The sequence below is a fragment of the Myotis nattereri genome, assembly GCF_964212035.1.
Source record: "Myotis nattereri genome assembly, chromosome: 11".
Classification (NCBI taxonomy): Eukaryota; Metazoa; Chordata; class Mammalia; order Chiroptera; family Vespertilionidae; genus Myotis; species Myotis nattereri.
Genome location: NC_138086.1, coordinates 57305623 through 57449801, shown reverse-complemented (window position 1 = coordinate 57449801; position 144179 = coordinate 57305623). Strand labels below are relative to the sequence as shown.

The 144179-nt window shown below is 39.2% G+C and overlaps 2 protein-coding genes across 3 annotated transcripts; both read left to right on the top strand.

The window, feature by feature from the left end:
- Nucleotides 1-61491: 61491 nt before the first annotated feature.
- Nucleotides 61492-107403, top strand: TMEM196 (transmembrane protein 196). The gene is made up of 4 exons (XM_081101903.1): nucleotides 61492-62519; nucleotides 98801-98857; nucleotides 102270-102524; nucleotides 106821-107403. The coding sequence occupies exons 1-4, from the start codon at nucleotides 62373-62375 to the stop codon at nucleotides 106878-106880; spliced, it is 519 nt and encodes a 172-aa protein (XP_080958029.1). The 5' UTR covers nucleotides 61492-62372; the 3' UTR covers nucleotides 106881-107403.
- Nucleotides 107404-123383: 15980 nt separating this feature from the next.
- POLR1F (RNA polymerase I subunit F) lies at nucleotides 123384-137678 on the top strand. Of its 2 annotated transcripts, XR_013996562.1 has the most exons (5): nucleotides 123384-123665; nucleotides 129350-129491; nucleotides 133177-133385; nucleotides 134631-135473; nucleotides 137061-137678. XR_013996562.1 is itself a non-coding variant. In XM_081101775.1 (4 exons), exons 1-4 carry the CDS (start codon nucleotides 123412-123414, stop codon nucleotides 135334-135336), a joined length of 1311 nt encoding a protein of 436 aa, XP_080957901.1. In that variant the 5' UTR covers nucleotides 123384-123411; the 3' UTR covers nucleotides 135337-135601. The 2 variants fall into 2 exon arrangements, 1 of the variants encoding a protein (XP_080957901.1); XM_081101775.1 differs by lacking the exon at nucleotides 137061-137678 and having other exon boundaries at nucleotides 134631-135601.
- Nucleotides 137679-144179: the final 6501 nt, after the last annotated feature.

Sequence of the window (144179 nt, the reverse complement as noted above, 5' to 3'; positions counted from 1 at the left end):
ACAACCACTCCACAACTTAGCACTTAAAAACAGCAATCTCTTTATAATTTCTCAAAATTTGTGGCTCAGGAATCAGACAGGGCACTGTAGGGGAAAGTCTCTGGTCCAGACCCAAGATAGCTTTTTGACTCACATGGCTGGTGCCTCCACTAGATGGCTCAAATCCTTGGGGCTGACCAGCTCAGTACAACTGAGGTCATATGTCTGGGCCCGAAGATCTTGGTCGCAGCTGAGCTAACTTCCATGAAGTCTAATCAGTTAGCTGGATTGCTTATATGATGACTTAACACCCACAAACCCCCAAAGCAGAAGCTGCCAGTTCTCGGCAATGCTTGGGCCTGAAGCTGGCAATGTATCCCTTCTATTACATTCTTTCAGGTTTAGCGAGCCACAGGCCCAGGCCAGATATAAGGGATGAGGGTTACTCAAGTGTGTGGATCTTAGATGTGTTGCATTAGGAGCCAACATAAAGTTGTCAGGTAAAATACAATAGAAATTGAAATACTGAAACATTGTTCCTTGTTAATCTGAAATACAAATTATACTGGGTATTCTACATTTTTATTGGCTAACTCTCACAATCCTAGAATCCACCAATGTAACAGACTGCTGATGGATATAGACGGATATTCGCCTTAGAATCTCTAGAGTCACATCAGAAATGTGTAGTTAAATGAGGACCACTCATGAGCCCCACCCGTATATCCTAGGTCAGTGATGGCGAACCTATGACACGCATGTCAGAGGTGACATGCGAACTCATTTTTTTTGGTTGATTTTTCTTTGTTAAATGGCATTTAAATATATAAAATAAATATCAAAAATATGTCTTTGTTTTACTATGGTTGCAAATATCAAAAAATTTCTATATGTGACACAGCACCAGGGTTAAGTTAAGGTTTTTCAAAATGCTGACACGCCGAGTTCAAAAGGTTCGCCATCACTGTCCTAGGTCGTGCCCTGTGTATTTATATTTTTAGCTACATCTCTGAGTTCAATAAAAGTGATCAGAGTAGTCAGAAGAATTAATCAATAATATGGGGTTGAGCTACTGGGAAGAAAAATATAAAGAAACTGGAAAGATAATTTAATATAGTTTCTATACCTGAATTCTTCTGAAAAGCCTGTTTATGTCCACAAGTTTTTTTCTGGCAGCTTTTGTGTAGGCATTAAGTATTATAGCAAGACAATGGCCCTTTTTGTTGTTGTCACCTTTCATTTAAAGTGAATGATATTGCATAGACAGTAACAGTATCTTAACTGCATGGAGCTTGTTAGAATCCCTTTACTACCTTTGTATAAAGAACTCAGTGCCTTTGTTGCTATTATTCAGAAGAGCTTTGAAATCTGAGTTTATTTTTAATTTTACTATTAGTAACTCCTGACTTAGAAATCCTGCTTTCAAAGGTTTCCAGAAGAGCATAACTCATCTGCCGGTAACTTGATCTACCCAACACTGTTTAAATGAGCAGTGGTCATTAGAAATCCACCCCTTTCTGCCAGGAACTTCTTCTGCATGTGAGGTCACAGGCCAGATGCCTTAAAAATTATGGAAAAGTCCAGCTGTAGAGGCTCAGCAGCTGAGCTTTGACCTGTGAACCAGGAGGTGACAGTTTGATTCCCAATCAGGGCACATGTCTGGGTTGCTGGCTGGATCCTCAGTGTGGGGCATGCAGGAGGCAGCCGATCAATGATTCTGTCTTATCAATGATGTTTCTATCTCTCTCACCCTCTCCCTTCCTCACTGACATCAATAAAAGTATATGTAAATGTTATGCAAAAATATTGCATATAATTTTCTGGCATTTACATTTAAAATACACTTCATCAGTCATCTGGTATTTTTTATTTAAAAAAACAATTGCTACCCATATGATTAGCACTTACTTATCTAATAGTTCTCAATCACCCACCAAACACGACTCATAGTTTACTAGCTGTACCAGTTAATAATGCGGATTTTTTTCAGTAGATAGAGTTATACATACGTTGATATATATGCGATTTGATATGTATGCTATTTTGTTGTATTGACAACAAGCTTCAAAACTTCTTATGTCAAATTTTCTGAAGGTGTTAACATCATAGATATTTTTACACTTAAATATGTCGAATTTCATGCCAAAAAAAGAGCATTTGCAGGAAGTTTTAAGTCATTATTTTGAAGAAAAGTGCTACTGAATTCAGGAAGCTTATGGTGAACATGCTCCATCTCAGGATACTTGTGAGCGCTGGTTTAAACGCTTTAAAAGTGATGGTTTCGATGTGAAAGACAAAGAATGCCCAGGTCAAACGAAAAATTTGAAGCCCAACAATTCCAAGCATTACTGGATGAAGATGCGTGTCAAACTCAGAAACAACTTGCAGAAAGATTAAACGTTGCTCAGCAAACGTTTACAAGCAATTTCTGATCGTTTACAAGCAATGGAAAAGATTTTAAAGGAAGAAAAATGGGTGCCACATCAACTGAACGAAAGACAAATGGAAAACTGAAAAGTCATCAGTAAAATGTTGCTTCAATGGCACAAAAGAAAGTCTTTTTTTGCATCGAATTATGACTGGCGATGAAAAGTGAGTTTATTTTGAGAATCCCAAATGCACAAAATCATGGGTTGATCCAGGTCAACCATCAACATCCACAGCAAGGCCAAATTGCTTTGGAAAGAAGACAATGCTCTGCGTTTGGTGGGATCAGGAAGGTGTGGTGTACTAATGAGCTTCTAAAACCAGGTGAAACTGTTAATTCTGATCGCTACTGACAACAAATAATCAATTTGAACCATGCTTTGATCATGAAACAACCAGAATGTGCCAGAAGACACGGCAAAGTAATTTGCTTCATGAGGACGCACCATCAGACACTTCAGAACCAGTTAAAGACATTAAAAGATCTTGTCTGGGAAGTATTAACCCACCCCTTGTTTTCACCAGACCTTGCTCCTTCAGATTACCACTTGTTCCAATCGATGCCACTCGCACTTTCTGAGCAGCACTTCAAAACGTCCAAAAAGTGGAAAATTGTGTCTCTGAATGATTTGCCTCAAAACAAGAAAAGTTCTCTTGGGACGGTATCCACAAATTACTTGAAAGATGAGGGAAATGTGTAGCTAGCAACGGACATTACTTTGAATAAAGCACTTTTGATGTTTCTCTTGAAATTATCGTGTCTTCTTTGATTACAAAATCCGCATTATTAACCGATACACCTAGTATAACCACATTTTCAAAAGAAAGACACAGTATTTGTAAAGGGAATAAAGAGAGCCCTAGAGCCAAGCTAAAGTCATTTTCTAGGCCCAAACTATCCTCTCTCCATCCCCTGTTCTTCCCACATCTTTGTCCTTCCTGTTATAAGTGGGTAAGTCTAGGCTTGATAGTCAAGAATACTTAAGATTGGCAACAGGGCCTATGCACAGGAATGACCCACTAGCCAGAGTGCAGTAGGATCTTGTAATAAATATGGAGCCTCCCCATCACTCAGAGGACTTGGGACTAAGCACGTGTTGCTGCTGTATAGTATTTGGTTCCAAAGAAATGTTTTCACACCTTTCTCAGCTTGTTAAAAGCATGATCGCCCAAAGAGAGGAGGGAGGAAAATTTAAGTGGCAATTATACAAGAGGTTACAGAATTTTGTATAGCAATGGGTTCTTAGAGATTATTTGATCTGGCCTTTTAATTTTACCAATGCGGAGAATGTTGCTCAAAGAAATCCAAGGACTTGTCCAAAATCATGGCAACACTGAGACCAGAATGCAGGGCTTCTTCAACCAGCTGTTATTCTAACTACAGCATGTCTCATGAGCACTAATACAGTACCTAACCACTCAAATCAATGGCTTCTAAAAATCCTTTTGGTTTATTGTCTGCATGCTTTGTGCCTTCAAGGAAAGTGTCTGAGAAACTTCTGAAATCCTTGTGTCAAAATTTTTCCATTCCTTTAAATTATTTTGTCACAGGCTCAGGTTTAAAGCTGGTGGCTTTAGTTAAATTTTTAACCAAGGTTGAACTTAACAATATGAGTGTACAATGATCTGTTACCATAATAGTATTTCATTGTAAACATGTGCTAAGTTTATTAACTTAAGTCCTATTAATGATCATTTAGGTTTTATACATATATATTTCTTAATATATGTGTAAATATATCAACAGATAAATTTAGACAAAGGGATTTATTTTGATTTAATAATTACTTTAACCTACTGAACTTGATTTTTTGAAATATATAAGCAATTAATAATTATAAGTTGTGATGACATTATTATTAATTGCTAACTTATCTATATGAAAAGTGAAATGTTCGGTTGTTTTCATTTTTTCTTTCTGAACAGAAAACTAACATTTAAACTCATTTCCCATTTGAATGTCCAGCTCCATTTGTTTCTAATCCTTCAACTGGTAAACCAAGTTTATAAGGAGGTAGAACTATGAGTTCCTAACTCATGAAATATGGAAAAATGCCCATCAGTGAGTGTACAAAGACATATTAGTTTCAGAATTGATTTTTGGATGGAAACTCTTTCAATTCTCAGCTCAGATTAAGTGACTTTGTTGTGACATAGGAGTTAAAATCAGTTTAAGAGCTTCCTGAAATACCATGTAGAGCAAATATACAGACATCTTTTTAAAACCTGGAACACTGACAAACCCCAGCAGACTGGGTCTCACAGGCATTGAAACTGTGGGAACGTACACAGTCACAGTAGATCTGCTTCTCATTTGCTAGATTTCAGTGACTTAACCATGAATAAGATGCAGCTATATGCTTAGTTCTTAATTCATCCATTCACTTTAAATGTATTTATTTTTGAAAGAAACAGCCTGGTTTCTTCGTGTGCTTTTTAATTGTATGCCTTTTGTTCAACTAAAGGAAAGGAAATATCATTGGGCATAATTTTGAACTGCATTTCATGCTCTAAAGTTCTGTTTTACTAAGGGTATTTTACTGAGACTAGAGGCCCGGGCACAGATTCATGCACTGGTGGGGGGCATGGCCTGTGGGGATCACCCCACTGTGGGAGCGCTGCTCATCCTGGTCAGCCGAGTGGCTGTGGACTTGCCCTCTGAGCAGCTGCTGAATGAGGAAATTAGTCTGAGCTGATATTTTGGGGTAATGTCTTGGGTAAAGGCGTGTTCTGTGTCCTGAGGAACCTGGTGGAGAGCTTTGCACCCCAAAGCCACTCAGTGAATGTCCTTGATGTGTGATGCCAATTCGGTGACACCATCAAGGATATTCAGGGCAGCCGTGCTCCAAGATCCTCAGCCATCAGGACAGCCTCCCCGGGGCGTCCACAGTCATGTCCCCTCTTGCCATCCGCCTATGTCAGCTCCCTGCACTCTTCTAGAACACACTTTAGAGGGCCTGCATCAGCTGGTGGGGGCAGGCCAGAGTCTGGATTGTCTCAGGTATTTGATTGGTGCAGAGACTTGACCTCACCCTGCAGCCGCTCATCCAGGTCAGCTGAGCTGCGCTCCCACAGTGTGAGCGCACTGACCACTAGGGGGCAGCTCCTGCGTTGAGCATCTGCCCCCTGGTGGCCAGTGCACGTCATAACAACTGGTTGACCAGTTGTCCTGGTCACCATTTGGTCCCTAGGCTTTTATATATAGAGATAAGCCTAAAGAGATGCTTATGTACCAAAGAAAAGTTTCTGTGGTTAATGTGTTTGGAGAACTGCACATCATATCTTGGAAATTCTCAGTATCCATTAGCTTTGAATTTCTAACAATTTTCTAGGGGATGCCTATGCTGCTAGGACAGAGACCATACTTTGAAGACCATTATTTATAGGCCACCCTGCCAGAAAGGTACTAGACCCCTCGTAGCTCCATGGAAACAGGTACCAATTATGTGGATAAAAGGAGCAATCCTGATACATTGCAGAGGTAGTGAATCAGATCCAGAGGCTGCTGGTCCCTATGCCATACAGTTGCTATCTATAGAATCAGACCTCATTACTTCTAATATGCTGGAGGAAGGGCTGTTCTCCATTCATAAATCCCGAGTGGCAAAATAGGACGGGAAGCAAGGTTTCCTTTATGTTATGTGGTCGTAGCCTCAAGACTGAGTCCAAGTGTCTCATAAGCTGGAATTGGGGCACACTGTTTTCCAACCCTAAATTCTGTGGTAGAACAATAGGGTCAGAGGCCAAAGTTTTTTGTTGTTTGTTTTTTGATCCGTGTTTTCGGCTCCTGATCATGCCTTGTAGCCCTGGGCTAAAGTTTCTCTCTCTCAGTCTGATTTCCAGTCCTGCTAACTGATGCATCTCATGGTATTTCATTCCTGTTTTATGGAAATGCTTGGACATGGGAGTGTCCACCCAGCAACCATCAAAGGGATGAGCGTAATCAGATTGTACATAAACTAAAGAATATTAAGGGGCATATCATCAAGAGCTGAGGATAAATTCCAACCTACAATTTTATCCCTGCATTAGTAAATTAAACAGCAAAGATATTAGTCAGATGGGGTGGCCCCCAGGGCAATCACCAACCAACTGACCCTGCAATCTGGGAGTCATTTGATAGTTTAGATCATAAATTGAAGATATTGCTTTCCCAAAGGCAGGTGTCTCCCACACAGTTTAAGCATTAAGTGCATGATTTCATTTATTTTTGGCATCTAAGATGTTATCCAAATAGAAAATAGAATTTTGTATGCTATTTTGTTGGTCATTCAAACAGATGTTTTCCACATGATTAATATATTCTACAGAATACAGATTAACCCACGTTAATCATCTCCTGCATGCAGGACAGGTAATATAGATTTCTGGGGCTTCAGGGGTCACTATTGCCTTCCCTTTGGTGTTTATTGTGCTGACCATGATATTAGCAGCTATAATCTCAGCTCCTATGTGTTGAAATGGTACAGGTTGCTCAAGGAGTAGGGTATAGTGTCCAACCCTTGGGTCAGATGGGTGATATGAGGAGAAAGAGTCCATTTGACTAAATCATGGCAAGTAGGACTGTCAGAAAGAGTTGACTTCTGCGTTAAAATTCATAGAACTGCATACAAATAAATGAGCATTTTATTATGTTAATTTAATAAATAGGTAGAATTTTACTTTTTTCTTTCTGATTTTATTTGCTGTGTTTATTTTTATTGCCTTATTGCAAGGGCTATAACTCCTAGTACAATATTGAATAGAATTTATGGAAGTGGACATTATTGCAATTATTGCACTTTACTTGATCTTAGCAGAAAATAATTCAATCTTTCACCACCAAGTTTAATGTTAGTTTTGGGTTTTTTGTTAAGGACAATTTTTCAGATTTGTTAATAAGTTTAATAAGGGACTTACTCTAATATACTATATATATATATATATATATATATATATATATATATATCCCCAAAACATGTATACACATGCTAACATCTGATACCTTACTTAATTTTCACTCCTTTTCAGTTTTAATTGATTTGAAATAATGCGTGAAGCCACACTGAGCTTTGCACAAAGAAAATGTACCCACTCGTTTTTTTATGGGGACACACAAAAGGTGAAGTTGACAGTACAAAACCAGCAACAGTGGATGAATTAATAGCACACAAATATCAAACAAAATGAGTCTTGATGTTTGCTGTTCTTTGCTTAGAGTTATTAGCAGTGCCTGGACCAGAATGATCATCAGTTTGAAAACAGGTGTTGACAAAAAAAAAGTATTCATTTCTGTAGATTCTTTTAAATTTTGAAAATAAACTGTATGTTTATAAACATTGACTTTAATCATTCAAAGTGTGTATACATTTTTGGGACACCTTACACACATATACACACACATATATATATGTGTGTACATTATGTACATGACATAATCTTGGGAAACTAGTTGCAAAATAGAGAGTGATTATTAACACAAGAAAAGAGTATAATAGGCAGAAACCTCACTGCATTTCTTAAGAATAATTTGATCATTCAAAAGAACAAAATACCCTCATATTTACGCAGAAAAATAACAGAAATAGCCATTCCAAACAATAAGAAGAAAGTTTGAAATTGTACCATCTATTTGTTATAAGAAAAAAAAATTCATTCCATGGGAATCCTTATACAAAATAAGAACGTCCGAAGGTTGTATCTGGCTGCTTTGAGATTTTTCACTTTGTATTTGACTTTCAGCTGTTTGGTCAAGCTGTGTCTGCATGTAGTTCACTTCTGTGTATGTGGCTTGTGATTTGCCGAATTACCTGTATCTTTCATTTACTGTCATAATTTTTTTAAAATATATTTTTATTGATTTCAGAAAGGAAGGGAGGGGGGAGATAGAAACACCAATGATGAGAGAAAATCATTGATCGGCTGCCTCCTGCACATCCAGGGATCAAGCCTGCAACCAGTGCCTTGACCTGAAATGGAACTGTGATTGTGGTTCATAGGTCAGTGCTCAACCACTGCGCAACACCAGCTGGGCTACTGTCATAAATTTTGAATGTTCATAGTCATTTATCTTTTTCTTTTCTCTGCAACTTCAAATGTGCAAGTGGCATTTTCTCACAGGCACCATTTATGTATTTATGTTCAATATTTTCCCTTTATTGTTTACATTTACGTACCCTTGAATTTATCATCATCAGTTGGCTCTTCTTAAGCCCATCATTGAATTTTTTATTTAAGATATTTCAGTTGTTTTTTAAAATAGTTTACAATTTTTGCTGAGACTTTCAACATAATAACCCATTATGGCCATCATTATGGTTTGTATATCCTTAAACATATTTATAGCAATTGCTTTAAAATGTTTGCCAATTTAAACAACTGGATCAACTCAGTGTCCATTTTTACACATTGCTTTTCTTTTAACTACAGGTTAAACTGTTCCTATGTCTTTGGAAGTCTAGTAATATTTTTATTGGATGTTAGACTATTGTCTTGGTGTTAGAAAGCAAAAAATATTACTGGCTAATTACTTTGAACATGTAGCACTTTTAGTCTTACATTTTTAAAACGTGGGTCTTTTCATGTTTTGTCCTTCATCTAAAGATAACTTTTTAGTCCTGTTTTAGTATGAAGTTGTGGCTTTCTGTAATTCCTATGGAAATCCTAAAGTGAATAAAACAAAAGTCAGATGCTATATTTTATCTCATTTGCATTTGACAGGAGCTGAGATAGCCGCTCAGCTTTTTCAAATATCCAGCTGTTGTTTTCCACTAAGCTTCTTGCAGTTTTCCTTGTGCTTTCAAAGGTCAGCCAAGGACTTTAGTAGAATTTATATGCTGATTTGGGGCCTCTTCTCCTTGTGGTTCCTTCCTTCTCAGGATTTCCCCCTTCCATTTACAGCTCCTCTCTGAGCCCCAAACTTGCCTCTGACACCTCAATTTAATAAAACAGCACATTTCTGCTTGAATTATAACTGCCTCGTGCCATATGAATTGGGAAAGGCCTTCACAAAAAAGTCAAACAAATGTAGCTCTGACTCGATGCAATTTAATTCTTTTGAGGGTTGAATCTATCATAATTTCTGCCTGCTTTTGGTCATTTTAATGTGCCTTCAAATTGTTTTATAGATTATTTTGTTATAATAATCATTTGCGGGAGAGTTATCCTTGATATATAATATATAAGGTACTCTATCTTTACCACAATCTAAACTTAATTTCCTTCATGACATTTACAGGCGTCTCTTCATGGCCTTCCAGCCCTGAATGTCCTTTGAATTTGAGCCCAGGTTATTTTTAACCCACTCATAGTTGAGCTTTTTGCCTTGACCTCAGAAGGATTTTCTTTTATACTCAATGAAATTCATGAGGCTATCTCTCGGCCCATATTACCACATATCAGTTTATTCATCTGCAAACATTTGTCACCTACTATGTACCAGCTATTAAAAAGATTGTTGGGGATACAACAATGAACAAAACAACATAATTATATTGTAACAGGAGACCCATTTTATAGTAAGAAGAGAGAAAAATGCAAATGATATTAGGAATACCATTTCTAATGATATTAGAAATACCATTACTAATATTTTCATATTCCTATTTTTCATATTTCTATTTTCTTTACTGCCATCACTTGATAAATATAACATAATGAATAGTAAATAATAATAGTATGCCAGTTTCTTCTTTATGTTTCTCTAAAAGTGTTCTACTTTATCAATAGCATTAAATACATCACTCAGTTGCCTCTGTGGTGTTGGTTTGTTTATTGAAGTTTGGGTATTTTTTTGAGTAATATAGTTGTCTTCTACAGAAATTTTATTTATATGATTTCTAGGGAAATTATATCATATTTTATATTCTTCAATCCATACATGAATATTTATTGAAATTTCTTAAATAGAATTCCCATGCTTTACTCTATATTATTTATTATTTTTTAAAATATATTTTTATTGATTTCAGAGAGAAAGGGAAAGGAAGAGAGAGATAGAAACATCAATGATGAGAGAGAATTATTGATTAGCTACCTCTGCATACCCACTACTGGGGACTGAGCCTGCAATCCAGGCATGTGCCCTTGACCAGAATTGAACCTGGGACCCTTCAGTCTGCAGGCCAGCGTTCTATCCACTAAGCCATACTGGCGAGGGCCACTCTATATTTTTAAAAGATATTTTTTTATTGATTTCAGAAATGAAGGGAGAGAGAGAGAGAAAGAGAGAGAGAGAGAGAAACATCAGTGATGAGAGAGAATCATTGACCTGCTGCCTTCTGCATGCTCCATACTGGGGATCCAGCCCACAATCCACGCATGTGCCCTCATCAGGAATCAAATCATGACCAAGTCTCAACCACTGAACCATGCCAGCCAGGCATATATTTTTTACTGTACAAAAAAAAAAAAAAAAAAGACACACACACACACACACACACACACACACACACACACACACACACCCTACAAAAACTCTGCCTTTTTAGGAAAACAAATGAGATGGGTTTGTTCCATGTGTACAACGAAGCAAAGTGGAATTTACGACCAAGTAGAAACCACTTCATCCAAAGTTACCAGCACTGGTGCATGAAATGGTCACAAAGCAGTTCCAAAAGAACGTCATAGAAAATGCTCTATGGCTTTGGAACAGGCTGTGCGTTTGAATGTGTGTGTGATGTATTATTTAGCACATTTTCCAACAGCTCAGCTTTCTTTGTGCTTCCTGTTGAAAGTTATTATTGATATACACATAAAACCTAACAAGATCACGGGGGGGGGGGGGTGGTGGGGGAAGACACATATGTAATACCCTTTGTAATACTTTAAGCAATAAAACAATAAAAAAAAAACCTAACAAGATCAAAATTAATGTTACATAGTAATGGGAATACGGAGTCTTCTGAACTTTAAAATCACATGTTCATAAAATATTAAACCATGAGTAGAAACCAGTGTTTATAATATTGATTTTCAAACTGTGATCAGTGGGTCTCTAGCATTCTCTTAGAGTTGTCGCAAAGGCTAGTAGATTTGTGTGCAAGGTCAAGGGTGGGTGGGGGTAGGAGGTAGGCAGCGTGACTCAAAGGATGTTTAATGGACTATGTTTTCTGTCCATCAAATTGGGCACAAACCCCATTCCCATACACACATAGACATGTCGACACATTTCAGGCACCAGTTCTGATTTTATCAGTTTTATATAGTGGCGTTCTATAAGAGATTACTTTTGAGAAAAACTTGCTTCTGTTAAGAAAATATTTTAACGCCAATGATTTAGTTCAAATCTGTCATTTAGCAGACAGAGGTATTCAGAATCACAGAGGATGTGACATTCCCAGGACCATGCTGCTATTTAATGGTCACACTACACCTTCTAACACTGAAGAAAAGCTCACTCACTCAGACTTCAACCAAATCACAAGAACATTCTGGAGTACAGCACATAGATCTTTGTATAAACAGGAAAGCTAAAGAGAAGCAGAAGGTGTTTGTTTAAGAGCCATGTGATGCCGGCAGTGTCAGAAATTGCTATTGTTACCTGTTCAACTTCCACTAAATACTCACTTCATTGGGTTTAAATACTAATTCATCTATTCATTATAAAATGATTAAATATATATATATATATATATATATATATATATATATAGTGCAGATGCTGGGGACATGTGAGAGAATAAGATTGGCATAGTCTCTATCTTTACAGCTCTTACATTTTATTTATAAACTAGATGCCAGATGCACGAAATTCGGCCCCCGCCCACTGCCACCATGGCCAGGGGCCTCTGCCACCTCTGCCATGGCCTCCGCCCACTGCAGCTTTGTCCAGAAGGAAGGACGTTCGGAAGGACGTCCAGTCTAATTAGCATATTATGCTTTTATTATTATAGATTGATAAATAAAAATAAATGTATATATACTTTAGGACATAAAAAATTTTGTATTGTAATTTGAACAATAATACAAAAATAGCTACTGTTTATTGAAAGCTAACGGCTTTGTCAATATACGTATATATCTTACCATTCTAAAAGGTAGTCATTATTATTTCCATTTTGCAGGTGAAGACGTTGGTGCACATAGAAGTTAAAAAATATATCCAAGTTCATTACATCCAGGAGCAAAATTCAAGTTTTCCCAGTTCTAAACTCTCAGGTGGGTGTAAGACATTCTCTGTCCTTAAGAATCCCTAATAAAAATTCTATATAAGGGGCCCTAGCTGGTTTGGCTCAGTGGATAGAGTGTCGGCCTGCGGACTAAAGGGTCCTGGGTTCGATTCCAGTCAAGGGCACGTACCTAGGTTGCAGGCTCCCACCTGCCTGGGCCCTGGTCGGGGTTCGTGCAGGAGGTAACCAGTCGATGTGTTGCTCTCTCATCTATGTCTCTCTCTGTCTTTTCCTCTCTCTTCCACTCTCCCTAAAAGATCAATGGAAAAATATCCTCAGATGAGAGTTAACAACAACAAGAGAGAGAGAGAGAGAGAGAGAGAGAGAGAGAGAGAGAGAGAGAGAAATTCTATATAAGAGATACATTTTGGCCTGTAATTAACACATTGGGGAAGGTAAGGGAAGGCATAAATGGCTGCAGTGTTATATCTATTTTTAAAAACACCATACAGATGTTAGATATATATATATCTATATATATATTTTACCTAATTTATATTTCTACCAACAAATTATGCCTTAAAAAGAAAAGTTCTGATTAATGATTAAATGTCTCTCCAATATGTCAAATATATAATATATGTAAATCTATAGTGAACCAGGCCCTTAATTTCAACTTTTTGAAATGAAATATTAATACAAAAGCTTTGCTCTACAAGTGCATTTATCCTCTGGAGGTGTACACATTTGCAAGCTGTGGCTAAATCATGGCGGTTTGAACACACTAACACTGTTATTTCCCTTTGGCATCCATCCTTGGTGTTCAATATTCTCAACAGAAAACAATTATGGATGGATTAGTTAAACATACATCTATCCCCAGGCATGTAAAATCACTTCTATTTATATAGAGGCAAAGACTCTAGTAAGCAACTAGGAAGAAAAAAAATATTTTAAGGTCTAATAAGATTTTTTAGATACCGTTTTATTAACTGTGATCTGAGAACAGCTTAATCTAATGTTAAGGTTAAGATGCCACTAATCTAGCCTCTAATTTTTTTAAAATTTTGTTTTCATAAAGAAAATATTATGGAATTGTGATTATTTCCATAATTAATATTTGTTTTTTATTGTTTTATTGCTTAAAGTATTACAAAGGGTATTACATATGTGTCCTTTTTTTTCCCCCCGCCCTTGACAATCCCCTGGCCTCCCCTACCCCCCAGTGGCTTATGTCCATTGGTTATGCTTATATGCATGCATACAAGTCCTTCGGTTGATCTCTTACGCCCCTCCCTCCTGCCCCCCAACCCTCCCTGGCCTTCCCGCTGCAGTTTGACAGTCAGTTTGAGGCAGCTCTGCCTCTGTATCTATTATTGTTCATAAGTTTATAATGGTCTTTATTATCCATGAATGAGTGAGATCATGTGGTATTTTTCCTTCATTGACTGGCTAATTTCACTTAGCATAATGCTCTCCAGTTCCATCCATGCCGTTGCAAATGGTAAGAGTTCCTTCTTTTTTACAGCAGCATAGTATTCCATTGTGTAGATGTACCACAGTTTTCTAATCATTCATCTACTGATGGGCACTTAGGCTGTTTCCAGATCTTAGCTATGGTGAATTGTGCTGCTATGAACATATGGGTGCCTATATCCTTTCTGATTGGTGTTTCTGGTTTCTTGGGCATAATTAATATTTGGTTCATTGATACAAATTGATATCCTCTTGTTCTCTATGTGTGACTTGCTGAGTATTAATCACGTTCTGTTTCAGTGACAAGTGATTGAGTATACTCCTTTTCTTGACCTTAAAAATGTCGATTAAATTCAACATATGTGGTGCTGACAGTGCCAATAATTATTTTTAAATGGTGTCTATATGAATGGCTTTGACCAAGTTCATGTATGTGCAGATAATGACAGCATTGTAAGATGCCATAAACTATATTTTGCAGATGGAGTTCAGACATGCTAAAAAGAGGAGGTGAGAAATAAATTATTATTCGCCACTACACATTTTTATGTTTTATACAGGATTTAAAGTGGTGTTTGCTGTGTCATTTTAGTGAAGTGTCTCCCTATAGTTAAATATTTTATCTACTTGAACATATGAGCATTGATAAGAGGCACCACTTTATTTCCTGTCATTTTGCAACTAAAAAAGACAGGAAAAATCATTAAGTGTGTGCTTGTGGCATTGGTTAATAGAATTATGTATCTAATAAAGTTCTAGACTGTGGGCCTTAAGGCTTACTTCTCAAACCAAATATGTGTGTTTGAATAACTGACAAATTTTGATAATTCAAATTCTGACTCAGTAAGCCTGAGATAAGGCTCAAGATTCTGCCTTGCTGGTAAGTCCTCAGGTTTCACCCGCTCTGCTGGTCTGCACGCCTCACCATGCGTAAGGAGCAAAGCTGTACCTAGAACATTTACTTTCCCTCGCTGGATCTGAAAGCTCTCCTCTCCTCTACACATCTGACTCTTCTAGTCAAATTTTTCCTTTTGTTGTTGGTTAAATTGTATCGCCCCCCAAAAGACATGCTGCTGCCCTAACTCCTGGTACCTGCGAATGGGGTTGTATATGGAAATAGGGTCCTTGCAGATGTGACTAAGGCAAAATGAGGGTATTAGGTTGCACCCTGAACCATATGATTGGTGCCCTTACAAGATGAGGGAAATATGGACACAGAAACTCATGTGGGAGCACATGGAGAATGCTCAGGGGAATACCATGTGAAGACGGATGCAGAGATGAGTGGTGCATCTACACACCAAGCAATGCCGAGGACTGTTGGTGGTCCCCAGAAGCTGGGAGAGAGGCATGGGACAGCGTCTATTCCAGAGCTTTTAGAGGAAACCAACCCTCCTGACAGCTTGATTTTGGATTTGTAGCTTTCAGAACTGTGAGAAAATACATCTCTGTGGTTTTAAACCATCTAATTCTGAAATACTTAGTTACCACGGCCCTAGGAAACTAATAGAGTCAGCCCTCTGGATCTGCAGGGGATTGGTTCCAGGATCCCTGCTGATACCCAAATCCTAAGGATGCTCAAGTCCCTTCTATAAAGGCTGAGCAAAATGTATACAGTCGGCCCTCCACATCAGTGGGTTCCCAAGTGTGTATCAAAAGTACTGTTTTCAGTCTGCCGTGCGTTTAATCTAACGCAGAACCCACAGATAATGAAGGGCCTGTGGTACACAGTTACATGCTTTAATGTCTAGTTGCTATGGTTTTTAGCATAATACTTATCCATCAGAGAATAAAAGTAAGTGAAAAAATGTCTTCCCTTTCCTTTGCAAACAGCAAAGGGATTAAAAATAATTCGTATCTTCTCAGCACCCCCTCCAAAAGTCTTATCATCAGTGAATCATGGATTCCCTAAGATGTCAAGAATGTTTAACCTCCTTGTGAACATCAAGCATGAGAAGTCTTTGATTGTTTTTATTTCTTCTGACATACAGTTTGCTTAGTGCATTTTCTACCTGATTACCCGCTTTGTGTGGAAGATATGAAAGCGACCTAAAACTGCCTGGGGGCTCCAGAACTGCCGATGCAGTTGTGCTTCTGAGAAACAGGGCCTTCAGACTAATTTTTCTCAGATTCCCAAGTGATGAAACTCCTAAGGAGAATTTTTCCCTTTTTTGGTAATGAGTCACAATGGATGTCAATTCCCTGACCCTCTTTATTCCTATTCGATGCTGCTCTTTCCTGGAGCTCTTCATCAGATACAGCTAGGCAAAGCAGGGTGAGATCATTTCCCTCTGTCAATTGTATGAGAGAAAATTATTGTCCACTTTTTTTTATTCTTAGAGAAAGGAGTCATTTGGTGGAATTAAATAAGGAATCCGAGGTAATACATAGCGTTTAAAATATCTTCCCTTTGTTATTCAAAGAACAGTGCTGGATGGGGAGGTGATAACACGTTTTCATAACTTAAATACAGATGAGTAATTGTAGCATTGCAACTGATATTTGGTGTTCTTGTTGTTTTGGTAAAGTGTCTATCTATCCCTTCTAATTACTTTATCTGATTAAACATGTCAGCACTGGTGAGAAGCATCATTTTGTTTCAGGTGTCACTGCAGCAAGGAAAAAAGAACCAGAGGGAAAGTCATAAATGGTGTGCCCATGGGAATAGATGATGCCAAGAAAGAACAAGAAACTAAGTTAATTTCTGGAGAATGAGTCCCATTGCTCTTTAATGAATATATTTAACTGGAAGAATGTCCTCCTGGACTTTCCTGCCGTGAATAGTGGCATGGAAGTTTGTTGTGGATTCCGTGCTGTATCCTTTCAGGATGGAGACACTCATTCCCCAGGTGATGGGAACCATGGCTCACTGAGGGATCTCAGCTGAGTCCCTTTGATGAAATCCATGGCCCCACAGCATCTGGGGAGGGTTGGAGAGGCAGCCTGTATCCAATGGCTGTTCGATGCGAGGTATCAAGGCTCAAGCTCTGTGCCTCCCGGTAAGACAACTCTCAAAGCCACCCCAGCTCTCAGGGGAGACCTTTGCTATGATTGCATCACAGTTCAATATCTCATATCCTGTATTCTTCTTTCATTAACTGCTGTTGATCTTAGGGATGCTTCCCCCAAATCTCAGAATCTCTATTGGTTTCTCAGCTAACCAGACTTACCATCTCTATATATAAAAGCCTGAGTGACCAAATGACTGAACAACCAGTTGCTATGACGTGCACTGACCACCAGGGGGCAGATGCCCAATGCAGGAGCTGCCCCCTGCTGGTCAGTGCGCTCCCACAGCTAATCTCCTGCAGCTGGCCAACCTCCTGTGATCCCTCCCCCCAGCCGGCCAGCCCCAATGACCCCAATTGGGGGCCACCAGCCAACCTCCTGTGGCCCCTCCCCCCCACTCGGCCAACCTCCTGTGTGCCCCTCTGCTCCTCCTTCCCCCACCCCCCCCCCCACCGCCAGCCAACCTCCTGTGGCCCCAATTGGCCCCAATCACTGGCGAGGCCAAGAGATCCACCCGTGCACAAATTCACACACTGGGCATCTAGTAGTTTGTAAATTCAAGAAACCTAAGACATAGTGAAGGATACTGAATGGTGAGAGTGAATACTGTTACTGAAAGTGAATACTGATAGTGAAGGATACTGACACTAGCTCTAGTATATATGTTAGGTAAAATAATGATCTCCCAAAGATATTCAAGTTCTGGTCCCTGACACCTGTGAAAATGTTACCTTACATGTCAGAAATGACTTTGGAGATGTGATTAAATTTAGGATCTCGAGATGGGGAAATTACACTGGATTATCCAGATGGGCCCAATGTAATCCCAAGGGACTTTAAAATTGGAGAAAGGAGTCTGGCTGGTGTGGCTCAGTTGGTTGAGCATCATCCCATCACCAAGAGGTCACTGGTTGGATGGATTCCTGGTCAGGGCACATGCCTAGGTTACAGGCTTCATCCCCAGTAGGGGGCGTGCAGCTGGCAGCTGATTGATGTGACTCTCTCATCGATGTTTCTAGCTCTCTCTCTCTCTCTCTCCCTTCCTCTCTCCCTAAGAAATCAATAAAAACATTTTTTTTTAAAGTGGAGAAAGGAGACAAGAGAAAGTAGAGAAAGGCATGTGACAATGTAAAACAAGGTCAGAATGATATGATATGAGAAGGACTCAACCACTGCTGTGGCTTTGAAGATAAAGAAAGGGCCACCACCCTGACCAGTTTGGCTCAGTGGATAGAGCATCAGCCTGCAGACTCAAGGACCTAGGTTCGATTCCAGTCAAGGGCATGTACCTTGGTTGTGGGGACATCCCCAGTAAGGGGTGTGCAGGAGACAATTGATCGATGTTTCTCTCTCATCGATGTTTTTAACTCTCTATCCTTCTTCCTTCCTCTCTGTAAAAAAACAATCAAATATTTAAAAACATAAACTGTACTGTATCTTTAAAAAAGAAAGAAGGAAAGGGCCACCACCAAGGAATGCTGATAGCCTCTGGAAACTGAAGGGTCAGAGAAAGGAATTCTCCCTAAGAGACTCCAGAAAGAAATGAAGCTCTGTTGACACTTTCATTATAGGACTTGTAACCTAAAGAACTGTAAGGTGGTAAATAGGTGTTGTTTTAAGCCACCACGTTTGTGGTATTTTGTTACAGCAGCAATAGAAAAGTAAATACAGTAAATTTCCTGTGCATGTTCAATGGTGTGAGCTATATAGTGAAATCAGTGTCATCATTTTATGACAATTAACACTGGATACTGTGGTCTGACTGAGGTACTGAACTTGGTCTGCTCAGTTCTTCACTGCCTGCCCAGTTCTGGTGATCACATTGCAACCTCACCCCTTCATGCTTATCGCTGATCAACAGCAAGCTGGACCATAACTGGATATGTCTTGACGCATAGCCACAGGGTTAGAACACCATAGTTTCAGGATGACAATGTCAGGTGGCTTCATAGGATAATCCTTGTGGATCTAGGTCCAAATCCCAGCATCATAATTTACTAGCTGTGTGGCCAAGTCAATCACCCAACTTCTCTGAGCCTTCTTTCCTCATCTATCAAATTGGGGTAATACATAACTTACAGTTGTTATGAATATTAAATTATATCATGTTCTTACACAGTGTCTGGCACAGAACAGGACCTTAATAAACATATGCTGTTTTTATTATTGCAACATATGGTAGTTCAATCTTTCATTCTTAACATATATTTTATGATACCCTACTGTATGCTAAGAATTGCTTTCCCAAGGTATTTAATCATCACACAAAGATAGAACTGAAATAGATTTTTCAGGATTAGAGAATTGTAGACCATAGGTACAATACCTATTACTGTATCCAGAAGTAAATATATATGTGATGGTTAATAAATTAATTAATTCATTAAAAAATGGCTTTGATCATTATAGTTCAGTGTGGACTGATTTCATGTTATCTATTCGCAGCCATATGAAAGTAGCTTACACCAGCCCAAAACACATAAACTACACACAAAGAATCTGAAAAATACAACATTTTCCCTAGAGTCCTTGAAAAAATGTGGTTTAGTAGACTTCACCTAAAATGGAGGGGGAAAACTTCAGAGCATTTGAGGTTACGACCGAATATGTATTTTTTACCCTTAGGTTATTTGACTAGAACAGCATATGCACATTCAGTATTTCATTAAAAAGCACATTCCTGTCCAGAGACATAACAGATACATTTGCAGTGAAAGAATTTTATTTATTTTCCTATTGCCTGCTCTGCCAGAACCACATGGAAAAAGACCAAAGGGTTTATTACATTTATAAATCCATTCACCTAGCTTTGAAAGACTTTTCTCTAAATACCCATTAAAGTGATTTTATTACCTTCAGTTCTTGTTGAAATGTTTAGACTTAAAGTCATCAAAGAAATAATTATCAAAATGTAAGACAAATAAGAGTGTAACTATATAGACTCAATAAATCAAATGCAAACAAATACCTTCTATGAATCAAAATATAAAACTATTTTGTGAAACCTAAAGGGTAATTATAGGGATGTATAAGTATAGTGTTTGAGTATAAATGAACCTTTACACATTTATTTATTTCCTTTACAAAGAGAAGGTCTAGTGAAATCAAACACACAAGAGGAGAGAAAAAATAATAGGAAATGCTTGCTGTAATGGGCTTGTATTATGATGGTTAAAGTCTCTATTCTCAGTGGAGAATGATGCCATCAATGGATCTAGACATGACTAAAATAATTCTTTCAGTATTTTAGTGGATTCCAAAACCAATTCCACAATCTTATACCATTAAGGCTAATGTGAAATTATTTATGAAATTACTAAGAGAGCTAAAGGAGCCTTCAAAATAGGTTAGTAGAAACTTCTCATTTTATAGAAAAGGAAATTAAGGTCTGAAGAGATGTACTACAATCCAATTTATGAGTCACCCCAAATCAGATTTAGTTTTGAATTTTGTTTTTGACCCCTAGTGTGTTATTCAGTTTTATCACCACCTCACTTAACAGGTTTAGTTTGAAATGATTTTTGATTATTTTCCAAGATCCAGTCTACATTCAAATGAGATTTGCTTCTAAAGTTTTTCCAAAAATGTGCCCCAAGGCTTTGAAAATAATTCTAAGTAAGAGCAACAGAATGTCTCCAAGGCAAATTAGTATTGTCTAGAGCAGCACTGTCCAATAAAAATATTTCCTAATAGATACATTGAAAAAGAGTAAAAGGAACAGATGACTAAATTTTAGTAAGATTTAACTCTACATATCAAATATATAATTATTTCAACATGTAATAACTGTTAGCGTTAGTAATCACATATTTTATATCTTTAATGCTTAGTCTTCAAAATCAGTGTGGATTTTACATTTACAGCACATCTCAGTTTGAACTTGACATAGTATTTCAAGTGCTCAATAGCCAATTGTGGGATGTGGCTGACACTGGACAATATGAATCTAGAGTGACAATCATTCAAATTCTGCGTTGAAATTAAACTTCTTGAGTTTAATTATAAGCATGAATAATTGTTGAATAAATATTCAATTGGCAATTGGGGATACCCTGAATATTAGAAGCTACTCTGTTCTCATATTCTGGAATTCATGTCACATGGATCCTTCATGTCTTTTCTCTTCTACACCCCCCCCTTTTTATTTACCTCTTTCCCCATTTATGCTGTGTCCTGGGAGAGTTCCTATAACTACCCTTCTAATTCGTTGGCTTGATTTTCCATCGGGTCTTATCAGTTTTTCAAGGTTCCCATTGCACATTAAATTTGATAGTTTTGTTTTTCATTGGAGGCACTATTTATTAATCTCAGACTATTGTCCTTGATAGATTTATTTTACCTTTAAGTCTCCCTGATACCACAGGTTCTATATTATTAATTTTTTCCCTTCCATGGATGTATGTCATTTGATTACTCAGAATAAGTTTCCCTTTTTTTGGACTATGTAAATTTGTACAAGTAGCATATTGGTAATTTATTTCCAAGTGCAGTGGCAAAAAGTGTTGGTTAATTAACTTTTAGTTCACACCTGTATGCACAACATATAGTATTCTTTCAAGGCATTGCTCTTTTGAAAGGCATGCATTTAATAATATGTAAAATGATTGAGTGCACAATGACTAAAAGACTCAACTCAGAAAGCAAACTGATTTCATCTTCTCATGTCTATCATTTCATTTGTAAAAGGCTTGAAGTGTGTACTCCTGATGCATGAAGACCAGCTTGACACCTAATCTTTTATTTACTAAACACAGAGTTTCCTATTTTGGATCTTTGGATTTTAATAGGATCAAATTGTTTTCCTGTGTCATGATCTTGTACTGAGGATGCTGCATAATTGGAGGAGTAATTGATTGAAAAGAACTGCAAGTCTCTGAAAGTATGCAAAAAATATCCTGGAACCATCAACCCTAAATGACTCCAAAAATAATATTTTATGTTCTATAAAAACAAAACAACAACAACAAAAAACCATGATGCTATTTTTTTTTTTTGCTCAAAATATTTTAAAGTGTCATTTTTAAGGCCCAATGACAGATGAAATGTTTGAAAGCTATTTGGGAGGATTGTAACAACAGAAGCAAAAGTTTGTAGTTCAGGTAGAATGAACATGGGTGTCAAAAAGGCATCTGTCAGGAGGAAAATTCTGAAGCCTGATAGTTCTCACTTCCAATTACAGCAGTAGATACAATATTAAAACATGCTGCAATGACAGCCATGTGCTGTGCTCAGCGCAGTGTTCCTTGTGTTTCTTTCTCTTTTAGAAAATGTGTGCTTCCAGGAGCTATGTGTTGTGCAAAAGTCGTGCATTTTTGCATATGGATTTCCCCTCATCTGTTATTATATGTAATAAGCTAATTTCTCATTGAGTCTTTTTCGTACAAGACAGGACTCTGAACATTCAAAATCAAGCATCTAGCTGTTACATTTTTAATAATTTCAGAGCAAGCTTGAAATATGGAAACTATTGCCAAAACTACCTGAAGGGTGATGAATCTCAATAGAGTTAAAAATAATGTGGAAATAGGTCAATAAATCTCATTAGTATTTCTAACCTAGCAAACCAAAGGAATATTCATTAAGATAACATTCAGCAGAAGATGAACAGACATTTTCCCTTCAGTCTAAGTATGTATTTACTTCAGAACTGTAGACATATACAGCATATAAACTTATTTTGTTTGCAGATATATATGCCAGTGTACTCAAACCCAGTGACCAGTGAACTTCCCTGAAATGTTTTTAGCTTTATAATTTTAGGTCAAAGGGACAGTATAAATAAAAAAACAAATTCGCATAAAAATCCTATATACTAAAGAGCTAATATGCTAATGGTCTTGACGCCCTCACGCTGTAACGACTGATCAGCAGGAGGCTGCGTGCATGGCAGGTGCAGGTGGGTGGGGCTGTGTGTGTGTCAAGGCACATGCAGGTGGGCAGGGACATGACGCTGTGTCCCTGCCCGGCGCCAGCTGGGGACATGACACTGCATCCCCCGCCAGCGGGGCTTGATGCGGGTGGGGCCAGCCGAGTCTGGGTCTCTTCCCTTTTAATGTGCATGAATTCCGTGCACCAGGCCACTACTTATTTAATAAAAGAATTACATGCTTTTAGAGGTGGAATGAAAGTTTAACTATGTCTTTCTTGCATTTTCTTCATCCACACATAGGAAGTGTTAAACCATGGGAGTGACTGTAAAACTATAGCATAGTGACACTGTGAAATCCTTAATTAGTTAAGAAATGTTATGTTTAACATTCCTCTTTTCTTACGATAATAAGAAAGCAATATCTGATAATCTTAATCACAAGGTTTGAAAACAAAGGGTAGCATATAATTAATCAGCAAAGTTAAACTAAGCACTCCACTTGATTGAGGGTTAAAATAGTGCTGAACTTTGAGACTTATTATCACAAGGCTTTTAAAAATATATATATATATTTTTATTGGTTTCAGATAGTAAGTGAGAGGGAGAGAGAGATAGAAATATCAATGATGAGAGGGTATCATTGATTGGATGCCTCCTGCATACTCCGCATTGGGAATTGAGCCCACAACCCAGGCATGTGCACTGACCAGGAATTGAACCATGACTTCCTGGGTCATAGGGCAACACTCAACCACTGAGCCACACCAGTTGGGCAAGGCTTATTATTTTTTTAATTGCAAAAGGTAACTATGTATTTGAAAAATGTGAAAATTTTATAAACTAAAATCATGTGAAAGATAAACACATGGGCTCATAGCTGATGGATAACAATAAAATACTTTTATGTTGACCTTTTCCATTTTATCTAGATCATCTATTTGAGAAAAAGCTTTTGAAAAGCTATAAAATAAAGAACAAAGGATCCCTTTCCAAAAGGCACATTACTAAAGATTTAGAAATGTGGTCCTGAGGATTAGAAATAATTTACTTAAGGAGGAGGTTATATAGTGATTAAACCACACTACCACTGCAAATTATATCCAGGATTTTACAGAGGGATCCTATTTAATTCCTTAAATACTGCATTGTTAAAGCTTGGAGTATGATGCTACCAAAGAGATTATACTATTAAAAAGATTGGATGAAATCTTTTTACCAGTAGGAAGGGATTGCATTGATGTTTTAAAGGATAGTCGGGTTGTTAAATATTACTAACTAGAGGCCTGGTGCACGAAATTCATGCATGGGTAGGGTCCCTAGGCCTGGCTGGCGATCAGGGCCAATTGGGGCCTTCCCCCAGCTGCCAGCTGCCAGCCGGGGCCTTCCTTCCCTGGCTGCTGGCTGGGGCCTTTCTTCGTTCGGCACCACCCCCTGGTGGTCAGCGCACATCATAGCAAGCGGTTGAACTGGTTGGTCGAACTCCAGAGGGGAGAATTTGTATATTAGCCTTTTATTATATAGGATGTCAACAGTAAATGAAGTAAAGGAATGTATTTGTCTGTATAATTGGAAAAGTGTTTTGTTTTAAATTTTCAAGTTATGGAATTTAGACATATACACAAAACACATACTCGAATACATATATCCTTTTATTAACTTGTTCACAGGGCCCAGTTAAATGATGTCTGAAAATTAGCACTGCTCTTGTGTCAATAACTCAGCAGTTTCGAATTTTAATCCTAACACAGAGAGGATCACTTCCGGAGAAATAGAATAATTTTGTTCAAACTCCTTGCATTTCAAATGTTTGTTAAGCCACTAAGAGAGAATTTGGACCCTTTAGTAATTCAGCTTGAAGATAAATCCAAACCTTTTTTTTAAAAAAACTAAATGATTTTATCCCAGGAACCATTCTAAACAAGTTGTGGCCTTTATAACTGAGACTCCTTACACCAGTGAAAATAAGCAAAGAACAAGAAATATACTTGAAAATTAGGACCTTATAAAGAGAACAAAGCTGTATTTACTCTATTGCAGTAGCTTATCAAACAAATCAACATGTGATACATGAAAGCATTTTTGTTGCAAAATTTTCAAATAATACAAAGCTTAATATTCCATAAGGAAAACATTTAACCAAATCTGTATCTTCTCGTGCCTTAGAATTCTCAATTGGAAAATAATCTCTGTAATTGTGGGCTTGATCTTAACATAAATATACAATATATATTCATCTTTCTCTAAAATGCAATTTTGAAAAAAGAGTGCTTTGACTCTTTGAAATAGTAGGATATAAAAAAAATCACAGGAATTCCCACACGTGCCAGAGATGTAACTCTGCTTTGTCATCACATGCCATAGAGTTGGAAAACTTTCTGACAAGAATGTGGGTGTCAAGGTAATAGGCTACTTATTTTCATTTCCACGATGATTGATAAAAGGGCATGAGCTGTCATGTTTATCAAGTAACACAGATCATTTTTTACTTTCCTTTTCTCCAGTCTAGCAACTAGAGCTTGATAATAGGTGCTTTAAAAGTAAATTAAATTTTTTTAAAAATAGGTATATAGAGTATCTACTTCTCATGCATCTAGAGCAGTGGTTCTCAACCTTCCTAATGCTGCGACCCTTTAATACAGTTCCTCATGTTGTGGTGACCCCCAATTTCATTGTTACAAATTGAACATAATTAAAGCATAGTGATTAATCACAAAAACAATATGTAATTATATATGTGTTTTCCGATGGTGTTAGGCGATCCCTGTGAAAAGGTCGTTTGACCCCCAAAGGGGTCGCGACCCACAGGTTGAGAACCACTGATCTAGAGGACTAAGTCTACATAATATAAAAGAGCCAGAGGCATCCTCTTTTACCCAAGATCATGGTAATGATACTTTCCTAAGAGAAGAAGCTATTACTTACCTTACCCTGGTTTGTATTTCAGACTATTCTGTATGTTCCTTATGACACTTCAAATCCAATAAAACCACCCTTGTGAGGAGGTGTAGGAATGTACTCGAGTGTGGTTATTATAGCTGACCCCATTATCAGAAGGCATGCCTGTCTTTAGCTGTAATACTATTCATGGGAAAATGAATGCTTTGCTTACCTTTAGTATCTTCCTATCATCAGATGACTCTCAAGTCACTCTAGCGAACTCTTTCTTTTACACCAAGCGTTGGATTGTCCAGAGGACATTTGTATACCAGACCAATATTGATTGTATATTCCATACAGCCAACAGTGTTCTATATTCAGTATATTCTAAAGTAAACACTCCTCCCCCTTTGCTATCTCACACCTAATATTCTTTCAGTATACTTTTTTTTTGTTTTATTGTTGACATTATTACAGATGTTCCCCCTTTACCCACCTCCACCCAGCCCTTCACCTGCCCCGACTTCACCATGTCTATGCATATATGTTCTTTGACTAATCTCTTCACCTTCCTTTATCCAGTCTCCCCTTCCCCCACCTCTGACATTTGTCACTCTGCTCCATGCATCCATGCCTCTGGTTCTATTTTGTTGGTCAGTTTACTTTGTTCATTAGATTCCACATATTAGTGAGATCATATGGTATTTGTCTTTCCCTGACTGGCTCATTTCACTTAGCATAATCATCACAGTATACTTGTTTTTAGCAGTTACAAGATACCTATAAAGAAAGTAATTGTCCATTTAATATCTCTTTCTCCTTCTTGTGTAGCAACTCAACTCTAAATGCATTCAGTGGAAAAGTGCTCAGATAAAAGACAACCCTTCCCAGCCATCATTGCCTCTAGGTGTGACCAAGTTACTAAGCTCTGGCAAAGAGCCCTACATGGCTGCTGTTAGCTGGGAATTTCCAAGGGGAGAGAAAAGGCTGGGCTGCGCTCATTTTGTTCCTTTTGCTCCATGTCTGATATGAAAATGATACTTGAGCTCCAGTAACCAGCTTGAATAATGCAAAGTCTAATGAAGAAGAAAAACAGATGGTGCAGCAGCAGATGGAAGAAGCCTGGGTCTCTGTTAACACTGTGTTGCTATCATCTCTAGGCCTAGAAAGCCGACCTTCACAGTTGGCTCGTCAATGAGAGAAACAAACTGCTACTTATTTTAACCACCGATATTTCTGGTATCGGTTACCAGCAGTAGAAGGCAATTTCTTACACAGTACAATACACTGAGTCCGTAAGAGTCCCTCTAGCAGTTCTCTCTTCTTTGTAATCCACCCCAGGAGCTAATTAATCACCAAGTCCTGTCAGTTTAACTTCTTAAATTGGTTTCAAATTTTTTGCTTTTTCTCCATCCTCACTTTCATTGCTTTAGTTCAAACATTCCTCATCTGTCACCACGCTGTTGCAGCAGACTCTAATTTGTGTGCTATCGGTCTCACTCCCCTAAGGTACATCATCACACTGCCACCAGAATGTTCTTTCTGAAATTATTATCTGATCCTAATCCTCTCTTCTCCCCCTCAAGTTCACATACCTTCAGTGACTAATTTTCAACCATATATATCTCCTATTTTTAGTGTGCCAAAAGATAGGAATTTTGAGTATTGGCCTTATCTTTGGTTTTATGCTCTAAAAATATCAAAACACTGAAAACTCCTTCCATGCCTTGTCAGTGCACTTATTCCCTGGAATGCCTACTCTCAGACTGGTGGCTGTAGAGCTCTTCATCATCAATCAAAAATGTGTTTACGTTTCTCTTTGAAAATTTCAAAACTCTCCGGCTTATGAAACCCAATTTGTTGTACACAATTCTGATGTTTTACATCACACGTATTATTATTTATTTCCACACCTAGTTCCTTTGCAAGACTCTGGAAGCCTAAGGGCAGAAAGAATGCATTACTCCGGTTTCTGTTTCAGAATCCAAGGAGTAGTTATCCAGGTCGCTAAGGACGTGTTCGAGGCATTTCAAGTAGTGTGGCTCCTCTGGGGATAATGTTGGTTAACAAAACAAAACAAAAACAAAACAAAACAAAACAAACCACCTCAAGAGATGATAGCATCATGAGTCATCTTAACTGAAGCCAAAATCTTTCAGGATTATTATCTATATTAAGTGACCATTGGAATGATCTTGTACTGAGGTGCTGCTGTGGTTGAGCTGGCCAGAGAGTACAAGGGCCTTAAAATGCTAGAAGAAAAACAGCTGGTGCCATATGATGAAAAGACCATTTTGGTGCTTTGAATGATAGCTAGCAACAGTGACTCACCTTGGCAAGAAAACAGAACAATTTAATTGTGGGTTAATGTTTTACTGAAATTCTCTTTCTATTAAGTAGCATTTGGGAGAATTTATTATTCAATCCTATATTCATAGACTTATTTCTTCTCCATAGTGTTTGGCTGTGGTTATCTTATCATTCAGGCCTAGGCAATAGATAATATTTATTTGTATTTTTTAAAATTTAGCAACTTTTGTTACTCTTAGTATTTAATATGTTTACATGTCTTAGATCTTAAAAGGTACTTAAAAGAAACTTTAATGCTACTTCATAATAGTTAAAGTTCCCTTTCAGACATAATTTTTTATTATTTCAAGGGGAATAAGGTATTTGAGTACATTTGATAAAATCTATGGCATTCAATCTTCAGAATTTAGTGGTCAGTAGATAATCATTTTCTCCTAACTTTACTTCACAGAATTGGGTATTTGACCTCCCCCATTCTAATCTGTGATAATCTTTTTCAGATTAGCTCAATTTTGAGAACAACCCTTTATTTCCACAGTACTGTGGGTGTCCTCTATGTATGCTGAATCAGAAAACCAAAAATTTCAATTTGGAAGCTTACTCAACAAATAGCCTTGCTGACTGATCTCCTCGTTACACTGATCTTGCAGGAACACTGCTGTGGCTGAACTCTGATGTAGGTAAAGGCAACCAAAATATTATTTCCTTCATTTTCAAAGACTCTAGGCTGTCCATGTACATTTTATTGTAAATAAAATAGGTTTTTAAAAATCTTTAGAGATATATCTTTAAAATCTATGATAGAATTTTTTTCCTGTCTGCCTCAATACTGGCTTTAATGGATCTAAAAAAAATACTGGTAAAGAAATAAAAGCAGCCAGGCCAGTTTGGCTCAGTGGTTTAGCATCAACCTATGAACCAGGAGGTCACAGTTTAATTCCCAGTAGGGGCACATGCCTGGGTTGTGGGCTCAATCCCCAGTGGGGAGTGTGCAGGAGGCAGCTGATTGATGATTCTCTCTCATCACCAATGTTTCTATCTCTCCCTCTTCCTCCCTCTCTGAAATCAATACAAATATATATTTTAAATAAATAAAAGCACAGTCTCATTTCCCAAAGAAAATGAAATGTCAGTGTGTGGATGGGAGGATGAAGGGGTATGTGAACCTGCTTTTTAACCATAGGTTATGGCAGTTCCCTAGCTGAGTGTTAGGTCACTTTCCCCGGGTCATGGAGCACATAGAGCACATAGTATGTATTAGAGATTGGATTCATTTCTAGGTGAACCTGAATCTTCACATTAATCATTTCTTGCTCTAGTGTCTCCAGAGGACATTACACGGATGCTTAAAGACTGTTCAGTTCAACTCAAAAATGATTCAAGCAAACTTTTTGAGTGCTTCCTCTATCATTTAGGCCCAAGATGCCCTGACTCTGTAGAGCTCATGTCTGAATAGGGGAAACAGTGGACAATTAACATTATAAATAAAAAAGTAATCCAGTATTTTAGAAGATTTTGTAAGTACTAAGGGCAAAAAAATAAACAGGAGTAAGGCTGAATTGTTTTATATTCATTAACCTCTATTCATTCCCATGGGAACAACTTTAGTAGCTAGAGAACAGTGCTTATATACCTTTATATTGAAAATATACAATGAAGTCTCACAGTCTTCACTAATTACCTAGGTCAGCATGATGTCTCCTACCCCTTCAGGGGGGTTATGGCTTATATTATAACTAGAGGCCCGGTGCACAAAAATTTGTACACTCGGTGGGGAGGGGGGGTCCCTCAGCCCGGCCTGTGCCCTCTCGCAGTCTGGGACCCCTTGGGAGATAATGACCTGCTGGCTTAGGCCTGCTCCCAGGTGGCAGAGGGCAGGCCCAATCCCTAGGTGCAGCCGCTGGTGGGGCTCAGAGCAGGGCCGATTGGGGAGTTGGGGCGCCTTCCCCTGTTATGCACAGAGCAGGGCAGATTGGGAGGTTGTGATGCCACCCCCAGTCACGCTCAGGGTAGGGCTGATTGGGGGGTTGGGGCACCGCCCCCTGTCACACTCAAGGCAGGGTCGATGGGGAGGTTGCAGCGCCACCCCCTGTCACGCACAGAGCAGGGCTGATCAGGGGGTTGTGGCCCCACCCCCTGTCACACACAGAGCCGCAGGGCGATCAGGGGGTTTGGGCGCTGCCCCCTGTCACGCTGATCCCGGTGCTGGGAGGCATATTACCCTTTTACTATATAGGGTAGAGGCCTGGTGCATGGGTGGGGGCTGGCTGGTTTGCCCTGAAGGGTGTCCTGGATTAGGGTGGGGGTCCCCACTGGGGTGCCTGGCCAGCCTGGGTGAGGGGCTGATGGCTGTTTGCAGCTGGTCACACATCCTTCAGGGTGGGGGTCCCCACTGGGGTGCCTGACCAGTCTGGGTGAGGGGCTGAGGGCTGTTTTCAGGCTGGTGGGTGACTGAAGCTCCCACCCGCTCCTTTTTTTCTTTTTTTTTCTTTTTATTCTGGGCCAGCTTTAGCTCTGAGGCCTCGGCTGCTGAAAACAGGTTTCTGGCCTTTGTTTACTGTCTGTATTTGATACAATGTTGCGGTCCGGCTGGCTGAAGCCCCGCTGAGTAAAGCAGGTTTCTGGGTTTTTTTTAGCTTCTATATTTGCAATATAGTTGCTTAGAGTTGCAGCTGAGAGGCCCGCAAGTCAGGCGGGGAAGGTTGGAGTCCTCAGTCACTGAAGCAAGCAAGCCTCCCTGTTCGCATCAGCTGCCTGGCTGCCGGCCGCCATCTTGGCTGCCAGTTAATTTGCATATCTCGGCCCTACTCTGTGAGTGACAGGGGGATTAGCCAATGGGAAGGGTAGAGGTCGTATGCCAATTACCATGTTTCTCTTTTATTAGTGTAGATTAGACTTTTAAAAATCCCAGTCTGTATTCCATCTTGGGATCCCCTTATCTCCTAAATGATTTTTATTTAAAACAATTTTTTCACCAAGGCACACTTTTTGTGCCATACATTTCTGTAAGTTTTGACAAATGCATAATGTCATGTAGCCATCACTACAATATCAGACAAAGTACATGTTCCCAGCAGCCTATGGGCAGGCTTCCAGCTAGAATCTAGAATGCAGTCAACAGGAGCCCTGTCCCTTTAATGCCCGAGCTTTGCTTGGGTCTTGAGTCTGCCAGCTTTCAGACAAACTTACTCCAGGAGTTATCCTAGTTCTCAGGCCTTTAGATTCAGGCTTGACCTAATCTTTGGCTTCCCTGAGTCTTCAGCTTGCTGACTTCAGATCTTGGGACCTCTTCGCCTCCATAATTGCAGGAACCTATATATTTATAAAGATGTGATTTAGTATAAGAAAATATGATTCTGTCTTCTGTTATATATTCTTCTGAGTTTATATGTATTTATTTGACATCTGTATTCTTTGGTGAAGTGTTGGTCAATATCTTTGAGTTATTTGCTTTCTTATGGTTGAGTTTTAAGTTCTCTGCATATTTTGGATACAAGTTCCTTAATATTTGCAAATACTTTATATATCATATTATATATACAGTTTTTGTTTTTATTTTCATAACATATTACAAAAAAAAACACACATACACATACAACCTCCCAGTTTCCAGGTATGCAGTAGTTTAGAGCAGCCAAACAGCAACAACACTGTGATCTCAATGAACCTCTTGACAAGAAGTTTGTGATGGTAATTTTTTCCAAACTTGATAGTTTTGGTCCAAGGCCCAGATGCAGCTGCTCAGCCCTTTGGTGGTTACTCAACATTTCTACAATGTTGTTTTCCCACCAGGTGCCTATGAGAGAGTAATTCAAGGTCAAGCAAAGTCAGATACTGTAGTAGGGGAAGGCAGTCACAGTCCATTGATCTGGGAGGAGAGAAGGGCCTTTTTTACCGATTCAGGATCCTGGTCTATTCAGGTGTTGCTGATCATCCATAGAGAAGTCATTAGGATAATGGTGAAAATCATGATAATGGGTCAGGAATACATCATCTTAAAAACTTCATATAGCCTTAGAGTCTCCCTTTTAAGAACTAAATAAATTTTCATCTTTTCCTATTCTCAAGAAATAAATGAGATAAGAATAACTTAGGAAGCCTCAAAACTAGTATAAAGAGGCCCTAGCTGGGTGGCTCAGTCAATTTAAGCATCGTCCTGTACACCAAAAAGGTTGTGGGTTTGACTCCCAATCAGAGCAAGTACCTAGGGTTTGGGTTCCATCCCTGGTCAGGGCGAAAATGAGAGACAACCAGTCAATGTCTCTCTCTCTCTCCCTTCCTTTCTTTCTAAAAATCAATACACATATTCTCAGGTGAGGATTAAAAATAAAAAGAGGGGGGAAAAAACCTGGTATAAAGAAATACACCTCAGCAAGACAGAGAGCCTTCCTTACCATCTCCATCCCTGACTACAGAAAGAATAAGAGCCTTAACTGACCCTCAAACACACACACACACAAACAAATCCGTTAGACACATAATAGTCCTAGGATGTAGGTTCGGGCAGTAACACGGGGGATGGAGCCTAGACCCTTTAGTGACCTAAACTAAGTCAGTCATTCTTCCCTCAATCCCCTTAAGGCTATACATTGAGATTACCAGAAACCAGACAGAATGCAAAGGGTCTTTGCTCAGTAATTATCCTTGCTTCCCATTCTCTAGAACCCATGAGGTGATGATTTCCATACCTCACTGCCCCATCTGAGAAACCAGGATCACCTTTACTAAGGTGTTAGGGAATCTGAAATTCAGCCAGAAACGGTAGCTCTTATTCCCTATTCCCTGCCTTCCCTATGAAATGCTAACCATCTCCATGATACTAGCCACTGCCCTTATTTAGAAACAGGCTTTCTGACGTTGAGCTGCAGCCTCCCAGACAGCAGTGGTACCTTTTGTGTCATTTGTGGCTTACATTTTTTTTTCCTTTGAGGGGCATTAAGTAGAGGAGAGGCTTTCTATTTTGTAACAACTTTAAAAAAAAAAAAAAAGCATTTCATGCATTACTTAGATGCTTTCTATCATAATTCATAATTTAATTATCCAGCTCACTAAAACAAAACAAAAATAACTTATGAGAAATTATTGCCTTAACTAAAAACTGCTGCAGAGAAACTCAGTGTTGTGAAGTATGTCTAGAGAAAATTGAAAATCAGTCAACACAGTCAGAATGCCAAAGACTGAATTGACAACCAACCTACACTCCTCAGTAATATGTCCCCCCCGCCCCCCTCAATGCAGCCAAGTTAGCCAGCTCTTGATGACATGCATGTGATGTCATAGTCAGCCCCCTCCTGGTGTGAGACTTTTCTGGAAGGGTCCAAGCCCAAGCTTCCAAGTCCAAGTGGGGGAAGGTGGAGTCTTCAGCAAACCTTCTTTCTGAGATCTGGCTGCTGCCCTATTGAGATTTCCATTTACCTTGCCAAGTCTGTGACTACCATTCACCATTTCTTAAATTAGATGTTAGCAAAGTTTCCTTAGCACAGCAGAACTATTGTGCTGAACAAAAAGAAGAAAATGCAAATATGTAGAATTCAGAAACTAATTTTCAGACTTGCCAAGCAGGTCTGCAACTCCCTGGAGAGAAGCAACTCTCTCCACACCTGGACGCCATTAAATTCCATATCGTTATTTAGGCCAAGATGGAACCTGTTGAACTTAGACACAAGAATTAGAAGTCAGCCCTAACCGGTTTGGCTCAGTGAATAGAGCATCAGCCTGCGGGCTCAAGGGTCACAGGTTCGATTCTGGTCAAGGGCATGTACCTTGGTTGCAGGCACATCCCCAGTAGGGGGTGTGCAGGAGGCAGCTGATCAATGTTTCTCTCTCATTGATGTTTCTAACTCTCTATCTCTCTCCCTTCCTCTCTGTAAAAAAAAAAAAAAATCAATAAAATATATTTTAAAAAAAAGAATTAGCAGTCAGCTGGGATGGCAGTGCTGAAGAGGTAAATTTTGGAAATTTTATTTTCTGAGTTTATGCCACTGTCATTTCACATAAGAAAAACAAAACAGAAAATACTGCCTATGGCCACTACTTAACTGACAACATCTTTAGTTTAGTAGGAGGAGGCAGGTTCTGCCATTGTCTTTAATAAATGAAGTCTTTCTTAAAGTGAAAAGAAAATTATATAAGCTAAATAGCACTTCCAAAGGGCTGAGTGGAAACTTTGTCCTTGATGGGTGTTTTAAGATTATTAGCAACCCGTGGGGGGAGGATGGGGGCGGGGAGGGGGGGGATGTATAAATGTTTACCTTCCAGTTTCCTTGTCCATTCTCATTATGATGGTGTTCTCAATTGAGAAAAAATATCTCTTGCTCATTTGAATTAAAACAGGTAATAATGCTCAATAAAACATTCCCCTATCCCCTTCACATGGGGATACATCAAAGTCACCTGGAGAAATATGATATTTTTATATTATAAACATATTTTATAGTATAAATATACTTTATATTGTAAATATATTTTACATTACATTATAAAATATGCAGACAAGGGTTTAAAAGGTTTTAAATAATTTATTGCAAGGTGTGACTATTTTTAAATAGCACTTTTTAAAAAAATTGCAAAATCACACTGTACGTATTTTCAGGGACCTTCAAAGTTTTCAAAGAACTAAGACCCAAATGTTACCATTATAATTTTACTGAGAACACTTGGAAATTTTTGTATGGAAAGATTTAGTATAAATGACAAATAAGACAATAAAATTCATCTCTTCCCTTGATAGTCATATGTGTATACTTATGACTATTTATTTGTATAACTGTTCATGGCCACCAGGTTAGGCCCACAACATTCTAAATGTTTACCAAATCATCTTTTAATAAAGTGGTTTATTGAGAACCTGAAACATCTACAAAAATGCAAACCCCGGGGCCCGACCCTGAGAAATTTCTACTCTTTTAGGTATTTTAGATGATTCTACGGGAGTTTATAGAGAATCATACACTATTGTAAGCATTCCATTCCTGGATGGACATCTGCTAGATGACCATGCCAAAAGCTCTGAAGACTTATCCCCCAAAATTCCAGAACAGTTTTGGACAATGACACCAGCATTCCAATAAGTGCATCATCTCCCTGGTTAACAACCTTCGGAGGCAAAATGTGCTTGAGTCTATGTATGAATTGCTACAATTTTATTTTTCTAAGAAATCCAGTGTTGTCATGTTTGTTCTAGTCTAGGGTATGCTATTTTTGGCTAGCCTGCTGGTTTCCTCTTTCTTCTCTCTGCCAGAAATCTTCGGGACCTCTATGGACCTGGCTTGTCCTCCCTACATGGACTGTCTTCTGTGATTTTTACTACCTGCCCTCTGTCCATCCTTCCTCCTCAGTTCCCCACTCCACCAGTCCTGATTTGGCATTTCCAAGCTAGTATTAGAGTATACTATGAGCAATGACCACCATCCATTGAATAACAAGCAGGGGAGTAACTAAAACAAAACAAAATCTCTATGTACATTCTATCTTCCTGAGTATAGCACTTGGCCTAGAGGTAGAAAAAGAAGTAGCAGTGATTGTGTCAGCTAAGTATTTGCATTAGATCTAGAAAAATGTTTGATACTGGGGGTTATAAAACACTTAATGTGTACTAGATTTTTCTGGAAGTCTCTAGGGTAATTAACACAAAATTCTGCAGGAAGTCAGATAGATAAATTAGAGTGTCTGAAAGTTTTATTTTTTTCTTGATATTTCTCTTTACCAGCTGGGAGTGATTCTCTCCACCTGGATTTCTCTTGTTTATCTATGAAAGGTTAGTCATCTTTGTGTTTCTTAGATGAGACTTATGGATCAGGAAAAGGGAGGAGGTGAATTATCATGGTTTCTCAACTCCAAAATTTTAGCAGAAGTTCCCATTGATCTTCAGGATTAAAAACATTGTAGTGCATATTCTAAAATATAAACAATGCTGAATTAACATTGGGGAATAAAGTTTATACTTCTTAATATACATTTTTTGAGACATTTAGCATTTATTGTCAATGAATTCAACAAAATTAAAATCTGAAATTGATTTTTAATTCTTCACTTTAAAATATTAAGTCAGTGAACTCTTAAAAATATTTGTGCATTTTGTTTGCATAGAAACAAAGATGTTAGTTTATTTCTAGATGTTTTACACTTAACGCATAAATAACAAATATAATTGTCTTAAGATGAGATTACTAAAATAAAAATCTGTAAAGTATGTGTTAGTATGAGTACTTTTTTATACTCTTTATAAATGTTCAGACTGACAATCAAATGTGAAAGTGTAATTTAATTGAATTAGAGGGTGATGAACCACTCATTCACTTGAAATACATAGGGATTGGCCTTTATTTTTTTAAATATATTTTTATGGATTTCAGAGAGGAAGGAAGGGGGGTGGGAGAGAGAGAGAAAGAGAGAGATATCAGTGATGAGAGAGAATTGTTGATTGGCTGCCTCCTGCACGCCATCCGCTAGCAGAGGTCCTCAAACTTTTTCAACAGGGGGCCGGTTCACTGTCCCTCAGACATTCCACACATGCGCACTGCGGGCCTGGGACGAGTCTGCTGCTAAGCAGGATAGGCAGCGGCGGCAAAAACACCCGGCGGGCCGGATAAATGTTTTCGGCGGGCCGCATGTGGCCCGCGGGCCGTAGTTTGAGGACGCCTGCTAGGGATTAAACCCTCAATCTGGGCATGTGCCCTGACCTGGAATCGAACCTTGATCTCCTGGTTCATATATTGATGCTCAACCACTGATCCACACTGGTTGGGCAGGATTGGTCTTTAAATACATCTATAATATATCCAAACATCTGATTTTTATCAAAAATACTGAAAATATGTGAGGAGGAGAAAATAGCACAGGCAATTTTAACAGTTGTAAAAAAATTCTTCAAAAAACTTAAAATTTTCAAAATTGTTTGTGAGGTCTTTCAATACTGAAAAAGGTCTCACACCTAATATTACAAAAGAGGATCCCAAATTTCAGAGAAGGCAACAGCCAAAGTAATCAAAGACTTGAAAATCCCTCAATGTCTGTGTAACTCAGGTAATGGTTGCCAAGTAAAATGCTTCTTTAAGATTCTATGGCATAGAAATCACAAAATCTCTTTAAAAAGACAGTGGCCACATTATTGTGTACCCTGAGGGAAACAGGCAACACCAAAGTCTTAGAAAGTAAAGTAAAAATGGTAATGAATACAGTATATCCAAGGAAACCTAGATAAATTATTTTTCTATTTTTTTTTTTTTTATCTATTTATGGTATTGCATCCAGGCACTGTGTTAGGCATTTTGGAGTACAGAAGTGTATCAGCTACGATTCTTCTTCTCTAGGTGCTGATAATGTCTTACAGAGAAGCTGAAAATGCTTAAGTCAAATCTAATGAAGAAAGTGACAGATGTCAGGTAGACACAGACAGAGATTGTGAGAAAGTCATATTAAGGAAAAGCAACAACTTGAGCAAGAAAATGAGTAAAAGTGGGGAAGGTGGGATGTAGATAGAGAAGAGCCAACATTTCCATTTATTGAGATCAGAGAATGACTAAAATGCAATAGTAGACAATGTTTGGAAATACCTATTTGATTCAGACTTTAGAGGACCTTGAATAGCATGGTAAGTGCAGTTCTTTAATTCAGGAAGAGTGGCTAAAATTTTGAATTATATGATGAATTTTATTGAGAACGTCCCTTGAGAGTATGTGAGAATACAATAGTGTGGATCAGGATAATGGCCACTTTTCTGTTAAAGATGTGGCAATCCTCTTCAGAGGGGCTCCAAAGATGAATGCTCTTCAAGCCAGCATTGTAAAGGACCTGGCAGAGTTGCACAATCCATTTATTTTAATTTCCTATCTCTCTTACTTTACTAACACAAGAATGTATCACCTTCAATTATTTGACATTTCTTCCCCTATAAGAGGAATTTGTTTATATGCCCATGCCAAAATTTCTCTTTCAAAAAACTAATTTCAACTATTAATATTATAATAAACGTGTGATTCATTGAGTGTCTGTAACATCCCAGACACTGTGATGAACCTATTAAAATATTTCATATAATTTTCATATCAAGGCTACAAGTATACTATTCTTGTCCTAATTTCATACATAATAGAACTGAAGATCTGAGACAAGAATCATTGTTTCATTGTCTAATAATTGGCATTGTTAAGATTTGAACACAGGATACTTTGACTCCAAAATAAACAAAGTCTGTTCACTATGACAACAATTGAAAAGGCAGTAAATTATACCTCTGGTCTTGCTGGCATGAAAAGCCTGTAAATATTTTTTAGTCTGGATTGTACCTTCCAGTCAGTTCTGTCATTTGAATGTTCCTAATAGAGATCTTAGACAAAATGTCTCTGTTTCTCTTTCTTCTCTACATATAACATGGCTCTTTTCTACATTCATCAAGGTTAATTGCTCCGGACTTAGTACCTTACATGACTTCCGTGGTTCCTAGAGGAGATATTCAAAATACTTAATAACCTATATGACATGGCAGCAGCCAATTAGAACAGACCACCAAGAAATCAGACTCCGCCATAAGCAAATAGAATAGTAGCTCTGACACTGACCATATCTCTTGGCAATATCCCACTGAAGTTGACAAATAGAATTGTCATTGAAACAAATCCCTGATTGACTGTAACTCTCACCTTTTATGAACTGAATTATCAGAACAAATTCTAACTCTTGAAGGGTTTATTTAAGGAATACTAGTAGAGGGAAGACTCCGAAGAGGTCTATGCTTCATGCTCCCTGCTTAGACCTAAGCATCCTCAAGCAGTTCCTTACCTCTCAGATCCCATTTCCTCCTGTGGGAACTGGGATCACAATACCTACTCTTCAGACATTTCTAGGACTAAATTAAGGTCTAAGTAGCTGCTGACCCAGAGCAGGCACAATCCTGCATGTTATTTATTTATTTATTTATTTATTTATTTATTTACTGCTCATGGCCCCTGCATTGCTTCTCTTTTTTCTTTTCCTCCAGGCTCTATTCTCTAATGCAACAGTATAAAGAAATGGTCCAGAGAAGGGGAAAAAATATCAGTTTTAAATAAACAGACTAGCAATAATTTAATTTATAATTATTTTTATTTACCTTATATTCTAAATCACGTTTTCTGCTCTTCTTTTCTAAACTTTGCATCTGTGACTGATTTTCATTATGCTTATAAACCCGAAACCTCAAGAAAGAGTCAGCCCCTAATGTCTTTGACAATGGTTGCAGACCCTTTGTCTTACTAAATTAAAGCTGCAGTGAAATTTCATTGAAAGGCCTTGTCTTCTTGTAATAACCATCCCTTCTATTCTGCTGCATTTTTAAGCATCCGCGAATAAAGTCAATCAAAGATGTAATGACTCATATTTCATGAGGAAGAGTCAAGGACTGTGAGCTGAAATATGCCTAATATCAAGACCTGGTTTTGGAGAGAGTGCACTATACCCTCTCAATAGCCACACGCTTTCCTAATTGGGTTATGTTTTTATGGACCTGCCCCCTATGATGTGTCTTGGATTTAATCTTAAAAGGCACCATAGTCATAAAGTAGCTGAAAGCTAGACCAGACCCCTGTAGACCCCACAGTAATAGCCTCCTAGACATATGGTTTTGAAGACAATGGGAAAGAAGCTACTTTGTTAATAGTCACAACAGGGTAGAGTTATTATTTGCCCAAGCATAAGGCTCAGGCCTGAATCCAGGGAAGAATATTTAATGAGATAAAAGAATCACTGCTCCATTCTTTGAACCTGGCAAAACATATTATTACTAGAGGCCCAGTGCACGGATTATGTGCAAGGGTAGGATCCCTAGGCCTGACCGCGATCAGGGCCAATCTGTGGGATGACTGACAGGGCGATCTAGGGGCCCCTGCTGGCACCTGCCTTGGCTGGCCTGGGGCCTGTGGGCTGGGGGCAGCTCCTGAGTTGAGCGTCTTCTTCCTGGTGGTCAGTGTGCATCATAACAACCGGTCGTCCCACCCCGTTGTTACACCGTTCCGTTGATTTGCATATTAGGCTTTTATTATATAGGTTTAGATAAAGAATGGAAATAATGCCAGAGGAAAAAATAATGTGTGTATTCCATTTCAGATTACTTCTGATTTGTAAACTGTTCTGTAACCTGGACTCTTACAAAAATAGCATGTTCAGAGTGTTCTCCCTCATAAGGATACTGGAGGAGCTCAATGAGAGTGAAGGGAATAGAATGAGTGATGGAATGTTTACCATGAAAATTTCATCTGAACAAATAATGTGATATTCCTTCTCTTGACTAATTCACATTTTATGAGAGCTATTTTTAAATGTGTGCCTCCTTCTCTATTGACTTTTCCTACGCTCAAGGGAGTCTGCCACACACAGAACATTTGTATTGACATTTCCAAAATGAACTCACTCATTCATTAGTTAGACTATTTCTGATTCATCCATATCTGCTCTCTTAATCTTTAGTAACACTGCTTTGATTAGATATTAGTTGACTACTCTATTTTTTCTACCACAGTTATAAAATTTTTACTTATGATTGCCTATGAAGGAGAAAATAGTGCTTAATCTATGCTTCCTCCTAAGGAAGAACAGGAAAGATTTGTTTTAAAAAGTATGCATAGTGAAATAAGTCAGACAGAGAACAATGAATACATACTATATGTGATCTCATTTACTTTGGAATCTAAAAAAAAAGCAAATTCATAGATGCAAAGCCTGGGGGTTGAGAAGAGGATGGGTGAAGGTTGGTCTAAAGATACAAAATTCCAGTTGTAAGATAAATAAGTACAAAGGATATAATGTGCATCATGGTAACTCCAGTTAACAATACTGTATTGTATATTTGAAAGGTGCTAAGACAGTAGATCCTAAAAGTTCACATCATAAGAAAAACAATTTGCAATGATGCATGGTGATGGATGTTAACTACCCTTACGGTGGCAATCATTTTGCAACATGCACATATATCATTGTGTTGTACTCCTTAAGCTAATACAATGTTATATGTCAATCATATCTCAACTAAAAAACTCTTAGACCTCATCTCTTCTGCTGGAGTAATAATGATGCATCATAAATGTAAATGTGGATATTTACTCTCAAACCCAAGTCTAAACCATAATCTTAAAAATTCAATAGCCCAAATTTTATATAGTCTTTTAATGTTAAATAAATTAGGGCCTTATTATATAACTTGACTCTCTTTCCTTCATCTGGGCTCTAGGTTTTTCAAATTAGCTAATACTCATTTCTCAAGCTTTCATATTTACTGGGAAATTGCTGAAGGCAAATTGTCAGTAAACACAGGGTTATGAATCAGTAATTAATCATGAGCAGATAGAAATCTAAGACCATATTTTACAATGATAATTAAACCAATTAAGAATAGAAATCTGCCAAACCTCAGTTGTTTATTGTCATACAGATTAACCATCATAGTAACTGTTTTCCCTCTTTCAAACTACTTCTTTATATGTGCACAACCCCAATCTCTTTCCTAAAAAGAAAAGAGAAAAAACAAATAAACATGCATTTAGATTGTGACTAGATGTAAAACTTCCCCACAGTGGTAGACTCTTGCCTGGCCAGCATCAATAATCTACCCTGTTTCTGGTAACTCTAATTTTCTATTAGAGGACAAGTCTTCTAAACTCAGTCTGTGTGGTTGTAATGAGTCTGACATCATCCCCTAGCTTCATTAGCCAATCAGAGTAACTGTGAATGGCCATAATGGGCACAGGGAACAATGAGTCCCACCCTAAAATTTCACTGTTTGCAAAAGGTATTTCTTTCTCTGGATGTTGCAAAACGACTTGAAAATAAATGAATTTTCCACGGCCATTGTTTGGAGAGAGCCAGTCTGAGAAAAGAGCCAATGCAGAGAACACAGCACGCAAATATGGGAAAAGGAGAGATTTTCTTGAAGTTATTGCTGAGTTCCTAGATCTATCTGTAACCAGAGCTGCAGCTAACTCTACAACTCTGATTTTTAAAATCTCAAGAGATAAAGAAATATTCCATGAGCTTAGACTGACAATTTCAATTGATTTGAAAATCCACCTGGCTTAAAATATTATGTTTATACAAAACCTACACATAAATGTTTATAACAGTGTTGTTTATGATTGCCAAGCGATAGATACAACCTCTAACGAGTGAATGAATAAGCAAGCTGGTACATTAATACAGTGGAAATTCAGTGATAAAAGAAATGTGCTGTGAAGTCATGAAAATACCCAAGCCATGGGTGAATTTTAAATGCAAATTGCTAAATGAAAGAGAAAAGGTCACTTTGAAAGGCTATATGATTATATAATTACAATTATATGTCATTCTAGAAAAGGCAAAACTGTAGCGTCAGTGAATAGATCAGTGGTACCTAAGGGTTTGGGGGGAGAATTGAATAGGTGAAACCTGGGCGTTTGTTAGGAATAGTAGAGCTATTCAGTATGTTACTCTGATGGTAAATACATAACATTTTGGATTTGTCAAAATAAATAGAGCATAACAGCAAAGAGCTAACATTGTTTGTGAGCATTATAAAAATCATTTCGGAGGCTAGGGATCCCAGGAACAAATGCCAATTGTGACAAGACATCTAACTGTATCACAAATGGAGGAACCAACTTCACTGAGTGGGGGGAAAGGTGCTCACCTAGGTAACCTTAAATGCAAGTGAATTCTGTAAGAATAATGGCAAAAGGAAATGCAAGTAAGCACTTTAGTTAATAAAGTTTATTCCCCCAGCAATACTCGTTAGCAATTCTGATACTGTTGTACATACTATATATACTAGAATTGAACAATGAAGTAAAAGAATGGTGGGAATAATGTTTTTCAGTTGTATTTTTCACTGTTATAGGAATTTATGGATAAGGAATTTATGGAAAAATGATCCACATGGAAATGGATTAGAGTTAAATATCAATATAAAGTTATGTTTATGTTAACTTGGATATTGAAAGTTACATAAAGAAATATTATAGATGTGTATATATACAGTTTGGAATAAACCTGGTTTGTTTATTTGCTCTGTCAGCTGAGAGGACTTACAAGCAATGACACCTCAGTAGCAACTAACACACCAGGCATCCAGAACTTGGTTTCTAATACCATACTCCAAACCAAAGAACCAGGGGCCGTGGGTAATTGCTGATTCTAGGAATTGGACTGGAACCATTGAAAGAGCTCTTAAGAGCCAAAATGAGAACAATTTGAGAAAAAAATTAGTATTGTATTATAACCTGAAGTATAAAATAAATATCCATACATTTATACCGATATAAATGAAAGATTGAGCCTGTCCAGTGTGACTCAGTGGTTCAATTCCTAGTCAGGGCATATGCTCAGGTTTCAGGCTCAATCCCCAGTAGAGGGAGTATGGGAGGCAGCTGATCGATCAATGATTCTCTCTCACCATTGATGTTTCTATCTCTCTCTCCCTCTCCCTTCCTCTCTCTCTCAAATCAATAAAAACATTTTTTAAATAAAGAATGATTGGATGATGAATGGAGGAATGGATAAACAGGGAAAAGAGACAAGTCTCTAATGCAGAATAATTTCAAAGAATTTATATAGATACTCCACCCTCAAAAAAAGTATATACTACAACCTTTAGGAAGTATAACTCTGTTATAGTTGCTATACATAATATATGTATATATGTACACATATGATATAGTGCTTATATTATAGATGACATATATAATATAGTTCTTACATTATATATGTACTTGAGGCCCAGTGCATGAAATTCATGCACAGGTAGGGTCCCTAGCAGCTGCCAGCTGCCAGCTGGGGCCTTCTTTCCCCAACTGCCTGCTGGCAGCCAGGCCTTCCTTCGTTCTGCACCGCCCCCTGGTGGTCAGCGCACATCATAGTGAGCGATCAAACTCGCATTAGGTCAAATTCCAGAGGGGACACTTTGCATATTAGGCTTATATATATATAGATATTTATAACAATATGTATCTATAATATAGTGCTTTTGTATAATATTTATATTGATAAAATATATTCACATATAACCTATTATATAGTGTGTATATTATTCATTAACTTTATATTACATATAAATACTAGTATATAATTACATATAATATAATACATATTTATAATTTTTATATATATAGTGCTTAGTACAGTGTCTGGCTCATAATTATTACTCAAAAATGATAGTGGTGATGTCTCCCAAAGAATATTTGCGCAGCCTCTGCCTCAGCAATCCTATTTCCAGGAGGTGGGTGTGTGTGTATGTGTATTTCTGAAATGTGTATATATTTCACCATATGGAATGTACTAGAATGCTCATAATAGTTCTGTTTGTAATATCCGCATACTAGAAATATCCAAATTCCTATCAATAGTACAGTGGACAGATAAATTGTGGTATATTTACAATTAATGAAATGGTATGCAGCAATTAGAATAAGGATAGAGAATTACAATATGGATGAATTTTACAAACAAGATGTTAAGGAAGCCAAATACAAAGGAGTATAAATACAATTCCACTGATAGCAAATACAAAAGCAGGCCCAAATGTGTGGGCAGCTCTGAGGATCTTGGTCTGGGTGCCGGTTACATGAGTGTATTCGGTTTGCAAAACCCCATATGTCTGTACACTTGTGTGCACTTTTCTGGTTGTGTATTTCTATTTAACATAAAGGTAGTTGAAAACAAGAGGGACACTAGGATGTCATGTGAAGATCACTGCATTTATAAAAGCTGTCAATAACAGCTGTCAGAGCCCAAGCAAATTAACTTCTGAAACTGAGTTCACCCATTTAAATTATATAACAGAATAATTGGGAGGATTCACTAAAATAAATTATGTGCAAGCATTGCATGCGCGCATGCGCACACACACACACACACACACACAAAAATTCCTCAACCAGTATTAACCACACTTGCCTATGCAATGGATTTCAGACTGCTGAATTACCAGTACCACCCATGGGAAGCAATGAGTGGTACATTATTCATTTTTCATTACTTTCTTTATTCTTTATCCAGAGAATGATTATATAAAGCTCAATCATCCAGGGGTTCCTGTGTTAATGAGCCTGTGCCACATGGCATGATTGTCAAGTGGATATAAAATGAAATAAGACAAAATAAAAGTTGCTTCCTCCCGGTGTCAGAGGGTGCCAACGCTATTTTAGGCAGTGGCATAGTGAGAGGAATATTAGCACTGTCAACATGACTGTGTTCAGATTGCACCTGGAAAACTTTTTTTTTTTAAATTTATGGCAGCTAAGGAGCCTCCAGCAGCTGGAAAAGTGGCGGGAAGCCTAGGGAGTGGTTGGTATAAAGAATCTGTGAAGTTCCATGCCGGTAAGGGGAAAAAACGGTGAGCTAAAAATGCATCTGGTATTGCTTTGTCAGCGAGAATGAACATAATAGCTCAGAAATATGGGAAAGGAATCAATTCTAAAAGAAGAGAAGGATAAATGGCTGTCGTCAAGTGAAGAAGGTAGATCTATGTAGGATATCATTTTTAAAAGAGCAATGTAGGTTAAACTCCAGAAAGAAACATCTTCCGAGAGTAAGAGCTACTCGACTATGGAATATTCGTTTAGAAGAGGCACAGTAAGCTCTATTTCTGAAGACAGTGCAAGCACAAGCAGGCCAAGCAGCCAGACGATGAGTTATGGGGAGCAATACTTGGCTGACAAGAATTTGGTTTGATTTGGCATCTAAAATACTGGAATTAGACTCGCTTAAATATATACCAAGAGATATCTAATTTCAGAGATGTATATATTTTGCCTTTTAGCGTGTCTTGTTATTGATTGTCTCTGAGTGGGTGGATAAGGAGGAGAAAAGACCTATTTTATGGAAGATGTGAACGTGTCTCTGTAGTGTCATTAAAACTAATGATATTTTAAAAGTTTTGACCCATAAAAAAGCAGGTTTTCCTCTTCTACTCTCAGCTCATAAAACAGTGCCTAGCAGGCAAGCAGTAAATATTTTTCGGATAAATGATGAAAAGATTGAACTTAGAGGAAACTACACAGACCTAAATTATGCTTAGTATTTAAATATAAAGTGGACAAAGTATCATGCCATGCCAAATTCAATTTTCAGTACCATATTGAATACCAGATTCTGTTAGTGTATTTAAGTGCTATGGAATAAGTTCAGTGTTCAATCCTTATATACAGGATGAGGCAAAAGTAGGTTTACAGTTTCTATGGAATACAATAATTAATAAACAATACCAGAATAAACTGTGTTTTGTGTAGTCACTACTGTAAGCCTACTTTTGCCCCACCATGTATTTGGAAATCTGTTATTTTATCTTTTCTTGTTCCTTAAAGCTCTTTGAAGGTCAAAGCATAATACAGTATTAGATTTCCTATGTACAAATTAAGTTACAATAAGAATTTCTGACTATACCAAGTTCAACTTACAAATCTTTATTTTATTTTTTTCTTTATTGATTAAGGCAGTGGTCGGCAAACTGCGGCCCCTTGAGTGTGGCTCTTCCACAAAATACCACGTGCGGGCGTGCACGTACAGTGCGATTGAAACTTCGTGGCCACGCTCAAGGAGCCAAAGAGCCGCGTGTGGCTTGCGAGCCGCAGTTTGCTGACCACTGGATTAAGGTATTACATATGTGTCCTTATCCCCCGATTTCCCCTCCCCCAACTCCTGCCCTCACCCCCCCTGGTGTCTGTGTCCATTGGTTAGGCTTATATGCATGCATACAAGTCCTTTGGTTGATCTCTCCCCCTTACCTCCACCCTCCCCTACCTTCCCTCTGAGGTTTGACGGTCTGATCGATGCTTCTCTGTGTCTGGATCTGTTTTTGTTCATCAGTTTATGTTGTTCATTATATTCCATAAATGAGTGAGATCATGTGATATTTTAAATATCATTGACCAGAGAGAACAATAAAGATAACTGTACTAGATGAAGTGAAAAAGTTACTATTTTGCTGGAATACCACTTTTCCCCACAGAGTAAACCTATTTTGCCAGGTGGTTCTGTCTCCTTCTGTATGTGAATGTTATCCATATAATACAAAGTATAATGGTAAGAATCTAATATCAATTTATGTCTTATGGGATAATTGATTCCTATGAAAGCAACATTTGTTCACCCCTTTGCTCTCTTCTGCCTTATAAATTGTGTATTACATAAAAATGGCATAAACAATTTCCTTAAAAGCTATATATGAGAAACATCACTCTATTTTTTTAATTTAAATACTTTGACTTAAATCACCATTTTCAGAGTTTCTACTAAAAGTAATTATGATGGAGGACTGGGAAGGCATGTTTTCCACCCAAGAATTGTTATATAAATGTTCAAAAGATTTTACACAATCCAAAAGGTTGGAAAATTATTTTGTCCTTGATCCATCATGGTCCACCCTGAGAAGGTTATTGTTCAAATAAGCACTTCTCAATCAAGGATTCCGTAAGAATTAAGCCCTAAAACTTGAGGCGTTCATTGTCTATAATAAATTAATTTTTTCTTATGCTTCTACCTGTACTACATATCAACCATTCCTGGGAGAACTGAAAAAATGTTCATTTCCTAGTAACTTTAATTCTTTTTAGAACCTGGTTGGGAAGAGGTGGTCTAAACCCATGTGGTCCATTTTAATTCCATTCCTGACTACTTACAGCACCCATTACTCTCTAGGCCACTGGGACTTTCTAACATCTCCAAGGACCCTGTACCAGCAATCAAACACGGTAGCTCTATAAAATGTTCTTCTAGCTCCCAGAGGCCAGATTTCATCACTCACAGAGAAATTACCGCCTCCACTGTCCCCTAATCCTAGGAAATCCAGTCTTCCCCAACCTCTCTTTCAACCCTTCCAAGAGCCCTCCAGTTCTCCCTCTACCAAAACAAAACCTCCTGCTCTCTACTAGAGCAAAGGAAGTCTCATGACCAATTTGCCCTCTTGAAAAACGAAAGAGAAATTGCCTCCTATTCTTTCATGAAGAGCCTAAAAAGCAACAGGGCAAGATCATTTCTCAGTCTATTTAAACATGAACATCTGTACTGGCTTTATACTCTTAACTGTTTCTTCCTGAGGTGCAGTATTGCAGTATTTCCTGAGCTTCCTGCCCTTCTTCAATTCGTTGCACATAGAGAAAATAATGGGTAATGTATGGCCCATTGGGGAAAATTAGGGACATCTATGAGGTTTTATTTTTTAAAAATCATTACAGTTTCATTATACAGCATAATTATTTTTTAAAATATATAAAGTACTAGAAAAATAATACCTTTTGAATTTGTATAATATTTCCAAATATAATCTAACAAAATTTTTTATGGAAAATAAGATTATATTGTTTATTTTTCCATAAAATGGATACATAATCCCCAATTAAAACTTTGCTAAAATGATATTTCAAATTCTTGACAAGAAACTATATTTGGATCAGCAGTTTATAATAATTTTATATCATTACTATAAATCATCATGAGTGATTACATTTGAAATGTAAAAATTCCAACAGCTATTTCTTTTCTGTAATTTGCAATTTTGTACTTTTAAAATTTATAGTAATAAAAATAAGATAAAGTTTCTTATAGTAATGTGAATGCTTTTCACATTCAAGTGAATTTTTTTTGAATATAGTCTTTTCTAATAATCATCAGGAATCTCAAAACTGCTTGCAACTGGCTTACAGGGCTCTTAAAAAGGCACAAGACCCACAAAAACATGAAGACACTATTACTAAAGCTGCACCCTCCAGAAGTTTCCACCTGGCCACTTATTTCCCTTTCCCTGACTCTGTCTCCTTGTACTGCTCCCGTGACCCTTAGGCATCTGGGATAAGGTTTCCTTCACATTTTCCATGAAGCATGTTTGCACCTGCGACTGAAGTAGATGCCCAAATGATAGAGTACCACATTGGCAAGTACTGGAGGATACTGAACACATCGCTGCCTTTGCAATTGCAGATTGCAGATTCATCTAACAGCGAGAAGTATCCAGCAGTGGTAGGGGAGGTGATGAGGGTAAGGAGGAAGGGCTGCATCCACCCAACACCCCACCCCACCAGCCACTCTAAAGACTCAGAAGGCAAATATCTCCTGGCACCTGTGGGAACACATTTACCATGCTGCAAAGTGGTGGGACACCAGGACCAACCTCTGCCTTAGGCGATTTTACAGGAGTGACTCCTCCTCTGCAGTTCCCTGGCCTGGTTTCAGTTTCTCAATCCAGCACTGCAAAATAAGCCTGCAGCTCAATGCTCTACTTTTTTTTTTTTTTTAATACAGGTTTCTCTCTTGCATGCTATTGTCAAATTGTTCTTCTCACCGCCTCCAACATCACCCCTCTCGTCCACGCCTTCATTTATAATTAATTGTAATAGACTCCTATTGCTTCTATCTTCACCCAATCCTTCAGTGGTTTATATTTGGAGTCAGCAGATTGGAAAACTTATTAAAATGTAAAGGATATCATGCCACTTCCATTCTCAAAACATTTAACCTATTCAATTAGAATGAAATTAAAAATATTCCCATGGTCAGGAAGCCTTACCTAATCTAGTCCCTGGCTATCTCTGCACCCTCATTTCCAACCTCTTTCCCCCTAACTCACTACGCTCTAGCCATTCTAGGACCATGCAGTGCTCATCTCTGCCCTTCGCCAGCTATGCTTTCTCTTCAGTTCTTCCTCAGGTTCACACACTCACCTCATTCAGGCTGCCTGCCGGACACTGTGTAAAATACCCATTTATCACGTCCTTCCCATACCTTGATTTAATTTACTCCACTATCTAACATTTTATCATATAATTATTTGTTGATTTTATTATTGATGAATCCCTCACAGATGTAAACTGTTTTAAAGAAAATATTCTTTATTTATGGTGTGTCTCCAGTGGCTAGAATAGTGTCTTGTACATAGTAAACACTCCATAAACATTAGCTGTTATTAATTCTTAATGTTATCTTATAAATCAGTATTACCCTGTCCCTCTGCTCAGAAAGTGTTCCAGGGTCTGAGACGATACATAGAACCCCAAGTCAAGGTCTGGTGTGTGGGCGAAGGAAAACTAATTAGGAGAAGAAAAGTTAATTTAATCAAACTTTTTTGACATTATGTTATATCTCTTCCTAATCCAAGCCCCTCAAAATAAAGTTTGACCAACTTCTTTTCAGAAAATGCAATAGTCCAATCAATAAACCCAAAAGTTTTTGTTGCTATTGGCTACATAGAGTTCTGAACTAAGAACCATTCCTAAGTTATCAAAAACTTTGATTTGAGAGCAAAACATTGATTGGCTGCCTCCTGCACACTCCCTACTGGGGACTGAGCCTGCAACCCGGACATGTGCCCTGACCTGGAATCGAACCAGCAACCTTTCAGAGCAGAAAACAATGCCCAACCAAGTGAGAGCCACGCCTGCTACGGCAAGAACTTCTGATGTTTTTATATTTATTCCCATCAGTTGTCATCCATGCTGAGAGAATATAGTGTTGGCTGAGCAGAAAGGGTTTCCAAGAAATCACAGAAACTTTATGCTTATTCAACCCCTGTGGCATTTTATTTGCTATAGTTATAACCTATCACTGGAGGGATAAATCCTTCTATATTATTGGATTTTCAATGTTTCCTCCATTCCTAAAGGGCAGAAGAATTCATTTTTTTAAAGCTTAAAGATTTCTTATTTTAAAAGTCATTTTAAAACTTGTGGTTTATTCCCCTGGCTTCTTCAACTGGCAATAGTCAACATAATACAACTTTATTTTCCAAACATTATTATTAAATTAAATTTTAATATAATGGTAGTCTCTGGAGGTATTGAGATTCACAGGCATTTTCCTATGAATACTAATGATCATTTTTAAACAAATATTTGTCAGTCCCATGTGAGAATTAATGACCAATTTCACATTTTGCTATTGAGTCTGAACACCTTTTAACATGTTAGCTAGCCATTTCTAATACTTTGTTTGGGTACGAAAATTGCCTATTCATAGAGGGTGACCTTTTCAATCAAGTTGTTTTCTTTTTGGTTTGAAATAGCTATTTATATATGAATAAGGAAACTTTGTCATTTTGTCATAAGTGCTTTATATTTTTCCTCTTTCATTTTATTTTTAAATGGATCAGTGAGAGTAGTAAGGAGAGGAATCACTATGCTGATTTGATTTTGGTAATAAAATATAAGCAGTTGAATAAATTGAAGTAGATAAAACCTTGGAAACATAACACCATATCTTGGTTTTTCATCAATTCTTTTACCTTTTTATGTATTTGTTTGACAGATATTTATTAAGTATTTGTTCAGTGAGTTTATAAGTTAGTGTAGACTCAAAACAGGGAAAACAGCTTTGACACTGAGATAGTCACCGAATCCCTAGATCATGGAAGACAAGCTCCTGGCCAGATAGTTTAGTTTTAAGGTTAGCTGAATTGGATAGACAATCTCTTGAAACCAAAATTCTGACTATAACTATAAATTCGCCATCTGAGGGAAAATTATAAGACAAAAACCATTGAGTCATGTGCCTGCCCAGGAACGACTTCAGTACTTTGAGGGAAATATGAAAAACTGAAAGGTGGGACAGGGACATGATGAAAAACCCTGGAGTGGCAGGAATCTGAAATAGAGACAGAAATGCAAGAGGCATAAATGAGCAGAGGCTTGTTAAAAATGCCAAAGATGGTAGAAGTGACAAGGTTTAGAAATGTTCAGAACAAAAAGAATGAGGCCAGAATAGACCCACTGCTTGAGGGCATATGACGTCATTTTGGAAAGAATAGCTAATGCATCAGATGACAGAAAAGGGGTTCAAAATGATCTCTACAGGAAAGAATGAAGGGTCAAACCCAGCAAGATGAAATTAGTGATCAATAAATCAACCTGCCCTTAGGTTAAACAAAAATTAGCTGTTTCCTGCAACTTTACTGTATTTGTTCATTGTTTCTAATCAGTTTTTGTAGGAGTCTTTAGGGTTTTCTATATAGAGAATCATCTCATCTGCAAAAAAGTGACACTTTTGCTTCTCCTTCCAAATTGGTATCTACCCGAAAAACTCAAAAACATTTATTGGCAGCGATATACGTACCCGTATGTTCATAGCAGCATTATTCATGGTGACCAAGACGTGGAGACAACTAGAGTCCTTTGATAGATATGGCACATATATACTATGGAATACTACGTAGCCATAAGAAAAGATGAAATGCTGCCATTTGTGAAAGCTTAGATGGACCTTGAGAATATTATTCTAAGCGAAATAAGTCAGTCAGGAAAAGCTATGAACCATTTGGCTTCACTCATATGTAAGAAACTCATAGATACAGACAAAGGTATGGTGGTTACCAGAGGGAAGGGGGTGGAGTGGTAGTACTGAGTAAAGGGGGCCAAATATATGGTGACAGAAGATGGTTTGACTTTGGGTGGTGGGCACACAGTACAATATACAGATCATGCACATTGAAATGTGCACTTGTAACCTATATGGTACTATTAACCAGTGTCATCCTAATAAATTTAATACAGGGGGAAAATCATCTGTACAAGTACAAGATTGGGGAGCCAGGAAAAATACTCTGGGTTTTCACTGAAAATTCAGCATGAATCGGTGGTTCAGAGTGTGGCCAAAAATGGTCACTACAAGGCACCTTTATAAAAACATGTACTTACAGAGGAATTATCCTCCAATACTTGGTTCTGCTCAGAACACAGCAGTTGTACTTGACAGTTGTGTTTTTACTTTAGAGCAGTGGTTCTCAACCTTCCTCATGCTGCGACCCTTTAATTCAGTTCCTCATGTTGTGGTGACCCCCAACCATAAAATTATTTTCATTGCTTCTTCATAACTGTAATTTTGCTAATGTTATGAATCATAATGTAAATATCTGATATGCAGGATATATTTTCATTGTTACAAATTGAACATAATTAAAGCATAGTGTTTAATCACAAAAACAATATGTAATTATATACGTGTTTTCCGATGATCTTAGGCGACCCCTGTGAAAGGGTCATTCGACCCCCAAAGGGGTCGCGACCCACAGGTTGAGAACCGCTGCTTTAGAGAAACAGGGACAAATTAAGACTCACTAGTATCAATGACCTGGACCTGTTGATATGCTCTCTAAGGGGCTGGGAAATTTCTCCTGTCACGTCAGACTCTACAGAAGGCATGGAAATTATAAAATATTTGAATGACTATGATGACAAAAATAGATTTTACTTGTTTTCTGTTGTTTCAGAAAATAGAACTGAGTGTAGTGGATGGAATTTATAAAAATGTAGGTGTTTGTTTAATGTAGTGTGTTTCTGGTTACTGGAAGAGTTGAGAAAGAGGTCAGGAATGTTGAACTTTAAATATAAATATAGGATGAAATCTAACAAGAGGCATTCTGATGACCCTATCATTTTTACTATTCTATGCTAATCTACTTTTCATATTTGTTAATATAACCTAATAGCTTTCTGTCATTGATTTCTTTGTCTCTGAAATAATTTTGTAAAAGTTTGCTCAGTTAGTTAATACATAACAAAATAATTATTAAATAACTTAGCACTCATTTTTAAAAGTATTCAAGAGAGTATCAGAAATCAGAAATGGTGTGAAACTGTCTCTTTCTGGCAAGAATTTAGGCACAACACTGCATTTATCACTGACCCTCAATAGCCAGTCAGCAGATTCTTTTTAACATAGAAAGCAAGTCTCAGTAGGCATTATTATCCCTGGTTGGTAGGGTTGATTATTTCTTCCATACCTTTGCCAATTTTTTCTCTATTTGGTCTATAAGTTGGGTATTAAACATCTCCAAGTATGATTATGAAATTTGCCAGTTCTCTTTTAAATTCTATCACTAGTAATTTTTGCCTCAACTTTTGACATAATTGTTGGGAGTTTCCACATTTATGATTGTTATGTCTTTGTATTAATTAGCCCATTTGGTCTGTAACATATCATGCCAAAACTTAATAGCTTGAGACAACATTTATTATCTCTCTGTTTCTGGGGGTCAAAAACGCAAGTGCAGCTTAGGTGGATCTTCTCTTGCAGTCAGATGTTGGCTAGATGGGCAGTCATCTCAGGGCTTGTCTGGTCAAAGACCTACTTCCAAACTCATGTGATGATTGGCAGGATTCAGTTCCTCATCCTGTTGTTGGACAGAGGGTGTCAATTCCTCATCAACTATTAGTCTGAGGCTTCCCTCAGTTCCTTGTCTTGTGGGCCTTACAACATATCAACATGCTTTCTTAAAACACACAATTAGAGGCGGCAATAGAGAGGAGCTTAAGATGGTAGTCAGTCTTTTGTAACTTAGAGAGGTGAAATACATCACTTATACCAAAATCAAGGGGAGGATGTTATTCAAGAATATGAATACCAGGAGGCAGGAATCATTGTGGTCAGAAGCTAACTACCACAATCTATTTGTTGAATTAACCCTTTTATCCTATTATGTCCATTTCTTTCTGTTTTGAAATATATTTTATCCTTTATTAATGTAGCCACTGTTTGCATAAAATATTATTTCCTTCCATTTTTTAATTCTATCTGCATTTTTATTTAAAGTATATATCTTGTATTCAATATATAGTTGTTAGACTTTATAAGTTACTTAAAGAAAAATTCATACTTAAGGGATCTGTTTTATAGCATTTGAAGGTACAATACAGAGTTGTCTATACTCCAGATGTGGTTTAGCCCCACTACTTGTGTATGCCCTACCTGTGTTCTCCACTGAAGGCTCAGTGTTCAACAAGGATTCTTAACTCTGTTTATTTAAGTACTAGAGGCCCGGTGCACAAAATTTGTGCGTCAGGGGGGCCCACAGCCTGGCCTGCACCCTCTCCAATCTGGGACCCCTCAGGGGATGACCGACTGCCTCTCACAATCTGGGACTGCTGGCTCCTAACCACTCGCCTGCCTGCCTGATCACCCCTAATCCCTCTGCCTGCCTGCCTGATCGCCCCTAACCACCTCTGCCTGCCTGCCTGACTGCCCCTATCCACCTCTGCCTCACCCTGCACCTGGGATCCAGGATTCTCTCCTCCAGCCAGTCACAGGCACCCAGGACCTGGCCTTCCCTCCCTTTGGCTGGCCACAGGCACCCAGGACCCGGGCCAGCTTCACCCAGGCCGGCTGCAGCTGCAGGGGATCATGGGTGGGTGCTTCGCACAGGCCACAGCTGCAGGCACCTGGGACCACGGGGCAGGTGGCTTGTCCCTCCTGGGCCGCAGCTGCAGGCACTGGTGTCTGGGACCTCAAGGTGGGCTGCTTGTCCCTCTCCCGGGCTACAGCCCCAGCCACCAGTGCCCAAGACCGTGGGGCAGACTGCAGTTCCAGCCGTTGGCACCTGGGATTGAGGTGCGGGTGGCTTGTCCCTCTCCTGGGTCGCAGCCTGGCTGGTCCCCATTCCTCTCTTGTGAGTTCATTTGTGCCTGGCTGGTCCCCATCCCTCTCTCGTGAGCTCATTTGTGCCTGGCTGGTCCCCATGCCTCTCTCCCCAGTGTTGAGTGTCTGAGCAGTTCTGGTGTGAGGGTGTGAGGGTGTAAGGGTATGACGACCATTTGCATATTAACTCTTTATTATATAGCATTAGAGACCCAGTGCGTGAAAATTCATGCACTGGAATGGGGGTCCCTCAGCCCGGCCTGCCCCCTCTCACAGTCTGGGAGCCTTCAGGGGCGGGAGGCAACCTGGCAATCAGAGGAAGGTGACACCCCATAACACCTCTGCTGCTGCCACTGCCAGCAGCACAAGCCTCGGGCAGCCCTGGGCGGCTGGGCAGCCACCATCTGAGGCTTGCCTACACCTTGGGCCAGCCATGGGCAGCTGGGCAGCTGCCATCTGAGGCTTGCCTGCACCTCGGGTCGGCCCTGAGCAGCTGGAGAGCTGAGGGGCCTGGGGGTCTCCAGAGGCAGGCATGCGGAGCACCTGCTGCCTCAGCAGCAAGGGAGTGGGTGCTGCCAACTTGTGGCTGTGGGCACCACCATCTTTGAGGTCAGGGCAGTCAATTAGCATATTCCCTCCTTATTGGCTGTGGGTGCCACCATCTTTGCAATGGAATGAGGGTCAATTAGCATATTCTCTCTTTATTAGATAGGATTATATAGGACAGTGGTCAGCAAACTGCGGCTCATGAGCCACATGCGGCTCTTTGGCCTCTTGAGTGTGGCTCTTCCACAAAATACCACGTGTGGGTGTGTATGTACAGTGCGATTGAAACTTCATGGCCCATGCGCAGAAGTTGGTATTTTGTGGGAGAGCCACACTCAAGTGGCCAAAGAGCCGCATGTGGCTCGTGAGCCACAGTTTGCCGACCACTGATATAGGATACTAGTATCTACACTGATAAAAGACAAAGATGCTAATTGACCGTACCTTTGCTATGCCCATCAGCTAATCAGAAGAGTGTGCAAATTAACCCAACAAAGATGGCCATTAAATTTGCATACTGCAGGTGGGGCGGGCAGCAGCGTGATCCACCGCCCGCCCCAAAGCCATCCGGGACTGTCATCTGCGATCCAGCGTGGGATCTGGGCCTGCCATCTGCCACCCGGGGAGGCGGGGCAGGCACCACAGTGTTGGGCCTGCCATCTGCCACCCAGGAGCAGACCTAAGCCAGCAGGTGGTTATCTCCCAAGGGATCCCAGATTGTGAGAGGGCACAGGTCGGGCTGAGGGACACCCCCCTGTGCACAAATTTTTGTGCACCGGGCCTCTAGTTGTATATAGTAGGAGAGTAAATCCAATCCCAATTACTCCAGAATGGCCAGGAGTAGAAATATCCAGTCTTTATTAAATAACAGAAATAATTTTAAAATTATTTGATTTTTCTCCATGTTTAAAATTTATTAATAATAAAAATAGATATTTAGACATAAATGGAAAATTATAATACCAAGTACTCTACTTTCTCTTATCTTCATAAATACTGATATTATTTTTAGATAATAACTTCTAAACTACATTATTACTACAAGACAAAAAAGGCAGAAGCTAAATTCAGATTTTGTTATCTCAGCTTCTTGATCTTTAATTAAGAAAAAAATCCTCAACATTTTGTTTTCTTTTTTTCCCCTTTTTGGCTGAATCACTTTATTAAAGCATAGATAAGTCTTTGGGTACAATCTTTTTTTTTTAAAATATATTTTATTGATGTTTACAGAGAGGAAGGGGGAGAGATAGAGAGTTAGAAACATCGATGAGAGAGAAACATCGATCAGCTGCCTCCTGCACACTCTGTACTGGGGATGTGCCCGCAACCAAGGTACATGCCCTTGACTGGAATCGAACCTGGGACTCTCGAGTCCACAGGCCAATGCTCTATCCACTGAGCCAAACCGGTCAGGGTGGGTACAATCATTTTTAACCACAGTGACAATCCTATATAATAAGAGAGGAATATGCTAATTAGCCATTACGCCCTGAGGCTTAACGACCGAGCTTGTCGTGACCAGATCACAGATCAGTAGGAGGGTGGGCCAGTGAGGTACAAGTGGGCTGCGGAGAGCTACAGGAGTGGGCAGGGCAGCAAGCTATGGAGGGGAGGGGGGCTGAGGGAGCTACAAGAGGGCGGGACAACAGGTGGAGAGCTACAGGAGAGCAGCAGCAACCTACTGGCACATGGATTCATACACAGGGCTACTAGTCTAATCTAATAAAAAAGAAACATGCCAATTGACCGTACCTTTGCTACACCCCAAGCCATGCCCACCAGCCAATCAGAGCAACTGTATTCAAATTAACCCAACCAAGATGGAGGCTGGCAGCCACGGAGCTGGAGCAAGCAGGAGGCTTGGTTGCCCCGGCGATGGAGGAAGCCAAGCTTCCTGCCTGCCCTGACCAGCTGTAGCCTTCGCTCAAGGCAACAAAGTTTCAATTATAGAAGATAAATAAATCCCAGATACCTGCTTCCAGCTAGCCTCCACTGGGAGCTTGGGTGGCTGGGGGCCATGGCCAGCCTGAAAACAGCCATCAGCCCCTCACCCAGGATGGCCACACCCTCATGGGGTGAGGGTTCCTGCTTGGGGGCTTGGCCAGCCTGCAAACAGCCATAAGCCCCTCACCCAGGCTGGCCAGGCCCCCCAGCAGGATCCCCCTCTCTGAAGGGGGTGTGGCCAATCTGAAAACGGCCCTCAGCCCCTCACCCAGGCTGGCCAGGCAGCCCAGCGGGGACCCTCTCCCTGAAGGGGGTGTGGCCAGTCTGAAAACAACCCTCAACCCCTCACCCAAGCTGGCTAGGCACCCAAGCAGGACCCCCACCTGATCCGGGACACCCTTCAGGGCAAACCAGCCAGGCCCCACCTATATAATAAAAGGGTAATATGTAAATTGACCCTAATAGCAGAATGATTGGGAATGACTGGTCACTATGACACACACTGACCACCAGGGGCAGACCCACAATGCAGGAGCTGCCCCCTGATGGTCAGTGCGCTCCCACAGGGGGACCTCTGCTCAGCCACAAGCCAGGCTGATGGCTGCCAGTACAGCAGTGGTGGTGGGAGCCTCTCCTGCCTCCTCAGCTGCACTAAGGATGTCCGACTGCAGCTTAGGCCTGTTTCCCGCTGGCAAGTCGACATCTCCCAACGGCTCCCGGGCTGCCAGAGGGATGTCTGACTGCCAGCTTAGGCCCAATCCCCCGGGAGCGGGCCTAAGCCAGCAGGTGGTCATCCCCCAAGGGGTCCCAGACTGGGAGAGGGCACAGGCCGGGCTTAAGGACCTCCCTGAGTGCACAAATTTTTGTGCACTGGGCCTCTAGTAGTATTATAATATTAAATATATCTGTAGCACTTATAAAGAGCTAAATGGTTTGCAACAATTTTGTGATTTTTCTTTTCCTTAATCTTCAATACTACTTTGGTCATTCAGTCCAGTGCTTATGGTCACCATACAAATTTAGTTTATAATAGCTTGAACACTAATTCAGATTTCAGAATTAATCAGTTTCAAATGTTGACCTTCTCAGTCACTAATCCTGTATTAGTGATTGAATTATTTCACCAATTTACTTCACTATATTAAGACAGGTGGTATTTGTTTATCAAATCTTAGATTTTCCTTTATTCATATGTTAAAATGTCTATAAATTTTATTTGGGTAAAGTGGGTACAGAAGGATCTCAGAATTCTTAAATATTTATTGGCAGAATTTAGGTCCTTGAAGAGAGAAATTGTGAAGGATTTTATTCTGGTTAACTGCTATGTTTAATAAGAATTACTTTGAAGTTATCCACACATTTGTATTCACTGTGTCATATATAAGCCAGCAGGTGGCAAACGTGAGATTTTTTGTACTATTGCTCTTGTTGAAGATGCATTAAACAATGTGTCAATGAGTCGCAAGAATAGCTCTTTCAGTGTACCATAGCATAAGAAAACTTAAAACCTCTAATTGTAGAGCCACTGGTATTTGGAGAGCAATGTACTTATTTAGTTTTTTCTTGAGGTACTATTTTGTCCTATAATTCTTTCTCTAACAGATAGTTTTGAGACATGTATGATGCCATTTTGAACCTATTTTTGCTGTGATTTCCATCATTAAGAGCTAAATTTAGCTGCTTTTGCATTTACCATGGGAGGGGGAATCTTTACATTGTTTAAGAGACCATGCAACATATACTTTGTCTCCCAGAGCAGGCAATGTCATATTCTTTTGAAAGTTTTAACAACATTGATCCTCATGTTTTTAAACACAAAACAGTACTTTCTTCTGTGGGTGATAGTTTTTTATTTTATCCCTATGAATATTTTCATTTTAGTGTCACATATTGGTAGTAAGTAATACATGAAGATGAATTTAATTTCTTTCATGTACATTTGATTTTCAAAAGGTTTACATTTTGTACCAATAATAAAGGATCAATCAAGATTGATTATATTGAAGCATATGACTAGACTTTGGGGTATTTAAGTAAATATATTCCCTCTATCACATTCAGAGACAAAAATTCAGCCATAATACATGATTTGGTCATTTCTTTCTCTCTGTGAAATTCATCTATTGTTAACACTACCTCTATGTTCTCTACAAAATTCATTTCCCTTTATATGTTATATTTCTTTCTGTATGTCTGTGTTCTATTTTAATAATAAGTATAGCTTGTTATTCTCTTCCTAATGGGGAAGACAAAAGAAAAAGAAGAAGAACAGCAATGACTTAAGACAAAGCAAAGTTAGGTAGTGAGATGCTTCATGATTTCCACATATAAATTGGATCATTTAGATGACTTCTACAAGATTTAAATAAAATAATATATGCTTCATTAAAGTCACAAACGACTTGAAGGATTCTAACAATTGACTGCTTGGTGGAATTAGTTGTTAAGAAGTAAAAAGTGAATCCACTAATTAGTCAACATCAATGTATTAGTTGTTCTCCAAATATCACAATAACTGAAGACACTTTCAGGCCTAGTAACATAATTCTTCTATCCTTTCTATTTATTTGTAAGGGAAGAAAACTCAGTTTTTTAAATGTGGCATATAAGCATCACATAAGAAAAGTAAATTATAGTGTAAAATTGAATTACAATATGAAAGAAGCCCCGATGCATTCCAATGGAAGAGAACAGAAGCGGCTGCTCCTGCTATAGATGGTATATAACTCAGCTTTAGTGCTCTCGCCACTGGGGCTTTTAAAAAGAAGCTCCAGAGAAAGGTGCCCGCACTGCGCTGGTCTGCATGTATTCAGAGGTTAAGTTACCCTGGTCTTGCTAATGTGTCTAAATCAATCCTCCTTTCTACTATGTTCCTTCAATCCATTTCCCACTGGGGCACCCACTTTTTGAGAAAGATGATCCACACCCCAAAACACCTCTCATTCCTCCATTGTCCTAGGTCTCCTTGATGGAATACCATGATTCTCATGGGGGTAAAATCAGAGACATGAAAACAGGTTCCTGACCCAGCGATTTGCGGGCTTCTAGAGTCCCCGATGCATCAGACTACATCACAAAAATACCCAGGTGCCGGTGAGCCCCTGCCCACATGCTTCTCAGGAGGGCAGACAGTCAAACAGTTGTCTGTCATTTAGCCAGATATCTGTTTTTAGCAGCATCCTTTCCGATACAGTTAGTACTTAAATGTACACATCTCTCAAACTCCAGTGAGCCCACAGGGTGCCCGCCCTGCTCCATCAGGGAGCCCATCCTAGAAGCGGCAGCAGTGCTCACAGGGGACAGGGACAGCAGGGTCTGCGGGCCACATCCCCGCAGCGTGGCCGGGCCAATTGCCTGCCCCTCACCCCCAGACAAGAGAGGTGACAGGGAGTGGACGCTCCTTGAGTCTAGTTCTTCCAGAGAGAGCAGGTCCATGCTGAGGGTCCCGAGTCCTACTGAATTTAGGGGTCTGGCCTTTCTCCTTCCCCTGAGCTCTCTCTTTGCCCACTGCACCCCCACTCTGCCCTCGGTCAGCGTCGGCGTAGAAGTGTTTTACACTGAAGGAGCCCCACTGACGTATGCATCCCCTCCCATCCCATCTGGATAGAAGCCCAGAAGGGAGCGAGTGGGGGAGATGCGGAGGTGGGGATCCCTCCTGTCCCTGAGGTTAGGGTCCCAGAACGAGACCAATTCAGGGCCAGCCAAGAGTATTGTTTCTATTCTAGACCCACCAACAGACCAAGCGTTTCCCTCCTGCATCAACCCCTTCCCTCCCAATGAGGTCACTGCGATGAGAGAGAAGCAGATCCAGAGCGAGGGGGAAGGAGAGGACGAGGAGGAGGGAGAAGCAGCCCAGACTGGGAAAGGCCATCAGACAAGGTCGCCTTTTCTGGCCGCACAGCCCCTGCGAGGCACGTGGTGCTGAACCTCCTCCGCCCGCTCAGCCTGGGGAACCCGGGACTGGCAGGAGCACTTGGTGTTACCCCAAAACAAAGGCGAGGAGAGGGACGGGCGGGCAAGGGAGAGAGAGAGGCTCCGAGCACTTTGGCTCTGCATCTCCGGGAAGCAAAGCTCATCTCCTTGGCAAGGAAGGGAAGGGGAGCCGGCCGTCTGGAGGCGAAGGAGGGAGCGGGCTTCCCTGCGGAGACCAGGACGCGGCAGAACTCTGGACAGCGCCTCGCCAGCGGCACTGGGAGCTCCCGGCTGCTCCTTTTTGGAAAAACCCTGCGACCTGCTTCCTCTCCCCTCCTGGACTCCGACCACGGATCGGATCCTTCCTTCTGCTGTCCCTGTCCGAACGGCCCGGGAGTGGAGCGGCGGTCTTGCCTCTGGCCCGGTCAAGGAAGCGGGTCTCCGGTCCTGGACATCCAGTCCTTGTGGATAGTGCTCCGCCCGGTGAAGAAGGAAAAGTTTTGGGGTCTGGTAGGGGGAGGAAGGGGGAGGGAGTAGTGGAAGAAAGAAGGTGGATGGTCGGTTTCCCACGCTGAGCTGGAAGGAATGATGACCGAGGAAGGATGTGCACCAGCGGCCAGATTATTGGGAGCCTCTTGGTGCTCTCCGTGCTGGAGATAGGGCTGGGGGTGTCCAGCGTGGCCGTGGGGGCGGTCAGCTTCAGCCTGGCCCTCCGACAGCACAAGCCGCAGCTCGGAGACTCGTCCCCGGTATGGAGCGGGGTGTGTGTACGTTGAGCCATTTCACTCTCTTTACCTCCGTAAGGTGATGGTCAGTGTGCGTGCGTTAGTCGCCTCCTCCCCGGGGAAGGAAATCCTAAAGCTCCCGGGCTTGCATGTAGGTTCATGTTGGCGGGCTATGCCTCTTTACGCTGTCTTTTTATTTAGCCCAGCAATTGTTTTCTTTTTCCTTTTTTTTTTTTTTTGTCTTCCTTACCTTGGGCTCAAGACCAAATTAAATGCCTTTGTTTAAAGTTGGGGAGGGGGGCCTTGTCACCAGCTGAGTCTGCAGAAGACTGCCCAGTAGTGCTGATTTGGGGTCACACCTGTCAGGGCAGATTGTTTCTTTGACATGGAAAATCAAAATGAAGGTGTTACATCATTGTTGTGTGCCAGGAACAAGCAAGGGTAGACTCTGTGCATTTATGTCTGAGTACACTAAAGGCAACACCAGTCTGACAAGAGAAATGTGGTGTGAGTAAAAGGAGCACTTTATCCCCCCACCCCCACCCCAAAAAGAAAACAACAAGCAAAACACGGCTCTGAATTTCCCCATGCTAGCTTTCTGTACTTCATCTCTAAAAACTCTCTTGCAAGTTCTAGGCAATAAGTTGAACAACAAATGGTGTGGCATTTAACAGCATTCTAATTGGAGAATAACTTAGCTCAAAGAGTGCCTAAGGCTCAGAGAAAATGTCATCATCTTCTCTAGGTCAGATGGCTGACCCAAAGCTCTGCTTGTTATTTATTTACTTTGGGTGAGTCTCCAGGAGAGCCTTGGAGACCCATCCCTCGACCAAGAATCAATAAAGTAACTTAGCACTATTCCTAGTATGGGCCTAATTTTGAAAATGAACTTTTCTTCTCCTTTAATGTATAAAGCTGCTCTATTCTTTGGGGTCTCTAGCTCCATCTTACTTTAGATAATTTATGGGATGTTATTCTGCCCCTGATAATCCATGGGCATAATTAACAATCATGGCTTAGTTACTTGTGCTTTAAGTTACTGAGAAAAAGATGATCATTTATGAGTTCAAATAAGTTTTTCCAAAGTAATTCATCTTTTGAGGGAAATGCTAGCATTCTTAAAATTCTAGCATTCTTGAAGTGTTCTGCTTTAGAAACTTTGTTTTAATATTGTAATTTTTCAAAGTGAAGTGAATGTTTTTAAATTGCAGGAGTTAAAAGAAAAATAGTGTTCAATTCTAACGGTGAATTCCTCCAAAAATCCTTGTTCTAAATTCAATAATAACTTACTACCAACCTCTGAATAATTACCTTTTTCTTTATTATACAAGTTTATCAATGCATATTTTAAGTTTAAGTATGAAAGTCTAAAGGCAAATCTTAACTCTGACATTATGTCTTATATGTAGTAGTGATTATTTGGAGAGTTGCAGTTATTATAATTGACAGAAATAGTCATACTCTAAAACTTCTATCAGACAATTGTCAAAATGAAATGTAATGTCAACATTTAAAGCAAGAGGAAGAAAATGTGTTCTTTTGGTGGCTTAAGAGGGAGAAGCCTCAACTACTTTTCAAATCACTTCCCCTTTGACATCTAAGAGATTGAGTGAACAAACTTAAGTTGTCTCTAAATAGTATTCAAGTGTCCTGTTTGTATTTAAGAACTAAAAAATAGTTACATTTACTTGACATCATGTAAGAAAAATAATTAAATGATTTATATCCCTCTTCCCAAACTATTTCCTATTACCTAGATGAGTTGATATATGTGTATATACAGAAAATGAAAATTTGAATCAGATTAGTGAAAAGCAAATAAAATAGTTATATATATAGTCATTATCATAAAGAATTATTTCCGTGTTAACTGGTTCTTTAGAGTAGCCAAAATTCACCTATGATCCTAGAACAATAGTTTTTGAATTCTATTCTCTGATTCAGTAAAAAAAATTTAAAAACAACATGTGATTGAATGAATGAATTTGAAACTAGAATGCCCAAACAGTTGTTCACTTTTATGAACTCAAGTTAAAAAAGCAAATCTGTGAAGGAATCAATAGCAAGTTGTCATCGTTGTTTATCAAATTATAGGCTTGCTAAAATGATTTTCTGAATTATTTTTCAGAGGTCATTTCTGATACAGTCTGAATTATCTCTTCATTCTGCCAATGATGAATTCATATAACCAACATTTATAGAGGGATTGCCGTGTGCAAGGCATTTTACTATATAACACAAAGACTATTGAGATGACTCAGAATGCCTAGTAAAGGACACATGATGGATAGATACATCACTAACTTTATCAGTGACACATTAGAGTTTGGCCTCAGAGAGATGCAGGGGCAGGTAAAGGGAAGAGAGGTGGGGACGGCCAATGAAACATCCATGGGAGAATGATTATTTTTCTCTTGATCTTACAACTTTACTGGGAATTAATGTATCACAGTGTTGAGTAATGTAGCACAATGTGAAAGCTGGCATCTACCTGGGTACAGATCCCGGATCTGCCATTTACTATCTGGTTGACTAGCCAAAGTTTCCTCGGACATTGTAAAATCGTGTTGTGAGGAGGCACAAATGAAATAAGGCTCTTAGTAAAAAGCAAAGCATGTAGTAAGCACTGAATAGACGTGAGCAGCTAATACCGGGTGCACAGACTGGCAGAGAAGAGCATGAGGAAGGAGAACCTTTCAGGCAGCATAACTGAAGGCAAAACCCTGGGACGGGGTGGGTTATGTCCTAGGAAGAACAGGCTCCTGTTTTTCTGGGTTGTAGGTTTGTGAGGGAGAGATCGGGTTGGGAAGAGTGGTTGGGGCCAGATCATGGGAGGTTGTTCACCAGTTCAAGGCAATGAATTTATTTCTTAATATTTAAAAAAAATTAATAATAATAATAACAATTCTTACTTTCTAAAAAGACTCCAGGGAGATGCAAAGGAAAACTAGACAGAAACTTGAGTCTCTCTGGTATTTTATGAATTAAAAGGCTGTGTTATTTATGAACACAGGATGATATTTGATAATAACCTGTCAGGATAACCATAGTCTATAATCAGAGTGTGTTTTGATTGGTGCCATGAAGTTTTTTCACACATTCATATCATTATTACAAGACTTCTGACTTAAGTTTTGGAAGTCAATGAAAATAAAAACTGTACTATGAAAAGATTGCTTCTTATATAGAGAACCCAACATCATAAGCTTTTTGTCTAGGTCAAATGCACTAAGAAGCCGGATACCTATTTTGATTATATGCCCCTAAAATGTTAAATAAATAAATAAAATATGGCTTAAAAATAAAGTAGTACCAAGATAAAGGACTTACTAATAAAATCAATGAAACTGATACTTATACAGACTATTTTCAGTCACTATTTTATAATCAGGCAAAGGGTGCGTCTGCGATCAGTTTAAAAGATGTGGGCATTTGGAAGGGGAAAGAAATCATTTAGACTTAGAGAAAGAAAGCTATAAATGCCTTTGTAGTATGTTGCTTCTTCTTGATTGTTTTTTATAGCTGATAAACAGTCACCTCATTAAAAGCATAAAAGAAGACATAACTGTCAAATAACAATGAACCATTGAGTAAACTGCTTTGGAAAAGACGTTGTCATGTGAAATAGAATTGATGTGTAAGATATATTAGTGGGGCCTTGAATAGATAAGGCTATGTGTCCACACTGTTGTGTGATAGATACTTTTCTCAGTCTCCAGGGCATTATCTATGATGGGAGTGGACTGTATTTACTAGGACACAGATTCATGGGTCCAAGAGAATTTTATTTTGTTGCTCTAGGTTGACAGTTGGAAATCTAGAGATTCAGAGGGCCGTGCCCATAACAACCTGTCTAGATTCTGAGTTGTAGTTGATACGTCCCCTGGTAAATTCCATTGTGTATATCTTATGATCATTCTAGAAACTAAGTCTATTAAAAGAACTTTCTAAACCCTGTTCACCCCACATAGTCTTTTATAACATCCAAAATGTTTTATCTATGTCATATAAAGTTTGAGTACTTTTTATTGCTTATTTTTCTGGAGCATACTTGCTTTGTGTATCATAACTTTATCTGCTTAATAAATCTGATAATTTAGGTGAGTGAAATGTATAACATAACCAAGGCACATACCTGTTGTGTGGATCCCTGATTCACCATGGCAACAACTCAACCAATTTTAAGATTGTGATAAAATTCATCTACTGTACATTCTGATCCATACCATAGCAATACAGATGATGTGCCATACGTGAATTATACATGCTTCAAAGTCTTATTTTTAATATTTAAATCTTCCCAATTCGTTTAAGGGGGAAAAAAACAACAATCAAGTGAAAGAAATCCCTCAGTTACTTCAAATGTACAAAATTTGAAGCTAGTGTGTCTCTGACCAGATAATATATCGTCATTTGCCAGAGTCAAATATATATAAAAGCACTATCCCATCCTGAGAAAAAATTACAATTGTATATTTATACCTTGTTTTAAATTAATTTTAACTATGCAAGTAATTAATAAATAAATTCTCATTTCAAAGGGTTAGAAAGAATTAAAACTGAAGTTCTTTCTCCTATCATATTATCTAAACTAGCCACACTTGTAAATTTAGTGTATAATCTCACAGATATTTCTCCATGCATAAATAGTATTGTTTGAACATATGGACCAATTTGATCAATTTTCTGGATATAATAAAGCCTATTTATAAACTCTGTAGAGCTCAGGTAAAGAATCTCTTTCTCATCTGTTATACACTCTTCTTCTCAAGTGCTACTTGTTATCTACTGGGGTTAGGTTAGGGAAATTAGATAATAGGCAATTAAATAAGTTAGCCAAGCCAAACTACTAGGAAGTGTGGTTATTATTCAAGGAACCTCAGTCACCTTCAGTCCTCTACTTGTTGACAATTTGTTTGATACAAACAATCTAAATAAAGCCAGTCTTTCATGTGGATGGTTTTGCGTAAAATGTTCAACTGGCTCTCTGCATTGACTTAATTATTAGTCAGATTATCCATTATGTGCTTTGAATATGGCCAAGCAATTTCACTTTTTGTACATTTACTTCGCCCTGAGATAATACTCAATTTGATTGGTAGGTAAGAGCATAGCCCAGACATCCCAGTTCAAGTGCTTGTTTTGAAAATTCAGTAAAAACTAGAATACACCCACCAAAGCAGGAAAAAAAAAAATCTAGGTTATGTTCGAATAATGTTGGGTCATTCAATTCTGAGGTGAGCAAACTTTTATTTTACTACTGCAGCAAGCTAACCAACGGCTATTTCCATGAGGAATGAGGCTCCCTCATCCCTTCCGTCTGGGTCCTGGGTACAGGTGAACCAGATGCGGGGCTGTCAGGGCCCCAGCAGCAAGGTCTGGGTCAGTGCGCATCATAGCTACCGGCTGGTCATCCGGTCGTTCTGGTAGTTAGGTCGTAATGGTCCCTTAGGCTTCTATATATACACTAGAAGCCCGTTGCATGAAGATTCGCGCAATAGGCCTTCCTTCCCCTGGCTGCTGGCACCGGTTTTCCTCCGGCACCCGGGACCCAGGCCTTTGGTCCGGCTGCAGCAGAGAAGCCAAGCCTTGAGGCTAGGCTTTTCCCCTCCAGCCGCAGTGAGGCTTGGCTTCTCCGCTGCAGCTGCAGCCGAGAAGCCAAGCCTCTTCAGTCTTCAGTCTTCAGTCTTCAGTCTTCACTCCAAGCCTGTGTATGCAAATTAACTGCCATTTTCATTGGGTTAATTTGCATAGTCACTCTGATTGGCTGGTGGGTGTAGCAGAGTGACACCAACTTGCATGTTTCATATATATATATACATACATACATACATATATATATATATATTCAGAATTGTTCAAAATACTTCATTTTCTTAGTAATTTAGTCAAATTGCCAGATGGTCACTCACTCTGCAGATAGATCTGTATTTCAACACACCAAATAGACAATGCCAGAATAATTAGATGATAGTATATAAGATCTCTGATTGATCATCTTTCTGGGAGAAAGAGAGAGACAGACAGGGAGAAGAAACTATGTGACTACTTCAATCTGTGATGTTCGAAACCACACAGTCCTCATGCATACAGATCTAATGTACAAACACTTTATTCAAATTGAATGATAGTTGGGATTCATACATCTCTCTCAGTGTCACTGTGGCACTGGGTAATTTATGTATCTTCACTAAGTCAAGGAGAGCAATACCAGCATGATTTCATGGGCTGCTGTGAAGTTGCAGTGAAGCTGAGGCAATGCTTACAAAGCTGGCAGGACCACGCTGGCACAGAGCGAGGGAGCATTAGCTGCTCTTTTTGTCTCCTGTCCTCATGTGATCCATGACTGTCTGGAACCCACAGCACACCAGTGGGGCACTGCTTCTCAACATTTCTCCAAGCCCCTGCATCAACTCTAGTTTGACTCATCCTTTTTTTTTTCATGTATAGTATTTGTCTAGTTAGCTTTTGATTTAATTCAGGTAAATACATTAGCAACTTCAAAAATGTACCAAAATATCTACATCAGATACAACTGAATGGACAAATAGCTGCTTTCTTTTGGAAGTGGAGAGGGTGATAGAAACTCTATCATAAAAACATTCAGTAATTGGGTAAATGAGCCAATTATCTAAGTTAGGCAACTCCAACTTGGGGATATCATAACTACTATTTATTTCATAAAACAAAGTCCTCAAAAAACATATAACACTGTGTACATCTTGTCATAATGTTAAAATAAATGTACAAATTAATACTTCTAATAACTATACCTAATATCTTAGAGCAGGGGTCCTCAAACTTTTTAAACAGGGGGCCAGTTCACTGTCCCTCAGACCGTTGGAGGGCTGGACTACTTTTAAAAAAAAACTATGAGCAAATTCCTATGCACACTGCACATATCTTATTTTGAAGTAAAAAAACAAAATGGGAACAAATACAATATTTGTATTTGCATGTTGCCCGCAGGCCATAGATTGAGAACCCCTGTCTTAGAGGATTGTATAGTTTTGCTTGAACTACCCATGTAGCTTTTGAAGCAGTGTCTACTATATGTTATATTATTAACAGGTATATCAATGAAGTATCTACATTTCAATAATGATTCTTATAATGTTAATTAGTGTCCATGATCTTTAGCTCTGGTATTAGACTCCTGAGAAGCAATTTTAAGTTCCATTTGTCCATTAAATATTGGACAAAATTATGTGGTCAAAGCTAAAAGAAAATATTAGTGATTAAGTAGATCACCTTGGGAAACAGGGTGGCTTGAGCTATTTTTCCTGTAGAAATAATAGCAGGCAGGATTTATTAGTAGTTAACTGTGATTCAGATGCTTTCATATACATTATTATTTCTAATCTTACCCACTTTGTGAAGAAGCTAGTTTTTATGAAGTCTGGGTAGAAAAAAGAAATTATCTAGTGCCCACTGTTATTTAATCAGCTGAATTAGTATTTATAGCCTGGCAGTCTTATTTCAAAATATGTACTTTTTCTGTTGCATTGTGTGGAAATTTTTAAGGAAAAGTCATTCGCTGAGGCCTGGAAAATGTAGCTATTATTCTCATTATTTCCTCCCACTCCTGAGTATCTGAGTCAGGCAGGATGGCATAAAAGCCAGGTCTTGATCAGTGTTTGTATCCATTTTCCAGAAGAGAATGGCATTGTCAACTGATCAACAAACTCAAACCCCTGTTCTTAGAAGAGAGTGAGATATTCAGCTAAATTGTTCCTACCTTTGAAGCTTAAGCTTTAGCTTTAAAAATAAGACTAACGTATACATCTCAACTAATTGTTAAATATTATGAGGGCAAGTCAGGAAGACACAAAACAACATATTTTTTTAAAAATATGTTTTATTGATTTTTCACAGAGAGGGAGGGAAGGGGATAGAGAGTTAGAAACATCGATGAGAGAGAAACATCGATCAGCTGCCTCTTGCATACCCCCGACTGGGGATGTGCCCGTAACTCAGGTACATGCCCTTGGCCAGAATCGAACCCGGGACCCTTCAGCGCACAGGGCAACGCTCTATCAACTGAGCCAAACCGGTCAGGGCCAAAACAACATATTTAAACATAGTTCATTCAAAATGAGAGGTTATCAGTGGCGGTCAAAGATGACTCCCTCATGCAGGGAGAACTTTTTCCAGGCATTGGAGATAGGGAAGGTTTCCAGTGGGCAGAGGAGATAAGATGCACTAAGATTGCTATCACCATGTGTAAGATCATGGAAGGGACAACAAAATAGTTTGTGGGGAATTGAGGAGACGGGACTTGTTAGGGCAAAGCCATGTTTATATAAAAACTGGTGAGAAAGGTTCTACTTCATTTAAATAGAATGGGACCAGCTTTAAAAGTATCCAGAAAGCCGTAGCCAGTTTAGCTCAGTGGACAGAGCATCAGCCTGCAGACTGAAGTGTCCAGAGTTTGATTCCAGCCAGGGGCATGTGCCTCGGTTTCGGGCTCCAGCCCCGGTTGGGGTGCGTGTGGGAGGCAACCAATCTACGTGTCTCTCTCACATCGATGTTCTCTCTTTCTGTTTCTCCCCCTCCTTTCCACTCTCTCTAAAAACATCAATGGAAAAATATCCTCAGATGAGGATTAACAACAACAACAAAAGAGTATGCTCTTGATTCTCGACTAAGCTTGGTGAGCTCTGCTGGGTAAAACTTGATAATCATGAGGGGAAGGCAGTTAAGCCAGGCACTGCTGCTCAGTTTTAAAGCAAAACACCAGCCTTTGGTTCCAAGATGTGTATCCTGGATCAAAAGAACTACTTGAAGGAAATCTTGAAATTTGAGGGAAGCGTAAATCTACCATCATAAATCTAACTCCAACTTCAAGTGACTTCCTTGTTTGGCAATGGATTTGTAAGATCCTAAGTTCCTTTTGTTCAGTTACTCTTATAGCTTCCTGACATCTATATATATATAAAAGCCTAAGCAACCATTATGACTGGATGACTGACCAGTGGCTCTGATGTGCACTGACCACCAGTGGGCAGACGCTCAATGCAGAAGCTGCTCCCTGGTGGTCAGTGCGCTCCCACAGACAACCTCCCACGGCTGGCCAACCTCCCATAGTGCCTCCCCTGCCGCTGGCCAACCTCCCACAGTTCCTCCCCAAGCCAGCTGGGTGGTCAGTGCACTCCACAGCCAACCTCCCGCGGTCCCTCCCCCAATCAGCCCCGATCAGGACTGTGCAAGACAGCCCCAAATTCATGCACCAGACCTCTAGTATGAAAATAAGAGACATTTATTTCACTGGAGGTGTCAGCATGACACAAAGAAATGAAAATAGGTTGTGGAGGTATGAAGACTTGGGTTCAAATTCTAGCTCTAGAATTTCCTAGTTTTTTTAAGTTTAAGTGAGTTACATTATCTCACTGAGCAATCAGCTAACTCATCTGTGAGATAGCAATACTACTCCCTATCTCACAGAGTTGTTCTAAAAATCAAGTGTAATACTTATATGGGCTTTATATATGTTAGGTATTCAATAACTACGAGTGGCCCACAACAATGACTGCATGCTTTTGCCATACTTCTCTATTTTCTGGATGTGGTTTCTATTTTTGTATTATTGACATTTTATTTGTATACATATCTAAAAGGAAGCTTATTGTGAGACCATTGATGAAATTGACCTTAGACTCAAGATTTGGTAACATTTAGGTCATGTACTCTCTCTTAGAAAATATGTACTTTTCATAACCAATTTGGGGAATTAGTAGTTAATTGCAATTTAGTGTTCCAGGGATATTTTCCAGGTCAATATTGGGATAAAGAAGAATAATTATTGTTTACTAAATAGAGATTTGTGCTTGATTTTCTCTTTATTTTTGGCTGGGCTGTTGGATATCTTAGTTCTTGCTCTAACTTGTTTCCTGCCAACTATTTTCCTGCATGAATTACTCTGAGGAAATAAAATAATAGTGATAATTATGATGTCAATAATAACAGAAATGGCAGCTTATGTTAATGGTATACTACATTGCCTATGAATTTCATCTGCTTTCATTATGCCATGTTATTTCAGCAGATGAGGTTCTCATTGAGGGATGAGAACCTAAAGGGTTTAGGATTTAGTGACTTAAGATCTGAAAGTGATATCGACAACAGGATAGGCTAACAACCTAAACCACTGGAAGAAAACATGTGTGTATGTGAGGGGGAGATGAAGAGATAGGCAATTCATTGGAGGAAGTTCACAATTGTCACTCATATGCAATATAAGCTGCCTTCAGGTTGCTGGTGCCCTGACTTGGGGGCGTGTTCACAACGCCAGGCCCCTCTGTCAACTGTAGCTCATTTCTATAACTGGCCTGCTTTCCGAAATGGCCAAGCATGCTGGATGGACATTCATTTGTGGTGTTGACAATTCCTGGGAAGAGCAGAAGCTCTGTCCTCTAGTCCCCTGGAGTCCCTGGCCATTTTCAACTCTGGGAGGACCAGTCACAAGTCATATACTCATAGTTGGCATGTGCCCAAAGGTATTTTTGTTCTAGCCTCTTCACCAAATCCATCTTCCACATTGTAAACTTGGTTATATTTTCCACATGTACCAAGCTGTCAGCGTTATTTTTGAATGTTACCCAAATATATGACAAATCTAAGTTAGTTTTACTCATATATGACATGAAGGAATCTTAAACATAAAAATATAAACAAAATCATGCAAACTGGGAAAATATAATTTGTAAAGTTACCTTAAGTTATATAGAACTATTTTATATTGAATTGTAATTATGAAATATATCATACACAGGCCCTGAGTGTAATGTATATAAAATGTTTAAGTTACTTAGGTAAAGGGAATGTAATTGACAACATTATCTATACCTGGAGGCTCCATATTGGTTGCATCCTCCTTTACTGCCTTTCAAAGTAAATGTTTATGTAAGTTTGAATTTTTAAATTTATTTAATTATTGTATTTGGCAATAATTAAAATAAAATAACAAAAAATTGGGATTCAGGAGATAAACTCTTCTGATTCTGTTACTGCTGTCTAGGAGACATTTATTTTGTTTTGTTTTAAGGACTAACATGAGCAATGACTACACCTAAGATTTATTTGGACAACTGACACTTAAACATACTTCAAATGCAAACTCCCACTGACCCAAATTCACAAGTTTAGTTGTAATTTTCCTTGCTACTGTTGGAGCAGACACAGCTCTCACAGCAAAGAACCTATTTAGTGAGCATGCTCAAAATATTCAACAGATTATTTTTTAAAAAGAAAAACTATCGTAACCCAGAATTGAACTGGACACAACGCATCATGAATTAACTACAAGAAAGGTTGGGTTCCATGAACCCTGAGGCGGACATGTGAAGGAAAGGCATTCTGAGGTTCAGGGCTGATTTTCTCTGTGCAATCAAAGATCTGGGTCTTGAGGCAGGGAAAAGGTCCTGAGATTTGTGAACTTGGATTCATTGAGAAGAGCTTGGCAGGCCAATCAGCTACAGGCCATGCCCCTCTATCACCTGCAGCTCATTTCCATAACTGGCCTGCTTTCCGAAATGGCCAGGCATGTTTGACAATTTCTTCTGAAATACATTCTTGTGTGTTGCTGGTTTCATTCAGTTACTTTACAGTCTCTAAAAAGGGTTCTCTCAGTACCTGCTGTGATCCGTTTACCACTGTGGGGTTTTTATTTCCTTCTCTCCCTTGAGTACTTTTGGTTTAATTTCTTTGTTTGCGGTGGCTGCCTTTGAGCCCATGCTATCTGCTATAGCACCAAGATGGCCTGGTGGTAATGGAGGACTGCTTATCATACAAACTTACCTGTTGTACATATTATCCTCTTGGTATTTTATTTTTCTGTGAAGGTGATTGTATTTGTGAGATGTTGTGGCTCTATTGATAAACATGTACATTTACCCTTTTCCAGTTGAACTTTGGGAATTTTCAGAATTCTCTGGAGTGGCAGAAACATGGTATATGGATCTATGTGCCTTGCTTTACTTCAGTGTTCTTTTGGGGGGTAGAAAACAAGAAATTGTTCTAGTTTAAGAGGAAAAATGAACACTGCATAATTAGCAGGGTTTTCCATGGACTAAGGAAAGAGAGAAATATAAATAGAAAAGTGACTTTTTAAAAAATTTATCTTCTTTGTTGAGAGTATTACCGATGCTCCTCATTCCCATCCTCCCCAATAATCTCCTCCACCTGACTCCTGCCCCACCCCACTACACTATTGTCTGTGTCCTTGGGTTATGCATAGATGCATATATGATCTTTAGTTAATGTCAACCTTCAGTCCTCCCCTCTTCCCTCTGAGATTTGTCAGTCTGCTCTAGGCTTCCCTGTCTCTGGACCTATTTTGTTCATCAGTTTATTTTGTTCATTAGATTCCACAAATAAGTGAAATCATGTGGTCTTTGTCTTTCTCTGACTAGCTTAATTTCACTTAGCATAATACTCTCCAGGTCCTTCCATTCTGTCTCAAATGGCAAGAATTCCTTCTTTTTTAAAGCTACATAGTATTCCATTGTGAAAATGTACCACAGTTTTTTGTTTTTTTTATCCATTCATGTACTGATGGGCACTTGGGCTGCTTCCAGATCTTAGCTATTGTAAATAATGCTGCTATGAACATAGGGGTGCATATATCCTTTCTGATTGGTTTTTTGGGATATATTCCTAGAAGTGGGATCACTGGGTCAAATGGCAGTTCCATTTTTAATTTTTTGAAGAAACTCCATACTGTCTTCCACAGTGGTTGTACCAGTTTGCATTCTCTCCAGCAGTGCACTTTGGTTCCTCTTTCTCTACATTCTCACCAGCAGTGGTTGTTTGTTGATTTATTGATGGTAACCATTCTGACAGGTGTGAGGTGATACCTCATTGTCATTTTAATTTTCATCTCTCTGATGATTAATGGTGTCGAGCATTTTTTTTCATATATATGTCTCTTGGCCATCAGTATGTCCTCTTTGGAGAAGTGCCTACTTAGGGAAAAGTTACTTCTTTTTAAGATAAACACTAGGCTAAAAAGACAGAAGAATTGGAGATAGGAGATCCAATTAGGAGAGAGCAGAGGCCACTGAGGAGAACAATAAATATAACGAAGGCAGAACAAGTCCAAAGAGCTGAGTTGTGAGATAGTACAGCTCAGAACCCAGGACTTCCAGGGCTAAGACTAAAGACATAATACATTCAACAAATATTATTCCTCGGAGCATATAATCTATGTTCTGGGTTAGATTTGGAGGATCTAGCAGTGAATACAATAATCGTGATCCCTGACCTTCTAAAGCAGTAGTTCTCAACCTTCCTAATGCCGCGCGACCCTTTAATACAGTTCCTCATATTGTGGTGACCCCCAATTTCATTGTTACAAATTGAACATAATTAAAGCATAGTGATTAATCACAAAAACAATATGTAATTATATATGTGTTTTCCGATGGTCTTAGGCGACCCCTGTGAAAGGGTCATTCAACCCCCAAAGAGGTCGCGTCCCACAGGTTGAGAACCGCTGTTCTAAAGCTTAATTTAAAAAAGCATATAAACAATGAACAAATAATGCACAAATTAATAAGTACAGGTTGTGACTTGTTAAACAAGAGAAATATAGGCTTATGAATAATTTAACTGTATTAATAATAAGAGGAGCAGGGGAAGCATTGCTAAGAAAACGATACTTTCTGAAGGAGAATGAGGCATTACCCAGATGAAGAGGCGGAAGATCTTTGTTCTAAACCAGCGGTTCTCAACCTGTGGGTCGCGACCCCTTTGGCAGTCGAACGACCCTTTCACAGGGGTTGCCTAAGACCATCCTGCCTATCAGATATTTACATTAAGATTCATAACAGTAGCAACATTACAGTTATGAAGTAGCAACGAAAAGAATTTTATGGTTGGGCCACAACATGAGGAGCTGTATTTAAAGGGCCAGAAGGCTGAGAACCACTGGAACCAAAGGGAACAGCATGGGCAAAGACCCCGAGAGAGAACAAGCTGGGTGTGTTTGAGAGACTGAAAGAAGACTAGGGTGGCTAGAACATGGCAAGTAAGCAGGAAATACAGACGGCCCTGGTGGAGGTGGGGAGGCCCGCGGGAAACACTCAGATAGGACACCTGCTACCGCACATTCATTTTCCCCTTAACTATAATAGGAGCCACTTGGGGCGGCCGCTTCGAAAAACATTTTAGAGCCTGACAAGTTAAGAAGTCACAAGTCTAGTGAGGAGGCTACTAGGATGCAGGATGCAATGGTTACATGGATAAGAGTGAGAGAATAAGATAAAAATAGAGAAAACACAGATATTTGAGACACAGAGTTGACAAGACTCTGTGTTTGATTAGATGCCATTGTAAAGTGGAAAGAATGAGTTTCAGATTTTGGGACCCAGCAACTGGTAGGATCCCACTTACTCTTTTGAAAATTAGATGCTTAGAGAAGGGAAAACTCCTGTGTGTGTGTGTGTGTGTGTGTGTGTGTGTGTGTGTGTGTGGAGTGGGGGTGGGGGTAACTGTATAAGAGGAGGAGATATCAAGGATCTATTTGTGATCTGATAAGTTAAAGGTGTCTGTGAGATATCCAAACGGAGAGATGCTGTGGACTGTTAGATGGGTCCAGAGCTCAGAAGACAGGATTATGCTGGAAATAGGAACATGGGAGTAGTGTATAAATACATTAAATACATGTAAATGTATTTTTTAATGTTTTTCTTGGTATTTAGAGAGAGAGGGAAAGAAAAAAGTGTCATCCATCAGCTACCTCCTGCAAGCCCCCCACTGAGGATTGAGCTTGCAACCTGGGCATGTGCCCTGACTGGGAATAAAACCAGTAACCTTTGGGTTCATGAGTCGATGCTCAACCACTGAGCCACACCAGCCAGGCCATGTAAATGTATTTAGAACCATGTGACTGATTGAACCACCCAAGACAAAGCCTTTCATTGCTATATTATTTAAAAGTTTTGATGAGAATATAGATACTAAAGAGACTGGGAATTTTTGACCAGAGAAATACGTTGAAGACCAAGAGAGTGTGGTGGTCAAGAAGCCCAAAGCAGAGGGCTTCCATGTAAGATGAGGACTGAAAGGTGGAAGTCATGGCTTACCTTAGCATGAGTAGTTACAATAAAACAATGGGTGTGTAAGCAGCCTGAAGTCTGCTAAAGGGAGAATGGGAATAAGAACATGGAAATAGCTCAGTGTAGGTGCCTCCTGGTGAAGGGAAGATGGGCCTGTGCAGAGAAATAGAGCACCAGATGTAAAAAGACTTGGAATCTAGAACGGTTTTTACTTAAGGGAGATTTTGGAATACTTTTGAATGCTGGTGAATAATGGAGTAGAAAGTGAAAATACAAAGAGAGAGGAACTCTGAGTAGGTGAAGTATGATTGAATTTAGAGCTGAAGTGGAGGTTTCATGGTGATAAGTTTTATCTTTTTCTATTGTAATAAAAAGAGAGCAAGATGAATATGCATAAAGATGTGGAGTTTTTCACACTTCAGGGTGAGTGGTGAGAGGCCTTTCTGATGGCTCCTGTGTTTTCTGACTCATCAGAGATCTGATAGCCTGGGCAAACAAGAGATAGAAGTCGGGTTTGAGGAGCATTTCATTAAAATGTTTCTTTCCCTGTTCGGTTGAGAATTATAATTTCCACAATAAATCTGGATCGTGACCTAGGAATAATTTGTTCCGAGTTCATCACTTCACAGATAAGCAAACTGGAGCCCAGAAACTAGCACAGCTGACACAGCACCGGGACGAGTCCAAGTCCTGGTCCAACACGATTTCCACAGATGCCTCAAAATATTACAGATCCTTAAAATAAGTGCTCAGCCAAAAGGAAAATGCAGTTATTTGGCTGCTGCCCTGAACTGAATACGGATGATCTCAAATTACTGGCACCGCTAAACCATCACAGAGATATAATAAGCATTTTAACAGATTTGAGGGGTTTCCTTCCAGTTGGCGTTTCAAGGAAACAACTTTCTACAAAAATAGTCGTGTGTTCTCCACAGTGCTTTTCCAAAGAAATTGAAGCTAATTTTTTAAAGTTTGCTAATGTTTCCAAACCCACAGAACTAGTGATCAATTTAGGTTTTGAAGGAAATTCAGGAAGGCTTAAAAAACAGATTCTTTTTTTGGGGGGGGGGGAGGCTATATTTTTTGTTGTTGATAGTATTATAGCTGTTTCCTGTTAACCTCTCCTTTACTCCCACCAACCAGCCCCCCAGATCTTCACCACTTTATTGCCTGTGTCCATGGGCTATGCCTATCCTATATAATAAAAGCGTAGTATGCAAATTGTCCCCTAGACGAGGAGGTCATCCGGGAGTTCAACCAGGGAGTGGCGGCGGGGGCAGGTGGCTGGGGGAAGAGAGGGAATACCCAGCCCGCAGCCAGCAGCTGCTAGGGACCCTACCAGTGCATGAATTTCATGCACTGGGCCTCTAGTAGGTATATAAGTCCTTCCCCTCAACCCCACATCAAAGTATGTCAGTCTGTTTCTTGTCTCCCTGCTTTGGGTCTTATTGTATTGGTCAATTCATTTTGTTCATTAGATTCCCCAAGTAAGTGAGATCATGTGATATTGCACTTTGCTTGACGTTTTAAAAAATATATTTTTATTGATTTCAGAGAGGAAGGAAGAGGGAGAGAGAGATTGAAACATCAATGATGAGAGAGAATCATTGATTGGCTGCCTCCTGCACGATCCAACTGGGGATCGAGCCCACAACCCGAACATGTGCCCTTGACTGGAATCGAACCTGGGACCCTTCAGTCTGAGGGCCAGCACTCTATCCACTGAGCCAAACTGGCTAGGGCATTTGCTTGACTTTTTAAAACAGGATTTCAGTTGTCCTTTTGCAAGTACCAAAAGCTTTGGGAGAGGAGAGGTTTTTCCCCGGACTTCTCCTACTAATCTGAACTTCATTCATTCATTTATCTTATTATCAACAAATATTCATTTGAACTTCTTATATATGCAAGGTCCTGTGTTAGTGCTAAAGGTAAAAAAATACCTTATGGAGTGACAAATATACAGTGAATAATTACCATAAAGTATGATCAGTGTTGCAACAGACATGAGTATCATATACTTTGTTAGGTTTTGACTAGGAATGTATAGTGAAGTTGAAAAGTGCTTCACAAAAAACGTTAATATTTATACTGGAAATTGATGTTTAAAAAAGAATTTTCAAAATAGGGGAAAAAAGGAATTTTCAAGTGGAATGAAAAAGTAAACATTTATTGGCAGCTGCCATGTCCCACAGCCAAAGCTAAGCACTCTCACATGGTTGCCTCTTTTAAATTCATAATTGTGTGGTATTTGAATTAATCTCCTCATTTGTATAAAAGGAATAAATATGTATTTAGTGTCACAGCGCTATGATATGTGTCAGGGGAGATACTAGAGAAATGTCTGAGTAGGAGGAAAACAGGGCCGTGGAGATCAGTGATCAGAGAATGTCAGGGCTGGGAGGACCTCACAAACCCCATCCATCCAACTCCCTCCTTTTAAAGATCAAGCCCATTGACTGGCCTAATGTAAGTAAGTGGCAAAGGAAGGCTGAATGGGAGCCTGGGGGTTCCGCTCTACAGTGCAGAACTTTTTTCTCCATAGTGTGTAGCCAGAGCCTTGTCAGCTGGTTTGTACAAGATTCCTTTCTGTGCCCTACTGTTTAGAGTCGCAATTATAATATTACGAACACTTTTATCACATAATCTCCCCTTTTTAAAAATTCTTCTGCTTTTCCCTCTCTTTTCATTGCTTTCCTACCTAGTGGTTCCTTTAGCAGGACTGATCTCATTGAGATAGTGATGGTAAACTTTAAATGAAGCACTTTGCTAAGAATGTGAAGATAGATAATATGCTGGAATTTGACTCTAAGGTCTTTATAGCCGGTGGGGGAAATGATCTTGCATATTAAGCACGTAAATTCTTCTAAGTGCTTTACATCTGTTGTTTTCTCTAATATTTACAGCAAGTCTATGAGGGATGTACTTTCATGCACCTAATTAAAGAGAACACCATGATACCATAAATTGAGAATGTCCTTAAAGTAACACAGCTGGAAAATGATGGAGCCATGACTCAAACCTAGCCACTTTGATCAGTCTCTCTTAATCACTAACTTAAAGAAAATAAAAACAAATAAATATAGAACGTCATGTATGCTAATGCCATGGATGCACAAAGGAAAGGGAAGAGGGGGACAGATGGCTTCATGGAGGATGCCTCTTTGGGGGCAAGCTTGGGGAAATGAAGTAGAGAGGGACTGACGGGAGGTGAGGAGAGAAAGGCATTTTAGGTGGGTGGAGGCATGATCCGCGGAAAGCTTGAGAATGGTAAAGAGAATGTCGGTTTCTGAGCACAGAATGTGTAGGAGGAAGAGAGCCCGGAGAGGTAGGCTTGACCTGTGAGGAGCTTGAGTACTATGCTATGAAATTTGAATTATATATTTTTTAAAGAAATAGACAGGTACTAAACATGTTTTAAAGGCTTTGCGGATAGGAGTAACATGAGTATTTTAGGAATAATTGCCTAGTCAGCAGTGCAAAGAGTTGGAGCCAGGGGGTTTTATGTGCATCTTTCATATTAAAATTTAGAATCAGAATGAAGGGCAACTCCAGTGGGAATGGGAATAAAAAGGGAAAATGTTTATGACCCAGCCATCTGGGCCCTGATTACAGGCCAAGAAGCGTGTACAGACATTGAAAAGAATGAACGAAGGAAAAATCATGCTTAGAATGAACTTAGAATGACAAAGGGGCATCTGAGGCCAGGGAGAATCTCTAAAATAATCCAGGGCCGGTGAGGGCCTGAACGAAATAGCAGGGTCGCTGTGGATGTAGAATTAATGGCACACCATCATTGATTTGATGGGAATGCTATGGAAAGGGGGCAGAATCCAAAGTGCCTCAGAGGTTTTGAGAGAATAGTAGTAAGAGTAATAAAAAGTCATGAGTAGAAGCAGATTTCAGAGGTATTTTCTGAGTGTTTGGAACTGACAGTAATCCCTGTGGATCTATTCAGTGACGCTGAGCTTCTGGCTGCGAGCACACTGAATTGCAGCCTGATTGTAGGCTGAGCTAAAAATAGACGAAGCTTTCATGATGACCAACATCCTGTGTCATTCTCTGGTATCTTGTAACATGAACCCACTTTGCACATGACATTTTGCTTTGAAATATCACATTCAGAGGCAAGTAATATCAGTAACACTTGAAAGGCTTCCCTTGTATCAAATGGAAATTAATACATTTGATCATTACTTTCTAGAATGTAGTCCACTTGTAAGCCTTAAAGTCTTCATCATTGCAGCTCAGCATAGCAGGGCCAGAAGAAGCTGGAGGGAATTATAATACCAAAATCCCTGGATACATATTGATTTGATGTCAAACAACCCACTCCATGAAGGAGACAATGTAATCAAATATACACACGGATTGGCATAAGGCAAGACCCTATAAATAAGAAAAAAAAAGATGTATAAAATATATTTTTTAATTTTTCAGTGATTCAGACACTGGTCTGTCTCTATCAGATGCTCAAAAATATTATACAGTTTTTATAATTATGAGTAACTCATTTATGTATGCTCTATTGGGGATTTAGAAATCATAACAAGTTCAACATGAGCATTAGCTCCATCCTTCTAATAGCACTATAAGTATTAGGATACCTGTAGTGTATAATTTTATCGATGGGGAAGTTTAAGGAGCTGCTTGAAGCCCCACTAACATGTTGCATAGCCAGATTTAAAGCCCATGCCTTCCTGACTCTAAAGCCTGTACTCTTTACAGTTATGCTGTCCTCCATCCATTTCTTTTTGTAAAATTTATCCTTATGCCCTAGCCAGTTTGGTTCAATGGATAGAGCGTCAGCCTGCGGACTGAAGGGTCCCAGGTTCGATTCCAGTCAAGGGCATGTACCTTGGTTGCAGGCACCTACCCAGTAGGGAGTGTGCAGGAGGCAGCTGAATCAATGTTTCTAACTCTCTATCCCTCTCCCTTCCTCTCTGTAAAAAAATCAATAAAATATATATTTTTAAAAAATTTATCTTTATTGTTGAAAGTACTACAGAAGCCCCTTCCTTTTCCCCTTGACCCCTTCTAGCCTGCACCTGCCCCCTGCCACAGGTCTTGCCCACACTATTTTTGGTGTCTATTGGTTATGCATATATGCATATACAATCTTCGGTTAATCCCTTCCCACCCACCCACCCACTCACCCCGACTTCCCTCTGAGATTCCTCACTTTGTTCCACGCTTCTATGACTCTGGATCTATTTTGTTCATCAGTTTATTTTGTTCTTGAGATTACACATGTGAGTGAGATCATGTGATACTTGTCTCTCTCTGACTGGCTTATTTCGCTTAGCATAATACTCTCCAGGTCTCTATGCTGTCTCAAAGTGTAAGAGGTCCTTGTTTGTTTGTTTGTTTGTTTTGCTGCCACTGCTGCATAGTATTCCATTGTGTAAATGTACCACAGCTTTTTTACCCACTCATCTGATGGGTACTTGGGCTGTTTCCAGATCTTAGCTATAATAAATAATGCTGCTATGAACATAGGGGTGCATATATACTTTCTGATTGGTGTTTAGGGTTTCTTAGGATATATTCCTAAAAGTGGGATCACTGGGTCCAATGGGAGTTCCATATTTAATTTTTTTAGGAAACTCCATACTGCTTTCCATAGTGGCTGCACCAGCCTGCATTCCCATCAGCAATGTACTAGGGTTTCCTTTTCTCCACATTTTTGCCAGCACTTGTCATTTGTTGATTTGATGATAGCCATTCTGATAGGTGTGAGGTGATAACTCATTGTCGTTTAATTTGCATCTTTCTGATGATTAGTAACTTTGAGCATTTTTTCATATGTCTCTAGGCCATCTACTTTGGAGAAGTGTCTATTTAGGCCCTTTGCCCATTTTTTAATTAGATTGCTTGTCTTCCTTTTAATCAGTTGTATGAGTTCATTATATATTTTGGATACTAGCTCCTTATGAAATCTATCATTGGCAAATATGTTCTCCCATACAGTGGGCTCCCTTTTCATTTTGTTGATGGGTTGTTGTTTTTTGCTGTGCAGAAGCTTTTTATTTTGATGTGGTCCCATTTGTTTATTTTCTCTTTTGTTTCCCTTGTCCTAGGAGATGTATCAGCAAACATATTGCTACGAGAGATGTCTGACATTTTGCTGCCTATGTTTTCTTCTAGGATTTTTATGATTTCATGACTTACATTTGAGTCTTTTATCCATTTTGACTTTATTCTTGTGTATGGTGTAAAGTTGGTGATCTAGTTTCATTTTTTTGCATGTATCTCTCCAATTTTTCCAATGCCATTTATTGAAGAGACTGTCTTTACTCTAATATGTGCTCTTGTCTCCTTTCTCAAATATTAATTGAGCATAATGGTTTGGGTTGATTTCTGACGTCTCTGTTCTGTTCCATTGATCTATATGCCTCTTCTTATACCAGTACCAGGCTGTTTTGTTAACAGTGGCTTTGTAGTATAACTTGATATCTGGTATTGTGATCCCTCCAACCTTGTTTTTCTTTCTCAAGATTGCTGTGGCTATTTGGGGTCTCTTTTGGTTCCATATAAATTTTTGGAGTATTTGTTCTAGATCTGTGAAATATGCTGTTGGTATTTTAATAGGGATCCATTTCTTTTTTAAAAAATATATTTTATTGATTTTTTTTTTTTACAGAAAGAGGAAGGGAGAGAGGGACAGAGAGTTAGAAACATCGATGAGAGAGAAACATCGATCAGCTGCCTCCTGCACACTCCCCACTGGGGATGTGCCCGCAACCAAGGTACATGCCCTTGACCAGAATCGAACCCGGGACCCTTGAGTCCGCAGACTGACGCTCTATCCACTGAGCCAAACTGGTTAGGGTGGGATTCATTTCTTTTAAATCCTATCTATGAAGAGCAGTGCTGGCTCTACAACCCAGGCCTTAGTGGACAGCACCCATAGATTGACCTTTATTTAGGGTGAGAAGTGACCTGAAGCATAAACATGGCTCCTCTAAGGCTTCAGAGTAGCCAGCAGCTCTACCTGAAAAGCCAAGAGTCCCCTTCTTCCCATTGTAATCTCATCTGCTAGTCAATGCACAACCACCATGCTATCTGTCTGCTATATGTTTCCTTCCAATATTTATGTTTCCTCTTCATATGATTTATTAGGAAAAAACATGCCAACCTGCTTCTTCCTGGTTCTACCCTAAACCCCAAAATAACGATGATATTGTTTTTCTCTATTCAGATGCCTCCTTATTTTTCCCCAAGAAATGAGTGTAAATCTTAAAATTTTGTTGTACGTTTAACCATTCTCCTCACCTTGTTCTAAGTATTAGAGTTACTTCTCTCAAACACCTTTGAAAACAAAACATTATTCAAGGAAATGAGCTTTGGGAAACTGTAACCTTTAAAACAAATATTTAAAATAATATAATACACGATGTTTCCTCCTTTGGAGATTTTGAAGCTGTATTTTGGGTGTAAATTGCGCAAGCCTCACTTTATTTCCGAGGGAATGACATTAATTTGATTGAGTTCTGTAAAGTATAGAACAATCTGTAAAGGAAGGGAATTGGATAATGGATGGTATTTGTTTATAAAGGTCTAAGCATTGTAGATCTCATATATTTTAACCTCTGTTGTCCTATTTGGGAGTAGAAAGTGGCCTGGAATATCTAACAACAGAAGGCCACTGCTTAAAAATATCTATTAGCCACCAGCAAAGTTCCACTAGTTTAGGACACGTATTAATTCTACAAATATCCATAAGGAGGGTAAATATTATGGACTAGACATAGTGATCATTAGGGACCTCAATGATCTGGAAATTTGTCTAAAAGAAATATCTTGTTGAAAGAAAAAGTTCTGCCAATTTATTTATTTGCTTTCCAGACAGTTACTTTTTTCTTAGGAGAAACACAACAGAACATTCGGGAGTGATTATGAAGATAGCCAAGAAACCAGGGCACGTTTGCCCCAGAGAAAACACAGGTTAAGGCGTACTTGCCGTAAAATGTGGACAATGGGTAGACACAGAGGTAAAGGCTTCCGGCTCAATAGAAGAAGGAACTTTCTGATGATCGGAGTTACTTAAAGATGAAAAGGACTGCCTTTCTTAATGGACAAGATTGATCCAAACTGCAGAATCTTGTCAAGTATATGCAAATAATATAGTGATGTTGGTCACATTATGAGTCACTGACATCCTAGCTTACTAAGTAGGAGAATTGTTTGTGAATGTTGTTTATTTGGAAGCAGGAACAGGGAGTAGGACAAAGGAAGGAAGATAAATGGAAGAGAGGAATCTGGAGGAGCGGTTAATGAATACAAAGCCAACTCCCCAAACCCCTTGACCTTCTCTTTCATTAGAAACAGAAGTTTCTAGGACATTTTGCACTGCCCTGGAGGACTACCAAGGTTCTGACGTACATATAAACAAGAAAATGTTGTTTCCCCTATATGGATACTAATTTTTGTGTGTGTAGAACCCACCCAAGTGATATGTTGGAATTTAAGTGAATGCCCTTTGGGGATTCTGTGACTTAATTCAAAAATATAATCACATGGTGGGAACTTAAAACCAGAGAGGGAAATATTTGATTAGTTCTTTCCATATTACACTTTATGTCCTTCTGTGTTTTTAAGAAGGGTTGTCTCTGCTGGCTTATTTTCCATCTTGTGCATGTTCATTAATTCCTCTAAAGGCTAAAGCCATAATCATTGGTCTATATAATGTAACCAGAACAGAGTTCTCAAAATAGTAAATGAAATATTCTGTTATTTTATATAGTTCACTATAGAGAATTGGGAAAATAAAAAAGAGCATAAATAACGTTAAAGTCAGAAATCACTCCACTACTCAGAGATAATCACTGTTTATGTTGTGATATATTGCCTTAGCTTTGTTAGTATGAAAATAATAATTTTTGCAATATAAAAAAGTACATAATATTTTGTATTCTGTTATGTTAAAATTAAAATGTGCTCATAAGTGTTACAGGCATTAAAATGTGTTTATAACATAAGTGTTATAAGCATTTTACCATAGCCTAACACATTCTAAGAAAACATGACTTTAAAGACTAAATTTTAGTTAGTTAGCCCAGCCTTCTTCTTCAGGATACTTCCATACAATCTATACCTTCTAAAAAAATATTTGCTTTTCCTCATTTTAGTAGACCTCTCCAACTTCCTACCTTACCTCAAAGCTAAACAAAATGTATTCTTTGTCAAGATAAACTCATTTCTTCTTGTCTCTACATTAGAGAGTTGAGCATCCTTAGAATGTTGATATTCCCTTTCGAGCTTGAAAATTAGATGTCTTTCCTAACTGCTTCTCTCCTTTGACATGATAATACCATTATTAGAGAGTCAGCATGAGACAGCAGAGAGTGCACACGCTGTAGAGTCAGACGGATCTGAATTTAAATCTGACTCTGCCATTTATGAACACCATCCAAGTATAGATTGGACAAGATCATTTACCTTTCTCTGAACCTTAGTTCCTCTTCTGTAAAATGAACTGGTTTTATCGATTGAGACAACATTCTTGAAGTTCCTCGGTTATTATAAACCAATACTTATAAGTTAGTACTCAATGAGTGTAAATTCCCTCCCATTTATGCCTTGATAAGCTCTCCTATCACTTTTCCCCAAGATCTCTCATCACCATGTTTTGGTCAGCCACACAATCAACACCTCTAAAGCTATAAGGTTGAATGGCAGAAACTTTTCTATTGTAATTATGTATGGTCATTATTCTAAAGAGAAAGCAGAGGACTTTAACTTAGGAGAGGCAGGAGGGCGTTCTAAATATGCTTGGGAGAGGAACTCATAGAAGTAAATGCGGTTCATTAAAAGGTTGATTAATTGAAGGGAGAAATCTTTTTAAAAATCTCTCCCAGCTGGAGATAAAGACCGGTATTTTAGTGGTAAATTGAAAAACAATCCTGTATATTAATTGGTAATTACTGCCACCAAGTGGTAGGAAAATGCTTCTTTAGAGACTGGAATCCATAGCCTTTGGGGGGAAAGTTCCCTTGTCACAATTTAGTGATTACATGGTGGACCCACCCTTATTCCATTTCTTCCCATTGCATCATATCCGCCCAAGCTGTGATCTTCATTAAATGGAAAGCTGTCTTTGGTTTCTGTTACCACGCTGCCAAAATATCCTCCTGTCAAAAGAGAAATCTAAGGCTTATGTTGATCTTTGTCTCAGGAGCTTCCTCTTGTACAGAAAAGAGAAAAGCAACGTGACTGCAATGATTGCTGAGAGACTTGGAGATGAAACAATGACTGGAAAATCCCAATTTAGTTCAGTCTCTAGAGTTAGAAAGGCCAATGCTTGGGTACTTGGTCTGCCGCTTATCAGCTGCATAATGTGGAACGATTGGTCTCAGGATCCGTTTTCTAAGTAGAATATGAGGATTAAATTAGATGATGTACGTACCATGTTTAGCCCAGGGCCTGGTCTCTAGCAAGTGCTCAGTAAATATTAGGCCATTCTTTTTTCTTTAATATAGTTTTATTAACTTCAGAGAGGAAGGGCTAGGAAGAGAGAGAGAAACATCGATGATGAGAATCATTCATCAGCTGCCTCCTGCACTCCCCCTACTGGGGGTCAAACCCACAACTCAGGCATGTGCCCTGACTGGGAATTGAACTGTGATTTCCTGATTGGTAGGTTGATGTTCAACCGCTGAGCCACACCCACCAGGCTAGCCCATTCTTATTACCATGCCTATTACACTACATTTACATTCCCTAAACCTAAACATTTATTGTAAATACAATAATTGTCAATACAATCCAACCGAACCCTAAAGAGGTAGGAGCTAAGAAAGTAAAATAAATGCAGCAGCAAACTTTGCCAACCGTAAGAGGGATATTATATGATTTCTCTAATTCCAAAGAGAGAAGAACTAAGGAGAGAAGACAGGAACAAAAAAAAAAAACCCTCTACATTCTCAATCAGTTCTGGCAGTAGTTACTTTCTACTGAGGTTCTGGGCAAGGCAGTTACTAGTAAATCCCCTTTTAGTTCCCCTAACTCACACTGTGCTCTAAAGAATATGAATTAATTAATTCTTTGGAAAGTTGCCTGCAAAATAAAACCCATATATGGATTCCAACTATAATTTTATACACTAGAAACCATAAAGTGTCATCTATTATTAACCTTAAGTAAAAGGAAAGGTAAAAATAGCGAGGCTATTTTTGCAGTGATAGTAAACTGTTATCTGACATTCTATTTTCAGCAGCCTCAATTACGCAGTACTTCCATACATTTATATATTGTCTTGACCAATTTATGGTCAGAAAAATAAATAGCCCAGGACACTGAGGAGCCTAAAATTAAAATGTCTTCTGTTTCATCAGAGATGGATTGCATAGAGTCACATGTTTTTCACTAAACTCCAATTCTTTGAAAATTGATCATCTAGCCATGCGGTATATTACCCTCAACCGGAACGTCAGTATAGTTCACAGGATCAGAATTATACCAACCTGTCCTCTGTACCCCAAGAGGTGGTCATTCAGTCACTCTCTGAACACCTCCAAAGGGACTTCATTAATTTTATGAGGCCCCCCCCAAGCTACTTTGTGGACAGGTCTATTCATTAGAAAAATTTTCCTGGTAGCGAGTGAAAAATTCCCTCCATGTAACTCTTATGCATTATTCTTAGTTCTAGAATATAAATCCAAGAACAATTGTCAACATTCTAGACTACCCCCATGTCCCAGATAGTCCAAAGTACCAAACTTTTGGTACTATTATCTTCATCCTATGAATTGGTACACGCTACAGCACAAAAGGTAACCTGTTCTGCATAGCTTATCTTTGACCAATCATGTGATCAAATGGACAGGGATTTTTATGTTCTCAGCACTTTAAAATCAATAAAAATAAAGAACCTTGAGGTACTCAATTTTTAAAACTCTGGATAGAGATCAGTGTGAAAAGCAAAGAGGTCACCATTTTCATTAAATCAACTCATGGAATACTCCAAAGGGTGATTTCAGTTGGAAGCAGGTGATCCTGGAGGAGGCCTGTGGCCCTTTTTCTCCTCAGGTTTGATAGCCTCTTGAAATCATCAGTACTGGGTCCTTCAGACAGGATGTGGTAAGAACACACACAGCCTGCATATTGGGTGAGTTGTGCAGCAGGGAGGGGACCATCGCCCTGCATCTTACACCTTTTTTTGTTAATTTTGCTGTCATACCCCTACCAAGCTTTTTTTTTTTTTAATGTCAGCTTATCTTAGTTGTCTTGAGGAGATAAACAGAAAAGGATTTATTTAATGTTAGGCTTTACCCACAATGGAACTGGAGATACAGCCCATAACCTGAGGCTGAATAGGAGGAGAGTGACTGTGAGGAAAGACAGGACAGAATTTCAAGGGGAAGGCTAAAACTCAGGTGACAGGCACACGTGTACAGCTGTTCTTCTCTCCAGAAAGGTTTCTCGCAAAGCGTTTCCTTGGGAACATTTTATGTCTTCTCTATCAAAAGAATATTTTTGGTGAGATGTTTCTAATATACGGAGAGCTGTTGTGAAACAGGGTGTTAGCACAAAACAAGCAATAATTTGGGAACCCCAATCTTCAGCTCTCATTGAACTTATGCCACTGACGTGCTGTGTGATTTTTGGCACATTCTTATATCCACAAAATGGAAATGTTAAAGAGGGTGTTTTTTTCCAGCCTTCCCAGAAATACTGAGAGGGATAACCCAAATAATAAGTGTTACAAACTATTGCAAAAGTAAACTGCGGAAATTTGAGAATTGATCTCAACAGAATACTTAAGAAAGTGTTTCCGTTTGGAAAAATAGCCCCGGACACCGAGGAGCCTCAAATTAAAATGTCTTCTGTTTCATCCGAGATAAATTGCAGAGAGTCACATTTTTACAGTAAATAAGAATCAAAAAAGGGACTGGATGGTGAAGGGAGAGGGCCATCTGCTAAGACCTCCTGTGCATGTTCTTCCAGGAAGGCAAATATTCTTTGTGCTGGAGAGTGCAGCATTTCATACTCTCTTCAAGGACTATATCCGAAGTGTATGTTTATGCTCCAAAATTCCTTTTTTTTTTTTTTTTTTGCCACGTTATTATTTCTTCCTGAAATCTTTGTGCGGTTTTCAGTAAAAGCACACCTTAAGTCCAGGAAATAGGAAGCCTGTCAGATTAAATCTTTTTGCTCCTTTAAGTGCCAGAGCATGTTGTCTGGCTCGTTTGTGTGTAGACGTTATTTTTATACACTGTAGTATCATCTCATAATACTACCAAATCATATACGTGACTGTACAGCTACACTGGCATAATGAAGTTGCTGAGTAATGAAGAAATGAATCAGTGGAAGCCTGGAAGGTGGGTTCCAATTGTTTATGATGGTCCTCTTTGTCCAGAGAAAGCTGAAAGCCGTCGTGTGAACAACACAAATCAATGAGGCTCAGAAACCACCATTCAGAGGTATTCTGAACAATTCAGAAACTCGGCATCTCCCCTGGATCCTTTATCAGGTTACGTTTATAAATCTTCCCCACCACTATGGCACTTCAATTACAATGATTGCTTCCAAAACTTAGGCCTCAAAAACCTCTCTCCAGATTCATTTCCCGGAATACGCTTGTTTTAACAGCCTGATTCATGTTCTTGTAAGATATTTTCAGATTACTAAGGCAATGAGAAATTTATGATCAGTTTCAATTTTTATAAGTTTTCCAATGACCCTTTTTGAGATTTGACTTACAAGTCTCTATTTGCCTTGTCAAGTTTTTAGGCAATCTACCTGAACCAGGTACAGGAAAGATGCAATGCATGTTTGCCCTTGTTTAAAACCAATTTGAACTTAACTACTACTAAATAGCTTTGTGGAGAGAAGGGACACTTTTCCCTTAGGAAATATCAGGTGAGTTATAAATAATGCTCTGCAACTCTTTGGTTACCCCTGGTGTTTGGAAACACCTTATTCTGGTTGACTCTTTCCAACCTCTTGGTTTTCACAGTCCCTTTATGTTTACTGACAGGCTCTGGCATAAATATATTCAAAAAGAAAACTATAATGTTCTACCTGATCCAAAATATTTATTATAAGAACTGTTGGGGACAGAGGAAGCCTAGCTAAAGAATATAAATTATAATGCTGAATCACACCGTGCAATTAAAGATTTTCTGTGTTTATTTTGCAAAACTCTAATCAACTGGTCCTGATTTTCGTACAAGATAGAGGGAGGCAGATAGAGAAAGAGACGACTAAGAAACATTTGGGGAAGAAAACTTCCCGTTTGTTAACACCCTTTAGAGAAGCAATTCTCTCATTCCTTGGAGGCTCCATATGGAATACTGGTAGCCCCACCTTCACTTAAAAATCTTGGTGTTCTGGCCACCAAAAATGATTCACCCTCATGGGAACCAAAGGGGGGAAAAAAGCTTAAAGGATCTTTAAAGTCCAAATATACCCCCAGTGCTACGATGGGAAAATGAACCTGTCAAAGATAAACCACGTAAAACTGGCCAGGCAAAGGCATAAAATGTCTACAATAGGATCCAGAAAAATTAACATCAACTTCCTCTCCTGTAGTTGATGGAAATATGTATGAACAAAACTACTCTTACTTCTGCTAGGGTGCTTCTGTTAACTGGCTTAGTCCCTGGGGATGGAGAAATAAGTGTTCTCTATGAGAGTTTAAACCCTCCAGGAAGAGAAAACACAGGGTTCATCAGCTAAGCCTGGTGTTCAGGTCTGATATCAGATGTCCATTGCTGCTCCCATGGTGCGTCCCACCTCCAGCAGCTTATGGTGGGGCCAGCTCATTAAGCCAAACTAGAAAAGTAAGTCAGTCCTATGCTTTCAGACAGGTTTGATTTGCCAGGTATAGTACCTAATGGCTAAAAACAAACAAACAAACAAAAAACACCCACAAAGTAACAAAGCAATTTTTAAAAATTTGTATTCTGACATTTTAACGCCCTAAAGCTTTTAGTGATTGGTTTTACATTATTTGATCTTGACTGAATAAAAAGTATCTGAATTTCTTCCAAGATCAAATTTCTGAGTGGGATCGGGATGTAATGCGTGCATCAAGGTTAAAGGCTGATTATAGGGGAGATGGAACTATAGTCATTAAGCACAGTTGCTGCAGAACAGCCAATGCGAGGCAGTAGCATTCAGAGGAGAGTGCTGCTGAGACACTGCCCAGTTTCTAGTTTCAGGAAGTGGAAAAGGCTATTTTGTGTCTATTCTGAAGCCAATCCTGGTGTTCTCAGAGAAAATGAATCGACAGCTGGGAAATATACCCATAGGTTACTTTCCCAAGTCATCTTGTTTCACATAATTAAGAACATAAGCTAATATAATGTTGTATATCAATTATACCTCAGCAAAATTTTTAAAAATTTTTTTTAAAAGATCATAACCTTTTCTAGTTTGGGAAGTGACTTCTCACCTTCAAAGAGAATGTGGCAATGATCACTCAGTGCCAAGGTAAGATCTTTCTCAGTGATTTTTGTGTCAAAAGGTCTAATGCTGACGTATAAAGAGCGTCTGAGGTTTGAGAAGGAAATTTTGAAACCCAGAAAGCTATGATTGTGACATTTAAAAGGTCAATACCATTCAAATTATTTTAAAATGCTACCATTGAGAAGAGAATTAGCTTAATCTGATCAACCATGAGTACTTCAGAAAAACAAAAAAGAAGTTAATTGGATTTTATTCAGTGAAAAAACTAATTACCGCCAGTTATGTATCTTGAAATTGGCTAAATTTGATTAATTTCTTTCCCTCCCCACGTATATTGTAAACACATTCATCCATCCATCTACTAACTCATTCATTCAGTTTCAAATTCCATTATGTCATCTAGAAACTTTATTTCAACAGCACAGCTTTGTCTGAGTAGCTGTAGCAGAGTTAGATATTAAAATAGAAATTCTCTCACCATAACAGTACCAATTATGGCAAATGAAATAATACATTCAATTGTATTTCTGTGTCATGTGAGGTTCAAAAGTGTTTCTTTGCTCCAAAATTTATTTTCTTCGTTGATTTGCCCCTCATGGAGTAAAATTTCCTTTTTCAATCCATTTGTGTTTTTCCAGAGAGTTGAGGGACTTAAAATGCTTTGGACAAGAAAAGCTTTATTTCGGCTACTATCATGAACATGTAGAACTACAAAATCTCTTCTGAATAAAGATGAAGTATGTTGGTCATGGAAGATGAAGCCACATCTACTTTACTATGTAGTGGTTTGTGATTTGTCATATTTAACTCAGAATAAACCACATTCAGCTTTCAATCTCAGTTCACCATGAGAAGCTCTGTGTATTTCAGAAGGATGACCTCAATTCCTGTAAGCTACTCTATGGCACTTTTGGATTTGTGCCCGAAAGCTCTGCCCCTAGCAGGTTCCAAATTCAATTCCATTAAACATGCAAAACCAACCTGTGTAAAAGCAGACAAGGTGATGGCCTTACATGTTGAGATTGAAGAAAACTAATCAGAGCTCCTAGACAGCCAAAATATGGCCGGCCAACCTCCTTTCCAAAGACACATTCTAAAAACAGATACCCAGCCAGTGCTGCTCAGTGGTTGAGCATTGACCTATGAACCAGGAGGACATGGGTCACTTCCCAGTCAGGGCACATGCCCGGGTTTGGGCTCGATCCCTGTGTGAGATGTGCAGGTGGCAGCAGAACAATTATTATCTCTCATTGTTGATGTTTCTCTCTCCCTTTCCCTCTCCCTTCCTCTCTAAAATCCATAAAAATATATTTTAAAAAAATAAATAAAAACATATAGAGTAGGGAATTTTCATTCGTTTTTTTTTCTTTGTAAATACCCACAAGGAGTATGGAACTTTGAGTCATTCACCAATCTATACGTTTTCAGAATGTGTCCAGGACGACGGCAGCCTGTACTTTGGAGTCAAGGAGTTCTGCTGGTGTTTCTTCAATCTCAGCCCTAAGGCCATTCTCTTGCCTGCCTATACACAAGGTTGGGAGTCATTCACTAGTAAGGATGAATCGTGACAGGCAATTGTTTCCTAATACCTCAAAAATAGTTTTGTCTTGAACAAATAGAAGGCTACGCATTGAACTTTTTGAATAGTAACACTTATACATGGCTCAAACATAAGTTACCGAAAGTATTCGATGAAAATTTAGCTACCTTCATTCAGCTTCCAGCACTTCTCCAAACAGGGTAATCACAGCTCATTGTTTCTTATATTTTTCCAGAATTACTTTATACATGTAAGAGCAAATATGTATGTAGAGTATATTTTGCATTTTTACACAAAAAGTCCACTTGCTACGCACACAGTTCTACAGCTTATTTTTATCACTTAACCAGATAGGTTGGAGAACTTTCCAGATCAGTGTATAGAGAGCTTTCTCACATTTTTTAATAGATACAAAGAAATCCATTGAATTTAATCAATTGTCTATTGATTGACATTTGGGATTGCTCCCCTTGCATTGTTGCTAACAACACTAAAATAAATAATCCAACACAGATCATTTTGCAGACATGCAGCTATATCTTTTGGATAAATACCGAAAAGCACAATTGTTGGGTCATATGGAAAGTCTGTGTTTGCCTTTGTAAGAAACTGCCACTCTCACTTCCAAAGTAACTGTGCCATTTTCCATTCCTACAAGCAAGGAATGAAAATTCCTGTCGCTCTACACCACCAGCAATTGATATCACCAGTTTGTTTGTTGTTGTTTTATTGTATTCTAACCATTTAATAGGTGTGTGGTACCACTTCATTGTTGTTTAAATCCATAATTTTTCATGACAAATGATGTTGAATATTTTTTCTTACTTCTATTTGACATTGGCAGGTCTTCTTTAGTCAGGTCTGTTCAGACCTTTTGCCCATATTTTAATTTAATTGTTATTTCCTTGTCGTTGATCTTGCTTGATTTCAATCTATTACTTTCCAATACTTTTTACAGTGGTGATTATTTGTATATGTGACTTCTTATGCCTACTTTCTCAATTCCCAATATAAATTTAGTCAGATTCTTCCACATAATAGTGTGTCCTGCCCAATTCTAGCTCTAACTAACTAAATATTGAAGAAAAATTTGAAAAGATTGGGGGCCTAGGGGAAAAACATGTTTACAATGATGAAAGAAAGGCACTGGGTAGAATAAGTTAAAAGATAATGAAATAAGGATCTCTATTTTTAAGATCCATTAGAGACCAAACAGTTCTGACACTCTGACCTTATGTCATAAACAAGCACTTGATGTTTCTCCCTTGAAGAGCACTTTACGCAGCTTCGCGTTCGTACATATCTGGCTGAGAGTAATTAAGGGGAACATTGATGCCTCAGCGGTGAGCTCTGAAGTGAGCAGTTCTGCTGATAAAGCACTGGCGAGCACCCTGCATGCTGTGCTGGACTTTAAGAACACACTGAAGGTTTTAAAATACTGGAGAGATTTAAAAATACTGATGCCTGAGTCCCAACCTGGAAATTCTGGCTTTTAATTGGTCAAGGTAGCAGGAATTTTTAAAGCTAATACGCAGCCAAGAATCACTGTCATCAGGCAGGCTTTCCAACTTGATAAACTCTCCCCATTTTACACAGATAATTTATACTGGAATCCCTAGAGACATGAGATCCCAAATGGAAGGAAGCCGATGGCAGAAAGGATGGCCTTAGATGTCTAGCCAGGGTGTCTTGTAAGAAAATCACAATCCCATCAGCACAGTATCAAAAAAAAAGAAGAAGAAGAAGAAGAAGAAGAAGAAGAAGAAGAAGAAGAAGAAGAAGAAGAAGAAGAAGAAGAAGAAGAAGAAAAAGAAGAAGAAGAAGAAGAAGAAGAAGAAGAAGAAGAAGAAGAAGAAGAAGAAGAAGAAGAAGAAGGAAGAAAGAAAGAAAGAAAGAAAGAAAGAAAGAAAGAAAGAAAGAAAGAAAGAAAGAAAGAAAGAAACTACAAAATAACACTTTTAAAAGAGTCCAGTTGTCATTTTAACCGGTGACTGAAGTAGAATAAAAACATTCAAGAATTGGTGGTAGCAAAGTAAAACACCAAACTTTTAATCCAGACACAAGGAAAATGCACTATTGAACCAGAGATAGATTTCTCCCATATTGATTAGTCAACATTTAACATTTGTCTGTGTTTTCCTATTATTTTTTCTACACCTTTTTTTTTCCTTTATTGATTAAGGTATTACATATGTGTCCTTATCCCCTCAATACCCCCCCCACACACACACACACACTCCCCACTCATGCCCTCACCCCCCTGGTGTCTGTGTCCATTGGTTAGGCTTATATGTATGCATACAAGTCCTTTGGTTAATCTCTCCCCTTTCCCCCCACCCTCCCCTGCCTTCCCTCTGAGGTTTGACTGTCTGATCGATGCTTCTCTGTCTCTGGATCTGTTTTTGTTCATCAGTTTATGTTGTTCATTATATTCCACAAATGAGTGAGATCATGTGATATTTATCTTTCTCTAACTGGCTTATTTCACTTAGCATAATGCTTCTTTTTAAAAAATTTACTGGTTTTGATAAAATCATATAAAAATCTTTAAAGATTATCAAAGTATTAAAGCTCATTTGAGATTCAGCTCATTATCTTGAGGGGGAAAATGTAAGCTCGTTTCTATTCACTAATGAGTGTATTTCTGTAGAAGTAAATTTCAGTGAAAATTATTTCATCTGAGGTGGGTAAACGTTATGTGGGGAACAAATTCAATAAGCTGTCTTAAAACAACTCAAAGTTTTCTTTGCTAATCTGAAAGCCCTTAGTAAGCTTACTATTTATTAACGAATGATTATTTTATTTACATGGTTTCCTCTCAACCAGAATTATACATAAATGTGCAATTTAAATGGCCCTGTTTCTATCTAACTTAAACAATTTACTGTTTTTTGACAACTGTCATTGATCGGTAAATTGATGCAGTTAATTTTGCAAAGCAAATAGGTCAGCCATGTATTTTCTTATAAGAAATTAGATGCCATCAATATAATATTCTTCCTTATCCATGGTTTTGCTTTCTGCTCTTTCAGTTACCTGTGGAAAACTGTTGTACGAAAATACTAAATGGAAAATTCCAAAAGTAAAAAGATTATAAATTTAATCTACACCTCATTCTGAGTAAAGTGATGAAATAACATTAACTGTTGTGATATCAAAGGTTTGGGTTCAACTAACCCTTCTTTTACTTAATAATGGCCCCAAAGCACCAGAGTAGTGATGCTGGCAATTCGGATATGCCAAAGAGAAGCTATAAAGTGCTTCCTTTAAGTGAAAAGGTGAGTATAGTACAATAAGATATTTTGAGAGTGAGAAAGAGACTTCATTTGCATAATTTTTACAGTATCCTATATAATAAAAGCCTGATATGCAAATTGTCCCCTCAAGTGGGAGTTCAACCAGGAGTTTGACCAGGGGGTGAGGCCAGCTGGCCAACCACTTGCAGCCCCTCCCCCTGGCCAGCCCTGCCTCATTGGCCCCGATTGGGGCAGGCTGGCCGGACCCCACCAGTGCATGAATTCGTGCACCGAGCTTGTAGTATTATTATAATTGTTCTTTTTTATTATTAGTTATAAATTACTGCACCTGATTTATAGGTGAAACTTTATTATGGGTATGTATGAATAGGACAAAATAAAGTGTATATATAGGGTTTGGAACCCTGCAATTTCAGGCATCCACTGGCGGTCTTGGAATGTGTCCCCAGTGGATGGGGGGACTATTGTAGCTTCATCCCCTGTGTTCTTCTGACGTATCTCCAAGGACAGTATTTCTGATAGAAGGAGGGGGTAGCCATTTTACCTGACATAGTTTGAGAGGTATAAAGAATGTCTCTGTAGAAAAACATGTCCCTGTCTGATGCCTTATCTTTTCATTCGTGCTAGATTCCCTACCTGTAGGATAGCCCATTGCTTTCTGATTGCTTAGTGGGAATGATTGTATCACACCTCTGCTCTCCCTTAGAAAGTGGGAAAGGACAAGAAGACAATGAATGGAAATAGGAGGAACAGACTCTACATTCATTTACTTCCTAATTTTGCCTGTTGGTAAAACTGACTCAAGTTTTGCTTTGATCCCACAATTACCCATATCAACCTGGCAAAAACAAACTTTCATTGCGCTTACATTTTTATCCCTTCCTATTCTGGAATGGAGGATGTTCCTTTTCAGCTTTAAATGGGAGCATAAATTTTTCCAGCTTCCCTGGAGCAAATGTCATGAGTGAACTATAAGCTAAAAACTGGGCGTTCTTTTACCTTTGGATGTGAAATGATTGTTGTTCTTTTCCTTTTCAGTTTCTTCTTTGTGGCATATGTGGAATCTTGTGCGCCAAAAAAAAGTCTGGACTTATCGTAAGTTTCTGCCCTGTTTGCGTTGTGCATTGAAGTATTTGAAATGTCAGAACTCAGAAATGGAAATGGTGACTAGTCAACTTTCATATGTTGAATGTGACTCATTTGGGGTAGAAAAAGGACTGACAAATAAATACTGGCTTTTTTATTTTCAAAGAAAAACATCACGATTACTAGTGCCCAAGCCAGTTTGCTCAGTGGATAAAGCGTTGGCCTGTGGACCAAAGGGTCCTGGGTTCGATTCCAGTTGGGAGCACGTAGTTTAGTTGCAGGCTCCTCCCCAGGCCCAGGCCCTGGTAGGGGCTTGTGCAGGAGGCAACCAATCTATGTGTTTCTCTCACATCGATATTTCTCTCTGTCTTTCCCTCTCTCTTCCACTCTATCTAGGGATCAATGGAAAAATATTGTTGGGTAAGGATTTAAAAAAAAAGATTGTGAGTAAAGAAAGAAAGAAGGAAAGAAAGAGAGAAAAAGAAAGCCTTTGATATACTCTTTAAATGCATGAATATGCAGCCTTTATGACTTCTGTGGATGACAGTATCCACTTTTCCAATTTATAGGCTCCTAAACATTCGCATGAATCCTTCCATAAACTGAAAAAGACATAACTTGAGTTCATGGGAAATTTAACTGTTTAAATATGGAACTGGGCCTAAGCATGGCTGGCTTTGTTTGACTGTCAAGTTAATTTTACAAAGCAGCAAAACAGCTGTGTTGTTATAGTGACAGTTAATTCACAAAGATGTTTCTTTTATTTTTTTATTACTGTGAATGCAAATGTAAGTGTTTTCAGATGCTTTATGGTGTGTCCTGGGCTTCGGGGTATGGAACACGCTCCCAGCTAACTCCGATGTTGGCTGGAGGACAGCTTCTGCGAGCTCGAATGTGGCTTCCTCACTGCCTTCCACAGCATTTTATGAGAGTTTGGAAAGAAGGAAAAGGCATGGTTTATTTTATTGAGAACAATAGGAAAATACACCTTTAAAGTTTGGTGAATTGAATACTATACATGGACCCTAGGAAGTGATCTTTGAGCCTAAACGGGGTTTTCAAGTGGAGACCAGTTATCTGAGGAGGGCAGGGAAGGGGCAGTAGTGCAGTTTTTTGTTTAACTCCTCTTCTAATCACATCTTTCTCTGTGAGAATATCTATTGTGACAAAAAGGATGAAGGCCCCATTGCTTAGACATGTGGGACCTTAAGAGTGGTATTATGTTAAGTAAAATAAGCCAGTCAGAGAAAGACAAGTATCACATGATCTCATTCATGTCAAGGAAGTGTTGTCTGAAACCACTGGTTGGGCTAAATTCCCCTGCTCCCTGCTCTGAACAATATATACTGACAAATAAAATAGATCCATGAAACAGACTTTTGAATCTCAGAGAAAAAGAGGGGGGCGGGGTACAGGATGATATTAACCAAATAATTTATATGCAAATGTGCATAAATTTGGGTTTAGTTTTTACATTTTAATTCCTAGGAGAATGCTCTATCTGCACCTGTTAATAAAGTCTGGTGCCTTTAAAAAAATTACTAAGAAAAACATCAGAAGAAATATCTTTTCCTCTAATAGACAATTGAATTTGCCATTTTTCTTAATTAACAGTAATGACTTCATAAAAAGGCAAAATTTAATATCTTTTCATGTTTTCTGAGAATGACTAAACATGAAAATATATTATCAAGAAACTGCATTTCCTGAATATACTTTAAAATGGAATATAACTGATTGGTTCTACCTGAATTGGAAGCTATAGGTTCCCACTTGGGATGATTCAATTATTTGGTTATAAGTACCAGGAGACAGACAATAAAGAATGCTGAATTAAGTTAGAGAAATAAAAGGAACTACTTGCAGTTCCTTCTGCCTATCATTCTATTTTACTGTGCTATTTCATGCATCCATGGCCTTACCCTTTACTGGGAACTACATGCACTTAGCTGAGATGACATATGGTCAAGGAAGTCTTGTCTAAAACCACCGGTTGGGCTAAATTGCCCTGTTCCCTACTCTAAGGGCAACCCATTCACCTCCATGTGGAAATGTTGGATCTTCTCCAAGACTGCAATGTACTCAAGGGGAATAACTATGAGCTGTTCTTTTTTGTAATGCCAACTGCTACCTCACTCAAGACCTAACAGATGCTAGGTACTTAATATGTGCTTGCTAGATTCAACTGTCAACAGCCAAAATACCTGATATTGTAGAACTAAATGCTCAAGCCAGTTGTATAGCTGTTTGCTCTGAGGATTTATGTCAAAGGAGATCAGTAAAGTCATGGAAATGTTCTGAGAAAGTTAGGACAGGATTTGGGCCTTCCATCTAAGAGTCCAAGGGAAAAAAGCAAAGTTATTTTCAGTAAATGAACATATTGTTGAGGTAGGAATGTACAAGCTGTATCAATGGATAAGAGAGGTGACAGGAACAGGTGCTATGCCAGGAGAATATGGAAGTAAGTTTAGATAATTAAATTAGCATCATACTGTAAGGTATCATGAAAACCCTAGATACTCGTGCAAAATAAAATAAAATTATTCAAGCTATTAGAATATTCTATTAAATTTATTAAATATTCACAAAACATTTGCTACACAGCAGGCATTATACTTAGTTCTACCAGAGACCTTGTGATATTTACTTTGAATAAAAAAAACACTTTGGTTCTATTAATAGAGACCCACATCAAGCCAATAGAAGGATCAAAAGCAAAGCCACATTCTGAGTTTCTCCAAAGCAGCCCGTCCAAGTGTATTGTGGGAATACCTACTGTGTAGGCTTCACTGTGGTGCCACATAGTAACACAAGTTTTGTAAGATGAAGCGTCAGTTCATGGGGAGTTCCTGAAGCTCCTGTTGGGGAAATAAATACACACACAATAAAATTTTTATAAATGAAATAATCAACTCAATTTCCTCAGATCACAAAACTAAAGAAGTATAAAGATCTGAATTCTGTGGAACTAATGGCAGTTCAATGAAAAGGTATTTAGATATTTTGGGGGCGAGGGGGTTTCACATAATGAAACTGGATTTGGAGTCAGAAAATATGGGCTCAGTCCCTGAGTAAGATTGTTACCTGCCTCTCTCAGAGGATTTCTGGATGGGTTCATTGAGGTATCTGCTCAAGTTCCTAGCATAGTAGCACATAGTAGATATTAAATCGATATTAGTTAAATCTGAATCTACCTAGAAGACAAGTTCTGCTACTTCAGAATTTTTAGAAGATGTGTCCCTGGCTTCTGTATGGTCAGTGCTTAATTCTGGGAACACTGTGATCTATACCCTCTCCATTCAGTCCGATGACATAGAATCTCGGTGAAAGCACAGCTCCTGTCCTGTAGGAAGCACCAAAAACATCTTTATTGTAGTTCAGCCGTCCTTTCTCAACGCTAACACTCCCTTCTTCTCACCAGATGATCCTCTTTTCCGCCTGCTGCATCTGTGGCCTCATCGGGGGCATCCTGAACTTTCAGTTCCTTCGGGCTGTGACGAGGAAGACCTCTCCCCTCTATCCCCTGCATCTGGCCTCCATGTCCCTTGCGTGCATTGGGATCGGGGGCTGCACCCTCTCTTCATGGCTCACTTGTCGCCTGGCCAGCTATGAACAGAGGAGGATGTTCTCGGAGAGGGAGCATTCCCTGCATCACTCCCATGAGATGGCTGAGAAAGTGAGTCTCGTACCTTTTCCTCTCGCAGCTGCTATGTGATGAAGACCGCAGGCAAATCTAGGTGAACCAACTGGTTGCTTTAGATGAGAAAGTGAGAAATTCGATTTTGTGAAATGTTGGTCCCATTGGATTAAGGATAGGAATTTATTACTTTTTTTTCTCTGCAATTCTGGATACACTTATTTTCAACCTACTTTTGTAGCCTCTCTAATACAAAAAACACAGCTCCTAAAATACGATTTCATAAAATATTCAATGCCTAATAAATATGGATTTTTATGTGTTGTACTGAGGAAAAACACTAAATACACTCTCAACTCAATAACGCCAGTTTTAGAAAGCGGATGAATTCGCCTTTCTAGCCCACCCTTGTGCTTGTAAGGAGATGCATTTGATTATGTAAATTAGACTTTCAAGCATAAAAGGGCCTTTTAATAAGGCGACAAAAAGCCTTGCCTATCAGGTCAGAAATTACAATTCACATAAAGCTTCACTTAATTCTCATCTATACTTCATGCATATTTGGGTAGCTTTGCCTGTAATTTAAACAGTGGTCCTTGCATAATTGTTTCATGAAACCCATTCAAACAGGAAGTTACATTTACCACAGAAAAGGACAAATGATATAGTGAGCTGTCTGTGTTTCTACTATATTTGCATATATTTTAAAATGTACTTCCTGCTACTGGATTTATTAAGGAAAAGTCAAGTATCTGTGACATAAACTCACTAAGATAATGGCTACATCATATTTTACTTGATATCAGGGAAATAAAACTGCATGACCACAGAATAGAGGAAAGAATTGCAACAATTAGTGCTGGGTAGTTCTATATAATGTTATTTTGAAGAAAAAGTATTTCTTCTGTAGTTTTATGTGTTTGTATTTTGTTTACATCCCGATAAGCTGAATAAATGCTCTTAAATTGTTTCAAGAAAGCAGTTTTAAACAGATTTACATGTGTCCTTCAAAAGAGAGTTAATAGGGAGACTGGTCATGTACAGAAATGGGTTGTTCAAAGTAGATTATTATTTTATACTAGTGGCCCGGTGCACAAAATTTGTGCATGGGGGAGGGGTGTCCCTCAGCCCAGCCTGCACCCTCTCCAATCTGGGACCCCTTGGGGGATGTCCGACTGCTGGTTTAGGCCTGATCCCACAGGGACCACTGGTTCCTAACCACTCACCTGCCTGCCTGCCCGATCACCCCTAACCACTCTGCCTGCTGGCCTGCTCGCCCCTAACTGCCCCCCCCCCCACCAGCCTTTTCACCCCCAACTGCCCTCCCCTACCGGTCTCATGGCCCCCAACTGCCCTCCCCGGCTGGCCTCATGGCCCCCAACTGCCCTCCCCAGCTGGCCTCATGGCCCCCAATTGCCCTCCCTGGCCAGTCTCCCCAAATATCTCCTGGTCTAATTAGCATATTATCCTTTTATTAGTATAGATTTGGATAGTGGCTATCTCCTGCTCTATTTTTTATGCTAGTGTGATGTAGTTTTTTGTGTATATGTGTGTGCAATATTTACTGTATAATTGTTATATTTATATTAGAGATTGAGGGCTATTGAAATAACCGACTTGCCCAGCTGCCCGGTGGTGCCCCCGACACCAGAGTTACCTACAAGGTACGCGAATTTCTAGGGAGTTGCCATGTTGTAATGTCACTGCCCAAAGTGCTGCCTCTTCCAGGAAGCCATGGTGTCAGCAGATCAGCCTCGACTGATGCTGGATGTGGTGCCTCAAAGTACCGCTTTCATGAGAGCGACTTTGAGGACCTGCCATAACCTACATGGCAGATTTTGCAGCTTGAAACTTGGTTGAGTATTTAAAATATTCAGCCTCCTCTCAGCATCCAAACACCTTGCTGCTTGGATGATTCCCGACTCCTTTATTCTCTGCTACATCATGATTCCAACTCAGTCTCATCCTTCACAGACCAGAGTTTTGTTTTTAATCATAGACGGATCTGATCAAGACAAACTGCATCTGCCTCCTGCCAACATTGCATGAGCAGATAAGTCTGGCACAAAGACAGTAACCATTCTGTAGGGAAACTTTCTTCTTGTGAAATTATCTGCTGTGATGCATTTCAAATTTAGCTCCCTTATTTTGGATTGCTGAAAGCAGTCGCCATTCTTGGTTTGGTTAAACAATAGAATTGGAACTACAGAAGGTCACATAGCTACCGTGATCCAACTGCAGAAAGTATGTCCATTTGCAAATACTCCCATTTGGCCAGGCCCAAAGTTAGAGTATAATCTTGTTAAGTTGGATGTGCCTACTTGCAAATAAGCTCAAGATACTCATCCAGTTAAAAACTGATTTTCACTGTTATTTTTTTATCGATAATTTTATTGTATCTATATTAGGATGAATTTAGTTAAGAAAATTCTTTTTTGGGGTAATATTTCTAAAAACTGGATTTTTAAATCCTGCAATAAAAGATTATAATTAGATTAAATTTTTAAATAGCTTTGAAGCTACATTTTTAATGCAAAGTCATTGTAGGAGAAGATAGGAAATCTAAGGAACTTAGTTCTTATAAATTCATTAGGAAATTGTATTTTTGTTCTAGTAGGAAAAGCAGAAAAAGGTGTCTGAGTAAATTTCGTTAAAGATTGTTTTGTTTTGTAGGGATTAGTTCTACTTTTCTTGCCACCAACGCTGAGTTCTTGAATGAAGCCTCAAATCAGGTTTCTTATCCACTAACTTAACCACAGCTCAATAATCTCAGTGTATTTTTAGACCTACTTCCACCTCATATATCACTAACAGAGCCAGCCCCTCAATTAGCTGAACCATCACCAGACCATAGAGGCTAGCTGCTGGCTCGAGTGATGTTCTCCACTTCCTATCAGAGCCTTTTCCTAAAGGGGTTTGAGTTTTTAGGCTTTTTCCCCCCAGTAATTTCTTGCCATGTTACGGGGGGAGACATAATGGCTGCCCAGGAACAAGATAACCAACCCCCCAGAGCCTGGAAGGGGCCGGGGCATGTTACATGCAAAGACAGGTCTTGATGTGAGAGGCAAGATCTCCAGTGCCTAGTGTCTCCTTTCCCACAAGCTTCTGGAAGAAACTCTATACCCATCCTCTAAACGACAGTGAAGTTTTCAAAAGTAAGATTCAAACACCAGACCGATTCTTAACTTCAAGTCCCTTACTGCTCCTCCTAAGCAACTTTCAGAACCACCCAATCCAAAAAAGCAAGCCTGTTCACTCTTTTACCTACTGTATTGAATTTTCAAAGAAATAAAGGCTAAAAATGAGGTATGGATGACTTGTCATTTTCAAATCAATATTTGGAAAATTTCTAAAGTTTATAATAGCAAACGCTTTACTTCGTAATTGTTAATTCATCCAAACTGAAAGTCGATATAACTGATAGGCTTGAAATCATTGAGAAGATAATTTCCATTTGAATTATTCTTTACCACGTTGTTGCAAATAGGCTTGTTCGAATGAGGGAAGATGTCGTCATCTACTTTTAGATAGTTTTGCCAAAATATTCTTTATAATCTGGTGCATTAGCCATTATAAATGTGAATGGGCCTCACACCTCCTCACTACCTTTTATTGTGTAGGGAAGAGTTTAATGTTTAATAAAACACAAATTGAAAGCTTCTAAATGTTTCTCAAATGAACATATTTTCTATCACTGCAAATGGAACTTATTATGTTGAGTCATCTTTTATATTTAAATGTTATTGCCTTCCCATGTAGTTTTCCTTATTAATAATTGATCCCTGAAAACACATATTAAGAATTTTTATTTTTTTAACTGAATGAGTAACAGTGTTGTGAACATACTCTTTCCCCTGTGATTTACAGTTACAAATAAGCTTCAATCCCCACGTGGGCCTTTCTCAGTTCTTAGCAAAAAGGCCACGCGCTTTTCTATAGAATGAAGGTAACCCTCGTTGGCCCTTTGTTGACATGCTCAGCAAAGGAGCTGGCACTGGAGAAATGTGGGCATATAACCATCTTCTTCTTTCTAGGTAGGCCTTTCCAAAAGAGAGTTAAGGAACGAACGGGGAAAACTCGGGGCTGGGGAGAGACTGAACTGTTTTTGAGGGCAGAAGACTTTGGTCTCAGAGGCTGTCACTTCAGCATTTTCATGTGCCCGAGATGCCATGAAATTTCATTTCCTCAAATGCAACACCAATATCAACCCTTGACCTTCCCCAAAACTCAGCAAGTTTTTCAATGGCTTGAAATGTCTGTTTTGCAAACCCATTAGCCAAATCAATGTCTGACTCTGAAAGAAATGTTAATTAATTCGTGTTGTTCTCCTAACAGGAAATGACAGACACCATGAGCAATGGAGGACCGCCTCTGATATTTAACGGAAGAGTATAATTAATGTTTTTAAGAGCTGAACATTTTTTAGGATTTTCACGAGGCAAGGAAATACCAAAGGACTAGGAGATGAAACTGAAACAGCTCTTGCGTTTGCTGTTATCTCTCCCTGGCACCCACTACAATTATTATTTCTCTATTTTGCCTCACTTGTGTCTTCAGCTTTTTTTATTAGGTGAAAACTTTCCAGAAATGTTCTAGGACAGTAATTTCAACACTTTCCAGATGGTTCTAAAAAAGTCTTTTCGGGAGGGAAAAAAGAGGAAAAGATGAAACTGAAAGATTCCTCTTCTATACAAACATTATTTGACTAGCATGTTAGATTTGTTATCACTTATTTCGTATAAGTATTCAAAAAGTACAAGTATCAAAAATAACAGTAACTTGTTGATGTCTTTGTTTTGAAAGACGGTGGCTTCAAGAAAGCCATGATTCAAAACCTCAGCAATGCCTTGTTGTAAACACATTGTAATTATTTTCAACTTGTGAATGTACTATATTTCATAATTTATTTGTAAATGACAAAATAACATAAACCATAAAAAAAGATTTTTTTAGAGAGAGAACACTAATCTGTATGATATTTTTGCATTTTTGCACAAGAGTGAAAAGTTGTAAATGAATAAATATCACTTAAGGCAAATAAACATGTATTGATCATACTGTGCAGATTGATCTGCATGTTCATGAATGAGCCTAAGAATAAAACAAACTATGTGTGTGTGTGCGTATATACTGTATACTGTACATATTGAAAATATATACAGCACATATGTATAGCATCATGAATGTAAGTAGGTAGTAGAAAAGAAATTGTAATATTGTGGGGTGTTATCAAGATTCCATTCCCACAGAGATGAGAAAGCAATTGTTCAAGGCTTTTTTATACCCCCAAATCACATTTTAATTTCTACTTAATTTGTTCATTTTCATTCTTTTTATTATGTCTGCTGTAAAAATTATTGCGGTTGAGATTTATAGAGTTGAGTCATCTGAACAGTGTAATATAAAGATAAATTATTAGTTATTTGGCTATTTTATTATTATTATTGTTATTATTATGGTATTTATGTAATGACAATTATTAATACTGATTTATAAGCATAACTTTAAATTATGTACTTCCACATAATTACTGTTGATTATTCATGATATTTACATTTTAAACATTCTACAGCCCAATTAAATTATATGAAAGGATGGGAGAAGTATGCCCAAATGATGAAGTTACAATTAGCTTCGCTATAATTTAATTTAGTATTTTGTTTGCTTTATAATTCCAGAATAATACAGACAAATCTTTTTTAAGAATGCATATATACAAAGAACCTGAAAGACTTCTCTGTAGAAGAAAATAAGAGGATAGGCTCACATTTACATAGCAAGATTCAATATTTCCATGATGGAATGTTAAAATAGCAACCTGAGACAATATGTATAGGCAAGAAAATAGCATGGTTTTTGAAAATATTTATGAGAACATAACCTCTGGCAGCAGATAAAGAACTCATATTTTAAAATATACAGCTCTCACTGTATTGCATACTTTTATTTTTCCCCAAAGCTAATAAATTTTCAACTGATTTTTTAATGACTTGCCTACTGAACCCTAGGTAAATTAACACCTTTAATATCTAGTATGAGAACATATTATAAATTAAAAGCAAAATATGGGTTTTAATTGTGCTAAGAAAATAATAATTCCAGCTAATGGAAATCTGAGGGTCTTTTAGTTTTAGAGCAACATAATTATGACCTACCATATTTAAATCAGCTCATTAAAAATGTCTGGCTGTATCCAGTCAAAAGAAATAACTGGACTGTGGTTGTTCAGTGTAGTTTTTGAAGTCTCCCAACTCATTTGGATAACTTCATTATCCAGTAGATTATAGAAGTTGCCATAAATGCAACCTCAGATAGTGAATCAACATTAGCACTGTTCATTGGATGCTACAAGCAGGCATGATCTTTGTTTCTGGAAATCTAAACTATGCAATGCAGATATTTTGTGTGAATGTGGTCCTACTGAATTTATCCAAGTATGCAGTCTTGTACTGAAAGAATAATCACCAACTCAACTTTAGGTTACATTTCTTCATAGACATGTTTGCACAATACGCAGTTATAATACATCAGTAAGATCTTTTCTTGCCTTTGAAATAATTTATGAAATCACACTTAAAGGACAAAAGTAGGCATCCCACTGCTTTGACATAGAGTTAAGAAGAAATAAAATCATCACAATTTTCCAAATAGTCTACAGTGTATTTAACCAAGTAGAGCTATATCTTTAAATGTAAGTTATTTTAACCCAACATTTTCAGGGCTCAGTTTCTTAGAGTGATATATTTGGGATGTGTAGTCATTCTTTTTGAGATAGATAGGGGAAATTAGGAAGACATTGTTGCAGTACTTGAAAATTTAATTTTCACAATACAATGAACTATGAACTAGAGTATTTTTAAGTGACCGCATTACAGCTTTACTATGAGCCTACCCTTGGGAAAAAGTAATGTGATCCTAAAATAGAAAAGGAATATGTGAAACTGGTGTGGTGGTGTAGAGACTAGCTGCAAAAGGTGCAGTTATTATAAGCATAGAAGATTAAAAGTGGACTCATCTTGAAATTTTTTAACCATATATGTGTGTGTATGTGTACACACCTACACACAAATATATACAATTGTTTAAAAGTAGAATATGGTATGATGACTCTATTGATATGTCTATGTAATAAAAATGGCATCTTTTGAAACTACATATGGTATGGGTTTTCTTTTCATCACAATACAAAAAGTATTTTCTTACCCCTGGCTGGTTTATCTCAGTGGATAAAGCGTTAGCCTGCTCACAGAAGGGTCCTGGGTTCAATTCCCAGTCAAGGGCACGTACCTGGGTTGCAGGTTTGTTCCCTACCCTGATCAGGGCAAGTGTGCAGGACGCACCAATCAATGTGTCTCTCTCACATAGAAACTGTACTTGGAGGTTTGAATGTTGCCCTTCTCCTGCAGGAAGATTCTCTCTGGAGATTCTGGGCAGCAGTAACCCTCATCTCCCTGTCAGCCAGGTGGTTCTGAAGATAAACAACCAATACTCTACAGTGTAGGACTATATTGCCAGTGTTTTTAGATATTATGCTTTGTGTTTTTCATCCCATCATGTTTACAAGATGCCCAATGTGTCTCTTGCTTCTGGTGAGAAGAAAGAGGAAGACAATTACAGCTGCTCCTTGACTTACGGTGGGATTATGTCCTGATAATCTAAGTATTGTGAGGACATTTAAGGTAGGGTAGGTTAAGGGCTCTGATAATCAGCAGGTTATGTATGTTAAATGCATTTCTCACATGATATTTTCAACCTATGATGGTTTTATTGTGATGTAGCTCCAACGTAAGTCAAGGAATATCTGTATTTAGAGGACTCTGCTGATCTATTTGGGTTTGTCAAATTGGTTGCTACTGGCATTTGAGGTGGACAGTAATTCATCGGCAGACTGTCCTATATATTTCAGGCCATTAATCACCTCTGGGCCCCACCCTCTAATGCCAGGAGGATTCTTTAGTTGTAACAACCAAAAATGTCCTAGCAAATTTTTACCTATCTCTTTGATAGGGAACCATTGCCCCATGATTTAGAATCACCCAGGTAAACCTCTGAACATTACCCAGAGCAGCCAATGTTAATGCTACCCACAAATATAGACTTGAACTGCTCAGGGCCATAAACTCACTGTTCTAAGGTTGGCCTATGTTATCTGATACAATAGCCACTATCTTATCTCATGTGATTATTTAAATAGAAAGTAATTAAAATAAAAGCAAATATTCAGTTTCTCAGTTGAACTAGCCACATTCTTGGGGCTGAATAGCCACATATGGACAACAGTTACAGCAGATTTCCATCACCTCAGAAAGTCGTATGGGACAATGCTAGTCAAAAACACTAGCGGGGAACTGCTTCCTAACCTTCAGGACTTAGACAGGTTCTGCCACTGTCAACCAATGACTCCTATAATAGAACGTATGAAAAGATACTCCATGGAACTTGAAGTCGATGGACCAGTTCAATCCATGGACCGAGCTCACAAAAATACAGTTTAGACCAAAACCACAATAAAGTTGAGAAGTTGCATTAGAGGGTTCATGTTTTTTTTTAAAAAAATTCTATTCATGGCAAGCTATCACTAAATCACTAAATATTTTGTGTTTGACAGGTAAAAAGAGATGTGTAGCTCCAATTTTTGAAGAAATTTATTCAGCCCATTTCCATGCGCCAATGAAAAAAATTCTACATTTGTTGTGCTTGGAAAGGTGAGAACAACAATATGCTGCTCTCTGCTCTTTATTTTAGCTCAAAAGTAGCATACTTAGAAACCTTATGTTCAAACCTACTTTCAAAAATTATTCAAAGATTATTTAGCAAACATGTGTCAGAAAGTCAGAGAGAGCATCTTAAGTACCATTTGGTTAGAACACAGTTTCCAAATACAGTTTCAGAACTTGGCGTCTCTTCAATCTTTTCTTCCTTAAATCATTTTTTTCTGGAAACATATGTAATATTTCTTACTCAAAGTATATGACAGCCAAGAAATTCAATTATTCCAAATCCATAAATCACAGGTTGTCGGTTAGTGATAGCAGAGGAAACCAATTCAGAAATTGCTTGGAAATGTAGATGCCTCATAAAATTACAGAGAAGGATTTTTTTTTAATCTTTTGCCAGCAAAATTGCTTACTGAATACGAGTCTTTTTATCAAGAATGTTTTTCCCAAGCAATATATTTTGAAAAGTCAAACTCCAGAACTAATAAAAAAATTTCAATATTTTAACAGTTAAATATTATCTATATCAACTAATTATAGGCAGATAGCCCTTATTTAATTGGAAATCTTTAAGAACCAGGATCCATATTTATTTATTTCACATCAACTACAAACTATTGATTTCAAAATTTTTTCTCCATTAACACCCAAAAGTTCTGCTTCTTTGCCATACAATATATTGCAAGCCCTACCCCAACAATTCAAAATGTGCTATATTACTGAAAATTGCCTCTAGATCTTGGCTGAAGCTTTACAGAAGAAGCTAAAATCTTGTCAAATTTGCAAAAAACCTTTCTCTAACCACAAGGAATCAGGACTCATGACTGTTCCTTGTTTTATTAATCTATTGGTCCCCACCTTACTCAGGCAGAGATAAGGAGGGCTGGAAGGAATGCCTGTCTTGGGCCCTCCAAAGTCACTGCCCAGATTTTTTTTAAAGCTACATTTTTCTTTGTGGGTGGCTTTACCAGCCAATACTATCCCTCACTCTGTCCTTCATAATAAATCAGCCAAGCAAAGAGGTAACATTCAACCTTATCATATAAACACTAGAGGCCCAGTGCACAAAATTTGTGCACGGGAGGGGGGTGGTTCCCTCAGCCCAGCCTGTACCCTCTCCATTCTGGGATCCCTCTCACAATCCTAGACCCCTGGCTCCTAATTCTCACCTGCCTGCCTTCCTGGCCGCCCCTAACTGCCCCCTGCTGCCAGCCAGGTCACCCCCAACTGCCCCCTCCCTGCCGACCTGGTCACTCCTAATTGCCCCCCCTGCCAGCCTAATCATCCCCAACTGCCTCCCCCCCCCCGCCCCCCCCCCCCGCTGGCCTGGTTGCCCCACTGCCCCCCCCCCACCAGTCTGGTTGCCCTTCATGCCCCCCCACAGGCCTGGTTGCCCCACGCAGCCTGCTGTCCAGTCGTTTGGTCGCCCCTCACTAACCCCCCTGCTGGCCTGGTCATAGGAAGCCATCTTGTGAGGGCATGAGGGTTAATTTGCATATTACCTCTTTATTATATAGGATACTCAAAAGGCCCTATGATGTCTAGATGTCCACTGCCCTCATTACAATTCAAAGTCTTTTGAGATCTGAGCTTCTCTGTCTTCTCTGCCTTCTAAGTATAGTAATACTTTTACATCAACCTCAGAGAAAAATGAAATAAAATAAAGGCTCTATGTTCTCTCAAATAAAGCAAACTTTGGGAGAGAAAGTCAAGTTTCCAGGTGACGGTAGAGTGAATAGTGGTAATTTTAGCTTATTGTTATCCTTTTTATTTTTATATTTTTTAGCTTATTGTTATCTATCAGTAAAAAGGACAGTGGTGCAGCAGATAAAGCATAAGCATTTATCAAGTGCTATTTTAACATATGTTGTCTGTCTATAAGTGTAGGTATCCCTTTATGATAGTAATAACATTTATTTAATATGAAGTAAGTACATCAATATTTCACCTAAAAGGTGAACTAATTTCTGGCTGTAGGCATGTATTTTAAGGCCATTCAACCGAACCATGCACCTTGTATACACTTGGGTCCAAAAAAACAAACCACAACTCCATCCCATATTTGCTTGTTCTGCTGCTTCTGACCTTACATCCAAGTTTCTGGTTCTGTGGTGCTGTCTTGATTTCAGTTTCTGGCCTCTGGAACTTGAACCTGAGACTTTATCTCTCTAGTTGCCAAGTTTTGACCACTACACCCACTGATTTTCCTCCAGGCACTCAGGACTTTCACAGCTGCCTTCCACCTGCATCAGCCAGGGAAGTCCAGCCTTGGTCACCAAGCCAGCAGCACCCAGTGACAGAATCAGCTCCAGCAATGCTGGTCACCTGCAAACAGGCATGAACTCAAATCGGAAATAGGAATTCAAAGGAAGGATCTCAGATACCTAAAAAGAAAGCTTGAGCTTCCTATACCTCAAGTGCAGTGATGGCGAACCTATGACACGTGTGTCAGAGGTGACAGGCGGACTCATTTTTTTGGTTGATTTTTCTTTGTTAAATGGCATTTAAATATATAAAATAAATATCAAAAATATAAATCTTTGTTTTACTATGGTTGCAAATATCAAAAAATTTCTATATGTGACACGGCACCAGAGTTAAGTTAGGGTTTTTTCAAAATGCTGACACGCCGAGCTCAAAAGGTTCGCCATCACTGCTCTAGTGTAAAAAGAAGAAGGTTGGAAAGTCTAAGAGATCATTGGTGATAGGCAAGAACTGTCAGGTAGAAGCTGGGGCAAGACCATTTTACCCTGGGCTCCAGAAGGGAATCGGGTCAGTCAGCTACAGAGAAAACTTTGTCATGAACAAAATTCCTCCTTTGTATGTGAGATATGATTACTCCTTGTAATACCTGTCTCTTTTTATTGAAATGACTAGTTTAGTCTTCCTATCTGCATAAAAGACATCAAAGGAAAAGGTTTTATTCAAGCAGAATAACACTCTCAGTACCACCCTAAATGGATATGGTACAAGACAGCAGGGATCCCAGTGAGAAATGTCAAGGGAAAGTGGGAGTTGCTTTCACTAATTAGTGGTCCTCCTCACCCAGAATACCTTTTTCAGCGTGACTCTTGGTCTAGACCTTTATTTTACTGACAAATGTGGCTTTCATCTAGTCTTCCCTGGTCAAGTTCTACATGCTGTTGCATTCTTTAAAAAAAAAAAATACTTTTTTTTAAAACTGATTTTGAGAGAGAAGAAACATCCATGAGAGAGAGAAACATCAATTGGCTGATGCCTGCATACTCCCAACCTGGGATCGAGCCTGCAACCTGGGCATGTGCCTTGACCTGAATTGAACTGGCAACCTTTCAGTGTGCAGAACGACGCCCAACCAATGAGCCACACAGCACGGGCTGTTGCATTCTTTTGTGCTGGGAAGGTCCAGTCTTTGCTACTGGATAAAGATAGATGCATTATTGTAATAATTTCCAAAGCACAGAAGTATTAAGAACACCTTGTGGACTCTTATGAGGGAGTCTAGAATTTGATCCATTAATTTGCATTTTGTCTAATGACTTGAGAATGAATTATATATCTGAATGCACTGTGTCTAAATTTCATATCTACTTTTCACCCTCAAATTCCCCATACCATGTTCTTTGGAATACATTTAATGTCAAGGACCTGTGAGTTTACACCCACACAAACTCTGCAGCCAGCAGGTGGCTTATTAAACTCCAGCTTTAAAGTAATATTCCAAAAATAAAAAAGAAAATGGTTTTCTATTTTTGTACTGCACTGAGCTAGAGACATGGAAGTAAATGAGAATTTTCACAGGCACCCTTGAAAGCACCATGGTTAATTTTATTGGCCAGAGTTTGAAAACCTTGAAAGAGGGGTGTTGAAACTCCATTGCAGTCAGATTTAATTGGGAAGGAAATAGGGCCTGATGAGAAATGCTGACCCCAGTTCTCATAAAAGGACAGGATAGGTCCTAGCTGGCTTGGCTCAGTGGATGAAGGGTCCTGGGTTTGATTCTGGCCAGGCTCACATGCCCAGGTTGCAGGCTGGATCCCCAGTGGGGGATGTGCAGGAGGCAGCTGATCAATGATTTTCTCTCATCATTGATGTTTATATCTCTTTCTCCCTCTCCCTTCTTATTTACAAGCGAAATGTGGCCTGAGCATTTTTTGTTCATAGAAAACGGTCGTTGGTCTTATTTCAGTGACAGAAGAATTACAGGAGAATTTGGCTATGCCTAAGAAAGAGTAGAGCATTCACGTGTGCCAGTGCAAATGAGAATAACACATGTTTTATAGAGAATTCTTTTCCTTCCTGAAGATTGTTCTATATTCCTTGGAAAGAATCATATTTTTTTTTTAGTTTTACTTGTTTCATTAAGTTTTAATGCAAAATTTACCATAATGTGGTCCCTTTTTGTGTACTCCAAAGGGAAATACAAAGTAAAATTCTTCATTCAGCATAAGAAATGTGTGGAAATTACATAATAGCATTCTACCTTTCTGACTCTATATAAATTATGCAGTGTTTTATGTTCCTTATTTTGCAAAATTTACTGAGTTGGCACCCTGAACTATATGAAAGAAATAATCAACTGCATTGTTCATTATCACTGCATTTACATCAATCTGAATAAAAACGATCAACTCAGGGCCCCTGTCCTGTAAGTCAGGACTCTTTAGGTGCTGGTTCTTGCCCTTCAGCAGGTAGTATAATGGCCTGGAGGGCTTGGTGAACAGGGTGCTGGCTCCACCCCAGGTGCTGGGTCAGTGAGCCTGCGAGGGGCCTGCCAATGTGCATTTCTAACCACTTCCCTGGTGATACCCAGGGCCCTGGTCGGAGGCCTGACTTTGAGCACCACCAAGAAAACGTAACCTAATGAAAGGATTTGGGTCTTACCTTATAGACAGATACATGTGAATTATTTCATTTCTGTGTGTTTCCAGTAACAGTCTGGTTAATAAAATGTAATAGTTCTTTTCTACATTTGTGAGCATGGTGTACATCTCTAAGTTCAACAATCTAATGGGGAAGTGAGAAGGGTTTTCAGAGTCAAAAGTTGATCCTAAGTCCTCTTTTGAAGGATTGTAGTTCAAAACAAGTCGTCAGTAAATAATTGCCTGAATTCTTGCCATTCCTACAGTACTTCCGGTAAGTGAAATTTACCAATTTATAGCTCATGTTTGCCATCTGCTGGCGTATTTGTGAGTTACAAGGGGTCTGCATCAACCAATAGCTGGTGGATACTGATTTGTGTTGTGTTCAGATATTTGTTTTTTCATTTTCCAAACCCATTAGGCAAATTTTAAACGTGTGTTTCCCCCGGAAGCACTCTATTTTACAAATTACTTCAAACAACCAGTTTGTGTTGAACCTATTTTAATTCTTGCTACTGAAAAATAAAATTGCACACTTGTATCTCAGTATACCTACTGCACATATACAGTGAATTTTATCAATAAAATATTTTAAGAGGATACTATATTGAAATCTGTGTTTTAAGCTGAATCAAATGTTTATATGTGTCAATTGCTTATAATAACAGTACCTTGAAGTGGAGTTGAAATTAATCATGCTAATAATACCAAAACAAAACATCATTCCGAGAGATGGGGCCAAGGCATTCTGCAGTTTTTATTCATACTCACTCTTTTCCAAAAATTTCCTCTTAAGTCCAGGGCTCCACCTTACTATTTATTCAAGGAGGTCATATGATCCTGCTCCCAAGTTTAGCTTTTACAGCCTTAATTAGGCTGAATCATGCATATTATAACTGAAGTGCTGGTCACGGACTCAAAAAGGGGTATACTATTGATCATTTATTTATATATGATCATTTATATTGATCATTTATAGATCATTTAATAGTGGCCAGTCATTGTACTTAGTATTGCACTGTCATTATTTCTTTAATCCTCACAACTTTTCCCTATCATCATACCTCTACACTACAGATTAGGAAGTTGAATTCATGGGATTTATACATCCAGATTCTTTTTTAATTATATGAGTGTGTGTATTACCTGTAAAAATTGGAGCATGTAGCACAAACTCTTTTGTAATTTATGTTAGCAAACTACTAATCATTGCACGTGTGGTTATTCCAGAGATTCTTTGATTGTGAGGAATAGAAACATGCTAACATAATTATGTGCATGTTGGAGAGGGAGAGGTCAATGGTTAAAAAATAATAAAACAGAGTATTCCAGGAACATTGTCTCAGGGGTCAGTGGACACAGGGTCAAAGTTGTTTTGAACCTTCTCTTCTCACCTTGGAGAAAGGAGATTTTCTTCACATATATTTACTTACCTTTGGCTCGACAGGGTTTTCCAGAGACAGGACCACCAATGCCTGACTGTATGTGACACTTTGATTAAATTTTAGGAGAAAAGAGAATGGTGCCGTCCAACAATGGGTCCTTGATCAAATAAACTTTGTGTATGTCTGTGAAATGGGAGATTAGTAGGAAAAATCTCGTGGTTCTTCTGCCATCTTCATCCCTGGGTGATAGGTAGAAACGGTTAATTTGGTAAAGTAAGTTCATAATGGTGAATGTAGGCTGAATTACCTTTTCATTTCCAAATTATGCCAAGTGTGGAAAGTGGCTAGCAAGTAGGCCAGAGTTAAGAAAACTAAAACACAGTTTTCAAAATAAAACAGGCAAATTTCTAAATTGCTTATGAACATAGAAACCGTTACAAACTACTCCATATTTACAATTTGCAGAAAATCATTACTGGGATCATCGATTTCAGCTAAGATTTCTTTTTTTTTTTTTTAGCTGATCTCAGAGAGGAAAGGAGAGGAGAGAGACAGAAACATTAAGGACGAGAGAAAATTATCGACCTGCTGCCTCCTGCATGCCCCACACTGGTAAATGTACCGTGACCTCCTGGTTCATAGGTCAAAGCTCAACCACTGAGCCATACCAGCTGGGCAATTTCAGGTAAGTTTTCTTTCAACAGAATTATCTTGATTTCCAAGCTTGGGGTTTTGTTTGTTTGTGTTGTGTTGTTATTGTTGTTTTTTGCTTAATTGCTTTTGGACAATTTATTTTATTTCAAATTACAGGTATTCTAGAGGCTTGACTACAAGAAGAGGTTTAGATTTAGATGGTTTGGGTGCCATCAAGGCATCAGGAGATTTTAAAGTTCCTTAGGTTTTAAAGTTCCAACAGGTTTGTTGCAGGACTTTGCAACAAAATCAAGGTAAAGGCTTGTACATTTCCCATTTATGAGCTTAACATGTTTCTCACCAGGCTTTGGGAGCCGTCTCATCCCATTACCATCTCGTGCTGAATTTGAAGTCAATTAAAGAATACCACAGCAAATGCTTTTTACTTATCTTATTAGAACCTCTTGTCCTCTCTATAATAGCCAGGGCAAGTATTATTGAGGCAGGAGAGTAAAACCTAGGAAAGGTCCTTGGCAAGTGGAATGGGGAAAGTGAGACAGCTGTCCCATTCAAACTGGCCCCATCAACACCCTGACTCACCTGCCTCCTCCTCTCATGCACTGCCAGTCCTTTAAACATTCAGTCCTCAGGACAAGGAGCTCTGGTCAGCGTCAAAAAGTCTTAGGAATAAACCTAAGGTCTGTTGACCACAGACAGAGTTTTGGTTGAACTAGAGTTAATGTTTGGCCTCAGTTGTGTTTCAGCTCCAGGCCCAGAAATGTGGCAAAACCAGACCAAGCGACACCAGCTGCGTGGAATAATGACCCCTGACCTAGCACTGACCAATCAGTAGAGGTCACCACCCTGAAAGGACATTGGGTGTTAGACCCATGGGTCACACTAGACCTGGGTTCAGCAACTTCGGTACTTGAGTTCTGGCTGGGAAAGAATTCAGAACCAAGGCTCAAACAATAAGAGAACATCTTATATGATAAAGAGGTGATATGCAAATTGACCACCACACCCTCACAAGATGGCTGCCTATGACCAGGCCGGCAGGGGGGTTAGTGAGGGGCGACCAAACGACTGAACAAGCAGGCTGCATGGGGCGACAGGCCGGCAGGGGGGTTAGTGACGGATGACCAAATGACTGAACAAGCAGGCTGCGTGGGGTGACCATGCTGGTGGGGGAGCTGTGAGGGGTGACCAGGCTGGCAGGGGGGAAGCTGGGGACAACCAGGCCAGCAGAGGGGCAGTTGGGGTGATTAGGCCGACAGGGGGGGAAGTGAGGGGTGACCAGGCTGGTGGGGGGGGGGCAATTAGGCTGGCAGGGGGGCAGTGAAGGGTGACCAGGCAGGCAGGCAGGTGAGCGATTAGGAGCCAGTGGTCCAGGATTGTGAGAGGGATGTCCGACTGCTGGTTTAGGCTCGATTCCGGGATCAGGAGTCGGACATCCCTCAAGGGGTCTTGGATTGGAGAAGGTGCAGGCTGAGCTGAGGGATGCCCCCCTCCCCCCACCATGCACGAATTTTGTGCACTGTGCCTCTAGTTTATTTATAAAACCCTACAAGTAGAAGTAATTCCTAGAAGAAATGGGCTTAGGAAGCAAGTTATAGAGGAAAGGAAGGGCCCTTGGAACTTGGGAGTGAGGACACTAGTGGTAACACACCTGGGGAGAGGAGGAGGTGGAAGAAGGAAAGGGAAAAGGAACGGGGAGGGCATACTCCCAAGAGTGAGAGCTCTCTGCATCCTGGCCCTAAGGGTTTTAAGGATGGAGCTTTCAGGGGAGGTACCAAGGGAAGATCTCTGAGAATAGTCAGCAGTTTTCCAGGTGTGTCCTCTCAGGATTGAGGTCTCCACTCATTGATTGGCCAGCACCAGAGGGTCACTATTCAATGCAGCTGGTCCTGAGGTCCTCTGTGGCTGGTTTTGCAGCTGAAATACAACTGAGGGCTAGATTTATCTCTAGGGAGAAAAGGTCAGGGGGATCCAAACCTCATGTCCAGCAATATCCTAGGGGAGCAAAAGTCACCCTGGAGTCAAGGTTCCACCCTACAATTGTTGTTTGCTAGGCACCCAGGGCTTTCCACCCTGGTGACCTTCTGATCTGGCCCATTGTCCTTGCTCTGCTCCTGTCTAACTGCCTACCACACCTGGAAAGCTGATGAATATTCTGTTTCGATCCTCACCTGAGACCTCACCTAAAACTCCTGCCTTTAGAAAACAGATTAAAAACTCTTAAGGCAATGGACCCAGTTCCAGCTCTCTCTCTCTCTCTCTCTCTCTCTCTCTCTCTCTCTCTCTCTCTCTGGACCACTCTTCACCTTCCCCCTTCTTTCCTAAGGCATGGATCTTTGTTTTCTTTCTTCAAGGACCCTTCTTTTGCTTCAGTAACTTTGTTCATGAGTCCACGCAGCCCAGATGGCTCACTTCTTCTGCCTCTATGACTTTCTAAAAGGCCAAGGCAGCTCCACCTAGGCTCACTGCTGTTGCTATGTCTTGCCTCTTCTATCTTAAGACCTTCCTTTGTTCAACTTTAATGAACATACTCTCAAAATCCCCTGGACTCATGTTGTGAGATCTTTCCTGCAAGAAGTCAAGAACTGAGAGCCGGCATCATTGTCCCTGTTTAACAAGTGTGAAAACAGGTTTACAGAGGTGAGAGCCTTTTTACAGGAGCTACGGGAGGCACAAGTGTGCTAGTACTCACACCACTAATTGCTATACAATTTTCTTGGCACTTATACAGTGTAATCTGTGTTCTGTGTTTATATTTAGTTTAGTTTCTATTTCCTCACTTAGACTGTGACTTCTTTATCACAGAGATATTTTTGTTTTGTTTTTTGGAGGTGTTTTTTTTTTTAGTCATACAAGGGGTTGCAGTGGTGAAGGACACAGATATGGTCCCTGCCTTAACTTGGAGTCTTGTGAAGGAACCAGCAAACAGGCAATTAACATAAAATTAACATAAAACAAGTTCTTGATGGTGGTAATTTGCAAAGATGGGAAACTACCCAATTTTTCATGGGAGAAGAGGATAGTGTGGTAGTAAACTCTGCCGAGAAGAATGTAAAATTTAAGCTAGCCCAGCCAGTGTTGCTCAGTGGTTGAGCATGGACCCTATGAACCAGGTCACAGTTTGATTCCCAGTGGGGGCACATGCCTGATTTTGGGCTCAACCCCCAGTAAGGGGCATACAGGAGACAGCGAATTGATGATTCTCTCTCAACATTGATGTTTCACTCTATCTCTCTCCCTTCTTCTCTGAAATAAAATACGTATTTAGAAATTTTTTAAGCTAAAATTTGATGCAGGAGTAGAATTTCCCCATATGAGAGAAGCTTCCATATTCCTAGGTAGAAGGAATAGAATAAGACTGGGGAGGGAGTGGGAGAGAGAGAGGAGAGAGAGAGAGAGAGAGAGAGAGAGAGAGAGAGAGAGAGAGAGAGAGAGAGAGAAGAGAAGGGAAGGGAAGGGAAGGGAAGGGAAGGGAAGGGAAGGGAAGGGAAGGGAAGGGAAGGGAAGGGAAGGGAAGGGAAGGGAAGGGAAGGGAAGAGAGAAAGGCGAGAGAGCTGAATGAAAGCGGATCAAGGAGCATGGGTGCTGGCTAGCAGATGAAATGTGATAAATGAAACTGCTGGGGGTGGGTCGTACAGTGGCCTGTAACTGAAGAGCCATATAATACGCACTTGAGGAGCAGGTACTATGCTGAAGAAAATGGGGCAGCTGTGTGGGGCTTTAAACGGGGAAAGTCATGTTCATATCTGTTTCAGAGAACATCTGGCTACTCCAAAGCGCCCTCTTGACCATTAGGCTAAGTTTCGACATGCAGTTCTGTAGTTTTAGAGCTAGAATGGAGAGAAGTGTCCCAAGAGAGTGACGTTTTGGTTTTGCCCCCACAGGCCTTGGGGCAGATTTGATGTTTGGGAGGACTGTGGTGGGCAGTTAGTGGACAGCCCCAGATACCTAGCAATGGACACTGTAGGGTGGGACCGGGCCCCCAGGGTGACCTTCCTCCCCTAGAATATTGCTGGTCATTCGGTTTAGACCCTCCTGACCTTCCCTCCCTAGAGATAACATCTAGGCCAAAGTTGTATGTCAGCTGCTGCCCCAGAAAAGCAACAAAACCAGCCACAGATGACCTCAGGACCAGCTGCATTGAATAATGACCCGCAGCCTTGGCGCTGAGCAATCCGTCAGTGGACACCCAGACCCTGAAAGGACACACCTGGAATGCTGTGAATATTCTATTAGGATCTCCCCCTGGGACCTCCCCTAAAATCTCCACCCTTGAAACCCTTAGGATAAAGGACCCGGCCCACGGCTGTGCCTTTCTCTCCCCTTATTCAGGGTATTACCATTCGCTTCCTCACTCCCAAGCTCCAAGGGCCCTTCCTTTACCTCTATAACTTATTCCCTAAGCCCATTTCTTCTATCAGTTACTTCTTTTTTTAAAAATATAATTTATTGATTTTTTACAGGGGGGGGAGAGAGATAGAGAGTTAGAAACATCGATGAGAGAGAAACATCGATCAGCTGCCTCCTGCACATCTCCTACTGGGGATGTGCCCGCAACCCAGGTACATGCCCTTGACCGGAATCGAACCTGGGACCTTTCAGTCCGCAGGCCGACGCTCCATCCACTGAGCCAAACCGGTTTCGGCTATCAGTTACTTCTTCTACCTCTGTGATTTTCCAAATACATGTTCTCTTATAGTTTGGGTCTTGGCTCTGAATTCTTCCCTAGCCAGAACTCAAGTAGAAGGTCACTGAACCCAGGTCCATCTTACCCCACTGGCCTCACCCCCTGGTGCCGTTCTGCTGCCCACAACAGAACAAGAGAGGCGCCCCCGGGGAGGACAGCTGGATGAGCCCTTTGGAAAGCCAGCGGTAAGGTTTCCTGAATTAGCAATTACAGAATGAGGGACTTGGGGGCGGGGGGGGGGGGGGGGGGGGGGTTCCTTTACAGATTGTTTCATTTGAGGCATCTGGGCTGCCTATACTAGTAGATGTATTCCATATGCTTGTAAAATCCACCAAACCACCTTACTATTGGAAATGACCCACGTGCGAACTCTTATTAAATCTACATACTACTAAATCCACAGGTCTGCCAGCCCTTGAGAAACCTGGTGGTTGTCCGCCTTCTAGCAGGCTCGATACGCAGCTCCAGGAGTCGTCCCAGGAAGCGAAGGCGGGTGCCCCCTGCTGGTCAGCGCTGGGTACTGCAGCTCAAGGAAAGCCCTTTACAAGGGGCGTGGCGGCTGGTGGGTTGCGTCACACCGGCGACCGGAAATAGGCGGCTACGTGTGCGTCAGTGGCGCGCGCCGTGGGAAACCTGACCAGCCGCATGGCCGCCGGGTGTCCGGAGCCTCCGCGGGCCAAAGCGGCCTCGGAGGGGCCGGTGGCGGGGCCCGCGGGTGTCCTGCCCTGCCTGGAGCTGCCGACCTACGCCGCCGCGTGCGCGCTGCTGAGCAGCCGCTACTCCTGCCTGGTGGCGGGGCCGCACCGCAGGCACATCGCGCTGTCGCCGCGCTACCTGCACCGGAAACGCACGGGGATCCGGGAGCAGCTGGACGCGGAGCTGCTGCGCTATTCCGAAAGGTCGCGGCCTCTTCCTTCGCGGACCCTCGTTCCTTTGGGGCCCGGGCGGGGTCCGCGGGTGGAGGTGCTGATGGCGCGGGAGAGAGGGGCGCATGGGGAGAGTGCGCCGGCCTCGTGCGCTGAGCCCCCGGCGCCTGCCGTCGGGAAAGGCGGTGCCTCCGGGGCGGGGTGCGTGCGGGTCCCTGTCCCCGGCCGGAAGGGCCGCGTGAAGGTGGCGGGGTTGTGTCGGCGGAGGGTTGGAGGGAACCTCGCTCCAGAAGCCGGGTGTCGGGCTAAGAGTGGAGCGGGGGCCTGGAGACCCCTATGGCCCAGGTGGCCCTTCAGTTGATTCTCGCTCATTCTATAGAAAGTTGAAGCCTTAGTACAGTTTTTATTTGTAAACGGTGAAGGGCTATGCCGTTGTCATGGCCGTGGATCTGATCGGGGATGAGAGAAGTACTATTAGTTTTATTTTGAAGAGCAGCTTATTTCGTCTAACTGGCCCGCCTATTGCTCTTGAGAGGAAATATATATGTATATGTATATGTATATGTATATGTATGTATATATGTATGTATATATGTATGTATATATATATAAAATCACCAAACACCTGCTGCTGCTGCTGCATTTGAATTAAGGCCTTGACGAGTAACTTGGAAACGCCGAGTTGCCGGGGTGGAGGTCGCGGAGGGGTGGGGAGGTGGATCTAATGCTCTTCTAATCTGCTTGGGCTCCAAGGCAAGGGTCCCAAAACGGCCGAGTGGATTCTCCCGCGATTGCTTGCCCCCCTTCAGGACTTTCATGAGCCTCTGGAGAAATTGCAGGACTTGCCCATGTCACTTTTCATCATCAAAGTATCCAGACGTTTCTCCACTTTCTCAAAGAACCCTGAACCTTAACACAGGTTAAGAGTCAAATAGAACATACAGCTTCCTCCAAGCACCAGCACACCTTATGTCTATTTTGTGTAGTAGGGAGTTGGGGTGTAAAAACAGAAAGAAAAAAAAAAAGAGAAAAAACAAGATCTGTGTTTTCAGGAACTTTAAGCTCTATTAGAGGTATACAGGCAAGCCAAATGCAGCGAAGTGTTAAAATTTGGCAGAAGTCTATTAATTTATAATGAGGGGCGAATTCTTTCGTAGGACCTTTGAGAACAACTTACCAGGAGGAGGAGGAGATGGTAGCGTTACAGGCAGAAAGAGTGGCATAAACAAATGGATGGTAGATGGGAAATGGGGTGCTTTGACTAGAGAATTGTACATATTAAGTGGCCAGAGTGAGGTTTATGTCGGGAAGACGATGGGTACAGTTGGAGGGGAGGGCAGTGGGTCAAAGACAGGCTGGGGACAGACAACCCAGAGAGGATGGCCATTTTGCTCTTCTTTCCTGCCTTTGCCAGTTTTTTGTTTGTTTGTTTTGTGTGTGTGTGTTTTCTACTTTTTGCTTAACCATGAATAGCACAATATCCTCTTAACTCTGAAACTTGGCACACTCTTGAGAGAGTAGTACACATCCCTGGTCTTTGGGGCGTAAAGAAAATTGACATGGGAAATTTCTTAAACTGCAAGTTTGGTTATGATTTGGTAGTATTAGATGATGGTTTCAGGGAGGTGACACAGTAGACAGAAGACCAGTTCAGAGAGGATGAACATACAAGGTGGTCAGAAAATGTGGAAACATAGGCAACTGTTTGATGTGTTTTACAACTTTCTGAAACCAGTTAATGCCTCAACTTGACAGGGTAGGCAGGGCAAGCACCCACCTGTCTCCAATAGGAGCCATTCCACCAGAGAGGCTAGGAACTGATTGGATGGTAGTTCCTTTAAAGGAATTGGACACTGTTGCCATGTCGGTTTATAGAGCAGGTTGCGCTCTGAACAGCTCCCCACCCACCCTACCTCACCCACTCCTCACCCTGCCACACACACACCTTACTTGCGGGATGTGCTGAAGACTCCAGTGTATTCAGGGCAGTCAGGCACCACACATTCAACTGTGCGTTACTGATGAGGGGCAAAACATTGCACAGGCTGGAAGTTGTAATAGCAGTCAACCATGCATCAGGTGTAGTTGTTTGTCTCCCGACTGGGGCCATCCTGTAGAGCAGCGGTTCTCAACCTTGGCTGCACATTAGAACCACCTGGGAATCTTGCTAAAATCCTGATTTCTGGGCCTCATCCTCCGGAAATTCTGGTTCTTTGTTACTGATGTTGTGGCCCCACCCCATGACAGAGAAACAGAATTTCCGGAGGATGAGGCCCAGAAATCAGGATTTTAGCAAGATTCCCAGGTGGTTCTAATGTGCAGCCAAGGTTGAGAACCACTGATGTAGTGGCAAGAGGACTTGCTTCTCTTTAGCAAATGAGGGAAAGGAAGGAATTGAGAATGGCTCTCAGTAGTGTCCAAGTTATCTCAGCAGCATCCCCCATTTGACAGACTCCACCCTTTTCCCCAGTGACAGGATTTTTTTAAAGCTATTTCATATCAATTTTGAAAATTTTGCTTAGAGAAAGTAGTTTTCTAAATCACGTAATTTCTAAGTTATATCTTTGAGAGGCCATTAAGAAAAAAATCTTGCCCTGTCTGGTGTTCACAGTGGTTAGTGTTAGCCCTCGCACCAAAGGGTTGCGGATTCAATTTACAGTCAATTTACAGTCAAGGGCACCTACCTGGATTGCAGGTTCAATTCCCGTCCTGGTCAGAGCACATGCTGGAGGCAGCCAATCCATGTGTCTTACATCGATGTTTCTCTCGCTTTCTCTCTTGACTTAGTTGAAGGTGGTAAATAATGTTCCTTCTCACTAGTTCTGTAGAAGCCTTAAATGTGCAATCTAAGCAGCCTTTAAACTTGATTTAATTGTCGTCTATTTAAACTTAAGACTACCACCCAGACCTGTAACCTACTTAGGATGGTATCTGGAAAACAAAAGTAAAAGAGGTGATAACATGGTTAAGGGGTTTGTCATCGTATATCTGATGACTTTAGTGAGTTTCTTGCTGGGAGTTGGCTTTCCCAAAGGTTGGATGGATTTATACAAATCCTTTTGGGCTTAGGCTCTGTGGTTGCATTCCGTAGTCAATACTTCTGAATTCTGCAGAACCCCATAACCTCCTTGTAATAGTTTGCTGTTCTACTGTAATGAAATGAAAACACTCTTTACTGTGCTGAAATGAAATGAAAATTAAAAGGTAATATAACCTACCTACACAATTGCAAAGAAATACACATGCAGTGCTCTAATACCGTACAGTAAAATGCATTTCAGTGTGGAAATGCTGAAGCATGAGTACCTAGAAGAATGAAGTAGTTAGGTGCCTCCCACACCTACACCTGGAATCACTGTGTATCAGTTACAAAAGCACATTGATGCAGGGGATTTGAGTTGATACCTCACACACAGTGTCTCCAGTGGTCTAATGCTTTTCTGAAACAATGGGAAACTCTCAGTAAAGTTCCACACAAAACAGTCTAGCCTTAAATCTATCCAGCTACATTCCTGGAATTTATAATGCATATTAAAACCATGCAAAACTTACTTTAATGTTAATGTTTTTTGTTTTTTTTTTAAATTAGATTATATGCCCAGCTATTTATAAATCAATCTATCCCCTCATTCAAAAGTTATGCAGAGCTAGGGACATTTCTTCATTGTACAGAACGGTCTTGCACAGGGTAGACTGTCTCATATCTCTGGCCTTAAGCCAGTGATTGTCACAACCATGGTCAGTACCACCAATCCCCGAATGCCTCCTAAGGAACAGCAGTATTCCTCCCACACTTGAGACTCACCTTCTAATAATTGATTAGGGGAAACAAAGTCTTAATTTTGTTTTTCTGTCTAATATGGCAGCTACTCCCCTTCAGCACCTTGCTCTCTAACTCTGTGTTTTCTGTGCCCCTAATGCTGTCTCAGTGGTGGTGTTCCTGCTCAGGAAAGCCACATGCAGAAATTAACAACTCAAAATTGTGCTTTCTGGAGTAGTCTCTATGAGTTTTTCCCCCCCTAATTTAGTAGTTATTAAAGTTCCTTTCCAGTGGCTCCTGGCTGTTTTTGTTTAAACACCTGCTATTAGGAGAAATTCTTTCTCTTATTCTATATAAACTAGAGGCCCGGTGCACTAAATTCTTGCACGGATAGGAGGGTCCCTAGGCCTGGCTGGCGATCAGGGCAGATTGGGGCTTTCCAGCTGCTGGCCAGGGCCTCCCTTCCGGGGCTGCTGGCCACCAGTTGGGGCTTTCCTTTGTTCCGTGCTGCCCCCTGGTGGTCAGCATGTGTTGTAGCGAGCAGTCGAACTCCCGGTCAAACTCCCGAGGGGATGCTGCGTATTAGCCTTTTATATATATAGATTACTCTAGAATATTGAGTTCAACAAAAATGTTCTCGTCTCTGAAAGGGGCCTTAGTGGAATCCAAACATATATACAGATAGATTCAATACATGAGATTAAGAACCATGATCATGCTGTGCATGGATTCCTATAGGAGTAAAGGAGTGATAGATTTCGGCCTGGAAACTTTCCTGGAACAAGTTGTGGGTGTGGTAGTGGAAGCCACTAGGTCTGCCTCTCTAGTAATAATTCCTTAAGAACCTGGAAATGACTTTTTGCAGTAGTAGCTGCCCCCTAATCCTGACTGTCAAGCGTATAGACTAAAATGTCAGTCATTCTCAGCAATAATATAGTTGTATTTCCTTTTTTTTTTTTAAATATATTTTATTGAGTTTTTACAGAGAGGAAGGGAGAGAGATAGAGAGTTAGAAACATCGATGAGAGAGAAACATCGATCAGCTGCCTCCTGCACATCTCCCACTGGGGATGTGCCCGCAACCCAGGTACATGCCCTTGACCGGAATCGAACCTGGGACCCTTCAGTCCTCAGTCCGACACTCTATCCACTGAGCCAAACCGGTTTCGGCATAGTTGTATTTCTTAGCATTACTAAGCAACAGTTGCAGTTTGGAATTTTTCTCTAAAAGTCATGGCTTTAATGTTCAGGGGCTTCAGCTTTAACCTTAATACTTCTCTTGCTATGTGCCATCTAGTACAGAAATTTGGTAATGCTGGATAATGCCAAAATTTCTTTGATTCAGTCATACTTAGAAAAATACATTTTTTCTTGCCAAGTCCTATTTTTTCCTTTCATTACTATTTTAAAAAATATGTATTGATGTTGTTTTTTTTTTTTAAGAAAGGGAGAGGAATAGAGAGATAGAAGCATCAATGACAGAGAAACACCACTGATCAGCTGCCTCCTGCATGCCCCCTAGTGGGGATCGAGCCTGCAACCTGCACATGTGCCCTGACTGGGAATCGAACCAGTGACCTTTTGGTTCATGTGCAGATGCTCAACCACCGAACCACACTGGCCAGGTTTTCCTGTCATTCTAGCATGACTAGAATCCAAATGAGTAGCAAATAGAGAAGGGTCAACTTTTTGCTCATGCATAATTGGACATTACTGGGTACCTATCTTAAAGTTAGGTTAAATCAGTTTTAACTTAGCCAATATATTGGGAACATTGTGAAATCGGACTACTAAAATTATTACAGGCTAACCAATATGCTATATGGTATTTTTGGTTTGGTTGGTTATATTTAGGAGATATACTTTTTGGACTCAGAATTTCTAAACAGTATGACAATGCTAGTTAAAAAAGGGTAAAAAAATACAATTTTTTCTTTTCTTTATTTTTTTTTAACAGCCTTCTAGGTGTCCCCATTGCATATGATAACATTAAAGTAGTGGGTGAACTGGGAGATATTTATGATGATCAAGGACACATTCATCTTAATATTGAAGCCGATTTCATTATTTTCTGTCCTGAACCAGGGCAGAAGCTTATGGTACGTATGTCTCTTTTTTGTAGCTTTCTTTATATAATTATGTAATTTGAAAACTTAAGAAGAAACTATATACTTTTGGACTGTTATTGTGGGTAACTAAAAATTATTTTAAAAGATAAAAGGAAATTAATTTCCATCATTTCAACCTAGGTACGTTTTGAAACGTCACCATCCTAAAACTCACATGCATGTAGAGTATGTGTCCCTCCAATTTATTCTTTTCATATAGCACCAAAGTGAACTTAAGATATTAAAAAAAAAAATCAGCCCTAGCTGGTTTGGTTCAGTGGATAGAGTGTTGGCCTGCAGAGGACCCCAGGCTCTGTTTTGGTCAAGGGCACATACCTTGGTTGCAGGCTCCGTCCTGGTCGGGGCTTGTGCAGGAGGCAACCAATCAGTGCATTTCTCTCACATCGATGTTTCTGTCTTTCCCTCTCTCTCCTACTCTCCTTAAAAATGAATGGAAAAATATCCTCGAGTGAGGAGTGACAAAACAAACAAAAAACCACAAAAGAACACATTCTTTAAAAAAAAAAAGTCAATTTTTATTATTTTTAAATTTCCCAATTATACATAAATATGGTTTCTTTATAAAAGATTCAAACCATATAGTAGTATATAAAATAGGAGTTGCAAATTCAAATGGTTGTGGGGCCAGGCAGGTAATAAAAATGAGTCCAGGATGGGGGGTGGTGAGACTACTCGTACTATGCCTTGAGAAGCTGGAAATGCAAAAATTGGCATGAAATCTGAATTATATCCATTTATCCTCTTCATTTGCAGTTCTGTGTGTGTATATGTTCATATATATATGTGTGTGTGTGTGTGTGTGTGTGTGTGTGTATGTTTGTATATAATTTTTTCTTACCTAAAATTTTTTTAGAGGAATTGTTTAATCTAATGACAATAACTCAGCCTTGATACTATTAATAAAAATATAGCTTAGATTTCACTATGACAAGATTTACATGGCATTTCTAATTAAAAATTTTTTTTTCAATATCCATTAAACTGGAAGAAATAGTATACTTGGACTGCCAAACTGGAATCCTACAACCAGCCTTCAACTATTAAAGTTGTCAGTAGATTTGTAGTTAAAAATTCCCCCAATTCAATTGTCATCTGTTTTGTCTAAATTATCACAAACGCAAACATGTCCATGGAAATAACATTCTAATTGTAAAGAAAATATGAAATGAAAAGTAAAATTATCCCTATTACTCTATCTTCTACAACAATATCCAGTCCTTAAATACTCTTGACCAATCAACTTTTTCCAATTTTTCTTTATGTTTAATAATATGAGATAATTTACATGCAATAAAATGTATAGATCATGGTGTGCAACTAAATTAATTTTGACAAAGGCATATACCATTGTGTGTCCTTAGAAATGACCCTCATGCCCTTTCCTGGTCAGTCCTTTATCTCATCCTAGATACAACCACTGTTGTGATTTCATTGACCATAAATTAGTTTTGCCTGCTCTAGAATTCCATGGTAGTGGGATTTTTCATTATAAAATCTAAAATAGCCTCTTCTGCTCACCATGAGTTTCGTCCATACTGTTGCGTGTATTGTTTCTTTTTTAACACTCGTGGTATTCAGTTAAATGAATACTAGAGGCCTGATGCATGAAATTCGTGCAAGAGTCGGCCTTCCTTCCTCCAGCTGCCAGCACCGGCTTCCCTCTGGCACCCGGGCCCAGGCTTCCCTTGCAGCCCTGGCTTCGTCCGAAGGACGTCCGGTCTAATTAGCAGACTATGCTTTTATTATTATAGATATTACAATTTGATTATCCATCTTCATTGAGGGACATGTGGGTAGTTTTCAGTCCGGAGCTATTAGAATAAAGCTGTTGTGATCGTACATTTTCATTTCTTCTATGTAAAAAACTAGAAGCAGTATTGCTAGGCTGCAGGGTAGATGTGTGTTTAACTTTGTGAAAAACCTGCTGTTAGGCTAACTTCCCATACAGCACTTCCAGGTGCTATGCATCTTTGCCAGCATTTGGTGCTGTCAGTCTTTTACTTACAGTAGCTTCTCATAATGGTTTTAATTAGCATTTCCAGGAGCTTTTAGTTTTGGTGAGGTCCGATTCAGCATTGTATACTTTTATGGTTATTGCTTTCTGGATCCTATCTAAGAAACTTGTCTACTCCTAGAAACTTCTATAATTTTTGTAGTTTTAGCCTTTCCATTTAGGTCTATATTCAAGCTTTAATTTTTGGTGTATAGTGTAAGGTAGGCCTTTGAGATCCATTTCCTTGCCCATTAGCTATTCAGTTATTCCAGACCCACATATTGAAAAGATTTTCCTTTCCCTATTGGATATTTTTGAATTGATAGACTTGATTTTTTACAGCAGCTTTAAAGGTACAGAAAAAAGGGAACAAACACACTATTTCTGTTATTGACATTGTGTTAGTGTGGTACATTTGTTATAGTTGTTGAGCCAATAATGCACCTTACATTAGAGTTCATTCTTTGTGTTGTATATTCTGTGGGTTTTGACAAATGTATAATGACATGCATTCACCCTTAGAGTGTCCTGTAGAATAATTGGTCACTGCCCTAAAAATCCTCTGTGCTTCACCTAATCATCCATACTCCCTCCCTTTGGAACCCTGGACTACTGATCTTTTTACTATCTCCATAGTTTCTCCTTTGTCAGGATGTCATATAGTTGGAATTGTACAATATGTAGCCTTTTCTGATTGGCTTCTTTCACCTACCATTTATGCAGTTAAGATTTCTCCATATCTTCTCATGGCTTGTTGGCTCATTTCATTTTATTTCTGAATATTACTCCATTTTACAGATGTACCATATTTTCCCAGACCTTGCGGAAGGTCCCATTGTGGACACCTGTCTCCTGATAATGACTGAAAAGGAAGTTTTATTCTATCATATGTATAAGGAGTTGCTGACAGCATACATGTTAATATTGTTTAAAAATCTATAATTAAAAAATATGAATTTTTAAACTATTTTGAGTTTTCATATACCTTACCTATATTGATTCCTAGAGGAAGAATAGAAAACTACGTTTTTTGGAAATTTTTATTTCAAGCTTAAAATTCTATAGTAACATCCTTTTATCTTAGTTTTTAAGCTTCTAGTGTTTTTGTATTTTAGTCCAAGCAGCTGTTCAAGATTTACATATAAAGGGTAAGCTGTCTTCTAATAGGACTGCTTACTAGTACATCATGCGCAATTTAGTCATTAAAGAATGCTCGTTAAGCTTTGAAGTTCAGACTGTATAGAAATACAGTGGATCCTAGTGATAAAAAGCATATGCTTCCTGCCTTGCGGTCTTTTTACATGTAGGTCACATCAAAGAGTGATTTCTGCTTGGTTCAGTGTGGTTGTAGAGTGCTCCACTCCCCTTGGAATCTTAGATGGTAGCTAAGGTGGGTTTGTCAGGGGGCAAAGGGGAGGGTAATTGTTTATCCAGTTAGGCAGTTGATATTCAGTTACTTATTTAACCAAGTTTGAGCTTTCTACAGTGTTCTAAAGCAATGCTTTAATGTAACATGTAAATTTTGAGATAAATATTTTCCATACCAAATTATACTATTTTGATGTTTTCACTTTGAAGATCAGTTTGAAGCTTATAAAGTTTGATTTATCTGTTAACTCTTTGGGTCCCTTCTTGATGTTCTTTTTTCTTTTTTCTTCTCAGGGTATAGTTAATAAAGTGTCTTCCAGCCATATTGGCTGTTTAGTACATGGGTGTTTCAATGCCTCCATCCCTAAACCTGAGCAGATGCCAACTGAGCGATGGCAGACTCTGGAGATAAATGTGGGCGATGAACTAGAATTTGAAGTATTTCGTTTAGACTCAGACGCTGCTGGAGTATTCTGCATTCGGGGAAAACTAAATATCACCAGGTCAGTTCCTACTCACATTATTGTCATTTTGATACTTAAAGGTTTCTATTTAATTCTGAATTTAGAGACCATACACCCTCTTAAAAAATGTTTATTATAATATTTATGCTTTCAAACCAGAAAGTCATTGTAAATCATTATCTTAAGTGCTAAGACAATGCATTAAATATTCTAAAGCCCTACATCTAGCTAAATGGTCTGTATTTTAATAACTCAATTTTACTGTATAGTTTCTAGTTGTTAATTTTTTAAAATAGTTGATACCTGAGCTTGAAACTAACAATTTAATCATATTGTATAACTATTAGCCTGCTTTCATTTGTACATGATTGAAACAAAAATAATTTGATTGTCATTATGCCAGGTAGACCATTTAATTTCTATTGAAATTCTTATAAGAATTACTTTGATCTTGAATCTTGAGCTTGGCTCTATAGGAGCTCACTTTGGGAGCGGGGAAACTTTTGGCATACTGCTAATATTAATTTAACAATTTTCTAGATTCTGCTTTGATAAGTAACCAGAGTGCGGATTCAAGTTCTAGAGCAGCTGTCCCATAGAACTTCTGTGATTATGATAGAGATGTGCTGTATTTGTGCAATTCAGTAGCCTCACGATTGAGCACTGGAAATATGACTAGTGTGACCGAGGAGCTAAATTTAAAAGTTATAACTATTTAAATTTAAGTAATTTCAGTGAGATATGTGGCTAGTGCTCTCTATAGTTCTAGAAAGAAGGTGGCTTCATTGAGCCTTGTTTTTATCTTAGTGATAAAAAATAATTCACAACTGTGAAATGTGCTTCAGCAGAGGTTAGGAAGAACAATGAAATTATTTGAAGCAAGGATTGAGAAAGTAGATAGGAAACTCCATTATTTTGATAGGTAACAGAAGTATGTTTTCTCTCTATTTTATGTTAATTTGGCTAATAAGCCTGGATATTGTGATGTTTAGTATTTAGGGACCAATTTTTTGTGAACAAAACCAGAATTTAGGAGCCATGTTTTGACAACCTTTTCATGTCGTTCACATGTGTGAAAGCAGTCTGGGAGAAGTTCTTGGGAAACAGTAATTTTAACATTTCAAAGGGCTGAAGGATGATAGGAAAGACCGTTTGAAATTTACACTGTAGGATGCAGCCTACGCTGTTGCTTAGGAAAATCATAGCAGGTTGGGATACTCTTGATCTTTTTGTTCTTCTGTTTTTGCTTGTTGCTCTTCAAACTTTTAAACTGTTCATTTCTAGTTCAGAAACCGAGTGCCCTGCAAATTCCGAAGAAGTAACAGAAACTGGGACTGAAGAAGCTGCTGAAAAACCTCCAAAGAAGAAGAAGAAGAAAAAGAAAGAGCCAGATGACGTTGAGGGTGGTGCCACGGAGCTAGCAGATCTCTCAGATGTCACCGGGAGGGAAGAGACAGACCTGCAGGTAGATAATAATGTGAATGGGCTCTGGGAGGAAGAGCCAAAGAAGAAGAAGAAGAAGAAAAAGAAGAAAGACCCAGAGCCAGATGAAGTAGAAGGTGGTACCACTGAGCCAGCTACTGTCCCAGAAGTCGCCATGCAGGAAGAGACAGACTTGCAGGTGGATAACACCATGAATGTGAATGGCCTCTGGGAGGAAGAACCAAAGAAGAAGAAAAAGAAAAAGAAGAAAGACCCAGAGCCAGATGGAGTAGAGGGTGGTATCACCGAGCTAGCAGATGTTCCAGAAGTCGCCTTGAGGGAAGAGACAGACCTGCAGGTTGATAATGTGAACAGTGGCCTCTGGGAGGAAGAGCCAAAGAAGAAGCAGCACCAGGAAGATCAGAACCAGGACCCTGTTTTTCTGGGCAGTGACTCCAGTGGTTACCAAAGTGACCATAAAAAGAAGAAAAAGAAAAGAAAGCACAGTGAGGAGGCTGACTTGGCCCCACTTTTGGAACACTCTCCTAAAAAGAAAAGGAAAAGATGATTTTCTTTAGTACATTGTAAATACGATTGTTTTAAAAGATCGATTTATACACAGTAGATGAAATGTTTGAATAATATGAAATAATTCTCAAAACAGGAAACTATTAAACTGCCATTTTATTGTATACAGAGTGAAAGGTAAGATCTCTCAGTCTTAACTTGGCATTTTTCCAGTTTTTACATTCTAAATAAAATTATTTCTACAAACTCAATACCAGCAAAAGGACTTTATAATACAGTGTTATATCATTAAAGAGTCAATTTGAGCTTGGATTTTTGGTTTATTGCTTTTTAAAAAAATTTATATTATTGAAAGTATTACAGATGTCTCCCTCCCCTCCCCCCCCCCCCATTAACTCCCTTAACCCTGCACATGTCCCCACCCCTCCCCCGCCCCCATCCCCATCCCCATCCCCATCCCCATCCCCATCCCCAGGCCTACTGCACTATTGTCTGTGTCCATGGGTTGTGCATATAAGCTCTTTGGTTAATCTCTTTTGCCCCCCCCCCCCCCTTCCCCTCTGAGATTCCTCAGTATGTTCCATGCTTCTGTGTCTCTGGATCTATTTTGTCAGTTTATTTTATTCATTATATTTCACATATAAGTGATATAATGTGATACTTGTCTTTCTCCAACTGGTTTATTTCACTTAGCATAATACTTTCAGGTCCCCCCAGGCTGTCTGAAAGGGTAAGAGATCCTTCTTTTTTATTGCTATATACTATTCCATTGTGTAAACGTACCACATCTTTTTTTATCCATTCATCTACTGACGGGCACTTGAGCTGTTTCCAGATCTTAGCTATTATACATTGTGCTGCTATAAACATAGGGGTGCATATATTCTTTCTGGTTGGTGTTTTGGGATTCTTAATGATGTATTTCTAGAAGTGGGATCACTGAGTCAAATACTGCTCTTTTTTTAAAAATGGATTTTACCTTTATCATGAAATCACCAGCTTTTTAAAAAATTCAAGGCATTTACCAGTTTCAGATTTCCCTTTATCGTGGCCACTACAGTATTTCTGTTGTTTAACTTGGAGTGGTTTGCCACAGGAGCTCCTGCAATCTCCAGCACTCCTAGGAGAACCACGTCAGTACTGACTAGTTAACAGGGGTGGGCAAACTTTTTGACTCGAGGGCCACAATGGGTTCTTAAACTGGACCGGAGGGCCGGAACAAAAGCATGGATGGAGTGTTTGTGTGAACTAATATAAATTCAAAGTAAACATCATTACATAAAAGGGTACGGTCTTTTTTTTTTTTTTAGTTTTATTCATTTCAAACGGGCCGGATCCAGCCCGCGGGCTGTAGTTTGCCCACGGCTGGACTAGTAGGAACAGTATTCACTATTCTTTCCTTCTAGGCGCATGTGTGGTGTCATTTTCTTTTTTATCTAAGTCTCAGAGGTTAGTGGAGAGTTGTTCACTGGTACCTACTCATTTGTGCCTCAACCATTCTGTTTTTGTTTTGTGTTGAAGTAGAATTGGATGAAGACAGGAAAAACATGATCCTGATTAGTGGGGAATTCCCAATTACGTTTTAATAATTGGGTTAGGCTGCTAGAAATTGTTCTGAAGAGAAAACAGCTGTTCATTGCTTTCACTGAGAACATGCCAAGCATTAACATGTCCAAGACCTTAACTATTGGATAACTGAGTGATGAAATGATAAGCCGATTCAGGTTGATAACCAATACATGGCAGTCTTCACTCACTTAACAGGTACTGGACCATCTACTGTGTGCAACACATTCTGCTAAGGTCCAGGAATATAATGGCAAGCAAGGCAGATGCAGCGCCTTCCCTCATAGAATATCAGGAGAAACAGATGCCCATACAATAAAAGTAAGATCACATACAGAAAATTAGTAACTGGTAAGTGCTGCAAAGAAAAATAATTTTCCTCTCACTGTTAGTGGTATTAGCATGCGTACATGGGTGAATGGGTTGAACTCCAAATGGCAGCCATTTTTGTTGCCATTTATGTAGTATTAGAAATAGTACTGGTCTCACATTGTTTAATTTCCGTTACTATATAAATTCTGCTCGTGGTATTTCTTGATCCAAATCTGTAATGATAGAATACAGAGTTTGCAATGTTTGTCTACAGGTAGATGTGCCAGACAGTGGCAAGGTGTGCGAGCCAGTGTCTTCCCATACAGTTTAGTTTCACATGAGTATGGAGGCCTTAAAATGTGGGTAGTCCAAATTGAGATGTGGTGTCGGTAGAAGATGCATACCAGGTTTTGAAGATGTACAAAGAAAGAATATAAAATATCTCAATTTAGTATGTTGGTGAAATTATAATATTTTTGGTGGTTAAATAAAATGTTAAAATTCAGCCTTTGCATTTTCTTTTGGCTTTTTTTTATTTTGCTAAAAGATCTAAAACTTAAAATTACATATGAGACTCACATTATCTTTGTTTTGAACAACACTGGTTTAAAGGAAGGATGAGTTGAAAAAGGGTTAAAACAAGCTATATTCTCGGGGTTTAATATAGTGGCATGCCCTGAAAATGTTTTATAAATGCTTCCTTAAAATTTTTTAAATACATAATTGAAATCATGTCCGACTTAATGTAGAAAATTAAATTTTGTGAAACAATTTCCCCTTTATACCAAGGAAGCTTCAAATTGTTGTTATTCATGGAAAAATAAATTGTGGCTTAGCAAAATAAGCAAATTTCCACATGATGTTTGTATATTTTCAGTTGGTGCTTTTCTCATTCATGTTCTGTACAATTAAAAATAATTGGTATTTTTGTTCTTTGGCTAATCCTTTCACCTTCTTTCATCCAATCCCCTTCCTCCCACCTCCTCTCTGACAGTTGTCAGTCTGTTCCATGCCTCTGGACCTGTTTTGTTAGATTCCACATGTAAGTGAGATCATATGGTATTTGCTTTCCTCTGACTGGCTTATTTCACGTAGCTTAATAATCTCCAAGCCCATCCAGGCTGCCACAAAAGGTAAGCGTTCCTTCTTTTTTATGGCTGTGTAGTATTCCATTATGTAGATGTACCACAACGTTTGTATCCACTCATCTACCGATGGGCACTTGGGCTATTTCTAGATCTTGGCTATTGTAAATATTGCTGCTATGAACATAGGGGTGCATATATTCTTTCAAATTGGTGTTTCAGGATTCTTAGAATACATTCCCAGAAGTGGGATTGCTGGGTCAAAAGGCAGTTCCATTTTTAATGTTTTGAGGATACTTGATACTGCTTTCCATGGTGGCTACACCAGTCTGCATTCCCATTAACAGTGCGTGCACTAGGGTTCATTTAAATTGATAAAATGAAAAGCACAGTTTCAAATGGCATTACCTTGCCTCTGATGTGATATTTTTAACGTTTTCACATTATTTCAATTAATTCATTAAGTGCTTTGTCTATATCTGATGTGGTTTTCCACTATTTTTTATCCCATCAGTGTGTCAGTGATAACTTAGATGGAAAACTTCCAAATGGTCAAAATTGAGTCTCTCACTTGCTTTATGCATTCCACTAGGATCATCCTTGGACATTTTTCATCCACAAAGAAGACACACTGTGTTATAAAATTAGTATGTATCCATCTTTATGAAAGTTCCAAATGCAAAAGTAGCTCCCCCATTCTTCTAGTTATGATCTCCACAACCCCCCACCCCAACATACCCATGTAACAATCTATATCCCAGAAATAAGTACTGTTGTCAGTTTCACATACAGTTTTAGATTTTGTTTTTAAATAGACTTTAAAATATTTAAAAATATAAATGCACTCAAATATTTATAGAATTTGAACCTACTGTTTTCATTTGATATATGAATGTATAAAGGTATTCTTATTTTTAATGTTGGCAAATTTCCATATGTAATTTTTCATTTCCTAATGGTGAACATTTAGGTTTCTATTTTCCCTCTTAAACACACACATTGAGCATACGTGTATATCCATCCTTATTTGATAAAAAGCCTAGAACTGAAATTGTATTAAAGGAATAAATTTCAGTTTTTGATATAGATCGTCAGATTGTCCTCCAGGACATTGTACCAGTTTGCAATCCTATGAACAGTGTGTGGTTGGCAGCCATGCCAACACGGAGATTACCGGTCATTGTAAATCTTGACAGTCTGATAGGTGAAAATATTATGCTGTGTAATTGATACTGATTTGGTTTTTAGTGAGCTTGAACCACTTATTGTCTATGCATTTTGTTCCTTTGATTTTTGTGTGGTGTTGTTTCATTTGTAACTTTTTCAAGAGCTCTATCCATAATTGGGATGATGTTTTTTTTCTGCATATGTTCAATTTTTGTAATTTGTCATTTGTTTTAGCTTTATCATTTGCTGTTCAGATATTTATTTAATCAATGATCTCTTTTGAGTTTTACTTCATTGTTTTTCTTATAAAGGCATTTATATCCCAAGATTATAAAATAACTCATATTTTCTTTTAAAAAAAAACCCCACACCATTTTTATTGATTTCACAGAGGGAAAGGAGGAGATAGAAACATCAGTGATAAGAGAGAATCATCTGTCTCAGCTGCCTCCTGCATGCCCCCTATTGGGGATCAAGCCTGCAACTCAGGTACCCGCCCTGACCGAAAGTTGAACCATTTGTTCATGGGTTGATGCTCAACCACTGAACCACAGTGGCTAGGCAGATACTTTTTATGTTTATACATTTAAAAATTTTAGTCCATCTGGATTGGTATGTAGTTTGAAGCAGGAATTTACTTTTTCCCCAAATTAATGTTCACATGTTTCCAAACTGTTAATTTAACCCATATTTCCTCTACAGATTTGAAGACCTACTTATGTATTCTTTTATAAGACCGTACTATTTATTATTCTAATATGGTAGGTAGAATTCTTACGTGGCCCCTGATATGTCCCACCCTTATTTCATAACTGTAGATGATGAATTTTATTTATTATATATACTTATATTCTTTATAATATAATTATAATAATATAATTATGATTACAATTACATGGCACAGTTGATTTTAAGAAAGAGAAATTATCTGGGTGGCTCTAACCTTAACCAACCACATCAACCCTTTTATTTTTTTAATGATATATTTGGCAATTTAAAAAATTTTATTTTAATTACAGTTGACATTAACATTATTTTATTAGTTTCAGGTATATACCATAATGGGTAAGTCAATTACATAATTTACAAAGTGATTCTCCTCCCCCACCTCACCCCCTGATAATTCAAGTACCCATCTGGTACAATGCATTGTTATGAAAACAATTACACTCTAATTCTTCTTGTACCCTCTTACCCTTTAAGCCCGATTATTGCAGAGTATATAGGACAGTCATGGACGTGTATCCTTCAGTCCAGGAGATGCACTGGACAGAACCCTGTTCTGTTCCCTTTTGAGTGCAGGCCAGTGGTCTGAGTAATTCACCTGTGGAGAGAAGAGAAGAGTACTTCTTAATTCTAATATGGTTTGAAGGGGAGCTTTACCTTCTCTAGAGCTAGTTTATGCCAATAACATTTTTGTTTTGCTTTGTTTTTCAAAGCTACATTGTCTTGACCCATCGCATTGACATTTTGTATCTGTCTGTTCGAGCACATCAGAATTTCAGTTTATTGAGTCATCTTCCCATAATCCCATGTTATAGTTTAGAATTATTTTTTTCCAAGCAAATGAAACCATAAGTGGGACTAAGAGTTGGTTGTAAAAATTCAGGGCTGCCATAGGGATTCCAAGACAAGAATGCAGCTGGACCTCAAGAAATATTAGAAGGTACTGGGAAGGGCTGAATTTTTCTTGAGCACTCATAGGCTTTCCCTGCAGACTTGCAGTCCCAACCATTTGGAGAGTGTTAGTCCCACTGGCCAATTTTCAGCAGAAAGAATCTGGCCCAGTTTAGGGATGTTGTGCATTCCTGGTAGCACTAAGATAAGCCTGGCACTCAGACTTATGATAACTTGTAAGGACTTGTTAAAATAAGTTTCCCCCCAAAAGGAATCATTGTTTTCTGGCAGATACTCCAAAAGGTGATTTCTACATTTTGGTACTCAATAAATGTAGTATTTTCATATTAAATAATTTTTGAAACGGTGACACTTACTTTTTGTTTTTTTCTTTCTACGTAGAGTTTTGACTGAGTTGCACCTTCTATTATTCAGTGAAAAAGTAATGAGATGGAAGTAGCAACATTTTAGTCATGGAGAATCATCTTAATTATACATTATTAACATCTGAATCTACCAGCAAATTGCAACCTCAGGCTATTGCTAAATGAATCATCCTAGTTGGGAACATACAGCCTTGAGAAGATGTATGTTCTGTTTTTATAACCCAGAGGTAATATGCCTGTGTCATCACAAAGGGGTCATAAGTGGTGGGAGGATTAGGCGAGGCATTTATAAATTTAGTAAGCTATAGTTCTGGAAGTTTGTATTTTTTTTTTTCTGTGAAATACTTAGGCTCATTCATTTCCTCCTTTCAAAAATCATAAATTAAAATAAATGGGAAAGAAGCCATTTGTTTTTTAGGTCACTCATTAGTTTTAACCAGGCCTGGGGCAGCATAGTTTATTCCAGTCTTCCCATTCATTGTTTGATTCCACATTCATTGCCCTGGAGGCTGTGGCTTGTGGTGCTGGCATGCTGTTTATTGCTCCGCGCAAGAAAAACAAATGAAAACAGAAAGAGGAATGCCAAAGTGCCTTTGTGGGTGTAGTCAGCAGATTAAAGGAAAGCCAAGAGCAGCCTTGTTTTCATCCAGCCTAGCCTTAGAGATTCTGTATATTTTCCCAATCCACATGTGACAGGGAGGGAACAGCCTGGATTTGGGTTCCTTTGTTAACTGTCTCTGCATTTGAGTTTTATTTATTTCAAAATATGGAAAACCTGTTCTGCCAACACATTTAAAAATAAATGGTGAAAACTTCCTTGGTCTCTAAAATGTCCAAAATGAACACTTTGGACCAGACGGGACTAAAGCTCAAAAAAAAAAAAAGAAAAAAAAGACTAAGGCCAGCTTTGTTTTTGGACATCTTTTTTTTTTATGTCTTAAAAGTAATTATGTAGTGAAACAAGTTTCTAAAATGTATTTTCTATGCATATTTCTCTATTCTGTCAGCTCTAAGAACATCACTTATGATTTAAAGAGGAAAGAGAAGATTGGAGTAATAAGTAATACTCCTCCACCTACATTTAAAGGACTTTGAATTTTTTCCAAATAGAGTTTATAGACCGAAACAACTCAGATCGTAAAAGTGACAGCTCTAATCTCAAGTATAGATCAGTATGGTTCCAGAAATCATAGCTGGGGAGTTTCTATCAATTTGTCTTGGAAACATATATAATACCAATAAAATTGAAAAGCTTTGCATTTAATGTTTTACATGGATTTTTTAAAACTAAAATTGCATTTTAAAAAATCCTCTGAGGAAATTATTTTTATTGATTTGAGAGAGAAACATCATTCAGTTGCCTCCTGTTTGGACCCGACTGGGTATTAAACCCACAATCTAGGTATGTGCTCTGATTTGGAATGGCACCTGCAACCTTTGGTGCATGGGACGATGCTCCAACAAACTGAGCCACCCGGCCAGGGCTAAAATTGCATTTTTTGTCAATTTTGGTTTCAGACTACATAACCTACTTGATATCACATGTTGGCGTACCACAAGGCCTACAGTTATTTTGTGAGGCTGAATGTGAATATACCAGCCGGCGGGGGGGGCGGGGGGCAAACTACGGCCCGTTTGAAATGAATAAAACTAAAAAAAAAAAAAAGAACATACCCTTTTATGTAATGATGTTTGCTTTGAATTTATATTAGTTCACACAAACTATTCCATCCATGCTTTTGTTCCTGCCCTCTGGTCCAGTTTAAGAACCCATTGTGGCCCTCGAGTCAAAAAGTTTGCCCACCCTTGGAATATACCCACACCTTAAAAAGGTCAGTTGCTTTGTTACATTTAGACAGTTGCTGGTTTTTCCTCTAAGCCCGTGGTCGGCAAACTGCGGCTTGCGAGCCACATGCGGCTCTTTGGCCCCTTGAGTGTGACTCTTCTACAAAATACCACGTGCGGGCGCACATACAGTGCAATTGAAACTTCATGGCCCACGCGCAGAAGTCGGTATTTTGTGGAAGAGCCACACTCAAGGGGCCAAAGAGCCGCATGTGGCTCGCGAGCCGCAGTTTGCCAAGCACTGGGCTAAGCCATTCACTCCTGCAACCAATACTTGGTGTATGCCTATTATGTGCCAGACTTAGATTTTAGGTACTAGAATTATGTCAGAAAACAAGAGACAAAACTGCCTATTTAGTGGAGGACACAGACAAAAATTTAAGTACATGGTAATATGTCAGATGATAAATGTTATGAGACAAAAATAAGGCAAAAGACGTTAGTGTGGGGAGGTTTACCGTTTTTAACAGGATAGTAAATTAAGGCGATCGATTCTAGAGGTAGAGAATTTTAGAGTTCAGTGGAGGCCTAAAGATGGGAGAAGTGTGGGTTTCAGATTTCTGAAGTATTTCCTGATCAAGGATAACTGTGTGGCTAAACTAGAGTGAGCAAGGTAGAAAAATGAGACATGATGAGTTCAAATAAAGTTACATCTTCTTGATCTTTGACATGATTTAACCTTGACCAATAATCTAAAGAAACTACTTTGAAGGAATTAATGGTGTTGCCCAATAATTGTTTTAGTATTAGTTATATCAAGGATAAGTAAAGACCTGTCATCTGGGAAAAAAAAGAATTAAAATGTTATGTGTCACATGAAATATGTTTTACCTGTTTGGGTTTCAAATTACAAATTTACATATATGTATATATTCATTCATGGTTTTCAACCTGTATGTAATAAT

Excerpts from the sequence above, each read along its gene's own strand:
- TMEM196 (XM_081101903.1), top strand. The coding sequence starts at position 62,373 with ATGTGCACCAGCGGCCAGATTATTGGGAGCCTCTTGGTGCTCTCCGTG. Across the intron at positions 62,520-98,800 it reads AGCTCGGAGACTCGTCCCCG|TTTCTTCTTTGTGGCATATG; the intron begins GTATGGAGCGGG and ends TTTCCTTTTCAG. Across the intron at positions 98,858-102,269 it reads AAAAAAAGTCTGGACTTATC|ATGATCCTCTTTTCCGCCTG; the intron begins GTAAGTTTCTGC and ends TCTTCTCACCAG.
- POLR1F (XM_081101775.1), top strand. The coding sequence starts at position 123,412 with ATGGCCGCCGGGTGTCCGGAGCCTCCGCGGGCCAAAGCGGCCTCGGAG. Across the intron at positions 123,666-129,349 it reads CTGCTGCGCTATTCCGAAAG|CCTTCTAGGTGTCCCCATTG; the intron begins GTCGCGGCCTCT and ends TTTTTTTAACAG. Across the intron at positions 129,492-133,176 it reads AACCAGGGCAGAAGCTTATG|GGTATAGTTAATAAAGTGTC; the intron begins GTACGTATGTCT and ends TTTTCTTCTCAG.